At 46.4% G+C, this 139,963-nt stretch overlaps 5 protein-coding genes across 22 annotated transcripts; 3 read left to right on the forward strand and 2 right to left on the reverse strand.

Annotated features, from left to right (window-relative positions):
* Positions 1-26,683: 26,683 nt before the first annotated feature.
* KAT7 (lysine acetyltransferase 7) lies at positions 26,684-40,039 on the reverse strand. Of its 3 annotated transcripts, none has more exons than XM_054801143.1 (15): positions 39,749-40,039; positions 38,088-38,235; positions 36,528-36,704; positions 36,098-36,337; positions 35,446-35,528; positions 35,108-35,197; positions 34,434-34,532; positions 34,154-34,264; positions 33,105-33,296; positions 32,817-32,906; positions 31,764-31,904; positions 30,477-30,570; positions 30,148-30,294; positions 29,168-29,274; positions 26,684-28,505 (listed from the first exon to the last, which is right to left on the reverse strand). In XM_054801143.1, exons 1-15 carry the CDS (start codon positions 39,806-39,808, stop codon positions 28,404-28,406), a joined length of 1,881 nt encoding a protein of 626 aa, XP_054657118.1. In that variant the 5' UTR covers positions 39,809-40,039; the 3' UTR covers positions 26,684-28,403. The 3 variants fall into 3 exon arrangements, with proteins under 3 accessions (XP_054657118.1, XP_054657120.1, XP_054657119.1); XM_054801145.1 differs by having other exon boundaries at positions 39,794-40,038; XM_054801144.1 differs by lacking the exon at positions 39,749-40,039 and having other exon boundaries at positions 38,088-38,259.
* A 99-nt stretch (positions 40,040-40,138) lies between these two features.
* FAM117A (family with sequence similarity 117 member A) lies at positions 40,139-72,103 on the forward strand. Of its 8 annotated transcripts, none has more exons than XM_054801152.1 (11): positions 40,139-40,341; positions 40,994-41,098; positions 42,022-42,192; positions 43,659-43,798; positions 64,226-64,392; positions 67,793-67,909; positions 68,429-68,542; positions 68,869-69,003; positions 69,449-69,671; positions 70,006-70,126; positions 70,622-72,103. In XM_054801152.1, exons 5-11 carry the CDS (start codon positions 64,372-64,374, stop codon positions 70,959-70,961), a joined length of 1,071 nt encoding a protein of 356 aa, XP_054657127.1. In that variant the 5' UTR covers positions 40,139-40,341; positions 40,994-41,098; positions 42,022-42,192; positions 43,659-43,798; positions 64,226-64,371; the 3' UTR covers positions 70,962-72,103. The 8 variants fall into 8 exon arrangements, with proteins under 8 accessions (XP_054657127.1, XP_054657125.1, XP_054657128.1 ...); XM_054801150.1 differs by having other exon boundaries at positions 42,045-42,192; XM_054801153.1 differs by having other exon boundaries at positions 42,048-42,192.
* A 532-nt stretch (positions 72,104-72,635) lies between these two features.
* On the forward strand, positions 72,636-76,933 carry SLC35B1 (solute carrier family 35 member B1). Its single transcript, XM_054801496.1, has 9 exons — positions 72,636-73,023; positions 73,204-73,307; positions 73,554-73,684; positions 74,193-74,223; positions 74,430-74,587; positions 74,945-75,071; positions 75,539-75,645; positions 75,925-76,078; positions 76,407-76,933. Exons 1-9 carry the CDS (start codon positions 72,821-72,823, stop codon positions 76,457-76,459), a joined length of 1,068 nt encoding a protein of 355 aa, XP_054657471.1. The 5' UTR covers positions 72,636-72,820; the 3' UTR covers positions 76,460-76,933.
* Positions 76,934-88,493: 11,560 nt separating this feature from the next.
* On the forward strand, positions 88,494-117,384 carry SPOP (speckle type BTB/POZ protein). Of its 9 annotated transcripts, none has more exons than XM_054801486.1 (12): positions 88,521-88,593; positions 92,002-92,073; positions 94,182-94,281; positions 104,163-104,305; positions 104,655-104,776; positions 106,411-106,562; positions 106,668-106,795; positions 110,413-110,590; positions 111,167-111,222; positions 111,672-111,794; positions 115,409-115,551; positions 116,303-117,384. In XM_054801486.1, the coding sequence occupies exons 4-12, from the start codon at positions 104,228-104,230 to the stop codon at positions 116,445-116,447; spliced, it is 1,125 nt and encodes a 374-aa protein (XP_054657461.1). In that variant the 5' UTR covers positions 88,521-88,593; positions 92,002-92,073; positions 94,182-94,281; positions 104,163-104,227; the 3' UTR covers positions 116,448-117,384. The 9 variants fall into 9 exon arrangements, with proteins under 9 accessions (XP_054657469.1, XP_054657462.1, XP_054657461.1 ...); XM_054801491.1 differs by lacking the exon at positions 88,521-88,593 and adding an exon at positions 89,156-89,303; XM_054801489.1 differs by lacking the exon at positions 88,521-88,593 and adding an exon at positions 89,182-89,476.
* Positions 117,385-133,643: 16,259 nt separating this feature from the next.
* On the reverse strand, positions 133,644-135,663 carry NXPH3 (neurexophilin 3). Its single transcript, XM_054801718.1, has 2 exons — positions 135,554-135,663; positions 133,644-134,375 (listed from the first exon to the last, which is right to left on the reverse strand). The coding sequence occupies exons 1-2, from the start codon at positions 135,608-135,610 to the stop codon at positions 133,644-133,646; spliced, it is 789 nt and encodes a 262-aa protein (XP_054657693.1). The 5' UTR covers positions 135,611-135,663.
* Between the last annotated feature and the right edge of the window lie 4,300 nt (positions 135,664-139,963).

Consider the following 139,963-nt stretch of genomic DNA (forward strand, 5'->3'; position numbering starts at 1 on the left):
CTCTCTTGCTCTTTCTCACACACACACACAAGTACACACACACACACGGAAAGCCGGAGCCCGTGCGGCACCGGCTGGGCCCAAGGAGGAGACGGGAACAGGGCGAGGCCCATCTCGCAGCAGATTCTCCTGCAGACCTGCAGGCACCTTTCGAAAACCACAAAACGGTAACCAAATAAACAAGCGGGGCGTCTCCAGCTCACCACACCCCCACGTACCCCTGCGGGCACTCAGCATCCCGCCGCTGCCAAGTCGCTGACGGAGTTGGTAAATCAGCGAGGAGCCGCGGAGTGCCAGCGCTGGGAGGGGTGGTGGGTAAGATGCTTTTCAGAGTCAGAGGTAGGAGGGTGGGCTGGGAGGAGAAGACAGCAGGCTGTTTGGTACGGCTCCCTGCTGTCCTCGCAGGAGCTGAGCCATCTGTCCTCAGGCGTGTGCATCAAAGGCTGACACATCAGACAGGAGAGCGCTCCGGCTCCCTGCTTGCACAGTCTCCCACACGCCGCCTCCGCTGTTCCCCCAAAATGTCCCAGCCCTCTCGGGAGCTGCCACGGCCCCAGTGGCAGGGCAGGAGGAGATGCTGGTGGAAAAGCGGGCTCAAGAGGATGTGTCAGTCCCCAGTAAATCTGAGAGTTGCACTTCATGTGCCTGCTAGAGAAAACAGCTCTTCTCACCACAAAGAAACTTGTAAGGACTAATGGTCCGGTGTGACTGCGCTATAGACAGGCACTGGTTTGACGTAAGGGGGTAATCCCTAGATGTCACGCTTGCTGTTTCACTCTGAGCACACGTCCTCAGCGCTTCCTACTCCTTACCAGGTTTCCACGCTCCTTCTACATCCAGTTTGGCTTCTTTTCTTTTAAGCCACCAAGAGCAACTGTAGAGCAGGTTGTCTGTGTAGGAACATCAGCCTGGAGTTTCATTCATTAGTTCAGCCTCTCTTTGTCTCGTGACCCTCCTGGAGGCCTCCTAACTTGTTAACGTTTTGCATTTTCCTAATTAGGGCTTTACATTTTCCTAATTATTTGTAAAGGTTTATCTTTGCCCTTTATCAGCATACAAAAGCATGCAAACAAGGGAAGCTAACCCGAGGCCCAGGTTAAAACGAAAGATGGAAGTTTCCCTGTTGATTTCAGGGAGTTTGGGATCAGGGATTAGTTCAGGCAGGGGAAACAGCACATCCGCCTTTGCACAGAGATACTGTGAAAAAAGAAAAAGAACAGAAGAGAATAATTCTGCTGCAATTACGATCATTTGAGGGCTGTTTGTCAAGATGTCAAACAACAGACAACTTTCTCCAGGGATGGATCATGATGCACCTTTTACCTGCTGCATCTGGCTTGCCTGACACCATTGCGGCTTTCTCTGCAACCAGCAGACTCCTAAAAACTCAGAGGTGCAAACTGCAGAAAACAACACTGAAGTCGTTCTGCTGCCTAAGCTAGTCTCCACCCTCCAGGCTCTGATCACCTCCACCCCTCTGATGTCCCTGCCCTTGTTTTGTCTCACAACCCTTCTTGCAATCTCCTCTGCGCCCTGCCTTCTCTCCTCCCTTAATGTTGCTGACTAGACGTTACGGTACCTCGGATGCCTGGAACCAAGAACGTGTTTCCATAGCTGTGGAAATGCCCCTTGTTTTCCAGTGTGTCCCAACTATTGAATACTCAAAGCCACGGTTCTGGCTTTAGTACTACCTATTAGAACTAACGGCATGTCGCAAGATGCCTAGGAGACCCAAACACAGATTGTTGCTGCCTATAAGCGAAGCAGAAAGGCAGTCCTCGAGAGCTTACGACCTCAGATGACATGCTTATCAATGTCACGCACCGATGTCATCCTGGGAGCAGAAACGGGAGCAGGAATCTCACTCAGACTGAGCTTGGGAGAGGCTGCTGAGCCTTCTCGACAGCTCAGGAGCTTTCCTACGGATAGCAAGGAGGCAAAAAGGGACTTTCTCAGTGGTCATAAATTACAGTGAGCAATGTTATTCTTAAAACTGCCCTGCGCTGTCTCTCTGGCCTTTGTAAAATCTTTCCCAGCCCAACTCCTGCCTGTTTTCTTGCTATAGATTAAGACAAAAATAACAAAAACCTCCATGCCAAAAAGAGAGCTATTGATGAGGGCTGCGCAGCAACCTGGCTCCAGGGGCAAGAGACGCTCAGCAACGCGAGCTGTTGGTATCAGCCTGGACCGAGGGCTGCCAGGGTGCTGGTTACACTCGGTGTCAGGGATCAGCACTTGATGCGAGGAGGGGAGGAACACGCCTGTGCGGAGCAGCCCTTCCCCTGGTACGCCCTCTCAGCTTCTTCTACTTTATTTTTGTTGTTTTAAATATGATAATTGCATCAGGTACCCAACATTTCTTGTGTTTTTGAGACAAATGTGATTTGTAGACCTTTATTATACTCTTTCAAATCCCTTCTCCAAGCAGGAGACTCTTACTCTGTCTTTTCCCATGTGGAAGCCACTTCCCAGCTCCAGTCATACCGGTTGCCTTTTAGTCACAGCAACAGCCATTACCCAACGTGTGCCTGTCAGGACAGCGTGCACATGCTGTTTGTACCCTCGGACTGTTAAGGAGCAAATACGCTACCAGGAATTTAAAAAGCAGCTGCATTTCATAGCTGCAGCAGCTCTTTTAAGGAAGCAAGCTCATTGCACAAGCAAATATTATACAGCATGAGATGGCCCCAAGCTGTACAATCCAGATCAGGATATGTCCATGTTCAAGAGAATGAGGACTTTGGCTTGAGCCTATCTTTAACGGTAAATATATCAGGATTGAATGAGTAAGCGAATATTGAAGTGTCTTTGGTGGTCTCATGGACAGTGCAGATCAGGCTCATAGGAAGACATTAGTTAATCAATACGTCGATGTTTGGTTTTGCAAAATTAAATTCAAATCAGTTTCAGGCTCATCCAGACCTTCAAAATTCAAATGAGCACAGAGGTTCATCAGCCTTGCCTTGACATTGGTGGAACAATCTCCAAAATACTGCTGTCCTTGATGGGAGAGGCAGGAAGTTTTGCTTTGGGTAGGTCCTGTCTTTTGCATGGCTGCATTCAGTCTTCCAAATGGAGGTCTACAACGGCCCTTCGCAAGGAAGCCATGGGGCACTGGCAGATGACAATGAGCTTTCACGCCCAGTTTCAGGAAAATTGGAATATGATGACCTTCCATACCCAAACTATCATTACTTGCCCCAGCAGTCCCAGGTTAATGGGAAAAGCTGGGATAAACCTAAATTATTGGAATGCCAGCTGTTAACGAAGATCATTTCTGCATTATGCAGCGGTACTTGTGGTGTTGCTGGAGATGAAAAGCCAGAAGGCTGCAGTTCACACACATATGTCTTTGCTCCCTCCAGCTACCCCTCACCAGCCCTCAAAACAGCAGTGTGTCTGCCAGACAATTGCATGTTTGAGCATTGCTGATGGTAGACTTGGTGATTAAGGTGGTGGTGAGGGGGGCGGAGGGATGTGCAGTTGTCTAGGACTGTGTGGCTCCAGGAGGGTTTGCCAGGGCACAATCAAATTACTTCCAAGCCGAAAGAAATTGGTCTCTGTCTGTAATCAGGGAGACACTCAGCTGCAGCCAAAGGAGAGGATAAACATCCAGGTTTGTGATCTCCACCAAACAAGGCAAGAGAGGGAGGGAGTGGCCCTTGCAATCCTTGTTTGCCATCCTGAGCTCCTGGTCAGGTAGAACATGGACATTTCCAAGCCTCAACAAGAGCCCATTTCGCTCAGACTCCTGTCTCCAAGAGCAGCTGGTGCCAGGTGCTTCAGAGCAGCTCCTGCAAATCTTTTCAGATCCGTGGATTACTGTCAGTGTTCAACATCTCTCATAGATGAACAAGTGCTACTGGTACTCAACCATCAGCATGTCCAAAGGTGCTCACATTGAGCCAAGAGCAGGCTTGGGGCATCCTGGTCTCAGTTTCCTTTGCTCTTTGTATTCACGCTGGAGCCTACAGCTTGGCCTACAAAGAGGAGAGTGTAGTCCAGCACTTCTGCATTAATCTCCGGTTTGGATGGCCCCACTCCATACCCTGCTGTGCTACAGTCATCTGTACCACTTTGTGCGAGTAGATCTTACAATGGAAACGAGAGCCCAGAGTGAGCTCAGAGGGGCGGGCTGAGGACAACAACATAACCTGACCTCAGAGCCTGTGGTCACAAGGGACATATGAAGATGTAAGGTAGATAAATGAGCCTATACAAGTGGCTGTACAAGTGGAAGTAGGAGTATAGCACGCTAACAAGAAGATGTCATGAGCAGGATCTCTTTCAAAGCACTGCGACCAGTGAAGTCATCTTGCCTGTACCCCGAATAGTTTCAGGGAGCAATAGGAGCACTCAGCTTGCAGAGAGATGAGAGGGAATGTGGCCACCCTAGGGTGGCAAGTGGTGCTGGAGGATGGAGCTGGTCAGGGCCAGCCAGCATTAGGGAGAGATCCCCGATTCCTTCCAATTGATGAGGAACCTCTTGTTGACACAGTCTGGTTTTGCTCAGCAGCGGAAACAGCTGGTTGCACCTGCACAGGCCCCACCGGGGACATGCTTGGGCACTTGAAGGGTTAATAAAATATTTGGTAGATGGTTTATGGGTTTTCTTGGGTTTTTTTAAAGCCTTCATTCATCTCGTTTCCTTGTTCCCTGTCCACTCCCACCTTCCCATAGGGCCCCTAGGGCAGAGCTGCTAGGGAGGCTGAACTCCATGGTATGTGTGTGTGCTGTGGCTCCTGGCGACGAGGCTGGGTGGTAAAATCACTTCAAAGGGGCTGCAGTACCAGTGAGCTGCAAAAGGGTGTAATTACCGCCCCGGCTGAACCACCCTCCCAGGCTGTTTGAAGTAGCTCAGAGCAGAGCAGCATCAAAGGGGAGCGCCTTGCAGGAGCTGGAGAAGGAGGGTAGGAGCCACTGCAGGCACATCCCATAGTGTCAAGAACAAACCTACAGGCATTTTACACCTGTCACCTCAAGAGCTCACTAAAGATCAGGACCTCTTGCCTCTGATCCTGGGAACAGCTTCCAGGCAACTCTGCCAGCACAGGAGAAGTGGGGCAGATATCTTCACCACGCAGAGGGTAAGATTAAAAATTTAGGATTAAGGCACTGGGAAGGAGTGTCCTGAAATGAAGATCCCACTGCAGCTAAGAAATGCAAATAGAACTTGCATTTGGTGAAGAAGAGCAAATTTCCATTGCATGGGAAATGATGTCAAACCATTCATCTCCAAACTACATCCCAAATCAAAGAAAAATATGTTCTTGATCTTCGAAAAAATACACGTTTTTGGATATCAAAATTACTCTCCTTGGAAGTTCCTCATGTCAGAACATCAGAATGCAATATGAAATGAGGCATTATGCAATATATACAAATATAAAACATTGCAATGAATAAAAAATATTATTAAAATGGTATTTTTTATAAAAATCAAATTAAAATGAGGTTAGATACAATAAAATCAAGATGAAGCTTCTTGCAGTAAAAATATAGTTGAAATCAGGGAAATGTTTCAGTACTGATGAAAATGCCCATCTTATAAGCCCTTTAGGTGGATGCAACTGAATTCCAGCTGGTTAAGTTGCTTAAAAAATATAAATCATATGTGATCCTAGGCCTCCCATCCACACTTAATCAGATGTCATCAGTCTAGCCAGGCAAAATGGCAAAGCAATCCCGAGTGTTTCTGTAAAATTAATAACTAATAGACTCCTTTTTTCCTCCTCTTCAACTTACAGAATGCACATGAGATGCTGGTTTTGAGATTTTTTTCTGCTTTATGATAGCTAAAAACTTGTTTGCTTGATGTTGCTTTACAGAAGCTTCAGATTCGATAGGCTGATTTCCAAAAACAAAGAGTTGCAGGGCAAATACTAAAACCTGCAAGACTCTGCTAACACTGCCAGAGCTGCTGGAAGTCACCCCCCAAAATTCCCCAGTCCGGGTTCAAGGGATCTGGCTGAAACCCAAAGCATGATGTGAAACCTGAAACCAGGAAAGTTCAGCCCAGTTTCATGTTTTGTAACTGATGTTGCACAGCTCTGGCTAATGCTCAGCCACATGGGTTCCGTGCTTGATGCCTCCTTCTCTCCCCTGCCCCAGAGCTGCAGCTTAGGCTCCCTCTGGGCTTTCTCAAAGGCATCATGGGCAATGGCACATGGCAAACCTAATTCTTCAGCCTGTGATGTAAGCGAAGAAGTACAGGAAGTCTTTGACCCTAAGAAACTGAGCATTAAATGGCAGTATCACTTCATCTCTTCACTGTCATCATCCTATGGGTGAGTCATGCCAGTTGCTAAATAAAACGTGAATTGGCAAACTGAAATGGGAACTTGAATGTGGCTGGTAGTGATGACTCAGTGAAACTCAGCCCGGCAGTCACCAAGGCACTGGTGGGCTAGTCTCCGTGTAGGAAGCACGCTTGAGGGTAACCCTAGGGGGATGTTAAGGGAGAAAAACCTCCTCGCTGTTGCTGCTTGACTGTGTAAATTTATGGCACAGTAAGTGGATTTTATGAATAAATAACTACTGCAAATTGTTAACAAAGAAGGTAATTAAGGTAGTACATGTTACCGAAGCATGTGGCAAATTGGCCATCTCTTGGAGTCTTCTTTATGGCTGGAGTCAGCAGACGGCGCTGTTCCGTGTTGCCTTGCAGGTTTGTTTCCATCAGCCTTACTCAGGCGTGTAAACACTGCTCAGGCTTGGCAAAATGCTTGGCTGTTGTTTTGCGATGCTAATTCTTTCCAGGAGCTGTTGTGAATAGTAAAAGCTCTTGCTCTCTCAGTTAATCTTTCCATCTAGAGTCAGTCTGGGGAGGAGAACTGCCCCCTGAGAAGTGAAGGTGTAGAGGCTTTCTCTTGGCGCTCTTTCTGCACAGCTCCATCCCAGGATTGCAGGGTCCAAGGACAAGGCAAGGCCAAGAGAACGCCCTTCCCAAATGTCATCCTGTGGACATTCCTCCCAACTGAAGCCACCTGCAAACATCTCCTGCCACTCAGCAGAGGGAAGTGAGCGTAAATCAGGATGAGACTGCCCCATGTAAAACCTACAGTCTGGTTGATAACTTCACAGTTTTAGAGGCTTATCTCTTCAGTTCAAGCCATAACACCCCACTGACAGCCCATTAACTCTGTCAAGAGGAAGATGAAGGTCTCATTTCTTGTTCTTTAGTAGATGTTTACCCCATTCTTTACGCAGGCAGTCATGCCCACAATTGGCAATCAATAAACCACAATTGGCGGTCTTGAAGTTAATTCAATTTTCAAGCCGGTGCAGCCCTGCTGGTGTGAAACCAAAAAGGTCTTTGCAGGCATTCAGTGTCAGCTTCTCTCTGCTGCCACCGAAGGAGAGGGTACTGGAAAACCTCCCACTAACTTCGGGGAGAATTAAATTAGGGTCCTGCTGAGCATTACCAAAACCACTATCTTTTAGTGATTTTGCTTGTCTACAAGATGATTTTACAATAGCACTGGACTTGGAGAATGGATATGGCTTAGGACAACCTCTGTATTCAGGTCAAATCCCTGCATTAAACGATACCTTATTCACTTGACAATTTAAAACTAACTCAGACAGTTTGAGAATGCCAAAATATCAAGGATATTTTCCTATCTGGGAGAGAGCATTTTAATCTAAAGGATTTAATGCAAGTGAACTCTGTGTGTGTGTGTCACAACCTTGTATTTTTTACACACAGGGAACTTCCTCAAGAGTGCATGGGCAAACCGTTCACAGGGTATTGAAAAAGAGATAAGGCAGATGGATCGACTGACCAGCTGAGAGGAATCTGGTACGCAGTGAGAATTTTGTCCTAATGTAACCTGTAAAGCCTGGTCTTTCAGGCAGTCTGGAAATCCTCTGAATGCCAGGAGAGAAGCAATTTGAGGCCAGAGTCCATACCTGCGCCACACTACCGGACTTGCCCATGTGAAGGTGTGCGCACAAACACATGCGTACACACAGACACATGCATCTCCTCCTGCCTGGCAGCAACACGCTGTCTGGCACTCAGCCCAGCTCGTAAATCAGGGGCTGCAATAAAAGCAGAAGAACAGCATTTCTGACAAGCAGGGCAGTATTTATGAGCATCTGCAGCCCTCCTTCACCTCCTAATTTGGACATTGCCCTTATTAAACATTCCTCCCTCCCCCCAGCTTCCAAGTGAAGGGGGCAGCTCCCAGGGGACCTGGGCTGAACTCCAGTGAAGAGCAGCACTGGCTATAACCAGAGCTCAGAGGAAAGAGTCGGCAAAGCATCTGAGCTTGCTTGATGTGGAGCCTGACTCCAGAAGAACCCATCACCACAGAGCACAGCCAGCCAGGCCTCCAGTCCGTTTCAAAGCTGCTGATTCAGATGCTGATACGCCATCAAAAGCTCCTCTGCTCGCACCAGCCTTTCTCCCCTGTGCCACCTCATCCAAGCTCTTTACTGTTTCAGCATCGCCTTTTCCAGCTTGTGGCCTTGCCACCCACCTTTCTCTCACTAGTTCTTGAGTTTTCTCACCAGCCCTCTGGGCTTGGCCGCTAGACTGAGGTTCTGTACACAGCTAACTGCCCTGGGACACAGGTCTGGTGCTGGTTTGCCCATGCACACTATGCTACTGCCACTTACAGCCTATCCTGAGGCTTTATGCACTTCAACATCTTTCATATGGAGCTGAATTTAATTTTCATTGCCAGAGCTGGAGACCAGCATTTACCAATTGATCTGTGTCTATCTGTGTTATTATTTACTGGGGTTACGGTTCTGCCCATAGCTGCTCACCGAGGGGAAGAGGCCATCGCACAAGACACAGAGCGGGGAGAGGCCCCATCCAAAGAACTTGGGTCCAGCCTCTGGGAAGCCACATTTTGACTTCATGGGGCAATGGAAGTTGGAGCCTGAGCATGCCTGAAGATCTGGGCCTTAGAAAGGACCATGAAAAAGCTGAATAACTACCCCGTTTCACAGGTAGGAACTGGGCATGGGGATGACCTAGAGAGTCCACAGCAAAGCTGGACTTTGGGTCCAGATCTCCTGAATTCAGCACAATACCTTAACTACAGGAGACTTTCATGCTGCCCATCTGCACAGGATGAGCTAATGCCCAGATTCTGCAGCTACCCAGGGCTGCAGCTTGCTGGGAGAAGCAAGAAAACACTCACTGCCCTCCCCAGCACATTGATCCGCTCTGCTCTGGGGGGACCAGGAGGGAACAAGCCCCCTGAGCATCTGCTTGGATATTTCCTGACATGAGGGTTTTTTTCCTGCATCGTGCCTGCTACGTTTCAAACTGTCTCCTCTTCCGCTGCGGAGGTGTCACAACACGCCTGTGTCTGAGCCCTTGGAGAGAGGGGTGGAAGAAGGGGAGACTGTGGTAAGCTAGTGCTTACAGCCGTCTCGCTGGCTCCAGCACTCACACATCAGTGCAGCCCTTTCCTGGAGGTGGTTAATCCACACACACACAGAGGAGACCACATTAGCCTTGCTGAGAGCTTTGTCCAACAACAGAGATAACGGGTTCAAGGAGAGGAGGGGTGCACAGGGGCCGGTTGGTGGTAGGGGGATTGTTTCGTGCTCGCTCTCTCATCCATTTCCCTGCTCGTCTCTAAAGGGCAGGCAGGAGCCTGTAATTTGTGGGGATGAAGAGGCTGGTTCCTTGGGCGGTTAGAGCCTCGGAGACTGGAAGTTCCTCCCCAGCAGCGTCTGCCACCACAGCTCTGGGCTTGGGTTACTTACTGGGAGGTCTTCAAAGCAGGAGAGCGGAGATGGGGAGCAAAACAGAATTGTCAGCCCCTTCCTCTACTGCACCGGCTGTCGCAGCAAGCTGAGCCTAGAGAGAAGGGAGCATGGCCCCCCCCGGAAAGCACGCACCACAGCCCTGTGTGGTCCCCGAGAGCTGGACCCGCTCACAGGCTGGGCCACTCTCACCTGGTCTTGGGCAAAACCCTAGCATAATATTGGAATATTGAGTAACACCACTGTTCTTTGCATTGCAGAGGTAGTAACAGGCCCTCAGCTAAGAGACTGCCCCTACCTCAAAGGCAAGACGTGAAATGGGAAACCTGGAAAGAAAACATCCAAGCAGAGCGCAGAGAGAACGATGCGCTGTATCTCCGGAGTCCTAGCCATTACCTTCCCCAGTAAGCTGCACCATCTCCATCCCAGGAAGGCAGAGAACTTTATTATAGGACACACAGCTGCAGAACCTTCATTTTTCTCCCCTGGAAGGAACTGGAGGCCAAACTAGATGAGCCACCCCCAAGGTTGACCAGGAGGCATCATGGTGAGACCATTCCTGAGCCAATGACGCCTCCTCTGCAGCAGCCACTTGGCTTGGCACCGTGTCCTGCCTGGACACTGGAACCGAAACACTGCTTGATCCAGTGAGAGTTAAACCAACATATTCCTTCCTGTGCATCTCCCTGTTTCCTCCAGTGGGAAAGTCATCCCTTTTCTTTTCCCCAAAGCACAGAGGCTTTGCAATCTGAAGGGCTCTAAGCGTGCGGAGCTGTCATGAATGAATACACTCTCTAGTCACAAGTGCAGATTTTCTGGCATGTTCACAACCTTGCCCTTCAGCCTTTTTCACCAGATGGTGGGCTGTGTGGCCAGGCTACGCGTTTCCTATCTGTATTTGCTCCTCACAAAGCAAGGATGATAGTAGTTCTAGTCCAACCCTTGCACCTCTTCCCAGAAAAGAAGAAACTTTCTCACTGGGAAGAAAAATAAATGTTTCATTTTCTGTGTTTTTCTGGGAAAACATCCAGACACAAGGAAGGAGGAAAAAAAAAAACAACAAGTCCCAATATTCCCTGTTTCAGATCAACTGGAAAAATAAAGTTCATTCTTGGAAAGAGAGCAAAGGAAATGGTTTAATCTCAGACTGGTTCCAGTTCCAAACTGGTTTTGCTTGTGCACACACAGAGCCCCTCCCAAGTGCCCTGGTAGTTTCCCAGGGGAGGGAACCTCTTTAGAATCAGCAGTATAATTCAAGATTGGTCCTGCTGCCCCAGAGCTGTAATTTACCCTATGTACTTCAGACATCAACATCCTTAGAGCTTAAAAAAATCACCCTTTGGTAGTGCTGGGGTACAGCACCGTGCTGCTGGTGGTGGGAAGTGCAGTCACTAGAATGAACCAGGACAATCTGGGGTTCCAAATCCATCTGCAGCAATTAAAACAACATCGGTGATACGCAGTCCTCGAAAAAGCCAAGGGAATTGTAATGAACAAATGCACTCATGCTCTCACAAGGGCTGTGAAACACAGAAACACGGTCCAACTCCCCTCTCATCAATGCCAATATAAACCTGAAGTAAATCCACTAAAATTTATACTGGCGTGAGTAAAAGGAGCTTCCAGCCAAGTAACTTTTCCTGTCCTTGACAGCAGGTTTCTCCTTCACTGAATTTTTCTCAGTCATAACTAAAGCATTAGCACCGTGAACTTCTTGCAGCAGTGCCCCAGCAATGTGAGGAGGACCCTGGCAGAGGAAGCCTTCCCCAGAGGAATGCCATGGCGTGCATTTGGAGATCCACACGGCAATGATGCAGCCATGCTATCTGAAGACCCAGAAATGCAACAAAGCTGTCAAAGGGCTGTGTTCAGAGGTGAACGCCTAGTGACAAACACGCAGCTAGGACTCCAGGAGCCTCTGCAGCAGAGCTACGTCGCGTTGCATTATAACGCTTTCCTTACCATCAGCACCTTCCCTTTAGCTGCCACCTACGTTTTGATGTCGGTGAAGCTATGGCCGGTAAGATGGCATAAGCCTGAGAAAGAACAAAACTGCCATCAGCTGCAGTGGACATCTCGGAGGACTCCATCACACTGCTGCAACTGCTTGTCCCTCCAGCAGACCAGTAGATTTACACCCCAGTAGCTACTAGATTCCTGACTAGATCGGCTCCAAATGTTATTTGTTGGTTAAAACCAGATGAAAATTTCCAACTGCATAATTTCCATTCCAGGCAGTAGAAGCAAGAACTGTAGGATCAGGGCTATGCGACAGCTTAAATGCCACGATGCCAAGACAGTACCCGAGTTGGTTATGTCCCTGCCTCTGCTTTGTATTCCTGCCAGCTCCCGTGACCAGCCTGCTCTAACGCTGGCGACCAGAGGCCTAGCCACAGTAAGCGGCTGTCTCTGGAGGGCCCTCCCAGGAGGAAATGTGGTTTCACAGTGGCTGCTTGTCCGTGGGATCTATTTGGAGACACGACCCCGCCCTCCCAAGGGCTTGATGGATGACCAGCCAGGAGGATAAAAGGCTTTCCTCTTAAAGAAGCCCAGCTAAATATAAACCTTTGCTGGCTTTAATGTGTCTTGAGCACTAACTAAAACCATCTGCAATGGTAAATCTCCTGTCCCGGGCCCAACCATTGTCTCACATGCAGCTCTGGACCCCGGAAGCTCCAGAAGCCAGGCTGACAAAAGATGGGAGCAGGATGGAGATGCAGCCCAGGTCGTGATGCGGTAGAGACTCTGGGCTGCTCCAGGCTCAGCGGTGTCCCGTGGGAGCCAGCTACAACACGGGGCACTCCCAAGGCTGTTTAAATTCATGCTGAGAGTAAGGGGCTGGTTTAGCCTGAACGTTGCTTGGGGGAATGCAAAAGCAGCTCAACACCTCCCTTTTTCTCCCCTTGTCTTCGCAGAGGCTGTTCCCTCGGGAAGCAGGGTAGAGTCTACCCTGGGACGGCCAGAGTTGAAGTCTCTTGGCCAAACAAAGTGGAGGGACTCCAGCATTGACACCCCCCCCCAGCTCAGCTCAGCACTTAGGGGTTTGCTAGAAGTCAGGGCTGACGTAGTGAGTCTGTTAGAGGAAATCTGTAGAGCACTCTGGGGCTAATAAGCATTTATTAGCCCTGAGGTGCAGTGCAATGAGAAGTTTGGTTTAGCCAAAAGCAGCTAGGAGAAACCTGGCTCATTGTACCAACAGCTTGTGGTGATACTGTTGTGGGATGAGTATCCTTACTCCAGGAACATGGGAAAGACCTGAGGACAGACAGTTAGGTAAGAGCCCTCCCACGGCTTGGATGTTCCAGGTCTGCAGTGGAAGAAAACTCTCATGACCTCTTGCCACTGTTCGGAAAATATTCTGTCACTATCATGGTGTTATTCAACCCACGAAGTGCTACGCAAGCCCAATAGCAGGTCATATAAATGCAAACAGAAAATGAAGAGACTTGAAAGTTGCTTTAAAGAAAGAGAAGCTCCATTTGCAGTGCAGCTCTGTGGAAGTAGGACAGCCACCAGCTTCACTGGTCCTCCAAAGATGGAACTGGGCCCACCGTTAAAGCCACGAGTCTCTGCACATTTAGGCATCAAACTCGGTTCTTTGGTGCAAACCACCTGAGGATTAGACCCAGCTGGGAGAGTAAGAGGTCCACAGTGCACACATCCACCTGCTCCTCAAAAAGACCAGACAGCACCATTCTTCCATGCCAGCCACAGTCCAGTCCACCCGCTCCCCCTGCATCCCTCGTCCCGCTCTCCCCACCCTCAACCGCCGAAGTGACTGGCTCTCTCGCAGTCTCATGCAGGGAGAGCTGCGGTCTGCGCTGTGCCAGGGCTCCCTGCCAGCCTTCGCCAATGGCTCCTACGCCTCTGAGCCCAGTTTAGAAGCCTCGTTTTACTGCTTCCCAAACACAGCGGGTTCGGCTCAGTGCACCTTCTCCGGTTTACTCTGCGGAGGATGCAGGCTTGAAATAGAAAAAGGAAGGGACACCTAAAAATAAAACGTAATTACAGAGGGAAAGGGTGTTTGGAGTTCAGAGCTCTTGGCCCTGCTGGTAAGCAGTAACTGAGGCTCCAGGCTCGCTGTTCTTCTATAGATGGGCAGATTTTAACCTCTCAGGTAAGACCCTAGATTCCAGTAGCTGCCTTGAGCCCCAAAAGCCCAAACGTGCCTGTGGGGAAGCCCTGTGGCAGCCAGAGCAACCCCTGCTAGAGCTCTGTGAGGTGTCTGTACCAGCCAAACATGCACTGTCCTGCCCTGAGTCAGCAGAGAGCTCACTTCATCCCTTTGGGACACCTACAAGTGGTGCAGTGGGCTGCTCTGGGAGCACCCCACGGTCTCACCCCAGAGCTGAGGTAGGGTGAAAGGATGGGCAGCAGCCTTAGCGAGGTTTCTCAGTGCTGCCCTCGTTCCCTCGCTTGACAGTACATGGGGCAGGAAGAGTTTCTACCATTGTCTGGGGAACACGAGAACAAGCCACGGGCTGAATCTGTGGCAGCAGGAGTCCTCTGCTCAGTGCCTGTCCTTACCCAAGCCTGACAGAGAACCAAAGGTGACGAAAGACATTTCTCTACTCCTGTGTGACCACAGCTGGTGAAGGAAAAGCTGCTCCATGCAGGGAAGGGGTTTGCTGAGCCCCCGACCCCTCCAATAACCTGCAGGATCAAAGGCAGAGGGCTAGAGCAAGGACAGAAGCAGCAGCCTGTGCCTGCCACCAAAACAACACACAAAAGGGATTTCCCAGTGGAGACCCAGATCCAGCCCTGCTGGTGTAACCAAATGTGATTCCACTGAGCTGAAGAGGAATTGGGAATTTGCTGTCATCTGTGAATGTTGCCTATAGAGCTAACATACAGTTGCACCAGGACCAGGTTTGGCCCCGAAACCTTAGATACAAAGATGGAAAGGCAGCACAGAGGCTCCTGCTTCTAAGGATCACAGGCAGGTGCAGGGCAGCAAGAAATGTTCAGCATTTAAGTCCTGTTTGCTACTACTCTGTTAAAATTTAGATATTCTCCTGCTACCTAGTTGTCCCTCTGAGGTGGTCCAACCACCGAAACTTAATGAATGGCTTTCTCAGCATCTAGCTCCGTCTCCTTTTTACAGGTGCTAAACTGCAGGGAGGAAACAAGTGTCTTTCAGTGGATGGGCAAGAAAAAGTAGTCCTGAGGCCTTTGTCTGCACTGACTGCGAATTCACATTCCTTCCTTCTCCCACCAAAACGAATCCACCTTTGGGATGGAGCACAGGAGCCACGCAGCAATTCCTCTTATCAGTTTCGTATAAGTAGTATCCTAAGCTATCACAGCGCAATTAATGACCTAAGCCATCAGGTTTGGATCTGGTCTGGCTGAGAGCATCTCCAGTAGCATCATCTCCCCCCTCCTAGCCCGCCTGGGAGTGACTCAGAGGGAACAGCATCACCTGCTGAATCATCAGGAAAACTTCCTGCACAAGCCGGCTCCATGGGGAGAACTCCCATGCAGAAATCAACTGACCAAGCCAAACACAGCTTTGCTTGTGGGAGCTGCAGGGCTGCTGGCCAAGAAATGATGGGGCCTGCCCTGGGTGTCTCTGCTCACTAACACTCCTGATGGCGGGATTTCTCGTTCATCTGGGTTTCCCGACTTTAATATGGGCCCAACTGTGATAAGCAAGCATGTAAAGACCCCAGGGTATTCAGGGAATTAGGTTTGTGCTAGCTGCTGTACAAATCTGTCGCAGAGACAGCACCTTCCCAAAAGACGGAGGGGAACTGAACACAGGCAGAAGTGACTTGCCTGAGGTCGCACAGCCAGCTGCAGGCACCCACCTCCCCACCTCGCCCGTCTCCAGGCCTGCGTTCAATCCCACAGACATGACAGCCCCCAGCTGAATTCTGCCACGTTGGGCATTCAAGGTGCACTGCTGCTCCCACTGCAACCCATCGGTGGTTTCACAGCAGGAACAAGATAGGACAGGCAGTGCTTCCCCCATGCCACATCCTTTCCCTTTGCCTGAGGAGGCTTGGTTATCTCGTCTCCTCAGCCTGATAGTCTCCGTCTGTCCGTCTGGGCAGGACAGAAGCTCTGCCTGTTGACTGCACGTTGTCTGCGTCTGTCTGGCAGCCTTGGCTCTCCCTTGTTCCATTGACTGCTCCCAGCACTGTCTCTGTCTGCCTGTCTCCCCGCTCAGGAGAGCAAGCCTGGCTCCCCGCTGCCGTGCCTCTGGCGTTCTGGCAGCATCTCTCCGTGTGTAGGAGGAGGTGGTGGAATAAGGGAAGAGCTCAGAGTTTGACACGACACAAACCGGATGCTGCAGCACCCTTACCCAGCCCTGGGAGGTGCAGAACCTGCCTGGCCCAGAAGCAGGGGCAGGCACAACCCCTGGCTGGAGACCTGGGCACTCCTGCAGCTGTGATCACATCACGCGACATGAATGAAGATTTGCAAAACCAGGCAGGGATAATATCTGCAGTGCCACCCTCTCTCTCCCTCAGACTGAGGTAAATCTGCACATGTCAGAAGTGGGGCCAGTCAAAACCAACAGCAATATGGATTGTGAGCCTGGATCTAATGGTGCAAAGTGGGTGAAAGCTTGTAACATCTGGCAAACTTCTTTAGCAGTGACGATATGGCTTTACTAGATGCAGGTAGCACTAAAGAGTCAGTAAGAAAGGTATATGCCCCCAATGATGACTTTCAGAATAAGATCCCCCTCTTTTTTATTCAGCCCTTTTCTCCAATGAATGCTTTAGGGCAGGCATTTTCCACCAGGCTTTCCAACGTTGGGTTCCTGCTGGGAGCTGAGGTGGGATCATGGCAGGAAGTCATTCCCAGGACAGGAAAGGTGGAAAAATTAAAAACATTGCACTAGAAAAAGGTCTGATTTGATGGTTACCAGTGGAGGAGATCTCACACAGTCCTCACTACCATACAGAGCACTCCATAACTTTTGTGTGAGACCACGTACTATGCAGGGAAATTGAAACAGAGAGAATGACAGGGCCAAGGTGGGGCACAGGTAATCTGTGGAGGGAGAAATGCAAGTCAATGATATCTCAGCTGATGATCCAGCTGGTGACCTGTCCTCTTTTGGAGCTGGCCGTGTTATGTCTCACCTCATCAAGGCTCACCTTGCACCTTTCTCATTAATGTGTAAATGAAAACTTGTGGACTGAAAATACTGGGCTCAATTCTGATCTGCTGACCACTGGTGAGGAGTTATTGCTCTCAGGCTACAATGGCTGCAGCCTGTCTGCCTCAGCCCCAGGGGTCTCAGGCAGAGCCCACTCACTCCAGCAGGTTGTGGTTGATGCAGGTGATGGGACCAAACCCTGCCTTCATGTAGTTCCTACTCTCACCAGCACAGCTTCAACACTTGTTTTTCAAAAGCAGCAGGTTAGCATTGTTACTTTAAAGCAGACCCCTCTCTGTCTCCCAGATGACAGAAATAATCACAAGAAAGCAGTGAAAGAGAAGACTCTTGGAGTCCTGTCCAGCTCATCTCTCTAGGGTCAACAGAAGATGGTCTCCTCAGGTCTCTTCCTAGTGACCCTGGTGATGAGATTTCTCCCAGGGCTACAGGAACATACCAAAGGCTCAGAGGGCTCATGGGTTTTGTGACAGTCATCCTATATTCCCCCTCTCTTTCATCCCTTTAGTTCCAGTTATTTACCTCTTTACATCCCCTAAAAAAAATCTTTCTCCCTCCTTGGGCATCTTCCAAGAATGCGTATCAGCCTCTCCCCCCCATCTGATTCAGTCTTTTGTCACAAACCAGTCCCTCAAGCTCCGGACCAGTTTACTACTGTCCTCTGAACTCTGTCAGTGGTCATCTTCCGGCCGGAAGGCTAAAATTTTCCACAGGGTTTACTGCCCACAGTCAGAACCAGATTTTCAACAACATGCAGCACATCAGCTTGAAGCTGGTCACAACAAAAAAGCCATCTCTTCCTTCAGAGAACACATCAAGTCTCTCCCACCTCCCAACACCAATGCACAGACACCTTCCCATCCCACGGCATGTTTCACTGCTCGTTCATATAGTGGTACAATGAAGTCTGTATCTTAATTAGGGCACTGAGGTGCTAACAAGATGGAAAGAAAAAAAGAAAACCATGACTTGTTGAGCTGTAACAGATCCTACATTCAGACTGAGAGTCCTTCTCCAAAAGGGGAAAATCCGGAGCATTGTTTTTATACGCTTGCAGAGCTCTGGGGCAGCTCTGGTCAATTTTAGTTAAAACTGCAAACCAGAGGAGCTTGACTTGAACTGATCAACCTCAGAGTCCCTTTCGGTGTAGGAGGCAGAGAGCCTCCTGTTGCTGGTTGCATATATTGCAGGCAGCAGATTATTAAAGCGCTCCCTCATTAAAAGCACAACACAATATTAAAATAAATAAATAAACAAACATTTTCAGCCTACCAGTGACATCTTTAGCCACCCACTTCCACTGCCAAACGGTGACACAAGAGCTGCGGGGCCGTAGGTGTTGCTGGCACTCCGAGGGTTAAGCTGGGTTAGTCATGTCCGGGCAGGGCCAGGGGCAGATGCACAGTCCCGGGACACTGACGGTGGAAGGCCAGTGCCATCTATGGGCCACATCCTGCCTTGGCTGCTCTCCGTGCTGGTCTAGGACAGGGGACAGGAATGGGGACAGGTCTGGCTCAAGGGACTGCTGCTCTGAGCTGTCAGCAGTCTGCTAAGGGGAGGGAAACTGTTGCATGCAAAGAGAGAGTCCCCAGGCAGATGGGTTCAGTCCGTGCTAGCGGAGAAGCTGTCGCTTGTGGTGATGGGAAAAGAGATGGGTCACGTCTTCTTGCAGCAGAGACACCACCTGGATTCCCATCTGGCAGATTGGTTTCCAGTTGAAGTGTCTAGGACGATATGGAAACCTCCTCGATGGGAGAAAAATAGATGTCCTGTCCCTGTGAGTGACGGAGGCAGCAGGTACCCCCAAACTCCTAGCAGAAGATGAGGAGAGCAGTATCTGTCGTGAAAACAGAGCAGCTAAGGCCTGCAGTGGTGAAGGCATCTGTCACATTCAGCCACCTGCCTGTGCCAAACCTGGGAAGAAAACCCCAGGTTTTCTCCCAAGCACCAGTCAATGCTCTAAGAGTAAGTCTGCACCTTTCCTAAAGCACGGTCCTAAAGCTGGCTGTAGATAAAAACATGCACTGGACACTGCAGAAGTGGGTACTCTCACCATGCTCTTCCTACACACCAAATACCCCTGAACGTGAACGGTTATTTTTTTTGCCCAGAAAATATAGATAGATGGATAGATAAAAGTTAAACTGAGCTCCCAGGAGAAGTGTAGATGGGCTTCCTTGCCGGTTTGGCAGTGCCTTTGCACAGTGACCTTCCCTGCCCTGGGAAGGCAGCACCCTCTGCTGCCCTCTCAGAGCAAACCAGACCTTGCTATGAAACCTCCTGGACTTCGCTGACATTTTGCTGGGGATTTCCGGGGAGTTTTGCGGTTGCTTGGATTCAGTCATCATGTCTGCAATGCCTCTTCTACTAGCTAAGCATGATGAATTATCAAATTTAACTGAGAAAAAACATCCAGGAACTTTTAAAAGCCTTTTAATCAACTGCTTGTGATTCTAGAAAACAAGGCAGTGTGTGATCAGAGTAGAAGTCCTGGACTGGCAATGTAATTAATAAATACATCCCACATCTGGTGGGTGGGAAACAGATTTTAGGATTCTTAAATGTGATCTGAATCAAATGCATGTGGGAAATGGATTTCTCACAGCCCTGTCAAGCAAGTGTCTGTTTTTTAATGGAAAACTTGAGAAAAATTAATTGTCATGGTGAGCTTAAACAGGTGATCTTAAATTGCAAAATTTTCACAAAACAGCAAAACCTTTCTGCTTCCAACTCTACCGACTTTCTTGGTATGTGGTTGAATTAGCCAAATTAACAAAATACAAAACATGAAGAAAAGAAGTATTTAGGACCTGTGTATAACATCTTCTTAATGTTAGACAACAGCACTATCTGATTGAAGAAGAGCTTGCTGAAGGTTAACACACACAAAGTAAACCGAGCTTCACCCACATCTTTCTAACAGACATACCTGTTCTGATTTCCAGTGATTTTAACACATGGTGTCTTTACGCCACAGGGCAGTGTGACTACCACGCTCCTCCTTAATGAGCAGGTACCTCTAAATGACCAGATGTGGTCCAGGACAATGTTGGAAGTGTCCTTGTGTGTCTAAGGTTTCTCCTGGGAAAGTGAACACAGGATCAGATAAGACAACCCCAGTTTGGCCCTTCTCCTACTCTAGAAAAGACACAAATACCTGTCTGCAAAAGGACCACTGAAAACCTAACTACGAGAAAGTAGTAAGCTAGACACAAATTTATTGCCTACTGGCTACAAGCCATATCTCTGCGTGTTTCTGGAAGCAAAGTATAGTGAAATACAGCAAAGCCATTTTCTAAACCAGCAGCTCCCAAGATGTTAAAATCAGTCAGAAGAGGACTAGTCTTGGCCAATATTAAACTTAGTCATTGAATTTTGTTGTTGTTCCCCATCTGATTTCTGCGTTTCTCATACAAGGACTAGTCTGTCAAAGAAAGATTGCTTATAGACTTCTGATTGCTGGTTTCCAATGCCAGCATTAAGTAATAAACAGAATGGCTCAAGCAGCAAGTGATTTATCTCACTGGAAGAAGAGTAATTGGTCTGCATGGAAAACTCCCTAGTGGGAAGGAAAGCAAACAAGTCTCTTGATCCAGTGCATTGGCTCATCAGGAGCACACCGAAGGTGCCAACAAACACGATTTACTGACATCCTGTTTCTGTCTGGCTGCTCCAAGGGGTCAATCTGTATCTCCAGAGGTGGGAAAAACACGACTGAAGGTTCCTGCTTCCACTTCTCTGCCCAAGAAACTGTCCTCAGCTCAGAGTGGCGAAAGGAAGCACAGCCAGGTGAAGATGTCCCAGGTGTGCATTAACCAGGGGAGCCCTGGGAAGAGCAGATGGTACCTCTACATCATCTTCAGGCCTGGCTACTGTGACACGTGCTATGCTGCACTACGTACTGCAGTTGCATGGCTATGCAGTTGATCCCTGGTCAAACCAAGGCTGTGATTGCCTCCGTTTATATCTCAAACACCTCTGCTGAGATACACCCCTCTACGGACGAGTCCATACTACATTGATTCCTCTGCAGAAGACTCGGCAGTCACCAGAGCATCAATCAATGGCTGAGCTAGAGGAAGAACCCAGGAGTTCTGGAGTGAAATGGAAGTGGGTTTGACTTTTTCATTTTCCAGTGGAAAGTAGCTGGTGCCCCACTCTAGAAACTGCACTATGGGGAGGTGGGATTTGTAATTGCTAACCGTGAGCTTCCAGCAAGGGTGCTACATCACACTGAGATGTGTGAGGCACCCCAAGTGTCTCACATCAGAGGGCATCGTTTCTCCATTTTAACTCAAGATCTGGGGGGAGGTTCCCTTTCTATGAGTCATCACAAGACCAAGTGACTAGCAATTAGTTTCTAAATGTTCACCCGACACAGCCCACTACACCGGGTAGCAACGACTTCCCAGTGCAGCATTAGTCTCTAACCTGGCATTCAGAGGACAGGAGGGACGTGCAGCTGAAGTTAATTCACTGAGAAGGGATCAAGGACTGGAGAGCTCTGTAAACAAAATCAACACCAGTGCTATCGATACAAAGAAGGAATCAGAGCGTTCTTTACTGCAGAGGAGAGATGAGAAGCCACAGGAGGGAGGATTGTACCAGTGATTTGCGCAGTAGCCTGCAGAAAACTATATTAAGTTAGAACCGTTTTACCCATCTTATACAAAAACGGGATCTAAAAGTGGCTTTGCCACTTGTTTTTCCCTGAGCTGCAGTTCTGGTAATGTTTGTCTCAGGAGCAGCAGTGAGGAGCTCCTTAGAGGGTTTTCTTCACATGAATAGAAATGGTCTCATAATCTCTTAACAGAACTTGCAGCGGTGAGTTTCTGTTACTTCAGTTAAATAACGCCCAGCAGACCTGAAACCCAGTGATCTCCTTTTTGTGCTAGATGTGAAAACCAAGAGCTGCTGTACAGGTAACATCCTTTCACACAACGCCCGGGCTGCAATGTAAAAACCACAGAACTTTCCCGTTCAGACCAACTGATGGGTAAGAGTGAGTGATAGCGGCTGACAAGCGTACAGATCCCCTGACCTCCCACACAATCTCTTCCCACACTTGTTACCATCCATTTTTATGTTAAAGATTGATCTCAGTTATAAGCCCTTACTCAGACTCTTCATTAATCTCCACCTAAAACCACTAGCTATGGAAGAACCTGATGTACAATCACCTACCCAAGCGCCAGGGGAATTAAATATGAAGAAAATGAAAGTCATCGTCATTTTCCTCTGTTCAGACAGCTCCCTTTCAACCACCCCCACTGAACTGAGTACTGCAAAGCGAATTTGCTTCTGAAGATTGTCGGTTGTCTAGTGCCTTATATAGCTCAGCGTGTTCATTCTTTTACTGATTAATTTCTACAAGTAACGGAATATGTAATCTAGCTCCAGAAGCCTATTTTTTTTTTTACTTCCTACTACTAATATATGTTGTAGGATTATTGTAATTTCTAGATCTGTGTACAAAGTAGGCACAAATTTAGAAGTATTCCACCACTGTTCAGCACGAGTTAATTGTGATGCTGGAGAAGGGCGTCAAGTCCAGTTTAACAGCTCTCTCTGAATTTGAAATCTTTTACAGTAGAAAACTCGCAAGAGCCTTTGAGATCCATTCACTTCCGGGGGATGTTTTCTTTTCCTTTTGTTTTCTCCCTTTTTGCTACATCTCTGCTGTTATCCCAGACTTGGGTTTGGGTGTTTTCTTGTGGTGTGTGGGCAGGAGCCCAGGGGAGAGGGGGGAAAAAGCAGACCTAATTACAGGGGATGCTCTCAAAAATAGCGTTACTTTTCCCCTTGCCTGTGAGCTGGTGCAGAGGTAGGTGTTCTAGTTCTTTCCATAGTTTTGGAACAACAGGAAGGCGGAGTTACTGGCAGATGGACTGTCTTACATGTGTTTAAACTAAGCTCAGAGTTACACAGCCATCACAATAGAAACAACTGAAGTAATTTTACATATTTAGCTTCCTTTCCTTCCTGCTTCCCTGCTGTCTCTTTTCCTCCAGTGTTCTTTATAGGAATATCAACCACCTATTCCTTCCCTGCAGATCCTCAGTGTGGCCACAACATGACCACATCCTGCCCCAAACAATTACATCAAAAAGGAAAAGCCAGCAGAACCGCCAGTGCTCAGCTGGCGAAAAGGAACAACAGCGACGGACCAATTCCTGGAGATGCACGCAGATCTTCTCAGTGAAGAAAAAGAAGCACCAGTTTGCCTCATTGCAGTGAAAAGGCTCATTGTACTAATATTGCAGAAGTCTGTGGAGAAAAAAAACTGTGAGAAGAAGGGGCCTTGTGATCTGCCAAATGAAATGGTCCAGGGACAGAATGAGGGAAAGATGGAGAGGTTTGGATCATGTTGGAGATCCCCAAACACCGTGCTGGTACGACAGGGCAGCACAATGAAGACCAGGAGTAAGACTAAGCAGCTGGTGGTGAGAGAAGAGTGGCGGTGGGATCCCTATGCCTGTTGCCTTCGTCTCAGTAAAAGTTCAAGCAACAGCAGGCCCCGAAGGACTCCGAGAGGCTCGCCTGCTCAGTAACAAACACTGGATCTCCAAAGCACAGAGAGTGTGATGAGTAAATGAGACCGTTCCCTATATAAGGCAGTAGTAGTTCACAGTCTGTTGTCATACCCATTCTAAATTCACATAAATTCTCATTTTGAGAGGTTTTAACTGTAAAAACTTGCCTTGTCCTGGGCATAAGTTCAACTTGGAAAGCTTCCAGCATGGAAGCTTCTTTTGAAGAAATTCAGAGGAAAAAATAATTTAGCTATGTCCAAGGTCAAAAGAGCATTTTCCAGTGGTGGATTCTGAGAAAGTCCTGGCCTCAGGGCTTGTTCTTTGTTAGGGTCACCACATCTGAGGTCTTCACATCCATCGTGCTTCCAGAGTCTGGATTAAAGGACGAGGTTGGGGAGAGGCTGCAGTATCGTGTGTTTTAACTATTCTCTGCTTCCCAAGGCTGATGGAAGTTTTGGGATGGCATACTATTTACACAGCCCTGAGGCTGCTCTGATATACACAGGGATGAGCAGAGGATAAAGCAGGGCCCTGGGTGGCTTTAGAATGCATTGGTAAACCATAATTGAACACTCAAGGAGAACACATAATTTATAGATATATTTCTTTAAAGAGGTATGTAGACATCATAATTAATGATGACATACATTGCTGATGCAGTCATTAACCTTGAACACTAAGCTCTGACTCCTGTCAGACACAGGATTGGGTTCAACTGATCTTAGATCTGATCCAGACAAGCAGTTCTTACACTAGCTGGCACAAGAGCTAAGAATCCCTCTTGCTACGAAATCTTAAACTACATGGAGAAACTTGGAGTTGGTTTGGGGGGATTCTTAAATATTCAAGTTGTGCATTAACTAGATCAATTAACTTCTCTTCAGCTCAGCTTCCTAAAGCTGAAACAATTGTGAGTCCATCTGAAGAGCCAAGGCTATGTCCGTGCTGTTTGTGTACATCCAGCCTGAAACAGAGTAACTGCGTGTAGTGAAGCTTTAACCTGGGAATAGCAGTGCAAGATCCAAAGCAGAGAAGTGTGGGTGAAATCCTCTGGAAAGCACAGAGGATTTCAAAGCCCGTGTGATACCTGCCCAGTTTGTGCTATCACACCTGTACTTTAATACGGAGACTAAAATAGAAAGTGAAGTTGTTTTAACTACGACATCTGGATTGCTGGAAACAGCAAAATAAACAGGGAAAAAGTTACAGCCTAGAGGACCGTCAGTAAAGTGGCTACAGGGTAGCTGGAGTTTAAGCAAAGGGACAGAAGTCACGGAAAGTTCTCTGGGAAACAAACTCAACAGGAAACAATACTGTTACAGAAGTACATACACTGGCAACTACCACACCCATAAAGCTTTCAAAGGGCTATTCCTCATTTACTGACAGCAGAGAGACATAAAGGTTTTTTAACTTTGGCTCTGCCGAATTGCCATCTTTTGGAAAAATACATGAGAAGTGCATTAGATGCCATCCAAACCAAACAAACTTCATTGCTGGCCCATGGAAAAAAGGATGAGTTTGATGCTAAAGCATCGGGACTGAGCATTGGAAGATCTGGCTTTGCCTCGTTCTTTGGGCACATAACCTGGGGCTTTCAAAAAGAGCCAATCCCTTACGAGGTTGTTTGCCTTTACTGGCATTCAAAATCCTATTTGGTTTCTACAACTTTCAGTTCCACAGTCAGTTCTTGTTTCTGGGATGTACGGGTGAGGCGGTCCGGCGCTCAACTTCTCATTCAGTCTTGCACTGAATTTGTGCTCGTTTCTTTGGGTCTATCACAGCAAATAACTGTAGGGTACCAGTGTGCTTAAAATTACATACATTATCTATTCCTGTGTTAGGTCAAGGCTAAATGCAAGTGCTTTTTTTTTTTATAAATGAGAAAAGGGGACAAGAAGGCATCAATCTAGGAAAATTTACTGAAAGCACCGGCTGCTTTTTGGTAGCATCATAATTTTTGTGGGCTTCAAACTGCCCATACAGAATATAACATCTGCAAGTTTGCAGTTGCTATGAATAAACGGTGGGTGAAACCGTGAGCATGTCTCATCCCTTGGTTACCCAGAGATGTTTACAGCTATCTGTATGACTCACTACTTCATCAGGGTTTGTACTACCAAAGCACCCAGAGGTCTCTGTCAAGCGTGGGACCCCATCGTGTTAAGAACTGTACATACACAGAGACAGTCACTGCCTTGGAGAAGTCACAACATAAACAGAGTTGACAGAATAAGGACTGGAGGGAAACAAAAGCTTAGAGAGGGGGTGGCTGTCACACAGAGCAGCGTGGGGAATAAAACCCTTAAACCTCTTGTCTCTGTCCAGTTATCTACAAAGTAAATCACACTGCAGCTCTCTATACTTGCGAGAAAAACAAACAAAGAAAAAGTAAACAAACAAAAAAAAGAAGGCAAAAAAGGCAACTGGTATTGTATAAAACTGTGCTCCAGTAAGTAAAAGCAAAGCTCCCAAATCAAAACAAGACAGAATTACGAAGAGCCTTGATGTGCCTTGAGTAAACAAACATCATCATTCAGGGAAGTGTCCTTGATTTTGATCTGGATCAAAACAAGACCACCAAGGTATTCCATCTCAGTTAGTTTGCTCTCTTTCTTCGCAAGCTGAGTACCTCGAGTCCCATGCCACGATCCCCGACATGTCAGCCTTACTCTGAACATCACCCTGGCCTCTCTGCAGCTTAGAGCTGAGAGTCCAAAAACATTCCCTACTCTTTTTTAACTCCTTTGAGTTATGTAGAAAAGCAGAATCTCTGTAGGGAGCTAGAACAGGTATGTGTAATTAACCATCTTATATCAGAGATTATATGAAAGTCTCAAAATGTTTGAGAGAGGTGCTGAACTTCAAACACTCTTTTTTTCAAGACCAGAGACTTCACTGCCCCAATTCCTCCCACAGTACAAGAAGCAAGAAGGTTATGGAAATACAGAAGAGGCTAAAAGTCTAACTTTTAGGATAACTCCTTCCTTCTTCAGGTTGAACAGTTGCTACCCCAGTTTTGCATGACATAGTTAAGTTGCTGGTATCTGGCAACATCCGTACATTCCTCATGGCAGCCTTCCGTGCACAGTGAGCTCTAGAGTGAATACACAACACAGGCTGCTTCCACCAGGTTCGACCTAAGGCCGCTCTAGTCACAATCCTTAACGCACCGGCACAAAGACGGGTTCAGAATTAGTCCCCTGCAACATAAAGCAGCAGCTTCACTTCACTGGAGATGCAAAATAGCATCTGACTGGAAAAAAAAAATATATAAAAAGGCATAAACTTGAGCAGAGAACATGCTTTATTGAGAAGTAGATACAAGAATAGCACATTCTACCACATCATGGGAACAGGGTTTAGCTTCTGCACAAGAATGGCCTTCTTCCCTACTCCACAAGATCTACTTTGTTGGATAGTTTCATGAGTATCTGTAGTTAGTTACAATACAGGAGTAAAGGGCATGAGACAGCAAAATTCAGTAATGCCCACAAGGTACACGCCATGTACTGATGATCTTTTTTCTTTTTTTAAGGAGGCAGAGAAAGGCAGACAACCATCAGAAAAGCAATAGAGAACTTTTCCACAGTAGGATGGGTCAGTGGTTAACAGGAAACAGCTCCTACCTACTGGTACATTGCAAGTGCTTCATTTCAGACACCATTCCATGAGGAAGCACTGGAAGGTTTAAATGAAATCGGCACTATATGATGCTGTCATTGTCTACCCCAAGATTGTTCCCCCCTTTTAATCACACTGGAGCCATATAGGAAACTTGTGGCACAAGGACAGTGGTTATACCTGAAAGCCATTGTACGATAGTTTCTTCTGGTGGTGCTGATGAGACAGAGGAAGTAAAAAGCTTTTCTGTTTTACAAAGACAAACAAGAATGCACTGTCAGAGAAGCAAACCATCCACACAGCTAACTGGAGCTGCCACTGATGCACAGAACGTACACTGTAGGCAATCCAACAACTGATGATATTGGCATTGTAGAGTTTCTGTGGCTGTTTGGACAAGGCTAGCAAAAATCCATCTGAAGTTTTTTTTATTTCTTCAGTCTAGAGGAAAAAAATCCTCTCCAACACAGAGACACCTACAATTCAAGGAAGACTGCTCTGCGAAAAATATCTCCAGTGAAATACACTGAACAGGCTGATTTCTGTGTAAAGGAAATCACCAACTCCAAGAGATAAACCAAGAAAAACCAGTAACTTACAATCAAAGAAGTCTCTCCAACAGATGTGGTACTGTAGTAGCTCCAGGAGCGTATGCCAGGAGCAACTCTATGAAACGTCTCAGACCATGATGTCCTCACACACTTGGCCTTGACTCCTCCACGGTAACACTAACAATCATACCACTTGGTTACAGGAAATGCAAGCTTCTGACTGTACACTATTAACTATGTGAAGACCTGCTGTATTATATGGAAAACACTGCTGAAAGAGGCGGCGTGTTATCTTACTAAAACTAATTGATACGTGGAATGGAACCATCCATCAGACAGGAGTAGTTAAAAATGCTGAAGTCAGTGTAACTGCAGCTTGTTGGAAAACCAGACTTTCCCCAAACAAGCATTCTTAGACCTTGTTCAAAAGCCACAGAAGTTATCTCCATTACTTAGAACGCAAGGAACCTGAAGGAAGAACCAACCAGATTATAGGACACAACACAACCTCATCAGAATAAGAACATGAGGGTAAGACCAGTGACTGGACAGGTACAGTACCAGATATCAGAACTCCTTGGGCCAGCGCTGCTAGGAGCTTTATTTGGGTCCTATACAGATCCAATCCTTGCAACCTCATTGAGGCCGAAACATAAAGTTCCTCAGAACTAGCGTCTGTGGTGTGCACAAAAGATCTGGGCCAGAACAGTACCAAGGGGAACTGATCTTTCGGGAGGGTACTGTACCAGCCAATCACAACAGCAACAGATACAACAGAGATCCCTAGGGTACTTCCTACTGTTGGGGTTCACCGGCTTCAGGAGCGATAGACAGTTAAGTTCCCTTAGGAGGGGTCCATTTCAAACAGCTGGGATCCATTATCTTATTGCTGTTGGATCTTTTGGCCTCTTTGGCTATCCATTCATCAATCAGATCCTAAGGAAGAGAGCATGAAAGGGCAGGTTAAAACAAACGGTCCACAATGGACAACTCTCCATGGTACAACACCACACATCGTAAGACTACTAGCCTACTAACTGCTTAGCGTGACAAAAATAACATTTTGTCCACAGTGCTTTCTAGAAGCCCTTCCAAACAAACTGATAAGGCTACTTTTAGCTACAAAGCGAAGTGTCAGGGAGAGGAAAACACAAGAGAGACGCTGTCACATTTGGGGATTTATAAACCACTTGTCTCGTATCTCATGAGGGTACAAACAGGACTTATTCAGGATTCCATTCATTCAGGTCACTTCTATGTCATCCATTTGCTCAATAAAGGCAACGAGGAGGAGCATGATGGGAATGTTGATCCATTGCTCCCCTGAAAATCCACTTACAATAAGCAACATTACTCAATGCATCAGAAAAGAAAGGTCAATACAGTGTATTTCTACACTACTGAAGAATCGGGTTGCATGCCCATGTGGTGTTTTATCAGTTACTCCATTTGAAAGTCACGGTACTCCCCGCACTAGAATGAAAAGGCCGGAAAACCCAGCACAATGCAAAGGAAATACTGATTTCAGCAAGTTCACATGAATCTAACAGCTAAACTTACGGAAACAAAAATGCAGAAATAGCCATCACAAATCCTACCTGTCTTTTTAGGACCAGGTGTTTTCCCTTCCAGTACTTGAGCATCTGAAGTGCCTGCAACGTGCTAACGATGTCGACAGGGTTTACCGCAGTCTCCTGGCTGATTTCTGCAAACCAGTATCAGTTTTTGTTAGTACAGCAACAAATTCCTCTGCAATAGCCTACAATTGCTCGTTTTCAACTACTTTTATGCGGTTCCTTTTGAAGCGATATACACAAAATGCCTTGCAGATACGAAGGAGTTACATGCAGTGTTACTGTCACTGCCGGACTCATACCCTTTCAGCACCCTGGTTATCTGCTACTCAGCTTGCCTTTGCTTATGTCACTCCTGAGGACTGACTGGTTGCCTGAAGAACCACAGGCTATGGATGCCAACCATGCAGAGCTGTACAGAAACAGCCCAGCTCACCCAAAACCTGAAAGCCAGCCTAGATATCACAATGATTTAGTGATACTAATTTTAGGATCCAAGGTGTAATCCTCTGAAAGAAGACATAGCCGCTTCTTCAGAACCACTGTGATATCTCCAGGAAATGCCACATACTCCTAGGTGCCATAAACATAACAATGCTATTAAAAGTCCAAATAGTTTTAGTATTTTTCCAAAGTATTTGAAAGCCTCTCAGTGGAGCCATTTTTCTTTTTAAAATTAACATTCTCATCTACAGACGGATAAAGTTCTTTGCTGAATCTTTTTAAAAATGCTGGGGCTTTTTGGGTTGGGTTTGGTTTTTTTTTTGGTAAAAAAAGAAGCCAGTACCTACTTTCAAAACTCTGCAAGCAGGCTTATCTTTAGTGGTGGCAGGACTGGAAAGGAGCCATACCCAACTACAGGAATATTCCACTAACTGCTGCTACACAAACACCGATACGAATGAGTCAAGCATGACCTGCCTCATATTTGAGGAAAATGAGTGAGATGCATAGGTATGTTCCTGAACCAACTCACTACAAGTTTATTTAGCTTGAAAACATACCTTTTATAGAGATCTCTTTTCCTTGGAAATTATGCAGGTAACGAAGTAGAACTTCCTTCCAGTAACTACGGTAGCTGATGAGACCTAAGTCAGAGAGAGGGCGTTCCGGAGAGCCAACTTTTTCTTCTACTTTAGAAAGCAAATAGCCTGTAAAGGAAAGAAAACCTATTTATCCTTAAACTACTCTCTCCTGACTGTTAACCTCTTTAGTACATGCAGAAATCAGCTATAATGAAAACTGCTCAACCACCACCATAGACATGTTGTATTTCTTGGTGAAACTGTCATGTTGGACAGAACGTTTCCAGAATTTCTCTCTCCATACTTACTGAAATCAATGAGCATTTTGCCGTAACCTTGCCTCATATATTGAGGCATTGTCAGGATACAAGAAACATTGTAGTTGAGAAAAGAATTCTTCTCCTAAAAACAAGAACACAGAGAAGAGAGATAAACAGGTCTAGATCTGTACAAACAAAGGGTATATCATAATCCCAACAGACTGAACAAGCCTGTGCAACTGATACAATACAAGGTGAAAGGAGCAACAGTAGAAAAACCTGCCTAACAACAAGTAACACGATCGTCCTTCAGCTACCAACCTGGCTTAGTGTCTTACTTTATTAGCCATTAAATTGGGTGTTTGGTGCACAATTTTAAGCCTAGGATGGCTGGCCATGGAGTTGTACCTGAGAAGGAGCCAGTAACACTCTCACTACCACCTCTGTCATTTACTAGGTTTACATGCAACGAGAAAGTGACTTAGAGCAGCATTATAAGCACATATCAAAATGTTCAGACAAAGAAGAGACTCAAACACACTTATCCTCAGATCAATGCAGATTTTTCTTTAAAGCATTTTTTTAAAGATATTTATTCAATTCTGACTCAGGTGATTGAAGGAATATAGTTTCCTGCACTTTATTTGGGAGAGTATTCTTCCTACCTATAGAGTTTCACCAACTGAAATATCTAAACTGATGACTGCATTGCATCATATCACCATGTCTGGAAGGGTCATCGCTTTTTCTGTAGTGAAGTAAGAACAACCGGGAAGTGTATTTCACTAACGTGCAGCAGAGATTAAGCAGATTGGCTATTTTTTAGGAAGGCAACATGTCTGAGCAAACAGTTGAGAAAACTCGCTCCTACTCTAAGCCTGGCCAGTGATTTACTTGTGGGATCTGTTTAAGTTACTAGAGTTATGTCTCAGCTTCTCCACCTAAGAATTTTTATTCCTTCAAGTATTACAAAAAAAAATAAATCATGGTGACTAATACTTATTTTAATGTATTCTTCCCTACATTTCTTTACATTTTCTTTATCCTTATTTTGCCTACATTTAAGACACCATTATGCTTCCTAGCAAGAATAGTTCATTGGAGCTGATTTTGTTTTTCCTAGTAGCGAGGGAAGATGCTACAGCAAAGCACCTGCAATCCCTGCAGCAAAGAGTAAGAACAATTCATGCAGATCAGGTTTGAAACTTATCTACTCCTAAAAGCAACAAATCCTGAGACTGCAAGAACTCAGAGGGGAGACCCAGTACTGATAATTAGTGTCCTACGCCTCATTCTACCGAGGTAGTAACGCATATGTGTGTATTTTCAACTAACCTTGGAGAAATATCCTATCAGGTGACAGCCAGTGTTGTCAGCTTCTGTCATGACATAGAAGAGGAAGGGTTCAACATCGTAATACAGTGTTTTATGGTCCAAGAAAAGTTTTGCCAGCAGACACAGGTTTTGACAGTAGATCTAGAAGCAAAAGGAGAGTAGGATACAGCTGTTTATTACAGCAGAACATCCCAAGAGTGGACAAAAACAGGCATACATGGGAAATGACAAGAAAATTCTGAATCATCTGAGAAATGGCACACAGTCTTTCAAACAGAGCAGCTGGGCCAGGAAACAATTTGATTTGTGATGAAACTTGATAAGCCTAAGGATGGGAATTGATGTTTGCGATATCAGTCTCTGAATGCCAAAAACATAACATCCTCAGTGAAGGGGAGCAGAAGGTTGGATCTCTGCCTGCATGCACTGTATTGTATTAATCTCATGCTTCAAGGTTACCTCTGATAACTAGAAAAGACTCCTCCCAACTTCCGACAGTGCACAATTTAGCTTTTGAAATTGTTTCTTTGTTCTCTTCTCTGAAGCCTTCAAGACTGGACACAATTAGAGACAGGGCATAAGCACGATGCTATGACCCAGCACTGAATCTGCAGTTGCAGATTCACGTTCCACTCTTCAATTCAAAAATTCAGGAGATCACCCTCACTAACATCAGGCTGCTCCCCAGTCTAACCCAAATTTGACTGAGTATTCCCAGCAACTGAAAGATGGGCAGCAGGGAGAGAGATGGGCCAAGCACAGAATCTCCCCACTACCTTTCAGAAAGGAACCTTGACACACATCTCCAAACACAGTGTGAGACAACAGATGGAACTGCTGGAGCACAACAGGGCTGAGGAATAGCGACAAAGAAAACGCAGACAAAACTACTGCCAGAATCGCAAGAATGGACAGATCAGACTCTAGCAGCCTTTCTGCAATTAGAGGCAGAAATGGCCACTTGCATCCTGTTTCTCTACAGGAAAAGCAGTGCTCAGCACATTGGAAAGAGACTCCACACTCAAGACTGGCCTAACAATCGCAGTTAGTTACCTTGTTCTTTTTCCCATCCACTTCAAACACGGAGATGGAGCCTTTGCGGTAGATTTCATCACCTGGTGGATGTTTCCAAACACATTTTGCCTATGACGGGAAAACAAAGTTAGGGAGACACTACTGTTTTAAGGGCAGAAAAGGTTACAACAGCAACTGGATATACCAGGAAACATGCTGTCTTCTCACCTCCTAAAGTGAGCAACTGAGCTAACAGTAATGTTTTAAAACTTTTACACGCTGACATCAGATTTAAAACTCAGGAATCAGCTCTGCCCTAGCCCTTACCATGTGTCTGCGCAGTATTGTCTGGCTCTTCATGTATTTGAGACAGAACTCGCACATGTAGAGACGTCCCAGACGAGCATACTCCTCTGGGTAGGGAGAATGATACCAGGTATCCAGCTCATAACGGCCAAAAGCGATTGTTTTAATCATGTTGCTGCCTTCTGTGATCTGGCCCTGGAGCCGCAACTTTTCCTATGAATTAAAAAGATGGATGATTATTTTTTAAAAAATTAAAAAGTAGGTAGGGCCCTATTTATTTCCCTCAAGGAAATAATTTACTTCAAGGCTTCTAAATCTTTCAATGTGACCACATCTAATGACCCTTCCCACAGACCTCTCCTCAATCAAACTCCATCTGAGCACTGTCCACAAGCAGGACAGTTCCTGACCGCTCCCTTCATCAGGAAATGGCTTGTGAATCAGCACTTAGCAGCATGCTAACACTAGTATCACACTCTCTCTGTCATGAAAGCAATATAAGCTCCTTCCCACTTCATGCTTCTTTCCTAATCTGTAGGGAGACGGTAGGGCCTAATTTCTGCCTTAGATATCCCAGACGCAGTTGTCGCTGGTAAGCAGCAAAGTATCTTTTGGTTCATCTCTGGAGATAGATGGTAGCTTTGGAAAGCACCTACAGAAGCCTCAGCAACACAAGTTTTTGAGCTCCATTCCACAGTCACCAGCTACAAAAGGTGCCTTTTGTCTTTTGTTATCATCACTCCTTAGCCATTCTTCCAGCAGGTGAAGCTGTCCGTTCTTTCACCAAAAATGAACACCTATTAAATAGGACTCTTACCAATTATTCCTATTGCAAGCACTGCAGCATTCATGACTGCAAATGCTTCGCTCCAGCTATACTTTCAACAAACCCTCCGAAGGACTCACACTTAAACATTATCCCTAGTGTAACGTTGCTGACTTGGCTGGGCTGTAGCTGCTCTTCTTACCAACTCTGAATCTACCTGCCCAAGTACAACAAAACCCACAAAGCATTTGCATTTCTAACAAAGACATTTGCTGTGAGATATATTATGAGTTAGAAGGCTCACCAGGTCCTCAGATGCCCGTGCTTGTGCTCTTCGGAAAAGCTCGAGGTCATACTCGCTCGTCAGGTTTTCAAGTAGAGGTTCCCTAGTATTGCCATAGGTTTGTCTGTGCTCCTAGAACAGTAAAATAATAGGAGGTTTTGCTGTCTTGTTGCTATGAAGCTGTTGGATCTTGCAGCTTTTTTAGCTAAGAATGTTGCAGGATGACTGGGAAAGCCGAACTCCTGCTTAGTGGTCTCATTCCAGACAGGAGGGAATGAAAGAAAAAAATTACTGCTTTTACCATGTATTTTTCTTTCTGCTCCTTGCTTAGCCCTGAGTTCCTCTTCTTCCTGAGCTCAGCTACTTTCTCTTTGTATCGCAGCTGTCTCTCTGTTGGTGCCTGAAAGAAACCAGAGGTGGAAACCTTCACTAGGCTTCATCCACTTCAAATGTTTTTGATAAGCCTAAGGGTGGGAATTGACCTCAGTCCCACAGGACAGGGTGCACTCTTTATGCACTGCTTAATTATGTGGACAAACTCAGAGCTGACTCATTAAGTCATCTTGACTCAAGTCCAAGACTCATGAACTGAAAAATGTAATTCCCCTGGTTTTATTCTTTTCTGTTTAGTCAGAGTAAAATTGTAGTTTACAGTTCTGCAGTAATTCTCTTGTCATCAAAGCACACAGAAAAGATCATCCTGAGAACAGGTCCAGCCTCCTTTGTACTATTACTGACCAATGCCACCTCTCTGCTCTCACTAGCTGCTCCCGTTTCTCATTTAAGGGACACAAGGAATCGCCCTTGCTGAAACAAATTGGAGGGGACAAATGGGGAGCGCCAGGACTCAGCAGAATAGCTTATGCGAGAAGTGAAGAAGGGAGATCAAGTTAAAATCATTGTCGCTGAAAACCACAAGCTGAGGTTTTTCCACTTTTAACCGAGCAGCCACTCCACTAGGTGCAGATTGCCTACCTGGTGTCTGGTGGCGTGCCTGTTGTTGTCATCCTGCCGATGGGCCAGCATTCTCTCCTCAATCTGCTTATCCCGGCTCTGTGCTCGCACCTGGAAGTCAAAACTCATCTGTCAATGCTACAGCAAACTACTATCAAAGCCTTAATCTTTTCCATTTCTCATTTAGGTGAATTTTCTGAACGGTAATTCACAGATGATTTCACACACAAATGCTGCTGCCTTACAGCTAAAGACATCAGCTGAAACACGTTAACTCTATTTTCTGTTCACAAATGACAGGTCTTGGCATTTTGTTCCAAAAAAAACCATAAAGAAGATATAACAGAAGACTCATTTACCTTGCACTCATCTGCTGAGAGATTATGATATAGTGGGCATCCCGAGATGGAGAAGTGTCGCTCATGTTTTCCAGTTAGGTGTCCTGCAAAGGATCAGAAAAAAACCCCAACTTTTAACATATGATCATAAAGAGGTTTAAAAAGTATCCCAGATGGGCAGATAGCTCACATGAGGTTCTCAGGGAGCATGCTCAGTTTATTACCAGTGTAATAGGAGGAGCACGCTCCATGGTTCATGGCACAAGCTTTAAGAACAAAGAAGGAAAATCTTTTTCATGCTAACTCAAAAGCTGCACTCCATGCAAGCAGCCAGGTATAAGAGAGGTCTGCAATAATTTGTTTCTGAAAACCTGCGTCTGGCAGAGACCAGTGTCCTACCTGCAAGACTCTGCATTTTCCTCCCACACCTGTGCTCATCCTCCTGACTTGTTCTTTACTCTATCATCCCCCAAACACTCCTAGCCAGAAAACATCTCCAGGAAGAATACACTTGCAGATACACTTCATATCCCTTCTCTATACCCACTTCTCAGTAATACTTCTGATCCTAATTAAGTGCATATTATTAGGATAAATAACTCAACTGAGTGGGACTTTGAATATCACAGCAGGGAGGCAAAAACCAACAGATTAATCCTGGAGCTGAAATTACCTAAAGAGTTACAACCAGGAGTGGGACATTTCATGTTGAAATTGTAGCTTTCATGGAAGCGGCGACGCTTAGGGCGGTGAGACAGGTCACTTCCAGAATCCTTCATGGACATGTCCTTGGCAATGCTCTCATCATGGGATACATTTGGACTGGAGATATCAATATCAGACTCTGAGGAAGGGGCATTCCCGGTGGGGGTACGAGGTGGAGACTCATCGTGATCCGCTGCATTTTTTGTGTCTGAATAAGGATCAAGATATTACAAATTTGCCTGAAAGAAAGCTTTCAAAAAAATATGTAAAGCAACTCCGGACAGTTGTCTCAAACCCTCTATCCTCAGCATATTATATGGTGCCCTCAGAGAATGAAGTCACATCATCTTTCCAACGGCATTTTGCAAACTTTCACGACCTCACTGCACCTCACATACCTCTATCAGAAAAGTCAACCACTTGCTCAGTCTCTGAACCAGATGAGCGAGTCTGCCGGAGCGGGTATTTCTTTGGAGTCACAGGAGCAGGCTGCTGTTGGCTGCGGGTTACCCTCCTTGTAGAATAGACGGGCTCTTCTGCTCCAAACGATGGCGGATTACGAACTGGGCTGGAATCTAATTCCACAGAAACACCATAATTACACCCACAGTAACCACTGTAAGTCAGAGACTTGCCTCACACGTGCTCTGAGGTCTGTAATACTAACATCTGAGAAAAAGGTTGGACCAGATGGTCCTTGAGGTCCTTCCAACCTGGTATTCTATGATTACGATTGATAGCTGGCTATCAACACAGAGTTCTGTCCTACCGCTCCCCGCTGCATGTCATCACAAAGATATGCTCTGTTCTTCTAAGCTTAAATCTTTTGACACTTTTACCAGCACTGAGGAATCTGTAATTAGATCGGCTTTCTCTTAACTTAATTACTTAATTAACTAGTAATTACAAACCAGCTCCCATTTGGAAAGCTAAAGAACCGTTAGTTTAGATAAGAACTATCAGTGTTTAGATAAGAGCTATCAGTGTTTAGACAACCCTTGGGAATAGCAAGACTGCTTCTGGTGTGGAGCTGTATTTGAGACCCCGTGTGTGGTTTTGCGATCCTATACTGCTCATAAGGCTATAAAACAATTATTTTGCATGAAAATGCTTTCATAACCTAGGAATATCACAGGCATCCCATACACATCCAAACTACCTTTCCTCTTGGTTTTAAGACCTAGTTACCAGATGATCACACATGTATGTTTTGTACCTGCAATAAAATTTGTCGCAAAACGGATTTTTTATCAAAGTGTATATGAAGCAATGGAAATAAGTTATTATCTACTGTCATTTCCTCCCCTTAATGCCAAATGGCAGCTTATTAACTAACAGCCAAGAAATGACTCCACTAACACAAAAAATGAGGAGGTGGACACATTCCATGTTTCCTCTTACAATCTGGATGCCAAAGTAGAAGCATACAAAATAACTAGCAATATGTTGATTACATCTATTGCAGAGTAGGGTCAGCGTCAGCAAGTCATGAAAATACATCTTCCTGTGCAGTACTGAAAATCCCAAACAAAGAAAACAAAAACAACTTTCACCCCTAAACATACTCTCTCTAGCTTGGCTCTGGTACCAATGTATCAGTCTAGATGGAAAGCAAATTTTTAGAGTTCTCAGAAAATTTAGGCAAAGCTGGCAACAGAATCATGCGGTTTGATTCCCACTTCCGTTAACAAGTATAGAGATTTACTTTTTGAGCAGAGGACACTCAAGTTTTGACTTCCACTACCAGTGTAATCTTTAGATTATATTACCTCATTTGTGCAATATGCTTTTTGCTGTGGTACATTAATAGCCAATGGAAAAAAAAAGTTAAATATTTTTATTTAGGTATAAACTCCACACATCTAAGTTCTACAGGTCAGGAATATGGAGCTCACTGAGCCCCTTGTTGCTTAAGAGGCTGCTTTTCTTTTCCTTGTTTAAGAAAATAAAGCATTTACCTTGAGAGCTTTGACTGAGTCTGGCTGAGGAACGTGTCACACGGGCGGATCGTCGTGACGTGCCATCGCTTTCAGAGCTGTCTGTATGCTCAGGATCAGTAGAGAAATCAGAGTCTTCTGTTCCATCCGAGCTACTGCCCGCATTCCTCTGTAACACCACAGACCCAGACATTAGCACAGGAGCACTTAAACTTGTGTACTGTATTTATACTATTAAAAAAAAAGAGAAAGTACTTGATGCTAGATAGATAAATTCAAGCTGACACATTGACATATGTAAACTAATAAATATTTGCTCTGGAGCAAATATCTTGGTTTAATAAAGATGCAGTGTCAGACAGTGCCTTCAATATTTAAAAGTTTCTGCAAGATCCTCTAAGAAAGATCACAGCAGCACCTGATTTTATTTAAAGCAAAAGGTAAAGGAAGTTTCAAGGCCGGACAGGACATGCTCGGTGTTCTCGGTTCACCCTGCCAAGCCTACTGCCCTCCCGCACCATCTGCCTCTTCACACCAGCAGAGACAGCCCAGCAGAGCACCAGGCACCGCGGGAGCAGGTGGTGGAGGAAACAGATGGGCTCCAGCAACGGCCAAACTGACTCTTCACCACTCAGCAATTCAGGGCAGCGTCAGGGCTCCCCGGTGGAAGCCAGGCAGGGAAAAGGAAGGCAGTATTCACCTCGTCTTGGACCACCTGCGCAGCCCTCTCCACCAGGCAGGTGTCTGAGGGAAGCAGGCCTCAGGAGCTGACTCTCTGAGGGAAGCAGGCCTCAGGAGCTGGCGGGCAGCCACCAGGCCTCCGAAGATCCCTCCCTGCCCGGCAACCCTGACCGGACAACCAGGGTGTGGGGACATCGACAGGTCTTGGCCAGGACGGTCGGACCCGCGGCGGGGACACCCCGAGCGACCGCCGGCCCTGAGGGGATGGGGACGGGGCCGGGGCCGAGGCCGAAGCCGAGGCAGGTGCCGGCGCCCGCCTGAGGAGCGGGGCAAGGCGGGGAAGGGCGGGGCCGGCTACCGAGGCCCCGCCCGCACAGTGGCGCGAGCGCGGTCCCCGCGCCTATTTTTTTTTTTTTTTTTTTTTGCGCCCACCGGAGACTCGCTGGTCGCAGCCAATCGAAACGCGCGTGGGAGTGGCCGAAAGGGAGAAACCGCCAATGTCAGCTTGGAGAGCAAAAAAGGCGTGGCCGCCGGGCGTGACTGACGGCAGGCCGCAGCCTATCAGGACAAGCCTCGCTCCCACAGAAACATCAACACGGGGGGGCGGAGTGAGGTGGGGGAAGGGAGACAGGGAGAAACAAGGCACGCGCAGGGAGGTGACCGTTGGGGGCGTAGATAGGCAGCCGCGGAAGCCAATCAGCGGCCAGCCCGGCAAAGCAGTCCGGCCAATACGCGAGCAGCTCTCCAACCGCCTGTCCAATCGGAAAAGCCAAGAGGCGGAAAGCGCTGCAGGCGCGGGGGAGGGGAAACGGTAACCGTTGGGGGCGATGAGTGACGAGCAAGACGGCCAATCAGCGCCCAGCGGGCCCGTCCGGGAGCCACTCAGGGAGCGAGCGGGGCGGGCGCTGGGGGCTGAAGGCCGCTATTTTCCCCCCGGTTTTGTGCCCGTGAGATGTAACGGAGGGGGTGGGGAAGGGGAGAAAGCTGCGGCCTGAGCTCACCGGTTCCCCCGCCGGGCGCCTCCCCAGTTTCCCGGCCGCGCTCACCTTCCTGCGCGGCATCCTCGGCGGGGGCGGGGGCAGCGAGGTTGGCTGGTCCCCGGCGCCCCCGGCCCGCGAAGCGGCGGTCGCCGCCGTGTTAGCGTTGGCGGGCTCCGTGGTGACAGCCGTGTCTCCCGTCCTGCGGCACGTCTGCTCCGGCGGCGCCAGCCCGCTCCCGCCGCCGCCAGTCCCTGTTCCCTGCTCGGTCCCTCACGCTTCCGCCGGGACACGGTCCACACCCCCCCGTCACGTGACCCCGAGCCAGCCTCACGCCAGCGGGGGCTGCCATCTTGGATTCGGACAGGTATCCTGGTGGCGCCGCTGAAGCCGCCGGCGGCCATCTTGGGTTCGGGCTACAGGCTCTTGACGGAGGCTGGGGTGGTGGCCATCTTGGGTCCGGGTATGAAGTCAGCGGGTTCCCGGGGATCGGAGCGGGTGTTTTCCCTTCGGAGCCATGTTGAGTTCGGGCAGCCCGAGCCCTCCCGCTGGAGCCATCTTGGGGCCGGGCAGAGGCGCGCCGCCGGGTCCATGGAGTGATTGGGCGGAGGAAGGCGGTGAGTCCCCGTTGCTCTTGAGGCGGAGGCGGGGAGCGCCGCGCCTCCGGCTCCCGGCCCCCCTCCCGCTGAGGGGGTTGCTGCCGCCTGCCCTGCCTGCGGCCTGCTGGAGGGAGAGGCCTTTCCCGCGCCCTGGCTCCGCGCTGGGCCGGCCCGGGGCGGGCCGTCAGCAGGGGCCTAGCGGGCCTGGGCGGGCCTCGGAGGACTGCTGCTCCGGGCTCTCGTTCTGGCGTTAATTAATTTTTCCGCTCTCAAAATATCGTTTGGGGGGAATTTTTTTTTTTTTTTTTTGGTGAAAGTTTGCCGGTGTGGATCTCTGACGGGCCGTGCCCGCCCTGGAGGCGGCTCCTGCCAGCTCGGGCCTCTGGCGAGTCCATCCCTGTGTGGCAGAGCCGGGATTAAGCTGATAGCTGCTTAGATGTAATATATCACCAGCCTTAACGTGATAACACTGTCCGTGAGCAACAGTATATTGCTTTATGTAAAGACCTGGGGAAAAATAAGGGTATTTAGTCAAACACATGGTTTCTTTCCAACTATGGTTATCTTTAGGCCCTGAGAATTTTATAATCCCTAATCCTTGTGAGTGCATGTCATCTGTAGTCATGCAAGTAATACCATTTGTCTCACTCCAAATTGTTATTGCTCCTAGGTGTACCCAATCTCCTGGGAAATGTTGAAGGGCAAACCTGAAGAAGTCGAGATGAAATACCTCTGCTTTTGCCCAGGCAGAGGGGAATGGGAAGCAGTATGTGTGGTATGTGAAGTGGGAGTGTGTGTATTGGTTGCAAATAAGCATATGTTTGAGCTAAAAATTGTACACGTTAACCCCAGGAAAACTATGGGTGGGTGAGCAACTCCTTAGTAAGTCTGGTTATTTTAGTGAACCAATTTACAAGCCTACTGAAAGCTGGCTGCAGGAGAAAACACTGCTGCACAAATGCATGAATTCTTCCTGCTTACAAGAAAAAGAAAAGACCACCTGGAATTTAACAGAATTTCAAATTGCAGTTGAGCCAAGATGTAGTGCTAAGCTAACGAGCATTATGCTCTCACATTATTAGACTGACTTGAAATGTTTAATGTAAGGTAAATTTGGGATGAACTAAAGCATTGCCTCAAAGGGCAGGAGGAATGGGAACTGAGAGAAGTAGTGCCCTGTTCCTTAAGCGGGGGAAAAAAAGGAGGAGTTAGCCTGGGCACTTCGTAGTTGCTTGTCTCCTGTGTATTTTGTAGGAGGCAAAGCTCGGGCCTCACAAGAGTGAATGTGTCTGATGTAAACTGAGAAAAGGATCTAATGGAAATGTGGGGCAGTCAGGAGCAATGAAAAGGATTTCAAAGAGCTTATAGATTGCAACTTTGTTTTTTATCTCTTCTTGCATTAAATAGAATGTCTGTGATAGAAAAATGATAATTAGCTTAAAGACTGGTTCTAACAGAACATATTTGGACCTTGCAAATATCCAAAATCTAACTGAATAAAAAAGATTAGAATGCGATGACCATGTGAAAAGTTGCACGTTACCGCATCCCACTGAAATAGTTGCCTGTTGATAGCTACAGGGTTCCTCTTTCAAAATCTCTATTATACGAGAGCTATAGTGCTTAATTGTATCAGATAAGCAAGTAAAATGTTAATTAGAGCTTCTAGGTGTTACTGAAGCTTACATCTGAAATAAGTTGTTTATGTTAGTGCATATTAGCAGGACTTACCACCACTAGGATGTTATTGGAAAAACAGAGCAAACAGAAGCGGGTGGTGTTTAATAACTTTCCTAGAGGTGGCAGTGCGTGAATAGAAGCCAGGACTCCAGTTCCCCATGCGTCTTAATGTCTCCCGATAATTAAAAGGTAATGCAAACCGTAAGTCCTCTGTGCAGTTTGAACACTGAACTGATGTAACTCTAGAGTATCTGCTGTGCGTGGAGGAAGGGGGCAATGAGAAGGGAAGACGACCGTAAGGTTGCTAAGCTGCCTCATGCCCTCAGAAGAGGAACGATCAGATAGCGTTACAACCACAGCAGAGCTTGCAAGAACTCTTCTGTGCATGTGTATCTACCAGTAGAACAGACTGCAAGGATTTAACTTACTGCTACTCCAGTTCAAAATCCAGCCCAAACTTTGGAGGCTTATGGCAGAAATAAATTTAAAAATCTGTTTTTTTCCATGAATCTGTATATGAGGGATGTGCACAGCCCTTGGCCATGTGCCAGCAGTCGGTACTGAAGAAACTCCAGCCCTGGCATTTGTTGGAGCTGAAACTGCAGGTGTTCTCTAGGAGAAAAAGACAAACGGATGTGAAACTTGGGGGACTGCGTGTGCTGGCAGGTGCCTTCCCTGTTGGCATCGCCACTAGATGTCAGTGCGTGAAACCGCTTCTTCACCCGGAAAGAGCCACCGAAATGGGGAATCGGCTTGGGAAGATAGGGAGTGATTTCTTTAGGGTGCAGAACTGGTGTAGCTGCTGCTTGCAGGGCACTCTGCTGGGGTCAAGCTCCCTTTAGTAGGGTTCTTAAGACAGGCTTGCAGTCTCTTAACTCTGTCAGAATTTTCCAGGTAGTAAATAGGGAATTTCCTGATGCTATACCAGAAGAAAGTTTAGCAAGTGCTTGATGACTTGGAATTTCATGTTAAATCACACAAGTGATTTTTGGTTTTTAAATCTTTGGTTATTGAATATATGTAGGTGCCACATTGCCACTGGTGTCCACGGAGTTAGCTACCTGAAATCTCTTGGCCCTGAAGAGCTTGCTGAATCTGTTGAAATCTGTCTAGGCCTTTAGCCTCACTAAAACTCTTTGGAACTTAGGCTTAGGTACATTTACTGTCATATTTGGGGGAGGTGGGGTGGAAATCTCTTGCTGAATCTTAGAAAATGTAGGCAGTGAAAAGGGAATTTTCACCAAAACCAATCTCCATAAACAGGTATGGGCATCAATAGGTTGAAATTAGGTTTAAAACTCTAATCTCCTGCCTTGGTTCCCACTTGCTCTGGAGACGTGGCATTGAGTGAGCTGCCTGCGGGATCTTAATATAGCCATCACTTATATTAGTGCTAATATAAAGTCAGCTTGCTTATGTAGGAATTGTTATGAAGCAGAAGAAATACTTGTAAAGTACTTCAGGTTTTTCAGTTGCTAAGTGCTTTATAAATGTTAAAGCATTTATTGTGTGCTATTTGCTTTGATGCACTCCTGCAGGGCTACTTTACCTACTTAAGCATGTTTTTAAGGCAAGTGAGAGAAACTCTATATAATGAAAATACACTCTAAAAATATCTGAAGTGCTATACTTGAATAAACCTTACTTGCTTTTAGGTGTCATCTCAGTCCAGCTCTGGGGGCTAGAGTTACAGAAAGACCAGGATAATGATGAAGTGTTGCAAAAATCCAGAGCACTGTTATACAGATATGAAGATCCAGGACAGCTGCTTCTTTTACTTCTGTGTCTTCAGCAGGTGAGTAGAGAAGGTTTCACCCTGATTTGGGTTCCAGCTTAATGTTTTTAAATGTTTGGTTTTTAGGTGTGGTAGGTCTGGGCAATAAGAGCAGCATCAGATAACATCTTGACCCAAACATGTAAAGCTTGAACCATTCCTGATCCAATTTGATGTGTCTTAAAGACCCATATGGGAGTGGATCTCTGTCTCTAAGGGACTTGTACCATAGAACAACTGCAGGCTAGCTGCTATTTGCTGGCTGTATTTTTGGATGGGGCCTGAGCAACCTGATCTATGTTGGCCTGGCTCTGAGCGGGGGTTGGAGCCTAAATTATTCTGACTGGTGCTAGCTGAAAAGTTTGAAGTTGGTTCTTGACAAAGTGTAGTCGGTGATGTGCAAGCAGGTTAAATGCAGATGTGTGTATACAAATGGCAGAAGGTGCGAGGTACAGAATTTAATGTGGTAGAAAATCTGCTGTGTGGCCTGGGCTAGCAATGAGCTTGGCCCTCTGTATTTTTGAGTCTTGACTTCTGTTTACAGCTGAAGAGGGCCTTGGTATGTTTCAGAAGCAAACTCAACAGCAATGACTGTATTTAATTCAGACAATTGTAGTGCTAGTCTAGCCTGTGGGATTTCTTTGCTGATTGGCATAGTATTTTTTTACTTTCACATTAAAAAAAATACTTCATCGGCTGTTGTACATCAGGAGAACTCCAGTTTTGAGAGGATGTGTCTGCAGACAGTTCAGCAAACAGCTGGGTGGTGTGTTTATTTTTTTTAAAGCTTGAAGCTGGTTTAGATTTGAATGGATACTGACTTGTAGTATAAATAGTCACAGAACCCCCTGTATGGAGAGTTGTGGTCATGTACCATGCGTTGAGCTGAAGGTCTTGCAGAACACAACTAGCTGTAGGTGGACGGGGGTGTTTCAGTAAACTTGAACAGAATCCATGCACACACTCTTTCTCCAGGGCTCTGGCATGCAGACATCTGAGTGGGGCCTGTGTTTTCTGGCATCAGGAGCAAAGTCAGTTCAGTTTGACCTACATCTTTTTTTTTTTTTAATTGTAATGGCAGGGGAAAAAGATCCAGTCTGAGTTTTGCTGAAAGCAGAAGTTTTTCACTTAGTTACAGCTGAATATAGCCATGCTTCCTGGTTCCCTCCCTCCCCCGGGCCTCATAGTATAATCTAATTATTAAATAGTTGCAATAGAAGTACATTTTGCCCTGGCAGGACTGAAGCCTATTGAAAGGCCAGATATTTTTATGCCATCCTCATCCTGTTCCTGCCAAAATGGGTTATTTTTTTTGATTCTCTTGTCTGCTTTTTGGATTTGTGATCTGTTCCTTTAATACATTCCTTCCAGTCTAGGCAGTGCTCTCCAACTGCCTGGCACTGATGTTAATGCCTTGCTTCCTAATCAATCAAGTCCACTGCATGCTTCCTTAAAGGAAAACTCTGCTCATGTTGTTCAGCCCAATGACATAAACTTTCACAGGTGTAAGAAACATTTGTCACCAAAAATGACGCTGATGTGGGAAGTAAAGGTGAAACTTTATCCTGTTTGGCATTTCTGAGCCTATCCCGTGGGCAATTCTTGTTCATAAAACTGACTGTGGTAGTGTGGGCAACTAGCCACAGACTTTGTAGCTCAGTTTCTAGCTGACATGAATATTTTGATTGTAGTAAGAACTTTGGCGATATTAAGAACAGGTTATATGTGAGTATTGTAGGGTCAGAATTTGTCTTTGCTTGCTGCACTAATTAGAGTGGTCCCTAATTACTGTATGCCGTGTCTCAGGTAGTTGCCTGCTGTAGTGGAGGTAGAGGGACAATTTAGGATGTGCCTGTTTAGATCGAGAGTGAAAATAGGAGGCAAGTAACAGAAACCAAATGTCACCCCAAACTAAGGGTGGCGTATACTTGGAGGCTCAGCCAAAGGTTAAGAAAATAAGCATCCCTAAGACAAAGAGTGAGAGAGAATTGTAGTAAGACAAGGTGCAAGTAAGAACCAGAGCTAGGCAAAATGATTTTGAGAACAACAAATTACTATCAGTTTGGTACATTGAGCAGCACCATTCCTAGGATGGTCTGATTTACTCCAATATCAAATATGCATCAATTTGGCTTTTCCCCTGTTCAGGCAGGTTTATCTTTCCCTTAGTTTCCTAGGAGACTGATTAGCTCTGTGCCTTAATGCTGAAGGAGCCAAACAAACACCAAATTGAATGCAAATTGCTAACAGAATGGATGGAGAATGGGAGGATATATCTGGAGGAAGCGCATTGCAAGATGGGAGCATAGCTTTTACACCAGTTTGTTATGCAATATGATCGCTGTCCTTTATACTTCTAATAGAAAAAAAACATGTCTTATTAGAGAAATCTGTCAGATAAATAATGATTGGGGTGAGCAATGTTACTGCTTTCTGGGGGCTTGTGTCCTGTTAGATGTGTGCTGCTGCAAAATGGCTGTTCCTAGGATAAGGTTTGTGTGCCAGCTGGAACTGCTGATTTCCTTTGAAACTCCTGTTTTTGTAATTATTCATGGCAAAAACAAAAAAAAGTTTCTTCCCATATGAACTTCTGGCTTGCTGAGCTCTGAGGTGAGCCAAGTAGGTTATTTTCATCAGTATCTGCATTTTTTCCTAATTACATTGTGCCAGTTGTTACCACACACTTTTATTTACCTTTATTGCTTCCAAATTCGTAAGTTCCATGTTCTGGAAAAGATCAGCAGCATTTCTTGGGGAGCTTGTCTTGGGACTGCCTTGTATCTTTGAGGGAATGATGTTCTTGTGCCAAACATGACCCTTTATGTAAGCTTTTTTCTAGATCACATTTCTAATGCTTTCTAATCTAGTTCAGTTTCAGGAAATAGAAAGGTAGTGCTGTGTGACTGAGCAGCTGTGCTTTGCCAGACAGTGGCTGATGGGTGAACTAGAGCTGTAATTGCTGACGCTCTTCTGTGTGAGCTGAGAAACCATGGGTTTGCCTAAAAACATAAAGCTTCCTTTAACACGTTCCCCTAAGCAAGCTGTTATTCTGTAACGGTGACCGCTTTACATCTAATGCAGCCTGTATTATTCTGGTAAGTCTTACTAAGTCTCTGATGTTGGCTAACTCTTGAATCCATGTGGTTGGGCATGGGAGGAGAAACAAGATCGTCTCTTAGCATGAGATAAGTGGGATCTACCAGCATAGATCAAGATCACAAGTCCTGGTGTCCCCTGGATGTGCTGTGTCCTGCTGCAGGCAGCCTTTGTCTATCACTTCACACTGTCAAATGCCAGCTCCTGCGCAGATGCATGGCCTGGCACAAAGCAGGGGATTGCTCTGAATGCCACCACCGCTAATGGTGACATCAAAGAAAATTGGAAGTCATGTACCCAAAATTCTGTGAGTGTATGATGAAAGGATCCCAAAGAATATAATAAACTTCACCCCCGCTGTCTCTGTTTTCCAGCAGGAGAAGCTGCAGGGTCACAGCAGTGGGATGATCAGATGGCTCTTGTAGTGGGTAGAAGGAACCCAGGCAGCAGTGGAGGATGTTGCAGCAGCAGGCTGCTGAGACACGCTTTATCGTAGCCGTAGTTTTGAGTCCCTTGCCTGCTTTGAATTGCTTTGTCAGTACGTGACTGACTTGCTCCCCTTGGTCTCCTTGTGTTCATTTACATGCTCTATTACGGTGTTGGCAGTGCTGGACATCAGTGATTACTTTTAAGTGCACTCTTTCTTTCTGGGATATTGGTGATTCATACTATTAGGAGAGGCTTCCTGCCTTTCCATGACTTAGTGAAATGATCTATTTCATAATGCCTCCTTACTCTTAGCAGGGCTTGTGCTCTGTTCCCAAAACTCCCACTGTTTTCACTGCAGGCATGACCAGACTGTGAAATAGCTTGGCTGGTCTGGTGAATAATCTGTTAGTCTCTTTTAATAAACTGCAGTTTTATTTATCTTGCTGCTCTTTAGAGCTTTTCATCTCAAAACATTTGAGTGCAGAAACTGTCCAGTAGTGAAAAGCAGCCATCTCTCTTGGGGATAGAGTGGGAGGCAGACAGGCAGGCATTTTACTCCACTGTTTAGAGCGAGAGGAATTTTGTTCAAGGACAATGAGGGAAAGCTTAGCTTGTATGCTGAATGACCCTTTGATCTTCCACGTTCATGCTCAGCTGATCAGGACTTTAAATCTAAGCTCTGTCTCCCTCCTACCCATAGCAAACAGCCAGAAATACAACCTCATTTAAGACTTGAGCGCTGGACCAGAATGACAGGACTGCAGTGGCAGCTGTTGAGCCTTACACATTTCCTATTTGCCTGTCATTTCTCGAGTGATGCTGACATAAAGAACAGTGGGTAGCAGGTCTGGGATGTGTAGTAGAATGTACTCAGAGGGGCCTGTGGGGAAGGGAAGGCCAGGCCTGTCACACAGAAATATTCTCCTGCATGCCTGTAAATGCTGAGGAACCGGACAGTGCTGTAGTGTTAAAAGGTGCCTTTCTGGAACGTGCTGAATAGGTTGGTCCACAGACTTGAGATGCATTTGATAATTCTGAAGCTTTGTGGTGTTTGCTAATGAAATGACTGGCTTTCTGAGGCCCTGCGAGCTGAAAACAGTTAACTGGTGGTGTGGTAGGTCAGCTCTCCTTCTGTGTGAGAAGGCTACGGAAACTCTGGTGGCAGAAGCAGTGGAAACAAGCAGGCAGAGCATGCTGAGAAGTTGGATCCTTGACCTGCAGCCCTTGAGCAGTTGTAACAGATTGTGTTACTTCTGCCACTATGCAGCACATCATTAGGAACCTTAATTATGGGGAGATGACTGCATTGCGTAGGCTAGAGCGTAGCCTGCAGGAATGTAGGAACTTTAATTTTATAACACTTGCTCTGTGGTGTGTGTGTTGGGAAGGATACAGAAAGGCCTGTTCCTGTTGGAAATAAACGTGGCTGGCTGATAATGTGCAACTCAGCTGAGCTAGAGTGGCTGCAAGCCCATTTGATAGGTAACAGCTGGTGCTTTCTTGCCTCTTCCTACTTATTAAAGCAAAATGTGGGGTTTTAAACCTTGAGGGAAGCATTTGCTGAAAGCAAAACTTGGACTTGAGGTGGAGTAGTGCTTAGCTTAGTTGTGCCGAACCACTTCATTTTTATTTTTTTCAGTATTCCTTGCTGTATTTATAGCATGAGATATGGTGAGAACAATCAGAGGCCCAGCTGTGTGACCTCCTTTATGCTAAAACAAAACAGCCCAGAGGAGTGAGTATTTTTAGTTTGTTCCAGCTGTGGGTATTGGGTTCAGATTGCAGTGCCTTAAAAAGACAGTGTGGCAGAGAAACTGAGAGCTGAATTTGAATTTCTATGTTGGAAGGACTGACTGAAGGGTTCCTAGAGAAGTTGAGCTACTGGTCTGTCAGTGAAAAAAGAATATGGTCAAAACTCCTCTACTTGGCATTTATTTTTTGTTGCAGTTTTATGTTCTTTTGAACACCTGTACTTTGGTAGTTCCCTCTGTATTTCTTTTTCTCACATTTAATTTCCTGTTTCTCTGCTAATAGCTACTGTGGACCTTGGGAAGGAAATATTTTCAGGAAGAGTGTCTTTGACTTGATGAAATATCTGTATACAGAGTAGTGGCAAGGTTTCAAAGATCAGTTGGGTATGGCTTTACCTCGTGTCTGCAGTGGGAGCTGGGACAGGAAGAGCTGTTAGACACTTGAAGACCCTTGTTTCATTTAAAAAAATTTAGGTTGAAAGATTAAGTGAACAGAGAAACACTCAGACTGTCTTCTGGTGAGTGCTGTTCTCCCAGAAGTGCCCCTAACACTAGTGCTGTTCTGGAATGTTCCCCTACCCTTGAGCAGAGATGGCTGTGCCTCCTCGTGTGACTGGAGTTTCCACCTTATCGAAGATCTCGCAGCACTCCTTGCTAGAAGAGATAGGGATGATTAGTTTCATGGGCGGCATTTTGTTTGTTTACTGATATTTAATAACCAAAGCTGTGGTTTGTCTCATCTTTGCCTCCATCAGGAGGCACGTTCTGTCTTCCCTCGGTAAATGCGCTATTGCAATACACGCTGCCGCTCCCCCCCCGCCTGGGGGTTTTCTAGAAGCACGAAGATGAGACAGTCGCGTTTCCCATCTGCTGCCTGATTACATGCAAATAGAAACAGCCGGCCTTGTGAGCAGGGCGATACAGGAAGAAGATGGGGAGTGCTGCTCTGCCGCGATAGCCACTGGGGGAGGCCAACAGTCCGCTGCCGTCCAACTTCTCCTCTCCGGAGAGGCTGGCGCAAAGCCCGGGCTGCTTTGCCACCTCATGCCTTTCCCCCTCTCCTTATCTAGCCATGCCACAGCTTCCCAGGCTCCTGGGTTGGTTAGATCAGCCTCACCCTTCTCACTCAGATGCTTCCCTTCCTCTGAACCCATGTAACTGTGTCTGTCCGGAGGCACAATGTGGACCCGGAGCAGGTGGAGTCTGTTTGTGGGTTTAGTATGGGTATGGCAAGTGGAAGGTGTGAAATGGGACGACCTTTATTTGAGGGCTAGTTAGGCTAAAAATATGTTTTAGGGGACTAAAACAAGGAGGGGAAAAAAAAAAAACCCTGCATGTTGTGATGTCTTTCCAGGAAATCAAATTAGATGGTGTAATTCTAAGGTTTAATGGAAGATGTGACCAGAAATGGTGTTTGAGGACCAGAAAGGCAGAGGATGGTGGGTGACCGGCTGCCGAGAGCCGGGGCGGGTGAAGGGGTAGGAGGCACCTTGGAGGAACCGCATGCTGGGAGGGGCTGCGGGGCTGTTCCCAGGCCCTTAGTGCTGGGGAAACGGGAGCTTCGCTGGGACGGGGGTGGGGGGAAGGGGAGGAGTCCTCATCCCGCTCCCCTGGGAGCCGGTGCTGATGGGTCGGATCTGCCAGCGGGCTGGGTACCCAGTGCGGAACAGGAGCAGCGGGGCCTGATCCTGCCCGGCCTCGGGCTCTGTGTCCGACGGCCCTCCTCACCCGCCTGCTCCCCTCTTTCCGGCTGGGGATCGCTTTGGGTTTCAGCTCCGGGTTGCAGTGAGATGACTTGAACTTCGGCCGTCTGAGGGACTGGGCCTTGTGCTTCCCGCTGCCGCCGTGCCCCGGGGAAGGGGGGGGGTGGTGGTGGCCGCACCGGGAACGGTCCGTGTGTCCCGTCCCCGCCGCCTCCCTCCCAAGGTGAAAGAGAAACTGCCCGCCCACGTGACTCGCCGCCGTCACTGCCGGACGCAGAACACAAACACTGCCGGGCGTTTCTGATTAGTCTTTGCGGGGAAGGGGCGGGGCGCTAAGGGAGCTTTGCGATTGGTTTACCGCAGTAGGGTGGGCTTTGCGAGGCCGTTTCGTGTGGCGATTGGTTCTGCCAGCGCTGCGGGGAGGGAGAGAGGGCACGGCTTGAGTGTTGTCTTCCCTCTTTGATTGGTCTGGCGCGGGGGGATAACGCCTGTTAAAGCGTGGCCACGTTTCTGATTGGCTACTGTTACAGCGCGTGCGGGGGAGGAGCTCGCAGTCTGCTCTCATTAGCTTCGGTTGAGGAGGGCGGATCGCTTGGCCGCAGACGCCCAATGATCGCCGGGCTCCGCCCGCCGGCACCGCCCCCGGAGCGCTGATAAGCGGCGTTGGCGGCGCTGGGGGGTCAGTGCGGCGGGGCATGGCGGGGGCGGGCGGCGCCTCCTGCTGCCGCGGCGGGACGGGGGGGCTCCAGCCGCTCCGCGCCACCGTCCCCTTCCAGCTCCAGCAGCGCCGTGGAGACGGGGGCCGGGCAGGTAACGGTGGGAGGAAGCGGATGGGCACCGCCGGTGTGGAGCCGGGTCCACGGGCAGCCTCGGGGCTGCGGCGGGGCACCCCGCGTGTCCCCTGCACCCGGCGGGGCACCGGGGGCGGCCGGGCCCGGGGTGGAGTTCCGAACCGGCACCTCGAGCCGCTCCGCAGGTTCCCAGCGGGACCTCCCGGGGGCGAACTGCTCCGCAGCGTGCCCCCGGGGGGGAGCGCCTCTTCGCCCCGGGCCCCGGCAGCCGAGATGGGTCCGAGGCGGAGCCGGGCTCGGCCCCTGCAGCGGCGGGTCCCGGTGCTGTGCGCGCCCACACCTCCCGTCCGGGGCAGTACCGGGGTTAGCGAAAACTACCGTGCGCTCGGGAGGCTTCTCCTGATCGGTGCTGCGTGGGTGGAAGCGAAGGAGAAACGAGAGAACCGAGGGCAGAGGAGCGGGGAAAACAAACCCGGGAGGGCACGACGAGCGAAGGAAAACGACCCGCGGGACGCGGCCCCGAAGCAGCCGGAGCCCTTTAAAACGCTGCCGTGGGCTGCGATGGCACACGCGAGGCGTGAGCTTTGATCTCCGGCCCCGTGGGGTCAGCAGATCTCCCTTCTGTGCTGGGCTCCGTGCAGGCAGGACAGTGCCACTGCTTGCGGTCTCCTCTTGGGCAGTGGTTTCACAAAAAACCCCCGAGCCCCGTGTTTTATGCAGCTGATCTGGCTTGATAAAGAAGCAATAATTTGATTTGCACTAATGGCAATTGTCCCTAATTGCATTGCTGGGATTTTCTGGCCGCTTCGGGAATGCTTATTTAAATAGAAGGTTTTGGTGACCTAATAACAGTCTTTAGCTTGATGGACGTATTACTTTTGGCTGTTCATGGCACTGCTGCTGGATGTTGGGTTCTTGCTTGGCTTGTTCGTTATCTCAAGAAGCATTGAAATAGCAATTAAATGCTTTTTGAGTTAAATGTAAGATGAAAGCGACTTTTGGAACAGAGAGAAATATTTGTCAAGCTTTGGGCCAGCTGATCTCGGTGGCATCTGCTCAGAGCGCTGGTCTCTTGTTTAAATTCGCCTTGCAGAGGAGCGGGCTGCAGCCCATCCTACAATGAGAATTAAGTGTTGCTACTTGAGACTTTCAGCCATTCCTGCCGCTGGCAGGGTTGGTATTGATCAGAGAAGCTATTAAAAAGATTTTTGCTCAATTTACACTTGAAACAAGTTAATGAAATAAAATTCTTTTGAGTGTTAGTGTCTCCTTCCCTCTCAGCAATATGCTGAAATGGAGGTGAGGTTGCTCTTAATGGGGCAATTACTCAGTAGCTTCAGATGTTACAAAGAAAATAAATCTCAAAGGAGAGCCAGGCTGCCTGTGATCTCTCGGTTGGGTTAGAGTGCTGTACTCTACCTGCTCCAAAGCCTGGGGAACACCGTGCAGCTTTCCGAGGGCAAAACAGCTGGAGCTCTGCTGACATGAACCAGAATTGCTGGTCCTCATTTCTTCCTGGCTCTGTGCCTCACTGTTCGGGCTCTAGGAGCTTGAATTTTTCCTCTTGATCATAGTCATTTCATCTACAGTTTTGGAAGTGTTTAAATTTCCATTGCTCTCTGCTTTATTGCTCTTTGTAAGCCTCAATTTGCTCCCTGCGTGTGTGGGAGCTGTAGCAGTAAACTGGCAGGATTTAACCGAAAACTGGTATCCTGGTGATTTTGTAAGCTAACACTTTTGCTCCTACCTTTTGGGAGCTCTGCATGGAAATCTGTTGCTTTATCATGTCTTTCCGCATTTGATTCTGCTGACTTTCTGAATTGCTCCCGAGCTGTGTGGCGGCTGGGGATCTCTGTGGTTCTGGCTTGGGGTTTTAGAAGAGGTGCAGGGTGATCCGAGGTCTGATCCTGCAGCTGCTCTGATAATAGAGGATCCCATTGAGATGAGGAGCAGCTGCTGAGTTCTCAAAGAGCTTCTGTTAAAGGAAGAGCTAGAGCGGGGGGACGCCAGGAAGGAGGTCTAAGAATATTTTAAAAGGAGATGACTCTAGAAATCCAAGATGTTGGAACTTCTAGTGATGAATCTGATGTGTGTCATTGGGGTCAATGTTGCTGGCTTTTTTTAAAATTCCTTATCTTTTCAGTGATGTGGCTGTTGGTGAAGTAGGTAATGAGTTCGTGTTTGATCCTCTTCAGGTGCAGGCCAGACCTCTCCCTGTTGCATCGGTTATGCCAGGTTAGGTGGCTCGGAGGCGGTTGCTGGGGTAGTCAGAGCTCTGCAGGTGCCGTAACACTGGCATGGTTATGTGTTCTCTGGGGTGGGATGAGCTTTGTGGAGACTTTGAAGTTTAAATCAGTTAACGGCAATGCTCGTGCTGTTTGTGGCCTCAGTTGTTTCCTCTAAAGCCCACACGGAAGCGTGCGCTGGCCGGAGAGTTTCCACGCTTGCACCAGACTTCAGCCTCCCTGAGAGACCTACCTGTGCTTTTGCACTCCTGAACCCGCTGACTGTCCTCAGTCCTCATCGAGCATCGCAGGTCTGAAACCTGGTTTTCTAAAGCATGACACCAAAAAGGTTTTATGCCTCTTTTTTTTAGTATAACACTATAAAAAAACCCAGGATTATTTAAATCACAGCTCAAATTTTAATTTGCAGACCCACTGGTGAACATAGCATTTTGTGAACATGAGTGGGTAAGTAGTCTTGGCCATCTGAATTGGTTCATGCACAGAGAGGGAGAAGATGGAATGTGGTGGGAAAGCAAAGTTATTTCGTATGCTACTCCTTCAGTGCACTCTTTATTAAAAGTGCAAGGAGTAAGCTGGGATGAACACTGGGAGCTACCTACCAGCTGTCCTTCTGAACAGTGTTGGGGTAGATTTCCTGGACAGGGTAACTGCCTCCCTGCCTCCCAAACACTACTGTGGCTATCGGTGACAGTGTGACATAGGAGAGGAGCAACAGCGAGGTGCGGAGACGCGAGGCTTCACCTGTAAATCCGTATGGTTGTTTTGGGGGTTTCATGAATGGCTTCCGCAAGAGCTATGTCTTGTGTTTCACATTAACCCTCTGTGAAACCAAAGCTTTACTGATAGTCTCTCTTTGCCAGAATTCAGAGAGATTCCCCATGTTTCCCACTCCCCCCCTGCAACCCCAGAATTATGTGATGCCTTTTAGTTTTTCAGGAAGTTACTGCTGGCTGAGCCGATTCATCTGGATGGGATTTTGTTGCTTGCCTGGTTTTGAGATGTCCAGTTGGTTTTGCTGTGTGGATCCTGCTAGAGAGACTAAGTGAGCAGACTGCCAAATATCTTTATTTGGTATCTGAATTAAATCCGTGCCTGGTGTATATTATAGTGGCAGACAAGTGGGACACTATTCATAGGCTGTCTGAGTGTATGTTTAGCAAAATGAAAATGTTTCTTTAGAAATAAAAATGTCTGTTTACCACTCGAAAGTGCTGTGGGATTGCTGCCTACGTGGTGGTGATACAGCAGAGCTGTTAGTACCTTTCTCTGCTGCTTCCCCTTGCTGCAGGCATCGCATGATGAGTGGGGGGGTCTCCTCCCCCTGAAGTGCTTCAGGCCTTACTGCGTTTGCTTTAGCAGTTGGTATCTGATGGGGTTTTGTGACCGAAGGGATGGGTATAAAGGCTTTCGTTACTGAAATAGTGGTCCAGATGTTTGCGGTGTCTGCTCTTGAGTTTTCTTTTATGCTGTTTAACACCTGTAGTTTTTCAGGGGGCGCTTAAGCAAATCAACGAGGGGTACACAGGTTCGTAACGTTTATATCCTGTACCCAACTTGAAAGTGAAAAAGCCCATCCTGCAGAAGGTGTCTCAGTAGTAGCAGCAGCTTGGTTGGTATTAACTCTCCAAAAGAGAAACAAAAACCCTCAAGCAGGGGTGCAGAGTACTGACATGGGAAAACTGTGCTGCCGCACTGTGCGAATTGCTGCTTCGACAAACTTTGCATTTCCCAATTTTGGGATTCATTGCTATTAAGTAATTCTGCCTTTGCCTTTAGGGTTTTGCTGTGGGTAAGCAGGCTGATAGAGTTAAAGAGTTAAGCACAGGTAGGGAGCTGTAATGGGGAAAAATGGTCTTGGAGGGACTGGTTGAGGGATGTGAAAATCTTGAAGATGTCCTGCTGTTGCACTGGCCTGGAAGAATCCTGCCTCTGTCCTATGGAATCAAGTCAGTCTTTGTGTAAAACACAGATGAATAGAATATGTGGCTCAGGTTTGGAGGCAAAGCATTGCAGGTGGCTTTGTTTAATGTAGAACGAGTTTCTCGCACAGTAATTGGAGCCCATTCATGGCATTGCAGTCCTCTGCTGATACAAATCATACCTTCGATCTAAACTTGCTGCTCCCAGTTTGTTAGCCTCTGGATACGGGTGTGGGAAAGGGGAAACAAAGGACACATCTATAACTAATCTTGACTTGTGTTGACATTCTGTGGGTGAAACAAGTTTTTCCCTGCTTTAAAATGCTGGAGATGACATTTAAAAACAAATTTGCAGGGGGAAGGGATGGGACTGTGCAGTCAGTTTGATCTGTCCCTTCTATAGCAGAATGCTCCAGAGGAACTAGGAAGCTCTCGGGTCATTTACCCTTGGTGGATTTTTATTTGTGAAGCTTTCTTTCAGCTGAGGCTTATCTAACACAGTTGCATGGACCATAGCAAAGTTTTCAACGTTTGTTGGGTGAGTGGAGAACTGAAGGAACCCAGGCACCTATTTGTTTAGAGAAGCAGTAGCTCCGTTCCAGGTGTGGTAGAGGTTTTACTGTCTGACTGCATGGTGGAAAGGAAGAAAAAAACCAAACAAGTAATTGGCCTAGCCCTGTGAGAGAAATAATGTCAAACACCAAAGTGCAATGAGTTCTCTTTATGCAAAGCTTGGATGTTGAAATACTGTGGAAGTGGCAGAATGGCAGCGTTGGCTACACCGAGCTGATCTTGGTGCTTCCCTCATGGTCCCCACAGTTTAAGATGACAATACTGATTTAGTGGGATTCACAGTTGTACAAGAAAGATCTCCAAGAAAGACCAATAGTGTTGAGCCTGTAAAAATATTTCCTCTTGGTATTAAACAGACCTTTTTTTGTATTAAAAATTAGGCTTGTGGTGCTGCCATTCAAACCACCTGCTAATGCAGGGTCGACTGTACAGGAAATGAGGGAAATATCAAAGACGGTTGTGTGGTTAGCCCATTCTTTGAAAATAATGGGAGGTAATTGTTTCCATGCTTGCCTGGAACCAGCTGCATGACTCTGGGCAAGCTGCTTCTCCTCCCCATGCCTCAGTTTCTCATCGTTTCTGTGCCATCCTCTCAGACTGGAAGCGTTCAGGAACAGGAATTAGGGAGTTTGTAGGGTTCCTGGCATGCTTGAGCCTGAGGCTGCTGTCAGCAAGTGTTGTATGCACAATGCCACTGTGCGTACCCTGTTTAGGCTAGGTGTAACACTGAGCTAGTACTAGCTTTGATATCCTGCTTCCCAGTTAGAAAAGGCACTAGAGAGGTGATAAGAGGTTGTGATTTATTTTAATTTTTTTTTCCTTGCTGAAAAGTTGTTTCAGTAGCTTCATGTTGAACCCCCCAGGCAGATGGCTTAACTGCAACTAGCCATAAAGATGGGTGTGGGAGGAGGGCTTGTCTTAGTGTGGATGTGATTTATGTTGTTATATGTATATAAAGGACAGAAAACATTCTTTTTCCTTGCTTTTGACCTTGTCTGTAACTAGAAATATCAAGGATGTCTTACTCTGTTTTCATTTTATTTTGTTTTATCTGTACGGGAAGATTTCCAAGGGCTTGAGAATCAGAGGTTTCTCATCTTGAGAGTGAGAGCCCTGCCTTTTGCAGTGATCTTGGTTCCTAGATGCTTATCAGGAATTCATTTCAGTAGGGTTAACAAAAGGGAAAAACTGAAACCCACAGCTCTATCTTCATTGCTTGGGTTTCACTCTTCCGATACAGGTGACATGGATGATCCTTGTAGCTCCTTAGTCATCTGTATCCTCCAGGATCAGCGTGAACAAGTCCTAAAGATCGAATGTTTGAACAAGTTTTTGCTTGTTTCTAAACCACTCTTACTGTTCAGGAGAGGCTGCCTGCCCATCTGGTTTTTTCCTACTTCTTACTTAAATTTCAGAGCATAAAGCCAGCCCAGAAGCACTCCCAGCCTGTATCAGGGGGCAAGAGATGGGCTTGCTTGAAGATCCCACCAAAGTGGTGCCTCGCATCAGGCTAGATTTAGGGAATGTGCACTTCAAGCAAAGACTTTGAGGATGTTGAAATTCTTCAATTTGTTTTATCATCTGAAAAACAAACTTTGAAAGAATTAAGTTAAAGGTGAAGAGTTCAGCTCTTTTCCTCCATCAGCTGGGTGTTCAGCTTCAGTTTCAGGCCTTGAGTCCTGTTGGAGAGAGTTAGTTTAACAATGTCTGTGTCCAAAAAAAAAAAAAAAAAGACAGCTTGAACTACTAGTGTCCCCTATTAATTTCCTTCAATCATATCTGCAGATGCTGTGTCCTTTGGGTAGCTCTCTCCAGCTGTACTCTCGTGCAGCTTGTAACCAGGGGAGTGATTACAAAGCCTGGAATTTCTTCCCTTGTGCTCCCTGGGCCAGTTGTGAAGCTCTCGGGGCTGGTTCAGCAAAGCCTGTGGGGCAAGTCGCTGCTGGGTTGTATCAGATGGGAATCCAGCTCCCCAGCCCCGGGTAGGGTCCTCTTTGCCCTTGGGTTTTCTGCTTTCCTGATGCCCCCCCCCCCCCCCCTTGGTGGGTTGCTCCTTTCTGTGTCGGTCAAGCGCTGAAGCAGAGAAAGGTTTTGTGGGGTTTGTTAGAGGGCTGTGCTTTGGGAACAGCAGGTACTTTTTTGGGTGTCTTGGGCTGTGTGCGTACAGTTTGAGCAAGAGTCATGAGGGGCAAGTGTGGTTTAACCACAGCTTCTGCCGCCTCACCGGAAGGTGCAATGGATTTCAGTGCTCTGAGAGTTTTGCATTTTTGTATTAATGTTTACTGAGATGAGCAAAGAGCTATGAAATCCCATCCTGGCATGGGTGTGAATTTCCCTTCAGTTGTAAACTGTCTTTAAAGGAAAAGGGATTATAATTTTAAAATACTGAGAGAGATGTAGAATACTTCCTTTGCAGAGACTTGAGGGGAAAAGACTTGGTGCCTGAAGTTACTGCTGTGGACATGTTAACTCCTTGCAGGAGCAGCTGAGGGTTGTGTGTATCATTACCTTTTAATCTGCCTATAAATTCCAGGGTCATTCACCTCTTTGAAGCCCCTTAACATCTAAATTGTTCTTTTGCTCTACCCATACATATCAATTACAAGTGGCTGTCTTACTGCCGCCTTCTTGCATTACTACTGAACGTAACTGTCCTTTCTCGCTATTGGGCTAAAGCAAGATTATTCTTTTCCTAGAAAATGCAGACGATGTGTCCAGCCTTCAAAGGTTGCTGGTAGTCAGCCTGCTGCCTGTCTGGTACTGGAGATCATCTCTGCATCCCTGCTTGGCTTTGTTTTCTGATGGGGGTTTTGTGGAGACCCCTCAGATGTGGATTTAAAACCTCTCTCGTCTTTTGGTACCTTGAGGAAGCATGTTCTGGCAGACTTCTGTGGATCTCCTCTTCCATTTCTGGTTAAAGCTTGAGATCTTTCCCTTATCTGCTCCACTTAAGGCCTGTCTGTAGCTCTCTGTGGACAGGGTAATCTTTTTCTCTCCAGCTGCTCTGAACTTTCATCCCAGGACCTCTCCAGCTCTTGATCCTGCCTTCATCCCTGTCTCGGTGGCTAGCTCTGACCATGCCGTGAATTCCTGTGAAACCCTTCTATTTTCAAGCACGTTTTCAGATTTCTGTAGTATACGAAGCACGAGATCTTAAATTTCATTAAGAACAAGTAAAACTGCCTGTTCACCTCCTCTTAGGCTTTCTGGGATTCCCAAGGCAAAAGCATTTATTTCTTGCAGAATCCTGTGTTGCTTTCAGATTGTGAAACTAAGATTAAGGTCCTGTCCGGGAGTGCTCTTGCAGAAGCAGGATGCGATGGCTTTGGTGTGCCACGAGGAAGTGCCTGGGCCGACTGCAATGGTGGCAAGCGTGGTTTCTGAAATCTTCTCATCTTCTGAACGTGGAGAGAGTGCTGTAAAGACATAATGCTGGGAAAAGGCAGATCTTGCCCTGTAAAGATTTTTAGTCATTGCTATGTTAAAGATTGAGACTGATTCTGTTGCATTTCCTCAGTGCAGCAGTCAGGACACACAATTTCCTTTACCTGCTCCATCTGGAAGAAAAGAATTAAATAAAAACTGAGGATCTATTTCTGAAGCTTGCTTGCTGCTGAGAACTTCTTGTCCTATTTGGCAACAACCTGTCAAGTAACTTGATTCACCATGATGAAACTGCAGAGAAATCAAAATGAGATTTAAAGAGGTTGCAGTGTTGAAGCTTCAGTTTTGATCTTTCTCTCACTAACTCTTCCGCTGGTTGTCACTGCACTGGAAATGCCCAGTAAAAGTGGTTTTGCTCCTCAGAGAAGACATGTTTTCTGATCAAGTACCATCTTGCAGAGTGAGGTTAGATGAAGTGCGATTCCCTGACACGGTTTGTGGATCGCTGTTCTTCGCATCATCTGGAAGTCCTGCACATGTCTCTTGTCCGGTTATGTTTTAAAACAAGAAGAGGAGAAGGGAAGACTCTGGATTTGTTGCAGTGTACCAGCCTCATCTCTTGCTCTGTTAGATCGGAGCTAGCGAGCTTGGGGTGATGCTACGGCCAAGACCTGCTCCACACCAAAGCTTTTGGTTGGAGTTGTAGCTTATTAAGCAGCACAGTCCTTCAGATGAACGTACGGTGCTCTGGCCTGGCAGGATGGCCGATTTCCTTTCTGCTGTGGGAGCTCCTGCCCTGGTAACCACCACAGCAATGCCAGTGTTGTGCCACCTGAGCTGTATGCAAGTAGCTGTTGTGCAAAAAAAAAAAAAAAAAAAAAAAAAAGTTCTGTATAGAGATCTCCCAGTGAGATTGCCTAGGAAGATGTTAAAGATCAAGGAAGTGGTGCTGGGGTGCAGTAGGGGACTCTGATACACAAAATATTCACACCAAACCAGGCTGCTGGGTGTGTAAAAGAGGTGCTTCTGTGTCACAGGGTCCTGCAGTGGTTTGACAGGCCCATGAGAAACTCAACTTAGGCATTCATGTTATCTGACTGCGTCCGTCCCCCACATCAGGAGCATTACCTGAATAAGATGTTTGTCGCAAAGAGCGTTGAAAGGTGTAGATGGGAGAAGCTGATACAGAAGTTAAATAATTAGCAGTAATTTCTGTTACACTGGGGTGGAAGATATTTGCATAAGTTAATTATTGACGGAGTTGCTTAGGTTCCATCTGAGCTAAACTCTGCCTGACAAATTCTCTCTTGAAAGCTTACAGCTCTTGCTTGAGCTAATAAACTGAAAACTGCATCCAAAACCATTATGTGCACCTCGATATTACAGGGAAAGCTTCCTTGTGAGGCAAAGCCTCAAACAGCCTGTTCTTCCATGGTTAACTTGAAAGCTGATTCTATTTAAACAGGAACTGTTATTTTATGCTTCATCGCTTTGAGATAGACCTTTGCAGGGCCATATTCCAAAACTGTCAGGGTCTGAACAGCAGGTCCCTACATTTCTAAACATTCTTCTGCTATTAAAGGGTCGGTTTCCCCAGGGTGAAATCTAGAGAGGGAAGGAAGGAAATTTTACAACTCTAAAGAAAGTAATAATGGGAACTTTATTTTTGCTTGCCATCATTTTTGGATTCAGCTGTAAGTATTCTTTGTTGAAAAGTGACCCCGGAGATTTTTAAAAGTTTACTTGAAGACTTTTATTTTCTTTTTAGATGCAGAGATTGGCTGGGCTAGAGAGCATTTAGGAAGCTCTGAGCTCCCCGATGTTGATGTGGTTGGGAAAGACTAGGGACACTGCAAATCTACAACTCCAGTACTGAAAACTTTCTACTTCTAAACGCACGCATTGCACCACTCTCTAACTTGCAGCTGCACGAAAGCTCCGTGCAGCAATTAGAGGCAGCCAAATGGCTCCTGGAGATACGGCGACGGTTCTGTTATCAGCGGCAGCTTTACTGTCACATGAAAAGTAAAAGCACCACAACCTGATGCTTCTCAGCTGTGGAGCTGGCTTGGACCAGCTCCAGAGCTGGTGGCCAGGTGGCAGCTGTGCAGCTCGGTGCGGAGGGATGATAATAGCACGGAGCTGTAAACAGGACGCTCCACCCTACCTCGGCGCCTCTCGCACCCTCCTCCTCATGCCCAAAACGCCGTGCTGTGCACGCAGCCTTTGCACCGTAAGGAGGGGCAGCCCGCTCCCAGCTACCCCCTGGGCTTCTCCATGCCACTTAAAACCAAACTGAATTGTTGGGTAGCAGAGTTGCGATTCGGGAAAAGGAATAACAGTTCTTGCTGTTCGTACGTGAATAGCTTTAGATATTTGTCGGCCATTGGACGTGATTGATGTGGTTGTCACCATGCAAAGCCATGGCTCCTCTGCTCCTGGCTGCCCTCGAGGTCCCTCCAGGCTGGTTTTGTCTGTGTTGCCCTGTGGAAGGTCTGGAGCGTGAAGGTGACCCCGGTCACTCTGGATGTGCTGGCTGTGTTGGGGATCTCTTGGGGAGCTCTGGGAGGGGTGTGGGGGAGAGGGGCTGCCCTCTTGCAGTAGCGTTCAGTTCTTCTGCCACAGCCTGGCTGGGGAGAGCAGCAGGAGAGGAAGAGACAGCTGAAGTCATACGTAATGGAGATGCTGCCTGTGGGGGCAACGAGGCACTGAAGAGGAAGCTGCAAATACTAAAATTGCTAAATTAGTTTCTAAATTAGAGTTAGTGGTAGATGTCTTCAACTGTTAAGTGTTGGGAGCAGGGAGGGTGCCTTGAAATGCCAGCTGGACCCGACACAATGAGCCTTTAATCCAGTGTGGACCTTACGAGGTGTGGCTGTCATGCAAGGACTAATGCTTCTCTCGCCCTCCCACATGGCTTTTTGTTCCTACCCTTTTCTCACCTAGAATTCAAATTCCACTGCTCAAATGGTATTTTAGCTGATAAAAAGATGTATTTAACAGGCCATTTCCCTGGAACTGAGACTGTGAGCTGCAGCACCTTTGTATACAGAGGTATTTGGCAAACACAACATCGTGCTTAACAGTTTTAGCACTGGTTTTAGCATGGTTAACTCGCTGCCTGCCTGCCATGCCCCTGTTTTGGGGGGGAAGGAGAGAATGTCTGTACGCAAAGCACCTGGAGCAGAGCGCTGTGCGTGGCCTTAATATCTTGCCAGGAGGCCATAGGGCTGGTTCTAATGTGCGTGGTAATTTGCATGTCTAATCAAAATGAAATGCAAACAAACTTTCCTGCTGGCTTGAACTTGCCTCTTTCTTGCTACCTTTTTGGTTTTGGCGATAACAGCTTTTTTCAGCTGCAGGGGTGACAACGGGGGTGCAGAACAGGACAGCGGTGCTGTCTGTCTGCGGCTCCGTGTCGATTGCATCCAGTTTGGAGCCGGCCGGGATGTGATGGAGGAACCGGGGAACGTGAGTGAAGCGTGTGTGCTCTGTCTCCCCTCGCTTTAGCCTGTTAAGAGAGACCCTTGGCTCTGTGTCCTCGTGATGGGATTGCGCTGGTGTGTGTCGTTGCTGACACACAAACTTAAACCAGTCTTATTTACAAAGGTTTTCTGTTAATCGTGTTTCTAGCTACGGTTATGAAAGTAATGTCTGAACAGGCAGTGCGGCCATGCTGTGGAAGCTGGGCAGATCCAGAGCTCCTGGATTTGAGCTCAGGTCCTGCCAGCGATGGGTTATGACAGCGAACAGGTTGTGCATCTCCCTTTCTGGTCTCTGCTGAGTGAATTCTTGCACCTACTAATGACACCAGGCACTCGTGTAGTCCCACTGGAGGGTCTAAAACTTTGCAGACTTTCTTTTAGCCTCCTTGAAACTGGAAGCGAGCAATAGCGTGCTTCCTTGGGGGAAACTGAGGCATGCAGGCTCCCTTCACTGCTGGGTCTTAGCCTGCATTCTCTGACTAAGCATTGTGCTCCAATTAGTAAGAAAGTAAGTGGGGGTTTTTCTACAGTGCTCATGCCAAAGCAATGTGGGCATGCCGAGTATTTCACTCGGTTGTGTAGCAGCTCCCTTGACGTCGACTGGAGTGTCTAATCAATGGCTTCAAGCACCACTTAAGGACTGCAGTAAAATCTCTGCTGCTAGAGAAGCAATCTCTTGGTGATAGCGTGAATACGGCTCTCCACAGCGGAGTGAGTAGGAGGGCAGACCGAGCAGTCGATCCAGCAGCCTTTGCTGGCCCACTCCACTGAAGTGGTGTTTCTGTCACTGCTTGTTTTCGATAGCTGACTCGGAGCAGGAAAGCTGCCCGCGCTGAGGCTGAGCCACGGTGTGGCCTTGGCAGGGAAGAGCTGCTGCTGTGAGAGTGGGAACTCACTGGGCACGTTAGAAGCAATAGGTTTCCAAAAAGTAAATGGACTTCTCCAGGCTGTATGTGCTAGTTCCCTTCTTGTGACCTTTGCAATGGTCATGGGCTCGTTAATTGTGATAGCTGTTGCCAAATCTTGGCCTTGGAAGTCTAATTTTCTTCTCTTTTCCCCCCTGTCTAGCCAGCGTTCCCTGCGCTGCCGCCGTTGAGAAGCCTGGCCGTCCCCGGCAGCCCCATGTGCGGCGCACCTCTTCGCTAGATACCATCGTGGGCTCCTACCTGTTGGGACAGTGGCCACGGGACACTGAAGGAGCTCCTGCTTCGTGCATGAATGACAAAGCTACCCAGGTATAAACGCCTGAAGTCTCTGGGCAGGACAGGGCTGTGTAAACTGGGGGTGAATAGGGAAGGCATTAAGTTCCCATCCGTCCAGCTGCAACTTTCTAGGAAGGGTTTTTTTTCCCCTTTTGCTTCTCAGCTTCAATTGATTCCACTTTGGTGCAGAGTTAGAATTTCCTTGGCCTTGTTTGGAGGCAGATGGCCTCTGGCTTTCTGCTCCAGTACTGGCTCAGTGCTATTTATTTTTTTTCTGGCTTGCATTTCTGGGCCAAGTCCTTACATAACGCTCGCGGGCTGTGTGCCACACGCTGCGAGAAGTCGAGGGTGCTCCGGCAGAAGGGCTCACCAGCACGAACGGCGCAGCTCTCTGCTGTAGAATGGAAAAGCTCCAGACCTCGAGGAACTCTTAGCAACCTGTAAATATTACTGTATGGCAGCAAATAGCACTTGCCTATCTGCAGAGGTGAACGATTTTGGAAGGATAAGAGCATCCGTTTGCTTAATGAGTTGTTTATTTAGCACATTCAATCTCTGTTAACTTGCTGTTTGATCTTTGCTATTCAACAATTTATTACTGGGCTGTTTGCAGGAAATTCTCAATTGGATTCCAACTTCCATTGTCCTTTTCCAAAGTATTCTTGCCTGCTTTTGTTTCAGTTCTAGTGCCCAAGAGCGCTGCTGAGGGCAAGAGGGCGTGCTGGAAAGGAAGGGAAAGAATTCGTCTAACTTTATTTCCGAGTCAGGGAAGCACACTCTTCCTTTCTCTCTTCACCAGCAGTGGGAACACTTAACCCTGGTGTTTTGGGGCTAATTAGTTTTTCTTGCATGTGGCCCTTTTGGGGAAAGGGTTGGAGAAGAGGGACACCTCCTTCTTCCCGGAATGGAAGATACCGGGATGGTAATTCCCATTCTGCTGAGCGCGGAGCTGATGGCTCCTCTGCAGTGAACAGGCCAGGTGTGCCCCAGCCTTTCATCGGTTATCTGTAAGTGTCTTGCAAATGCTAATTTTCACCTTGCAACACGCCTGTGCAACGAGCATGCTCTGCGTGGCAAATGACTTGTCTGTTGAAAGCTGGGAATAAAGTCCTTGGGTCTAGACTGCTTTGTGCAGTAACGAAATGTTCCTCGTGTAACCTCCGGGACTTTGCCACTCCTTCCATGTTTTCAGGCTTAATAGTTATCAAACTTGGAACTTTCTCTGCTAGCCAGCACATGTTTACTTCCCTCCTTATTCAGCTGCTGATCAGCTGTTTTGCAGAGCTCTGTAGATTTGCTGTCGTAAGGTGGTTAAGTGAGAGATACAACTGCAGGTGCTCGGTGCGGGGGTGAGGATGGCAGCACTATACACGATTGGAGCTTGTGGCTTTATCTTGCTGCGCAAAGCATATTTTTTTTCTCTCCTTTTTCTGAGGAAGCGGTTTTGCCACAGTTAGTACAAAAGGTTCCGTAATTTCCTTCTGCCTTGATAGTCTGCCCACGAGAGGTGGGACGCATACGTGCTCTTCATTTTCAGGCCTTCCTATTGCAAACAGCATTTTTTTTTTTTTTCCTTTTTAGGCCCTATTTTTTTGGTGAGCAGTGGTGCAGTGCTCGGCGCTCTGGGTATCACGGCAATAGGCTGCAATAAGTGACTTCTCAAACAGGGCTCAGAGGCTTCCAGCGCCTGGGGGGGAGTTTCTGTCGCATTCTGCCAAGCAGGACTGTTCTTAGCAGCCGGAGTTCAGCTTCCCACAGGCTGGCTTCTCGCAGTAACGCGGGACAGGGCTGCAGATTTGTCTTTTAGACCTTTGCCTCTTCTCCTTAGCTTTCTTCTGTGTGTGATCTACTGGGATATAAAATGACACAATGTTTTGGGATAACAGCCAAATAACGATGTCGGAGTTGTTTAGGAGAGACTCTTTGAGGTAGGAAATGAGCTCAGATGTGCCATGTGCAGAAGTGGCGAGGTTGGTCTTTGCCATAGGATTTCCTATCACGTTGGTCGGCCTGGCACGGGTCAGGGGGAGCACGGGGGTGGCTGTGACCGACTGCTCTGAGCTTAGCAGGGCCAGGCTGAACGGATTTCTTCTCTCAAACCGAACCCTGTAAATTGACTAGAACAACTCCTGTGCCACCATGTCTGCTGCTTACAGGCATTGCAAAATGGAGACCTGGACAACACAGTTCTAGCTGTAGGAATGTTGTGTGTTCCGCTTACAGCGGTGTGTGTAAGGAGGGGCTTCATTCAGAGCCTGTTAAGTCAGGAGAGGGTTGGATTTCCACCTAGAAATCACCTGTATCCCTTTACAGAAGGGAAGTCTGGTAACTCTCTTGCCTCGTTCCTTTGGTTTGAATAGATTTTAAACCCTATTTTGAGAGAAGAGGCTTCTGTCATCCCCGTGACTCAACAGGGTTGTTTAAAACAGCTGCTGTTCTTGCAGCAGCCTCTGGGGAGATCAGTTAAGCTGCTTGGAGGGGAACTGTTCTCAGGCCCTTGCACCTTCTGGCAGCCTGTCACTGAGGATGGAGGAGGGAAGGATTGTCCAAAGCCTCCCACAGAAATGGCAGGCAGCAGCGAGCGTTTTGAGAGGCACTCAAATGTGATGTTGGGGAAAAAATGATGGCTGGTCTTGAAAATGATGTGCCTTGGGACTGTTCCGATTCTGGAGTCTCTGCTGAGAGGGCTGAGTTCAGTGGAAGGAAGTTCACACCCTTTGCTGATCAGATTAACTGCCCTTTCTGATTTCCATTGATATTCAGAGTGTGGCTGTTGCTTGGAAAACAGCTGTGTAATGTGGTGCCGAGGCTGTTGTTCTGCATGAAGAGAGTCAGCTGAGAACTGCCAGCCCTGCAAATGGAGGGACGTGAGCTGGAGAGGCAGCTGGGTTCTTCCCGTGCTGCTGCAGCAGCAGCCGTCAGTCTGCAGGCCAAACTCGGGTTTTGGTTACGCCTTTGAACTCCGATACGGGAGCTCGAGGTCTCAGAAGCAAGTTGTGTGTTCTCACAGTTGGGTGAGGCTTTTCCTCTCGGTAACGCTTCTTCGTACAGTGAGTGCCTGCAGCCCTACGTCACCGTTTGTCAGACGGGAGCCTGTGCAAGCGGTGCAGGGGGCGGTTGCGGTTGTTCCTCCGCAGTAGTGGCTCAGAGTGCTTTATCACACCAGGTTCTTGTGGTGAATTAAGGCACTGACTTCTGGGCAGGTCTCTCGCTATGTAGGTCTGTGAGGTCCAGTTTCCTGATAGGCGCAAATCTGGCCAAAATGACTTTGTTTTGGCAAATATAAATAGATGGTTACCTCTTAACGCATGTTAGCGAGTAGCATGTTAATGGGGGGATGCAGGACTAGGACTGTGAACGGGCAGAAGTTGATCGCTTACTCTTAGGGCTCTACCACCAGTCTCCAACCAGTAAATGTTGTGATTATTCTCAGCCGTGTTTCTCATCACTTCAGACTCCAGTGTCCTGGCATGACGCAGAAGTGGGGAAAGCCAGCTCCAGTGTTCACAAGCGTTCTGCTTCTTGGGGTAGCACAGATCACCGCAGAGAGGTAAACCAGACCACCCCCAACGCTTGAGCGAGATCTGTGTTAGTTGCTAACGTATAGGAGGCTCCTGCCTGCGTGGGAGGGCAGTGGGAGGACAGGATACTATTGAAGATGAGACCGTGGCCCTTGTGCTCATCCCTAACGCTCCGCGATTCAACTGCAGACTGATCTCTTTGGCTTCCTCTAGCAGGCAGCTATTGTAAAGTAGCTCTGCTGAAACTCGGTGCGTTGCTTGGCGGTGTTGTGGCATAGGTGGGCTCCAGTGGGGCCTGGTTCCTGTCGCTCTGTAGGTGGAAGATAACCCAGACCCACTCGAGGGAAGTTTGTGCTGAGGCCTTGCGAATACTTCTGGCTCATCCTTTGAGAGGTGGCCGGAGCCGCTGTTTGTGCGATTGAAACAGTCTCTATTTTGGCACTTCCACGTGGGTTGGAAGAGAGGGGGAGGAGAGACACAAGGCACGATCCTTTCTGGTGGAGGTGTGTTGGCTTCTCTGGTTCTGTACCTGAAACTCTGTTTGCTAGATTGCCAAACTGAAGCAACAGCTCCAGCGAACAAAGCTAAATGGCAGAAGTGGCAAAGAAAAGGAGAAGAGCTCCCCGCTCCAGGGGGACCACGCTGTCCTTGGATCGCTCAGGGTACGTTCACGTCTCCCCCTGCTCTGCTGTCACTGTACATCCTAGTGAGGGGGAGAGCAAACTCCTTTGGGCAGGTGTCCAAGGTGTTCCCAGGCTGCTGCTCTCACACCTGAGAAGGGAGAATTTCTTCTGTCTTCTCCCACCTCTTCCGTGTGTCCCTGCGCTTTGACCCGCAGTTAGTGCGTTTATATGGCGCTGCTGTCCGTCTCCTCCCGGCAGCCTCCTGGGAGGCTTTGGCTGAGCCCCGGGGAGCTGTGGGAACAGGGTGTAACTGCTGAGTTTGTGCAGACAGAACTCGTAACTGCTTTGATTCTGGATCATTACAGGACTCTCCCTCAGGCTTCCTTTCTCCATGTCCCATTTTGAGGCTCAGCCCCTGCTTGCACAGGAGCCTGGAAGGGCTGAACCAGGAACTGGAGGAGGTGTTTGTGAAGGGGCAGGGAGATGAAGAGCTTTTGCGGGTAAGTGAAGGTCAAAGATTGCCCCAAATCTTCTTGGGTGGTCTTGGAAATCCTTTCCTCTAAAGACACCGCCCATAGCTGTTTCTTGGTCTCTGTGTTTAGTTTTAGTTTGTTCTAGGCATGTAACTGTCTAAAGTGGGTCCAGTGGCTGCTGGCTTCCCTCCTTAAAACTTGCCGGTGCCAAGAGATGAGCCAGTAGTGATCTGGGGGGTAGCGGACACCTCACAGACAGCTTTAAGACGTTGTCTTAGACTGGGATCTAAAAACCACTTCGTACGGTGCAGGAGTGGGAGAGGTGATCCCAGACAGGTCGCGAACCGCAGTGTGTTACAGATGGAGATCCCTGAAGTGTATCCAGCACCCCGAGTAGCTGCTGTCTGTAGGTGCAACTGCTGTTCAACCTTTTTGCTGGTGACCCAGGTTTCTTGCTTCGCTTCCTCCCTAGATTTTGGATGTCCCAGATGGCCACAGAGCACCAGCACCTGCCCAGAGAGGCTCCGGAGATGCGTCCCTGACTCTGGAGCCCAGCAGCAGCAGCTGTAGCAGCCTCTCTCTTTCTCCTTCCCCTTCCATGCCTCTCCGCCTTTCTCCGCACACCCCGGTGAGACTGGCAGCGGAAGAGCCGTCCTCTGTGGCGGACGAGGTGCAGCCGGATCCAAAGGAGAAAGGTAAACCAGAGAGAGCAGAGGGGCTGGGAGGTCAGGGAGATGAAGGGGGTCAGTGCTACGAAAACCATGGGGTGGTGGCTCCTCCTTGTCTGCAGCTGAGATGGGAGAGGGTGTCTTGGTGCATAAACTGCTGCAGACTTTTAAAGCTCCAGTAATTCCCCTCCGGGTGGGTGGTTTCCAGTACTAGAGGGAGGATGTGAGCTGGGAACTAAGCAGATAAAATGCTGCAGCTTTGGAGTATTGTAGCCTGCAGCCCCAGGGTCTAGAAGAGCATGTCTGGTGTTAGTGTTGGATTCTTTTCAAAATTTCTCAAAAAGTATCTTTTCCCTGCTAGAAGAGGGCAGCCCTTCACCCGTCCTGGCCTTCGCTTCTTCTCCTCGACCCAACCACAGTTACATGTTTAAACGGGAACCTCCTGAGGGATGCGAGAAGGTCCGGGCCTTTGAAGAAGCTTCGTAAGTATGAGGAGCTGTTGGCAGCAGAGAACTCGCGTGCGGTTGGTGCTACGGGAGGGTGCTGGGGTGGGGGCAGCTGAGGCTTCTGTGGCTGCGGTTGCCACCCCACCCTTCTGTAAAAGTAGGGAGCAGCCTCAGGAAAAAGTCCCAGCACAAACGTGGCTGCTCAGGCTCTGGTGAGAAGAGCTGAAAGCTGAACTGCCGACCCTCCGACACGCGTGGGGGGGGGTCTGGGGGTTCCTTGCCTGTCCCAGGCAGTGGGCTTTTCCCGGCCAGCAGAGCCCCTTGAGGAGAAGAGGTGGTTCTCCTGTAAACAAGCATTCTCCCAAAATGGCTCTTCATGCCATGCTGTGTCTGAAGAGCAGCCCAGCTCACAGAGGCAGTTCAGCTTTTAGTCCGGCCTCAAAAGGTGCCCACGCCTGGGTGTTTTCCCTGGGGCTGCTCGGTGCCCTTGGGAGTGTCTGTCCCTGATTGCATCTGCTCTGTCTCCTTCAGCTCCCCCGGCCCCGATCAGACTTTTCAGCCTTCCTGCCCGGATAAGAACAAAGTGCACTTCAACCCCACCGGTTCTGCCTTCTGCCCCGTCAGCCTGGTGAAGCCTCTTTTCCCAAACGTGGGTTTCCTCTTCAGGGGCTTTCCAGCTTCTCCCAGCCCTGGCACGGGCACGTTTATATCCTGCCAGCCCCTGGCACCCACCCCGTTCCTTGGGGTGCGGAAGGACGCTGCCGTAGACGGCTTTGGCGAGGTGTCCAAGTCTCCTTCACTGAATTATGAACACTGGAAGCATGGCCAGCCAGAGGAGAGCGTCGTCTTCCACAGCTCCCTCATGGTGTGAAGCCTTTGGGAAAGCTAGCCAGCAACAGCAGCGCTGGCTCCTCGGTGTGTCTCCGCTAGCCTGTGGAGAGTCGTGCCTTGAAGGTGGGATGTGACAGCCAAGAGGCAGCCCTGGGAGCGAGAACCGCAGCAGGCTTCCTCCGAGGACGATAGAAACCGTGCAGTGCAGTGTGCCACGGGACTTCTTGCCGCCGGAGAGGCTCGTTTCGCTGGGCCTCCCCTGTTGAAAGCACTTTCCTGTGTTGAATCGTCTTTGTTTCCTGTGTGATTGTTTTGCTGGTGAAGAGCAGCCGGGCACCGCTGCGGGAAGCAGAGGGAACCTTGTGCTCCGTGGCTCCATGAACGAGGTTGAGCGGGGAGCGTTCAGGTGGGGTTTCGTAGCACCCCTCACCCCTGCAGCTGTCTGGGACTGCTGAACCCTGGGGAGGGGGGAGGAGGGGCCTGTAGGACGCTGCCCTTGGCTGTATCGGTGCAGAAGACATCGTGGATCTGCACAGCTAGCACAGAGGGGGCTGGAGAGCGGTGGATCCCTGCCCATGCCTCCCCTGGACGCCTTTACCCCTGGAAACAAGCCTGGAGCTTTAAGAAGGCCGTGCTAAACGGTGACTGATAAATGCAGGCTTCCGCAGCCCTGCGCCCTGGGAATCTGCGTGAGCAAGGGCGAAGGACCTGAGCTGCTGCCTGGTTTCCCTGCCTGTGAGCAAATCTCTTCCCCGGTGCCCCGGCCGTGCTGCGGGAAGAGGGGATGGGGTGAGAACTGGCCGGGTGCAGGTTCCCTGCTCCGGGGGGTCGTTGCTGCTGCTGCGGAAAAACTTTGTGCTGCTTCCCAGCCCTGAGCCTGGGGAGGGATAACACGGGAAGGTTGATTGTAAAGCCTCTTGACAACAAAAGTATTTGATTTTGGGTTGTGTTGCAAAGGCTGAGGGTTGTATTGAAGAAGCCTATTTTCTTGTATCTGATGTAGAAACTAGTTTCTTCCAAAGACACTATTTTTGCAGCTGTTTGAAGTTTGTATTTTATGTATGTATTGCAAAGCTTAAAGGAGGAACGTTAGCTTTGGAGTTCGTGTCTTGTGTTTAGAGGGGGTTTTGCAGATACGTTGCCAGTGAAAAGGAAACAAAATAAATATTTCAGGCATCCAAAGTGCTGCTTTGGGATTTAATGTGGTGGAGCCTTTGCGGAGCGAGCAGCCAGAGGGTGAAGCCGTGAGCAGGCTGACGGCCCTGTCCCCAGCTGGAGCCCAGCCTTGTGCCGTGCTCTCAGGCGTACAGGGAAACGCCTGCCTACGCAAACGGCCGGGGCGCAGGACGCTGGTGTGCGGCTCCGGGCAGCCGCGGGGTGGTGCCGGGGCAGAGCTCCCGGTGGCGGGAGCAGCTCCCGGGGCAGCGGACGGGGACGGGGGAGGGGCGGGCGGGCGGCGGGACCTGCGCGGCGCTGCCGGAGGACGGGGCAGCCCCGCCCGTTGCGCATGCGTACACCCTGCCCGAGTCGCTCAGGCGACGGCGGCAACGCCAACCAGGTACCGCGTTAGCTCCGCCCCCGGTCGTGCAGCCAATCCCCGCGATCCACATCGGTTTGCGTCACCGCAAGGGCCGCGCTCAGCGAAGGCCCCCGGCCCGGGGCTGCCCCGGGCGCCGCCCGCCCCGAGGGGCGCCCCCCGCCCGTGAGCGCCGCCGAGCCGCGGCGGGGGCGGCCCCGGAGAGGCGCCGGAGGGGTCTCGGCGCGTCCCTCCCGCCCGGCCGCGTCCGTTTCTCCCACGCCACCCGCCCGCCTCCGCCCCGCGGCAGTTCGGGCAGCGCGGAGGGCGGACGGCGCCGGGCCGGGCGGGCCCTGACCCGCGGGCGGGCGCAGGTCGGGCGTATGAGGCAGCCCGCTCCGCCGCCGCCGCCGCCGGCCGCGCTGCGGGATGTGGTGCTGGACGTGGCCCCGGCGCTGAGCGGCCGTGCCGCCGCCATGGGAACGAGCGCGAACGGCGCCGCGCTGCCCGAGCGCCTCCGCCTGCCCGTCTGCTTCCTGGGCGTCTTCGCCTGCTACTTCTACTACGGCATCCTGCAGGAGAGCATGTGAGCGCCGCCCGGGGGCACCGGGGAGGGGGGAGCCCCGGCGGCCGCCGCCACCCGCGCTGCAGGCCACGGCCCGGGGCAGCCTTCCTGAGGCCGGTTCCCGCCGCTGTCTCACCGTGTCCCGGGGAGGCTGCTCCGGGCCGGGCCCCGCCGCTGTCTCACCGTGTCCCGCTCTTGCAGCACGCGGGGACGGTACGGGGAAGGCGCGAAGCAGGAGAAGTTCAAGTACGCCCTGACCCTGGTGTTCATCCAGTGCGTGATCAACGCCGCCTTCGCCAAGCTCCGTAAGTCCGTCGGGTCGCGGCAGCCGCCGGCTGGGTCTGGGCGCCGGGGGCTCCAGCGCTCGGGAAACCGCTGGGAGTCGGTACTCGGGGTTTTTACCCGCCGGAGGGGTCGGGTCCTGCCGCTCTTACAGCACGGCATCGGCGCGGATCGTCCCTCGCGTCTCTGGTGACGTTCTTAAGGTGCTTCGTGATGGCGGTGGCCGTCTGCAGCTCTGCTGACCTTCTTCTTCTTTATCTTCCTCCCAGTGATCCAGTTTTTTGATGCCGTCAAAGCGGATCGCACTCGGAGCTGGCTGTACGCCGCTTGCTCCCTCTCCTATCTGGGCGCCATGGTTTCCAGCAACTCGGCTCTGCAGTTCGTCAGCTACCCGACTCAGGTGGAGCGGGGAGGGCTCTGGGGGGGGAACGGTTACCCCCCCGCGCTTGGGGTACCCCAAAAACGGGCACTGCGCAGGGGAAGCGAAGGCTGTGGAAGGACCCACTGGTGAAATGACGTGGAGGGAAACTGATTTTGAGATTTATTGTCCTGTAACTGCGTTGGTGGGGCTGTATCGTTATGTTTCAGTCAGCACCGGGTGTGCAGAGAGGGGTTAAAAGAGCTCAAGCCTGTTCCGGAAAGAGAAGAACAGTCCCTAAAAATTCTGGGAATTTGCTAACTGGGAGTTGGTGCTGGTGTTGAGATGGTTTCTGAAACCTTTGCTGTTAATTAGGAGTTGCCCTGTGACAGGGTTTTTGTCTTTATTCTTTGTAGCAGCTGGCATGATTTATTGGAGGGGGTGTGAGGGTGGTCTGGTCCCCGGTGCTCGCCATTGCGTTGCCGTGTTCCCTCTCCTTGCGGGCGAGTGACGGGATGCGGATAGTTAATGCCGCCTCTTTCTTTTATAGGTCCTAGGCAAATCCTGTAAGCCCATTCCAGGTACGCAAAAGTCATGTTTCTTGTATGTCTGTGTGGATTTCTGTGCCCTCAAGGAGGACCTCAGCTGTCAGAACAACGCCTCTCCCCTTCCGTCCGCTCTGCCACGGAAGCACAAGCTGTGTTTTATCTGTGTGTTGTTCTGTTGGGCCAAGTTAAAATCCCCTGAGGCGGGTTTGGGAGCGGTTTGTGATGTTGCTTCTTTACAGTCATGCTTTTAGGAGTGACTTTGCTGCGGAAGAAGTATCCCCCGGCCAAGTATCTCTGCGTCCTCTTGATAGTGGCAGGCGTGGCTCTGTTTCTGTACAAACCCAAAAAGGGGGCTGGGAGCGATGACCACGTCTTTGGCTATGGAGAACTCCTCCTGGTGAGTACTGCCGAGGCACAAATAACCTGGCAGGGGTGAGGAGGAACAAGCAGTTACAACACAGATAAGGCCGTGTCCTTTGTACCTCAGGCGTACCCTAAAGCTGGTGCGGAAACACTTCCGCAGGAGGGCGCGGGGGTTTGAGGGGTGCACTCTTAATCCGTGGTGTGAGATCAGGGCGTGAGTACAGGCGTGTTGCTCTCAGCGTATGTTTTGAGGCCACGTAACTGCTATCGAATAGGCGATTGATCAGGATGTAAAAAAAGGGGGCAAAGCCTCCAGATTTTCCCTGTAGAGAAGAAATAACGAAGGAAGGTTTCCCTTGCTTTCTCTTATCTCTGTCTCTCCTTTTCTTAGCTGCTGTCGCTGACCTTGGATGGGCTGACCGGTGTGTCTCAGGACCACATGAGAGCTCACTACCAAACGGGCTCCAATCACATGATGCTGAACGTTAATCTGTGGTCCACCCTGTTCCTGGGGGCTGGTAAGGAGCACCCTGCAAAACCCACAGCCACCGTGCCCGGAGACTGCCCTGTGGGACGAGCCGTTGTGTCACGCTCCAAAAATGGGCCTAGAGCACTTTTTGCAAATAATTTGCTGTTTTGTTTGGGTTGGGGTTTTTGTTGCCGGGGTTCGGTGTAGCTCTTCTCGGGCCCACTAGAGGACAGCGCTTCCCGCAGAGCGTGGCTGCCCAAGGCTTGTTCGCTTCTGAGCAGTCCCCTTGCAGGCTGGCGCCCTGCAGTCAATCATTGCTTCTTTCATTAATTAACTAGGAAGGTGATCGCTTTTTCTCCTGTTCTCTTTCTTTTCCACTGTGTGGAATTTAGTCTTTGCTGTTAGTAGCTCCTGTTGGGTTATCAGCGTAAACCAAAATTCCACTATGCTGGCAGTGGCTGCTCGAGCTGCTTCTGGGCTCGTAACTCATGCTTTTCATCTCGATCGTTCTTCCAGGGATACTGTTCACCGGAGAGCTCTGGGAGTTCTTGAGTTTTACGGAACGCTACCCCAGCATCATTTACAATATCCTCCTGTTTGGCCTGACAAGCGCGCTGGGTCAGGTAAATACACTTCCCTTGTTCTGCAGTCTTCTCTGGGATGTTTGCCCAGTGGGGAGACGGCAAAGTAAGGCTGCCTCGCTCCCCGTTGCTTTGGCTGTTGCTTGTTCTGTACAGGCTACCTTCAGAATAAAACTGGTTTAAGTTTGTATGCAAATAGTCAGGATTTGAAATAAGATTCTTCCAGCTCTATCTTGATGGCTTTTCATCTGAAAATATGATCTGTGTTGTACTTTTTCCCGTCAGAGTGACAAAAGGCATCTATTTTTATTTTTTTTCCAGAGTTTTATTTTCATGACGGTGGTATACTTCGGACCTCTGACTTGTTCCATCATCACCACAACGCGCAAATTCTTCACTATTTTAGCGTCCGTCATCCTATTTGCCAATCCCATCAGTACGATGCAGTGGGTGGGGACAGTCCTGGTGTTCCTGGGTAAGTCTGGGGAGCAAACGCCTGAGGTCTCCCCCTGGTAACTTCAGTAGAGATGATGTGCAGCGAGGGCAGAGCTGGTCAAAAAAACCCGTAACTGTATTAGAATGCTCTCAAGGGAGGAGTGTGTTAGTAGCCCCACAGTGCAGGAAAAGAGGAGTGGGACTTCTAGCAGATCCGTTAGGTCTTCCCCCCCCCCCCGGGAAGTCGCCACCTCTGAGTGATCATGAGTAAATCGGTGCTGTTAAGCTGGCTTTTCACAAAGTTCCTTGTGTTGTTGAAGAATGTGAAGCAATTTTCTATGCACACGGATTATTTTATCTCTTTGCAGGCCTTGGACTCGATGCCAAATTTGGGAAGGGAGTAAAGAAGACATCACATTGAGGAAATGGTTGATCTCTGCAGTTGGAATGAACTTTTAATTTATTGTCTTGTACCTCAAAATCTGTTATGAAACTGGACTCAGGATAGGTAATCAGAAGGGGAGTGTTTGGATTTTTTTTGTTTGGTTTAGTTTTTTAATTCTAAATTGTCTTAAAAGTGTAATACTTTAGTTTTAACTGTAATTAAGCTTTTTTTTTTTTTTGTCTGTAATCAAAGCTGCATTACTAGATCCTAGCAGCAGGATGAAGTTCTTGCCTTAACAGGAAAAAAAAAAAAAAAAAAACCTCCATATCTTTATTAAAGAAAAAGTGACAGTGGCCACTTTTCCAGAACTTTAATTTCAGTATCGTTGGCTGATCTTGGGGAGAAACAGCACAGCTCTCTCCAAGGAGAGGGCTAGACTTAGAATTACATTAGTTCTTTGATGTGGCCTGGAAAGATCCTGGATTAAAGGCCTGTGCTGAAGACAACCCCCTCTTCTGATTGATTGTGACTTCCATAACTGGGTTGGTGGAGCAGCCAGTTGGACGTTCTTCTATTAAGGTAATATGTGCAAACACTGAGATGCACATTATATCCTTCATCTGAGCCCTTCTAAACCAGAAGCAACTCTTGGCATATGTAAAAGTTTACAGGAAACCTGCTTAACCAGTGGGGCCCAAATTAATTCTTTTCATCCCCCCTGCTGATGAAGGAACAGGACCCTCTGCTGCTAAAACCATGCCAAGGTTGTGTGACAACAGCTTCTAAATGTTGAAAGGGCCTCTGTTAATTAACCACCATCACGGTGAGCTTTCGCACGCCCGCTCCTGAGCACAGGCTAGCTCCCCAGTGTTGTACGGGGAGGAGTTATTATCATAATGATGCCTTCAGAGTTGGAGAGCAAAATTCTCCAAAGAGCAAACTTTACACATGAAAGCATGTTTCTACCAGCTGTCGCTTGGTCTCCATCTGTTCCGTGGCTTTGGCCTTTTGCCCCTCCAGATGGGATCTTGATCTCTTTCCTGAGCTGCTGTTGTAAGTCTCCCTTTCTATCCTCTGCCTCCCCCCCACCTCCAGTGTTTCTTACAACTTTTTTGGCCTCAAATTTGGTTTTCATTTAATCTGCCTTACTATCCTGTAGCTCTACTCAAACAACACGTTTTTGCAAAATTAAACCCGAGGCTATTAAAGGGTTTTCTCTGTCACCTTCACCTCTTTGCTAACTTACATTGTCTTAAAGGTCAAGTGATAAGTAGCAAGCAAACATGTTCTCAGTAGTAGAGAATCCTGAAGTAAAAGCTTCTGTGACTTAACTCCATGGATACTGCCTGGTGAACACCATGTGCTGGCATCTGCTACTGTACGGAGATTCTGGCTGCCCTGAAGACAGTTATACTTCCCAGTATCTCTAAGGTAATGAATACTATTTCTGTTTTACAAAAGGGAGCAGAAAAATTGCATGACTTGTTCATGAACACTGTGGCAGAGATAAGAATTAGTTACCTTTCGTGTGTCTTAATCATAAAACTATTTTTTCTCTGTGTTTATAGGACTTACGCTCCTCTGTCTCTTAGCACTATCTTAAATGTAACCAATTCTCAAACTCAGCAGCCAAAACCAGCAGAAAGATTCTAGGCGAGCTCTCAATTCTTTTAGTTTTGCAGGCTTGTTTTCCCTTCTACTAAATTAGTAATCTAATGTAAGGATAGACCCAGCTCCCATCACTGTGCAAATACAAAGACCTGATAAATGCATTATAAATCACTTCCTCAACCATCCACTTCCTCGTGATAATCTTGGAATTTCTGTTCAAACATGTCACCTGCTAAGAATATTTGAGTCATTGCTGTTACAAACCATTACTCTATTCTAGAACGTGTGCTACAAATCAAAGGGAGATCACTCTTACTTTGATTCCACGGAAGCAGAATTGCTTATTAGCGATAATTCTATACTGACTAAAGCTCTTGAGAAAGTACATGGTCAGAAATTGAGGGACTGAGACAGCAGCAGCCTTTCTCCACTGTGCTGTCAGTCTGTTATCGGTGATCTTTTTATTTACAGCATCTCGAGTGAAATTGCCTCTTCTGTGTGCACGCTAGGAAGACTGTCCTTCCTGAACTCTTCCCCCCTTTTGCCTCAAGTCTGGGTGTAGCTCTAGGAGAGACAGTGTCTTAAAAAAAAAAAAAACCCAAAACACCAAAACCCAGAGATTTTTTAATTTTTTCCTTAACCATTGAAAAGAAGCCAACATAATTTCAAGGGAACTCTTGCTCAAAGCCACAGGCCTGTCCCCTTCCCCGCACTGCAGCAGCCTAGACAACCATCAGAAAGAATGAAGCTGGGAGCTTCCCGGCATCTATTTTCTAAGCCAAGAGCTGTCTTTAGCAATATCTTCAACTTGTCTGTATTCGGAGCACAGATTTAAAGATCAGTCTGCCAAGAAGAAAGAAAATAAAGGAGATTTTCTCTCTCCTGTTTGCTGCAGGCTCCCTTGACCCACTTTAGCTCTAAAGCCTACTCTTGGTATTGCTCCAGCTTGGTTCTTGCTGCACCTCCAACTCTTAGTCAATAAGAATTTCTTAAAACAAAGGCAGCTCTTGTACCTACCTTGAGTCTGAATCCTTTGGATTTCCTTGGACAGCTTGCTGTCTTCTCTCCAGACCTCACGTACTGTGAGATCCCAGAGGAGGCTGCAGAAGCAATTCAAGAAGCTATTTTCAAATCAGCACTGGCTTTTCTTCTTGGACGGTTTTAACAACGCTGCCACAGAACAGGTCCCCAGCCCGGAGCTGCCAGGAGGATTGCTGTAATGCCTCTCCCTGGTGACAGACCGCTTACCACATTTTGAGAAGCCTGCCCAGTGGCTTTTGGTGTATGTTCCTGCTTGAGTTGAGCTGTCTCTACATAGAGACAGGTAAACTCCAAAGGAAATGGGTCAGGATCCAATAGTTTTCATCCTCTGTGTTACTTTTTCCTATTAGAATTGGTAGCTCCTCTTGGCGGCACCTTTTGCAGAGGGATAATTATGTTTAATAGCTTTTTGGGTTTTTTCTTTCTTTTTATAAACAGTGCAAGTGTTTTCAGAGACAACGCTTGAATTTCTGGTGAAGCGTCAGGAAAGGCTTTCTGTCTTCAAGAGATTAGTAACGTACAAAGCGTTGACAGAACTTACTCTAGTTTACCTAGATACTGCACAACATCTAGGGTATGGCTGCGCAGAGGAATCTTTAACTACTGCTGGCAAGTTATGGTTTGCTTATTCAGAGAAGGAAGTGTTCTGTGGTAGCACGTGCATCTGTAAGCAGCATAGAGGTTTCAAGGAATTAAAGCACAGCGCCCAGGTTCTCTACCAGCAGCCTGGGCTTTGCCGGTTCTGCTGTGACTCACTTTGTCTCTCTGCTTTTCTTAGACATTCCCCAGTTTATTAGAAGGGTGCAAACCTAGTTAAATAAAGACAACTACCTTCTTCTTTTTAGTCCTGTGTGCTTGATCTGTCTTTATTTCCCTGGCTGTAAGCAAGCAGTAGTGTTGTGATAATGACATCTTTTCCAAAATGAAAATTTTGGAAATCAGTTGAGTAGGAGCTTTAATTTATTAAGTGCCTTAGACAAAGCACTGCAAGTGCAAAACATGAAGGTCGGACTGAGAAGATATGAAGAGATTCTGTCTTCCTCTCTTCTACCTTCTCTTGGCTCCAGAGGCCCAACCCTGAGTCCATTTATGACTCAGCCAGTTACCAGCAGGGGGAACTCTTATTTCAGTCATTTTCAAGAGATGCAAGGAGAAAAACAACGAAAAAACAGTTCCTCTTTAATTAGCGATACAACTGTACCTCTAGAGTCTTTGTGCTTACAGTAAAAACATAATGTGGAAATCAAGGTCTTCCTTCATTTTTATTCTGATTAATTCTTTTTGACCACCAGTAGAGACCACATTGAAGCTAAGGCATTAGAAGCTTTAAGACAATCACCACCTCTTCTGCAGAACGGCCTTCATTACAAATAGCACAAGTATAAATAAGTCTGTGCACACCTGCATGTCCCCTCGTCCTCATGTAATGCCAACAGCTGGCTTCCTGCGCAGCAGCCACCACTGGCATCACGGTCAATGTTTTTTGAAAACATTTCTGCCAGAATTCTCCTAGGAACCTTGTCAGTTCTTGGTGGTTCCAGGCAGATGAGAAGAGTCACGCACGTACTGAGAAAAAACAGATTACATTGCTGCAGTGTTTGTGTCTGTTGGCCCTCCAGGAGGAACTTGTTGATGTATCAGCTAAGAAAGGTGAAGTTTTATTTCATAGCTGAGACATGGCATCCGCAGGGGGGAAAACTTGGCAGCTGCTTTCTTTTTCCTTTCATGTTCCTTGTTTTTACAAGCTCCTTCTGCAACTCCATCACAGATGTTTAAAATACCCAAATGTTTAGAGACCACATAGAATAAAGTAGATGATATTGTATGCGCGTGTGTTTTCTAGAGGTAGATATAATTGTGTAACACTGATAATTTTCTGGTCACAGAACAGTAAAGACTCGTGCTCACATGACAACAGTTTAAGGGATAAGGAAGTTATCGTTACTGCTTTGAAATCAATGAATTACCAATCCTGAAGATACCACTTAAAAAAAAAAAAAAAAAAAAAACAACAACCCCAACCCTAATGGTCATTCTTCAAGAACAACTAGGATTGGTGCTGTGCCACTCAGTTGAGTCAGTGAAAACGTGTGCAGGATTCCACACACTCTTGCATAGAAAATGGGAATTCCTGTCAGGTTTCACAGACTGAAAAGCACGTGAGAATCAAAATAGCACCCATCAGGGAAAATACATGCTAGCTTTAGAGTCCCACTTTAGCATGTACTAAGTTTATGCTGACTAGTAGTAGGAAGAAGTATGTAAGCCCAGTAGGGATGTGATAGGAGTTTGAAATATATACTCTTATAATAAACAGTTTCATACTTAAATTTACAGTTCATAACTAATAGAATTTCAGCAACAGTGAGCCAGGGATGCATCTAAAGAACAGGGAAGACAGTAATTGCCTCAGACTGAAACTGAGACAGCTGGATGTCACACTGGAATGAGGTATTTAAGGTTTTAAATATCTTAAGGAAAAAAATTAAGATGAAAAGGGCATTTAAGGCTTCAGAATTAAATTAGCAAAAATATGGCTTTTTTTTTTCTTTGCTATGCTTTTCTGCAGTGCTTGCAATGTCATTTTCATTCTTTTTGTATGTTTATGCACATACAGGATCCTGAACACTTTTAATATCTTCTTCAGCAGCACAGTTCAGTTACTTTGGTAAGCTCAAAACTTATTTCCAAAGTTTTTATGAGCAATTAAAGGGGGGGTGGGGGGAAGGCATTCAGAAGACAGCATGGTTTTCATACACAGTACTTTTTGAAATACTGACTCACTCAGTAGAGGTGTTTTGCTGGAATGCAAAAAAAGACTGCCAGAGTTGGGGATGGTGGTGTGTTTTTTCCTGGAAGCAGGTTCAGGTCCTTGAGCAGCACAAAACTGCAGCATTAGGCATTCCCAAGAGCAGTACTATTAGCACAGACCAGATGCTGAAGAATCCATAAAAGTTAAAATGCAGCCAGGTCAGTCATGGGAACCTTCCATCACTTGGAATGAGGACTAAGTCTTTTGGTTGACTGAAACTTTAAAATGGGAATGAAGTGAACTATTTTAATAGGCATAATTTTGGGACAGCAAGGAAAGATTTCCCTAATGGTCCTTGTACATAGTGATTTGCTTTTCTGCAGGTGGGACTAGCACCCCACACTTTTCAATTAGATGTTGTTGTAATTTTGCCTTAATAATAGCGACTGTTTAAAGATAACACTAAGGAATCTTGCAGTGGCCCTGGACCATGAACAGAGGGCACATCAGGCCCATCTGTAATGGCCTCTTACCACTAACAGCAGCAAACTGTCCTCCAAAGGACTATTTCCCACCTAAAATCTCAACCTGCTTAAGTACACTCCAACAGTAGGGATCACTGTCTCCACTTTCTGTGGTAGTGGAAAAAGTAGACAGTTGAGTTTGTGTCCTGGCAGCATGACTGCCTGACATTCATTAGCTAAACTTCTAAAAATCACTTCTCAGAACAATGCAAACTGTTTTCCAGGCAAGGGCTGCCTCTCTTATTCCTTATGAGCTTTGAGGAGCGGAGTCTGCTTTCCAGACAAATTTGCAGCCTGCTCTGATTTAGTTTATTCTCAGAATTGTAGTGTCACTTTCTCCCAAGGTCTTGGTTATCATTTGTTAATTAGTTTTACAGTGAATACGGCAAGAAAAACAAAATCCTGGTCTCAGGATTAAGAAACACCACCAATTTGGATTAGCAGATTCTGCCCCTGCCTTAGGACCTGTGTGACAATCCCCTCACGTGAAGTGTTTAACTGATTATGAAGTCTGTTATTTCTGTGTGAACAGCTGGGCTGGCTCTGCAAAAAGGGAGTGTTCACAGCCACACACCTGGAGAGATGTAAAACTCTGATCTGAACACAGAAAGTACAACTGAATAATACCAACTTCTCTGAATAGTAAGGCCTGAGGTGTATGAAGTTGGGCGCTTAGATTAGTGCATAGTTCTGACTTAGGCTTTACTTTCTCTGGTTGGATAAATTCTAAGATTTTCTTCTCTTCTCTGCCTACATTGCACGAAGCATATTATCACTTAAAATCACAGGGGTACAGGTTAGGATAGCTTCATTAATATTTCTAAGCAGCAAGACACCATTATCTGATAATTGAGGAAATGCCCAGAAATAAATTAATTATTTTTGCAGTCAGTAAATATTTTAGGAAGTGTGAGTTATGTAAGGCTTGGGAACCCATACAGGAGGCAACATTTCAATTAATCATTTGTAAGCTTACCCAGTCACAGAAAGGGATAGCATAGTCCAGTGAAAAAAAAGTTCTGTAAATGCTGGAATTAGCAATCCCTGCTTTGATGGAATGTGGTAGAATGCAATGATCTTTGAGGCCCCTACTTCTTTTTCTTGGAAAACACTGCTGAATTAGAAGCTATTGAGGGGTCAGAAGATGGGAACATCAAACAACATAAGCTTTGTCTCCTTAGGAAATCAGGTTAAAGATAACGTGATCATACAATTAAAGACTACAGCATGCAGATTTCTGCAATAGGACCAAAATATTGCATGGACAACCTTACTTTTGGTTGGTCTTCGTGGCTTCTGGACGCCTGGTTTTGAAATCACTGTTCTAGAAAACAATTTTCTGTGCAATAACTGAGTGCATCTTCAAATGAAATTAAACATCAGAATACTCATTACTGCCATTTTCGTTGCAGTAACTTAATGCCATAATAGTCATTGCAGGACATTGCTAATGAGAAGGCAAAATCAACTGATTGGCTCCTCATTAAGCTGTTCAGTTCTGTAAGAATGCTCTAGAGTAGCAATATTTAAGTCACAATACTTGCTAGAATTTGTGCAATAAAGTACATATTGACAGCTAATATTAATCTTTATCATTGTGTCAAAATTAGAGAGCTCTCCTCTCTTCCACCAGCATTAAAAACCAGAACAAGACTAAATGTCATCTAGTTATGAATCCTGATGCTATGTAATTGAAAAATTCTTTGTGGATACCTTAAAAACCCTGATTTTCCTCTAACTGCTGTTATTCCCTGCAAGGTCCAGACTGCAAATGCAGTTTTATGTTTTTTCTTTACTACATCACTTGGCTTCATTGTTCCCTACTTTTTTCTTACTGGATTTACTTCCTCTTTTTTTCGTTCCTTCCAGCTGTTTAAGCCCTTTATGCTCATTCATACTTTCATGCTGTAATACAGAGTGAATCTTATCCTCGATTTTCAAGTCTTTTGTCCAATTATCTCTCTGTACCTGTAGAAGGGGAAAACAGCAGTGATAAAAACCTTCAGACTCTGTTGCAGTCCGTTCCCGCTTCTCCACTAAGGAAGATTGCTGGATAACATTGAAGATTAATTCTTGTTTGTGGAGAAAAGCTGGTTTGAATAAATCGGAAGACTTTTGACAATGTTCTGAGCTCCTCTACTCTGCAGGTGCTAGCAGAGTTAACAGCGTCTTGGAGAAAGGAAAATAATTTCACAGACCATTAGGGCTGGTGGGAAGCAGCAGGATCAGGTTTTAATGAACACAGGATCAAAAGCATCTTAAAGCAAACCAGCACTGAAAACCAGAGCAGGCTCATCAGGGAAGACAGGAGATGCTTCTAACGAGAAACAAAGCACCAACTCAAAGACATTAGGGAGTCACTTTCTCACAATAGTGCATTTTAAAGTATAATTTCCTCTTCTAAAAAATTAGCTTTGATACTTTTCCAATACATGTAAAAATAGCACTATGAACAGATTCCCTGCAATTAAAATTTCCAAGTCAGAGTTTTTCCAAAGGAGGTCAAAATTTTTTAAACAATGTTTGTTTTCTCATGCAAAAAAGTAGGTTTTAATCACAGCAACAATGACTAAGTTAAGTTATCTCACAGTATTTTGAAGTCAGGAAAGCAAATTCTGACAACAAATATGCAGAGCAGTAAACTCAGACCTGAGAATGGTTTTTATGTGAAAAAGGAGACTATCCCACCACTACCAGCAGGCACTTTCTCATAGAAGTACTGATGGTTATTGTGTTTTGTAATTAATTTAATGCTGGTTTTATGTGGTAGCTGTCCTAGAGCAAATTTATCCTTTCATGCTCAAAGGACGTAGGTGCTACTGGATTCAAATGTAATGAAAGTAGGAGCTAATTGCTTAAGTGCTCAGGCAATGATGGTTTTGAGCACATTCATAACCAGAAACTGGCAACACTTAGGTGAACTTTCAAGTCAGAAAGGGTGGTACCTGAAAAATTTAGGTACCTGTAATTTTACACATCTGAGGAGAAAGAATTTGTTTTGGTCATAGTTTTAAATCTGGATGGCTAAAACCCACCTAATTCCTGTACTCTTCTGGATATCTGCTTTGAAACTGGAAGCAACCAGTTTCCCAATTTTGTCTTTTTTTTTTTTTTAATATATGTATAAGCTACTTTTCTACACTTTTAAGAGTTTTAAAAATGGGTAATATTCAACTTACCCTCCTACTCCATCCAACACTATTACTTAATTTATAATGAAGGAAAAGTGAGTGGGGAGACTGGACTCAGTATCTAGCTCAGTACTTGCTATTCTGTTGCAAATTAAATTTTGAGGAAAAGAGATGCAAAAGAAAAAGCTCACCAGTTTCCTTTCCCTGGAGGATCCTCAGACTTAACATGGTTCAAAGAAGCCAGTAACTCGGAAGCTTTTCCTTTCATCACAAACCATATCGGCACTTACTGTCCTCTAGTGTGTTCTGCTAGTGCCAAACCTTAGACTCCTTTGACAAGATAAATAATAATGTTGGCTTTGTACTGGGCTAGGTGAGAGCATGACATTTCCAAGAAGATGGAGATACCCTAGCAGAAGTGAGATTGGAAGGATAACCTATTAGATACTAGATTTTTAATTGGCTGCAACACAAATATTACTATTTCACAACCATAAAAGCCTATGAAAAAAAGATGATTTTTATGTCTTAAATTTAAAACAAAGAAACAGTAACCATATCCTCAGACCAAACAACAATTCCATTACTGTTTGTGAATATACCACAGCATTCCTCTTGCGTTACATATGGAAAATGAGTTATATAGATGTCTCATTGGTATAAGGAGAGGTGAATCAAGCAGCTTGAAATGTTTGTGTGACTGTTGCATACATAAAAGCCTCATTAAGTCTCCCCAGTGACTGGAGATGGGTTTTGTTTAGAATGGTTTTGTTTTTGTAACAAAGATAGCAAATACAGGAAATAATTAAATAACAGTGTTTTCATACTCTCCTGATCATCAGGAGCCTATATGAGATTTTAATTAGTGCTGCATTTTCAATAACTCTGTATCTGTACGTGTTGCAGATTTTTTCCTGGATAACAGGGAGATAATTATGAGAATCCTGTTTTTCAGTCTCTCACTAAAGGGATGGCTGATATATTTAATCATGATGTAGAAATGCTGGCAGCTTTCTCTGAGTTCAGCCTCTCTCTAATTACATTTCTAGATTTTTAGTAAATTGAAAGGGAAAACGTAGGAACAAAATAATTAAAACCAAAGAGGAAGTGAATATTAAAAAGCAGGAGCTACTTAAAATTCTTGCACACAACTCTTTCATGGACATCAGTTTAATCAGCTTCACATAAAAATCAAACTTACAGATACACAGAAATAACACCTCCAAACCTATATGTACATTAGCATTTACTGGTTCTTCTCATGCAGAGTAAACAACCTGTCTTGTATCGTTCAGATGATACCGAGAATTATACCCAAAGTGAATGCACTTGAGAATCTGGTACCCTTACATGCACAGTAGTGTCAAACCACACATACATCAGCATATCCCCATGCAAGTTTTCAAGGTTCAAGCAGTACCTGCACCTAGGAATTGTCCAGTAATTTTAGTACAGAAGTGTATTAAAGACAGAAGGTGGTAGGGTTTGTGAAGAGTGAGTGACAGTATTTCGCTTCTATCTCCAACTGAGGAGGGCAGAATTGACCCTAAATAACTTTTTCATATGGAGGGGAGGTGAAATTCAATCTTCATTTTCACAGATACCCAATTTAATTTCCCACTTCCTGGGAACAAGAAAATTTTGATCAGGAGAACGTCATAAACTGCAAAAGAGGTTGACCTCCCTACTGCTAAGTGACACATGGCCGGTGTTGAATTAAAGGAGATATTTCTGCTTGTTCTATCTAGAAAACCCTTGTATCAAGACTCCGCAGCCTAAGAGCTCTAAGGGAGAGGAGGAGAGGGGAGAATCAATTTGTTTCCTCTAAAACTGGTGCTGTAATTTCTTTTTGTACTTCAACTATAAGAGAATAAATACATCAGTAAAAATCCACAGTTTAAATTGGGAATATAAAATCCAGGATAATGGATAGGGTATGTAAATAAGTTTCTAGGAGAAATTTGTAGCCAGAATAGGAATGCTAATACCAATTCTGTACTTCCCAAGAGGCAGTTTTATGGCATTTCTTCATTACAATGCAGCATTACCTGCTGTTTTGTCACCATGGGCAGCAGTTTGTGAAATGAAGGAACGAAGCAGGGTCCAAGAATTGGTCATGACTTGGATGAGATACTTGCCAAGAAAACCCAGGACACTGCAGAAAACGTTAGCAATAAAACAGGCAATATTCTCTGAGTCAGTAGTGGACAAATGTGGCAGCCTGGCACACAGGACCAATTCTGGGCAACCTGTCCAAATGCTCATCCATGGTCATGATGAAAACCTTCTTATATCCAGTCTAAATCTCCCGATTTTACTTTTGTTTCTCATCCTCCTGTCACATACTACTATGAAGTGCCTGGCTCCATTTGCTTGCTAACCCCCTTGTAGGTACTGGAAGGTCTAGAAGGTCTCCCTTAAGCTCTTGATCTGGACCCCTGAATAACAGACATAAAACACATTTGCTTTATAATCCTTTTTCTCAAAGGGTTAAAATAAATACTGTGCCTTGGAAAAAAATCTCACCAGTCATTCTCAAACTTGGCAAGACATTCTCAGTGTGCACAGTACAGTGAGCCAATCTTCACAAGCACTGGTGACCCACGCACTGAAGTGGCCCACAACCCAGCCTGAAATGAAAGAAGGGAGAAAGAACTGTTTCTGTTTTCACTACACAACAGTAAACCCAACCCTCAAAGGAAAGGGGAGGAAAGGTGAAACCAGGCCACACCACAACAGTGAGAGAAACATACACCCTAACACTTCATCCTTGGGTGAAGAGACTTAAAACAAACCTGCTCTAAGCAGAGCCCTCAACCCTCATACCAGCCCAGAAGAGGTCTCCAAGGCAGGACAGGGAAGAGCGGCGCAGCCGCTACCTCAGACAGCCAGTTCTTCACAGAGCTGTGAGGAAAGAAACGACAGCGCGCGCCGCCTCGCTCGACGCCTTTCCCGCCTCTTGCCCTGCCTCCCTTTTGCCCCGCCCCTCCCCGCGCACGCGCGCTGCGCCTCCCCGGCCCCCGCCCCGGTGCTGTGGGGAGCCCGGATGTGTCAGTGTAGGGCGGTATGAGGCGACCGCAAGGGGACAGCAGGCAGCGGTGTCCTTCTCAGGTGAGGTGGGAGGGGCCGTGCGGGGGAAAGAAGCAAAAGGAATCGGGCGAGGACCGGAAACTTCCGCAGGGACGGGGGGAAGGTAGTGTCGTCGTCCCGTCCCCACCGCTTGCCTTTGCGAGGTGTATGTGGGGCAGCTCTCCTCTGTTCCTGCGGCGGCCCTGCCGCACGACTGGGAAGTGAGAGACCCGCAGGGCTTGCCCCGCTCCTCCGCCGGCTGTTTACATTTAAACACTGCGACAGGAGTAGCTCTTTGCCAAATAGTGAGCTATCACACTTGAGGGGACCCCAAGGCACACGGCGCATGCTCCACCGCACTGCCAGAAAGTGAGCCACCTGTAGGAGAAGCAGGAGAGCGGGGCCGAACGCGCATGCGCAGGGGAGGGGCGAGGGCGTGTTCGAAATGGCTGGCGCATGGGCGGAAGCCTGGCTAACGGCAGAGCGCATGCGCAGGAAGAAGCCGGAGGCGGGCGGCTGGGTCTTGTGCGAGGGATTGTGCGCATGCGCAGTGGTCTCGAGCGAGGGGCTGCGGAGGGGGCGTCGCTCGGGGATTGCGCCTGCGCGGCCGGGAGGGGAGCGCTGGGAACAGCCATATCCTGCTTGTTCGTCAAGTCGGCGCCTGCGCAGAAGGCTGCTGCGGGGACTTGCGGAATAATGAGCCTCTGCGTCCGCTTGGGGGGGATCGGAGGAGGAAGACATGCTGCCAAATAGTGAGCTCCAGCTGCTGGTGTTCTCCTAGGGGGGCTGGCTGCGGAGTGGGGGGCAGAGCCGGGGGCGCGATCCCCACCTACCGCACCTGCTTGGGACAGGGCTTCTCGGGCTCCCCAGCCTGCCTCGGGACGGGGCTTCCTCCGGCGGTAGGAGTCACTCGTAGGGCCAGGAGGTAAGAGCTGTGGGGAAGGGGGCAGGAGTTGAGAGGAGAGAGGGATCGGTAGCTCGGCTGGGGAGAAGGGGGTGAGCGAGGGAGCAGGGCCTGAGGAGGGGAGAGGGCCTGGGAAAAGTTGGGGGGAGGCCTGGTTAAGGGATTCCTGGAGATCCCCAGGCAAGGGATCAGGTTCAGTGGGGTGCCAGGACGTGAGGAAGGAAACACGAGTGGGAGAAAGGAAATAAGGGCTGGAGTGGAAAAACTGGGATGACTAACAGCGTAACCAAGTAAGGGATGACAGGTCTTGGCTTCACCACTGAGGACTGTGAGGCACATTTCTAAACCGGGAGGGAACTTGGTCTTCCTATGAATTAGACCCCAGGGTGTCTGGGATCAGTACTGGTATTTCTTAGCAGTGTCTTAGGCCTGTGGTGGTGTTTAAAGGAAATGGTGCATCATCATGCAGTATGGAAAGGCAAAGGAATTCCCTTCCACGGTTAAATGTGTCACTAACACAATTTGATAGCAGAGTGCCAATGCTTGTAGCAAGCACTATCTTGATTAGCAATAGACGGTATTAGAAAAGTAGAATATTACTCTTGTAGTATTTGCAAAGCTGCCTGTGAAATGGAATTGTCTTTTTCTGACAGGAGTTTCTGGGGGGGTGAAAAATATGGAATGTAATGTTATTTGCTGTCATTTTTGCTGTAACTCAGCATTATTAGATGTGTTTACATTTGTGATTGTAGAGCATCATCGTGACATAATGAAAAGGAATCCTTTTTTGTGATTTCCTTTTTTTTTTTCTTCTTTGCCTTTACAGTTCTAAATGGTTATGTCTGGGGTGGCTAGATGTGATGCCCTATCAGAGTCTGCAGAATTTCATTATTATTTATGCTTTATAAAATAGAACTCAGTGGTTAGAAAAAAAACCCCTAAATTAGTGAATTAAAACATATAACTGGCTTACTTCTTTTTCAGTGACATTTTCTAACCAGATGCCCAGAATGATTTGGTTTTACTATGTCACTTGTTTCATTTCAACCTGAAGAAAAAACAGATTTTTTTTCTTAATGATACTTTGTCATGGATGTGTATCAAGATCAAGACAACGTGACAGCATAAGTACATCGCAAGCTGTCATCCTGTCACTGTATCAGTAGAGGACAGTAATATAAAACTGTACCTATCATAAGATCGTAGAAACTACTATCAAATCTGATATCCTGATCTACTCGAGTATAGTTGCCACTATTATAAAACTAATTGTGTTTCCTCCTCCAAGCCTCCAGGATTTGCACATAGATACAGATCAGGGAGAGAATTAAAATGGAAAGGGGTTTGCTTTGACACATGCTCTCAGTGAGCATCATTGATTGCACAGGTCACAGTGGAGTGCGTAAAAACCCTATTTCTTGTGTTAATTGATCTTACAATTTGCTGATGTTTTAACATGGAGAAGGTACCAGAACTGGGACTAGTATTAAGTTGATTAGGCCTGATAAATGTTAAAAACAATTCTATTCACCAGAACCTTCTCTAAATTAGTTTCCACTGAGACAACTTGACCAGTGTGGGGGGAGGTTTAGGGTTAATCTCTGAACTGCAGCTTAGCCTCCAGACCGACCTGGTGTTAGGTATGTACTGTGAACTGAGTTTGTTGCCCTGTGTAATTTTTCTAGATACCAATCCAGTTTACAATAAGAGGGACTTAGCAGCTTTATTCTTGGCACACCCTTCTGATCAGCATTTTACTTGTGGGGCTTGCCATTCCACTGCCTAGCACACTGTGGACCTGTAAACTTGAAATCATCTGCTTCATTTCTTCCTGGATGTTATTTCTGCAAAGTTGGGCATAAAGCTGGCAAAGATACCTATTTCTTGTACAATCGGAAGTTATTGCTGTGTTACCGATTGCATTCATAGTTCCATGTTTGGAAATATCCACTGTAATTTTGTAAAATTCCTTCTCCTCTCCCAGCTTTGGCTCGATTTTCTGCACGATTGGAGTATTATATAAGATCTTGCTGTATTCTTCCAGCCTCTGACTGCTGGTATTTCCAACTCAGCACAGAGAGGAAATACAACAAAAATGTGGGGTTTTTTTTAAAAAAAACGAAACACACACCTTTATTGAGAGTGTTACTTCTTGATTCTCAGATGATAAGCTGCTACTGCATTCTCTCTTGTACTTTGTACTTGAGAGACCTCTTAAATAAAGCATGTGTCCCAAGTTCTAGAAACACATGACGGTACAGGAAACTAGCATGAGATTAAAGTATTCATACCCTTGAGAAGGCAAAGAAGCTGTTGTTTTTCGGAAGCTATATCTGTAAATATACTAGAACTTCTTTTCTTGGCTTCACGTTGTTAAGTGTCCCTTTACTGAACTCCTTAGCAGTGTTTTGGAAGGAAGGAGTTGAGTGATTCTGGAAGCCTCTTCCTTTTTGCTGATGTGCATAGCTGGGAATTCAAGAAAATACGTAGCACACATGAAATGTAATTTGTGGTTTGGTTGTGTGTTTTTTTCTCCACATTTTTAGGACAGAAAAGATGCAGAACCACTGACTGTGTAGCAAATGCCCGGAAAAGACTTGGGAGTTCATTTTTATACTGTGAGTAAATTCTTTGGCTACAGGCAAGAGTTTCACCATTGCATTCTGTGAGGTGTAGCTGGTCTTAGAACCCCGTGGATTTTTAGACATCTGTAGAGCTTATAAAGTCAGGACCATGGGAGGGATTAAACACTTCAATGCTAAATTCATAACTGGAAGATGTTGTTTTGGCCATTGATACAGTAGAAGCCAGTAGGATCCTGCTGACTACAGAAAATAGTATTCAAAAAATTTCATCTTGAGATCTCAGTTCAGCTTTTCTTAGCCTGTGTTATAGGTCTTATTCCATAGGTTATATTGTATGACTGTGGACTTTAAAGACAGCTTTTGTTGGAAATCTAGTGTGTATTTTAATGTATTGTGCATTTTAAATTGGGTCTGATGTAATGCTTGGACTGTGAATCATATACAGTAACATTAATGCTTTTAAAAAAGTGATCCAACTTCTGATAACAGAAATGATTTTCCAGAAAAAAAGGGTGCCCTTGTGCGTACCTTTAAGAGACTCGCATACAGAACAAGTCAGAATATTAATTTGAAAATATGCTAATTTAAAATATTTAGGAATCTTGGAAGTTCAGTAATAATAAAATATACTGGAAGGTTTAGAACTCTAAACACTTAAATTTATCATATAGAAACATTTCATGTCACACGATATGTAAACATAGGTAGGGTATAGTTGGGCACTGGGATACTTAAATTGCTGATTGATAGTTTAAGTTACTCTGAATCACTACTTTTTCTTTAGAGTTAATGTGCCGTCCTTTGAGTTAATAGAGATAAACTTGGAACGCTTTCATATGTGTGACATCAGGCATACTAGTGACATCTATACAGCATCAATCTGAGAAGACTGATGTGATGTTCTAAAAATGGAAACTGTATCTTCTGATGTCAAACTGAACTTGAAGAATCACACTTTTTTAACTGTGAATGTGCAGGAATGGTACTTGTAGAGGTTCACAAAATTATTTGTGGGGCTTAAACAGTGTTGTTCAGGTTTTTTTCCTCCTTTGCATGAAGGCTAGGTCCTCATATTTACCAATAAACAGCTATCTCCAGAATGAATATAACATGTGAATATCTCTGTCAGGGCTGTGACAAGAACCGATAGTTAGGCAAAATTGCACAGGCAGAAAAGATGATCTAGAAAAACTAACCGATCTTAGAGCCAAACAAGAAGTAGAAGTTTGCTTATGGGACTTAATCAGATGAAGAAGTAATTTAATTTAAGAATATGTGGTTTGGTTTTTTTAAGTGTGGCTTTAGTTACTGTGCTGCCCACATGCTTTGCTCATCACTGCAGAAATTTGTTCAACAAATTATAAATCGGATCAGAATTGTATGCTAGTGGGAGACTTCCCAAAATTATTTGTATTTCTTCAGCTTAGATTTTAAAGCTAGTGAGACCTCACTTATCTTCTCTTAAAAAGAAATCCTTTTTAATTTTTATTTTTATTTAAAATACTGGATTTGCCTTTGTGTCTGAAAGAAAAGCTCAGATGAGAGCCCTGATTTTAGAGACATGCTTATAGCAGTGAGACTGGCGAGCAGGTGGAGACCAACACACTAAGTCGTCTGGAGCTGCTGTATAGCAATGCAGAGAAGCTGCCTGGCTGCCTCCCAACTCTTGCTGCATAAAGAGGCTAGGACAGACGCTGACTGCATTGATGGAAAAGTTTTCAGTTAACATGGCCAGAATCATGCCTACAGATTAACTAGGTTGACTGTTAGAGAATGTTGTCGTATTCCCCTGCCCAAGAATCTGTTGTCTTACGGAGAAGACGTCCTACAATACCTTCCTCGGATGCACAGAAGGCAGGCTGTTGTAGGCTGTGTATCCTGACCTTACAGATCTGCCTTTGTAATTTCAAAATCATTTTAAATGACGCCACTATATTGGTGCCTTCATTTCCTCAGCCGCTTTTTTGTAGAAGTGTGCAACCTCAACAAGTTGTGCTTAAAAACCACATGTATCAGTTTGATTAATTTCTTATAGCACTTGTGGGCAGTAAATGAAATTCAAAGAACAGTATTTCACTGCTGCTTTTGAGAGACAGACGATTTTCCTGTTAGCTTGTGATTTTCTTCATACTTGTTCCCAGAGAGAAGAACAGTGTGTTGGTGTAGGTGTTTGAGCCCAGAAGTTTTGAAAATTGCCGTCACGTGTCGTGTTCTGCCTTACAGACCTCTGCTTTCTAGCAAGTAAGATTGCAGTGAAATGACTGTCGTTTATATTTTATGTAATATAATTTTAATCAGGGAGCACAAGCACAAGCATTACAATAGATTATATTCAGCTGTATCCTGGAAACGTTCTGCAACATCTTTGCTTTAGGTTGGTGCCAACCTTACCAAACCTGCAAGTGTGATAAAAGTCCGAGTCTTACTCAGTAGTAAAGATTTAGAACTTCTGTGATTTAGAGTTGGTTCTTGGCTAGCAGAGAAGTGATACTTCTCTTTAGATAATATTGCCCAGTAGCTTGTTGAGTTGTACTATCGATGGGGAAAAGGAAGACTTTTTAAAGTGTTTTTGTAAGAACAGAAGGGATAACAGGAAGAAAACAAAAGCAACAAGAACTGGTTTCTTCTTTGAGGCTGGGCACAGTTTTTGGAGATGGCATGTTGGTGTAAAAAGGGAAATAAATGTAGGTATCATCTGGGAATTTATTTTCATGTACTTTTATGTTTCCCTCTGGTTTTTAGAGATTCAATAAATGGCTTATGCCAACAACAGCTTAGAATGTATAATTAAAATTAAAAGTCCCTTTGTCCAAGATAATTCCTTTGAGATTTTTTTTCACTTATAACACAAGTTACAACAGTAATACCAAAAGCAGTGAAAGGAATGCACCTTACTGCCCTGCTTCCAAAATGTCGCTAATATAAACAGACGTATAATAATGCCTCTGGCCCAGTCTTTTTTTCCTATTGACTAAAACCATATTAAATATAGAATAGCTAAGCTACCAAAATTTTTCTTTGCTCTTTGTCTTATTAATTCGATAATCTTGGTCTTGAATGGTTAGGATATTCAAATATGGGTGTAGGCGAATGCCATAATTGTGTTATTTTAGAGTGTGATTTATGGTAATATGTGATTTTATGTTAATGTGAGTAAGATTATTAAAATTATGCTAGCGAAAGCATCATGCCTTATTGAAGTTGGTGTGATGTGTTTTATAGAGAAAACACGGCTGCTGATTTTTCAGGAAAATATACATGGTTTAGAAGTGGAAGCTGTTTGGAATTTGGTTCCCATCTCCTTTCTCTCCTTATTCCTTATTCTCATGTTGATGACTGATGAGATCTGAGAAAAGACTAAACGAAGTAACTGAAAATTAAGGACTCTTCCTGCCCATAAAACCAGAAGTGTTGGAGAACCATTACGTGGTAGGACAGGCTGCAAACAGGACTCTCTTCGGGTGCTTGTAATTCTTGTTTATTATCTGTTAGAAATAAGTCCTGGAGTGAGGTTTCTGTTGGAATGAAGCAAGCAATTGATTTCTTTTCAGGCTTTTCCAAAAACTCGGGTTTACATGCTGATTCTGAGAGTGCTTTTATTTGGCAATCATATGATCTTTACATTTAGCAGGTTAAAATATTTCTGATAGCCATCATGCTGCAATTGCAGGTAGGTGAAAGAATCCAGTAGTTTGATGTCTAGTTTTGGCCATGCATTGTAATCTCTAAATTGATTATTTGAAAGCTTAATTTCCAGAATAATAACGGCGGGAACTTATTTCAGCTCAAGTTGGTTTTGATAAGCTCTTAGAAATATTAATGCAAGATGGCAACTGGAAAATGTTATGTGAGGACTACCAGATGTTTGTATTACTGGAAAGTTGATATAAATAAAAGGCTCCAGAGGGGATTATAGTCTTGGTGGTTTGCTAGAGGTCAGATCCGCAATCCCATTTGAGTGCTTTAGCGGTGTTTGGTACCAAGTCGCAGCACAGTGGATTGAAAAATTCAGTCCTGTTTAATTTTCAGTTTTGGCTTGTTCTCTGATTAGACATCATACCACTTAGGCAGGCATTTTCTTCCAGTTATTTTCAACTCCCCAGGAATCTGTTGGGAATTTAGAGGTGTGAGGTATTTCTAGCAGTGTGTCGCTCTTACAAGAGAAGAACAATCTACAGAGGGGAGAAAAACCCTGCTGCTGCCAGCCTGCTCTTAGAGCAAGAGGCTTCCCTGGCACGTCAGGAAGGTTTCTGGGAAAGAGTAGTTTTCATGGCTTTATCTTTTAATTTGGAATATGATTTTATGATTTATGTGCTACAAAAGTGCAAATGTTTTACTTAAAAAAAAAAAAAAATTGCTAAAATGGCAACTGAGTTACTCGATAAGTGACAGGTAACAATTTACCCTACAAGTAGAAACTGAAGCTGTGAAATACTTTTTACAATTTGCCTGTGACGGAGAATCTAAAATAAAAGAGTTCACGGGCAAGATCAAAACGCTTCTTTTCAAAAAATAAGATCAGGTTTCTTATTGAAGACAGAAATCTGCTCAGGCTGATTGTTTCTGTAAGACCTAAGCTGGTATGTTCGAAACACATTTTTTCTTGTGAGAGGAGAGAAATGAGCACTAATGGATTGGCAAGAGGGAGGAGAAAAGAGGTGAAAAGGAGAATTTGGAGAAAAAGAAGTAAGAGATTTATTTCTTTTTAACATGCTTATGATCTGAATTTAAAAATTATGAGGAAGATTAACTTCTGAGGAAAAGAGTTTTGAAGATTTAAGCTTTAAGCATCTCAGGATGTACATCGAGAGGATTAAAGATGGAAGTGGAAAGAGTTAAAGAGGCAAACATCTGGTGAAGATAGGAGTGGTGACTTAAAATGCAACAGTAACTCTAAAATAAAAAATGAAAAAGTTTTGTTTGCTTTTAAGAACTTGATTACTTTTTATATTTACTGGTGTGGATGTAATTCTAATATACTTTGGGTAATTTATAGTTAGGGTTGGATGTGATTAAAGGGGATACAATTTTCTGCATCTGTTCAAACACCGGCATGAAGCAGTCTTAGAAAAATGTCAAAAATATGACTTGACTTAATGACTGAAGAGCAGAAATTTTCAGTGGAGGATTTGTTTATAAAAGCAGAAGGTTATTTAGAGAACTCTCGGCTGCTTCTTACCACCAACTTCCTCTCTCTTTCCTTGGTTTAGTTTTAGCTGTTTGCTCTTTTATCTGGTGATATTTGGGGAGGAGGGGGAAGGGATAGTAGATGGTCTACAGCTAAAGAATGATGGAGTTTCTTTTCTTACGAAATATATGTAAAACTTGTAATTCTCCTTACAGTGCTGATGTTTCACTGACAATTGTCCCACCCTTTCATGGTTTCATACACATTATGATTCTTGTAGGTGATCAAGTGGTTTTGGTTTGGGTTTTTTTTCCTCCCTGTCTTATAACTGGAGAGTTGGTTTAAGGGAAAAAAAAAATGAAAAACATTCCAAGAATGGAAAAGAAACCTTTAGTTTTGGAATATTTCTCGAAGTGGAATTTTACTTACTGAGTTCTAGTGGGCTGCCAATATTCAGTACATTTTGAGATAACTCTATCTCTCTTATTAACTGTATTGAAAATGATTTTTCTAGGTAACTCCTCTTTACTTTTCTGTGATCTCTCATCTCAAAAAAAAAAAAAATTAATTTTGGGTTTTCCGACTTGATGATGAATTTTCTGAAATAAACTGAATTAAGGCGTGCCTGCCTTAATTAAAATCTTCCTTTTATGCAGTGTCCAGAGGGCCCTGTTGTGACCTCAGGAATTTGGCCTTCTCTAATGTACTTGGCAACTTTGGGGTATAATAAGGAGACGATACCCATCCAAGTTCCTGAATGCTACTGATGGTGTAATGGGGACAACTTACAAACTGGATTAGGACTGATACATAGTGCCTTGGAATCAAGAGAAAAGCACTCCGAACTGTTGAGAGAGATCATTTGCACTGTATTTTAAGGAAACCAGGTTACTTCTATTATTTCTGTCCCCCAAATGAGAAGTTGTAGGTCCTTTAGCCTGGTGCGCATCTGCCACTGGATGCCAGTTCATTCCTTTTATCTGTCTGCTGTGATTGTGTTGATTTTCCAGTCTGTTCTGTTATGACTGAAGATTGTAAATGAAACTCCATGTGTCATTTTGAGCTCAGCAGTTTTTGTGGCACTCAACAGGATACAGGTTAAGTAAGATCTGGTTTTGGATTTAAGAGCACAGAAGGTAGAGGAAGGTGTAATGCACACGCACCTGGTTTTTTAGAAAGTGTTCAAGCTTAACACCAACCACTTTTTTGGGCATAGATTATTCTTCCCTCTAATTCAGGTGCAGTTAAGTCTGTATATATCCCATTCATGTTACTCCCTTATAGTTTGTTTTTTTCCAGGCACTGACTGGCTCCTTGTAGAACTGTTCACATTTCTTTGTTCCAGAAAGATAAGCCTCTCCCTTGTGTAAACCAGGTTTCCTTTCAAGACGTAGCTTTTTCGTATGGGTCACTTTAATCTTTCATAAGTGTTGATTTCTAATCTCAGTCTATTTTTATTGGTACAGGTTGTTTGCTACCTTGGTGCAGTCTCTTCTACACCACCATGTTAATAATTAGGCAACTTTGTGTAACCTCTGGAATTCACTACTCCTGACTTTAACCTGCATTTGTTGCTAGACAAGATTTCCTGCCACACAGGAGAGGTTGCAATCAGTATCCTTGGCAGTGTTAGCATGGGCTACGTGGATACTTTGCCCATCATTGCTTTCTTCTGTGGTATGCCAAGTAGGAATAGTGGTATGATGCCTTGTTTCATGTGTACGTTAAAATCTGAAAATTTACTGATTTTATTCATCCCCTAATCAGCTAGCATTGCATCCCACTTTGCTCTTTCAGTTAACTTGCCCTTTTTTTTCCCTTCCTTTTCTTCTTTTTCTTTCTTTATGGCAGCGAATTCAGACCTTCCATTGTCCTTTCCAAGGCTTTGAAGAATGCAGGGAGATAATGGTCTTTTCCTGTGCTTCCCTATCTTAGCCCCTTGTTTTATTGCTCCAATTATCTTTGTCCTGCTCCTTTTCTCTGCACTTTGTGCTGTTCTTGGATAGTCTTTGATATGTTGCTGTTCCAAGAAGCAACCACCTTGGTTTTTGAAACAATTAAAAATATACTTCTTTTACAGACTTCTGTACATTCTCTTTTGGTGAAAAAAACTTACTGAAAATGAATATACGTGGAAATTTCTGGTGTAAACTACTGATTTCTTAAAAGGTAGTTGTTTTATCTTGAGAAGAAGTAGAAATTAACAGGCTCTTTAGCAAAAGTCTAGTAATTTTGAGACCTCCTCTTGAAATATTTATTGAGTTGATATTCCCCACTTCTCTCAGGTCAAGTCTCTGCCACTGACAGAATAGTTTTGACTGTTGGTTCCTACAGTAGATGAAGTTTTGAGCTGAGATGTCCCAATACAGCTGCTAAGCCAGGAGGTAGTTATGAGGACAGGGTGGCAGGGGGACATTTCCTGCACTTCAAAAAGGTCTGGTCTGGCTCTGGTTCTTAGATAAAATGTCTTCATCTGGAAGTGGTTGTGAATGAGGTGAGAATTATTCTTTCTCTTAACTGTAATCTTAACTAAGTCCAGAGACAAGTGCTGTTTGTTATTTATATCCAAGGAAGTAAGAGGCTCACAGGGGTCCATAAGATAATATTTTGTATTTTGTTTCCTGTGACTTGGTATTTACGTCTGTACCTTCAAGTTTGTCCCTGCCTCTCCTGGCCAGAAAGAACTTTGATATCCAAACTATTTACAAAATGGTTTCCTAAAACCTTTGCCTGCAGCACTTAAAAAATCCACTCCTAGTTGAGAGGTGCCAGCCCCTTTAGTGAAGAAGTGTGAACTGGTGAAGTATTAAGTGTTCATGAGCAAATAAACACCAGGGATGCCCTGCTGATTTCAGAAACTTAACTTTACCTTAAGTCAGCTGTGGTTCCTTTTAAACTGCATTTAATATTGGTCCATGCCAGAAGAGCGATTCAGCATTTGAAGGTGGAAGAACACATGGCGATTTCTACGGCACGCTTCAAAGATGTATTTCAGTGACCTTTTATGTGCTTCTCCTGTTCGCGTGCTTGTTAAGCAAGGCAAGCGGCAAGTTTTTTCCTACTGGTAATTTCTGCAAAAGACAGTGATGGATATTACCTGTTTATTCCCATTATGAGTCGCTACAGCAGTAAAAGTACCAGTGATGTCATTTGATGACAAGTATTTGATGGTTGGTTGCTGTATTGAGCTAGAGGTATGTTGGAGTTTAACTTTTTTCTTTTAACTGTATTTAACTGCCTCACAAAGCATCTGCAGAAAGCTTTGACATACCAGACTGAAAGTATTTTCCAAATAATAGAAAATCTTTAAAATCTAGAACCTTTGTCCCCTTTGGGCCATTTTAAAAGCATAATGAATGACGCGCTGCCATGCAGCCGTTCTATTAGCATGTTGTCATAACTTTTATTACCACCTGCCTATCCAAGCCATCTGGGAGGAAAGGATATAAGATATAAAAGTGACAGTTACTCAGAGGATATTAAATAGTCCTGTGTCTCTCGAGCTCATACGTTAGTCTTGCCTTTAGACCACAGAAGCTTTCTAAAACACCTTTGCATACATAAGATGGAGGTAATATTTAGGTACATCTTAAAATCCTGTTGAAATACAAAAAGTAGCTGTTAAAGTTTCAATTTTTGCATCACATGATTATCTGTTTCCTTCCCCAATTGTATAATTGATGGCTGCAGTCTTCTGGAGTTTGCTCCTTGGAGACCAGTGAAAGGTACAGGAATTTAGGATTAACTTCTGCCTCTGCATCCAGGAAACCCTTGTGCCATTGTAACATTAAAAAGTTGTTGTTTTCTCCTCTTTCCCTCTTCATTAATCCCTCATTTTCATGCCATAAAGGGAGATGCTCTCACTAAATTTACCAGTTTGTCTTCAAGAAGGACCCACTGGAGTCTTTCAACTGCGTAATTACTGTTAGTGTTAAACCACTTCTCTAATGTGCGTGTAGAGATAATTAATTGCTTCAGTTTACCTGGAAGTAGAAGTCTTCTTATAGAAAACTGCTTATTGTTGATAAATACCTTATGTGGGAATTGGCTCCTTATCCAAACTGTTTTGGATCTGCTCCTTGTCATTATTCTGAAGCCAGGCAAGGAGAACAGCAGTCAGAGAAGATGAAGATGTGGATGGACACTGCTGCTGGCTCTTCAGCCATTCCTCACATGGAGCTTTAGGGTGTCTCACAGTGACAGGCTGTGCCCAAAATCCCGATTAGGAGGAAGATAAAGTAGGTTGTTGTGGCTCGAGGTTTAATTCACACATCCATTTTGGTCATTATGGAGGGATGTATGGGGGCCATAGTGTCGTTGTTTCAGAGAATTGAAAAGGTATTTTAAGCTAAGTTTTTTATGTCTTTTCTTCATCCCTCTAATGGTTCTTAAATAAAAGTTGCATTATTTCTCACTCTGCATAAGGAAGTATTTTAAAAGAGAACGGAATACTGTCATGTTGCAAGTAGTTTGAGTAAAAAGATGTTAGTTAAGAACTAAAATCGCTGAAACTAACTATGATTTTAACAACAACCACCAAAAAAAAAATCTAATTTCACATTCCACTCTTGTGTTTTATTTATTCGTTGTCCTTTCTTCTGGTCAAACCTTTTAATTAGGCTTAGCATCTTGTTGCTCAGTGTGCCGTCAGCAAGGAGGTGAGCGTAAGAAACTTCATCCTTTTCCCTGGCTGCTGCTTCTCCCACGAGTTTGTGTCCCTGTCATTTGTGCCTGTGCTATAAAACAGATCACTAGAATAATGCAGATTAAAAATAGCTGTGAACAGAACAATGGAAGAGCCTGGGTGGAGTTGAGCAGTGCTTCTGTGAACGCTGAGGGGAAGGAAAAAGCTTGGGTCTCTCCTGCCCATAGACTAAAACCAGCAAAAAGGCATCATTCCCCCAGCCGTGGTGAGAAGGTGTTTCTTGCTGCTTGTGCTGGAATTTCATGTTTTATCTGTCCCCCAAAGGCCTACGACTGGAGGCAGCCAAGTGACGATGTCCTCGGAGGCAAGACTGAATGTTGCCCATGGAAGGGCAGCGAGCTAAGTGTTCAAAAGTGGTGTCTGCTAATTTTGGCTTAATTTGAATGACACAGAGCGGTTTAATTGAATTTCTTTGGAGGAATTGTGGTAATTTTAAGTTTAATATAATAAAACCTGCAGCAAGTACCTTTCTTTTTAAAAGGATGATTTTAAAGTCACCATTTAAAAAACTTTTTTTTCCCCTCATTCCGCATACACAGCACAAACTGCAAATGCAAGAAGTTTGTAAAGCAGTTTGATCGGAGAGCACTCGGCGTTAAATTAGCGCTGGTTGTCTACAGTTCACATCTTACAGAGTCAGTCATTAGCCCCTGAGCTTTGCTCTGGGAAATAAATTTCCATCGTTAAGTGTGCATCTCTGCAGGGTTAAATACTTATTTCTTAACTCCTGATAGCTAGTGTCTCTCTTTCAGTGTTTACATGGGCTCACCTGTGCATTTTTAAAGGAAATTAAACCTGAAAAACCCCGACTTTTGTTTTACAGTTAAATAATGCCCAGGTACCGGTATTTCCAGGTACTTTCTGAAGGTGCATAGAACTCAAAACCCATAAAGCAAAGTGGAGGCTGATGTGACCCTTGCTTGGGAGAAGTCTGGTCTGCAGCTGGAGCCTGTGCTCAAATCCAGACCTGCCCTGCTACTGCGCTTAAAGACTCCAAATTATGTTGATAGCAGTTTGGGGGGGAGGGGTATATGCATATATGTTGATATGCTTATTGTGAACATCCTCCTGTTGTTCTGAGGCGTGGGATGTTTAAGTATATATTCTCTATGCTTTCCACCGTTTCCTTTCAACAACTAATGCCTCAGCCTGCCTTAAGAGCGTGAGCCTGTGCTTTACCTTTCTCCCCCAGCAAACCTCAATATCAGCCTTTGTATTTAAAGCAATTCGTACTGCAAAATAACAATTTTATGTCTTTTACTTACCTTTTTTTATCCTTTTAAGTTCAAAACTAATGGCAAAGGAATTCTCGTGGTTCACTGGCTATCCTGTGCAGTAAGAGGAAGGCAGATAAATACCACCTGTGAAACAGAAAGTGTGTAGCAGAAGGCTAAACTTAAACTGTAAGGCATGTGATGCTTTTATACCTGCCAAAGTTATGAATCCTAGTTTCCGAGCTCATCTTTGAAAACATTTTGTGTATCTGCCTTAGAGATCTGGACTCAGAAGTCAGAGATTGGTTGATTATTCTATTTTGTTTTAAAATCACCCTTCTGGTAACTAGGTGCCTGTTTTATCAGTTGTGCCTGTGTATTCATTCAGGTGTGTTGCAGTGGTTTTAACCCCATATGTTCTGTACAGATGGCAATTTGACTTGGCACTTAGAAGTTGGGAATTTCACTAGCATATAAAAGAAATGAGAATTTCCCTCTGGCCAAAGGGATTCGGTTTGAAGTAGAGAAATCATTACCAACACCTCCCCTAATAGTAAGGCTTCAGGAGAAGGTTTAAGCTATAGAAATTATTCTGCTGATGTTGCTGGAGTCACTCTGAACCTGGGGTTTTGTTTTCGTGTTGAGTTTGGGTTGCATGTTGCTACCTGTAGCTTTTTCACATTAAGAACTTCATTTATCAAATCTGATCTCTGATAGTCTGAGACTCTCAGAGTGAAAATAGGGAGTAAGTAGTGAGTTCAAACAGTGGCTTCAGGCTAAAGCAGTAAATCCCAAGTCAAGTGGGGAGTCTCCTGTTTGAGTCTTAGACTCCTTAAAGGAAATTATATGCTAGGCTTATTCCTATAAAGAGCTGCATATTGAAAGAATGAGTGGAGGTGGTATATCCCGTCTTCAGAAAACATATCGTAACACTTAAAAATGTTTAAATGTAACATCATATTTTGAAGGTGCTGGGGGGCGGGGAGAAAGCATGATGGCTTTAACTTCTATCCCATGAGATGTAACAGCAGTCCTGAAGTTTTGGGGGTTTTTTTCTCTTTTTGGGGACTGACAGGGTGAAGATCAATTATAAATTTCTTCTGCTGAGTTGTGAAATTCTGTTCAGTCTTCAAACTGGCGATGTCAAGGGTGCCGAGTCCTCCTCCTCCGGCAGAAATGTCGAGTGGACCTGTAGCAGAGAGCTGGTGCTACACTCAGGTAACTCCACACTGCTGAGATACTCTTGACGTAACGCAATTAGAACCTGTGGTAAGAAATTTATTCCAAACAAGTTTAGAGCCTGGATTTTCAGATGATGTCACGCTTGCTGGCAATGAGCATTCACCAAGGCAACAGCAGAATGTTGCCTTCTGCCCTTGGCAAAAATTTGGAGGAGGCAGTTGGAGAAGTTGGAGTGGTCCAGCTGCCACTGCCAGCTGTTTCCAGACTCTGCTGTCTTGTGCCATGCAAGTGACTCAGTAAAACGTGCAGGTTTTCAGTTTTTGCCTTTAGGATGGCCGTGGTGAATGGGCATGACCCTAAACCACATGTTATTCTCTGTTTTAAGATCAAGGTGGTGAAGTTTTCCTACATGTGGACCATAAACAACTTTAGCTTCTGCCGAGAAGAAATGGGTGAGGTCATCAAAAGCTCAACCTTTTCATCTGGAGCCAATGATAAACTCAAATGGTAAGAAATAGAGCAGAGAGGTTCACCCTGTTTGTATGACTGTGAGAAAGAATTTGGAGTTCTATAACGGGAAATATATAAAAAATTACTTGTACTGCACATGGCTTCTTGCTTCCTTGAATGTACAACATACACACAGGGAGAAAGTACTGTTGCTTCACCGTAGTGTTTGGCCCCACAAAACAAATGTGAGGATCCAGCTGTTTGCAGTATTTCTCTGATAGTGGAAAACATCAGAAGTAATAGAAGCCATAGCTGGAAGGGAGACTACATCCTGCCTTGAAGCAGAGATGTGCCATGGAGGATTATTAATGTCTTAAGTTGGGGATTTTTTTGACTGATGTTTATCTTAACAAGTTCTTATAAGCCAATGAGAGTCCACAGTCAGTGTATTCAAGCTCTATTTCAGCCTCCCAGATTCAGTCTCTAATACTCCATGTTGTTAAAAAAATAATTTTTGCCTGCACTCTAAATCCTGCAATTTAAGACTGTTGCTACTGGATTACCTTTCTCTTCACAGCAGCTTTTTGTGAATTCTGAGACTTAACAGAGAGATGATCGAAGCAACAATGTTCTATAACTCCTTCTGCCCAGGAGTTTCTGCTTCTTAAAGATGACATTATTTTTGCTCTTTTCCTTTCCTTTAAAACTGTTCTTGTCTTCCCCGAGTTCTCATGTAATTTCCAGTAACTCAGAGTGAACTTTGCTCGGAATGTGCAGCTGCTGTGAGTTATGTCTGGCCTAGTAGATCCATGGACACCTGGTTCCTTATTTTATCCCTTGTTGCTGATGTGAAGTGTTTAAGTATTTTTCTTTACACCTTCTTAGCATGGATTGCAGCAAATCAGCCACTAAATAATTCAGTGTGTGTGTGATACAATTTGTGTTCCCTTCCTTTGGGTGGCAGACCTGTGCTTTCCTTGGACTTTTTGTTATTAAATTACTTACCTTTATAACCTTTGCTATTCAGATCTCATTCTAATGTCTAGATCTTTCTGATTTTTTTTGTCCATGTGTGTTTGAGCTGTTAGTCATTTGGCCTAGTTTTTGCTTCTTGTTAAATTCTGTGTCAAGTTTCAGGTCATGGAAGTGCTTCTGAGTTAGCTTCTCCCTGTACTTACTACCTTTTCCCACACAGGAGTATTCTTCTCTTTTTGCCCTAGTATTATCTTTTTGAGAAACTACCAGCCTTCCAGAAATCCATTTCCTTTCAGTTGCTTCCTGTGGAATTTTACCTATCATTTCTCTGGATTTGTTGTATTTCCTTGAGTCGATTGCCTCCGTTCTGCTATTTTTTTCACTTAGCTTTTGTGAAAGTTGACATCCAGGGTGCTTTTCAGTAATTTAAGCCATACCCCCCTCCTCTTTTCCCCCATGTGTTTTTGAATTGGTTTGCCCATGGTTACTGCCTGTATATTATTATCTGTCTTGGAGATGTGGCAGGAGGCAGACTGCAACATGCAGTTCCACTCTATTTACCTATCTATTATTTCCTTATGGTTCAGTGGCTGTTCAACAGAACTTGTTTGCTGTGCATTTTATTGTGAAAATTCTACAGTGCCCTTTCTTTGAAAGCTATGAATGACCTGCCAAAAACTGTTCCTGACGTCTCATTCAGATGCCTGCTTCTACAGGTGTTTACGTGTGAACCCTAAAGGCTTGGATGAAGAAAGTAAAGATTATCTATCCCTCTATCTGTTGCTGGTGAGCTGTCCAAAAAGTGAAGTTCGAGCAAAGTTCAAATTCTCCATCCTGAATGCGAAAGGAGAAGAAACAAAAGCAATGGGTGTGTAAAAACTCTTTCTGTCTGATGGGGTCAGTTGTTTGTCTTTTGCTGTTTGATCAAGCGAGTCACTCAGCTGGTGTTTGAAGCGCCATATCTTTCTTTCAGAGAGCCAGCGAGCATATCGATTTGTACAAGGCAAGGACTGGGGATTCAAAAAATTTATTAGAAGAGACTTTCTCTTGGATGAGGCCAATGGACTTCTTCCAGATGACAAACTCACTCTCTTCTGTGAGGTAAGTCTTCCTGTGCAGCTGAAAGAATAGCAGTTCCATTAGCTTAAGGTAGATGTGACCTTATTTTTCATCATTGCTTTTAAGGAGTCAGAGGTATCAGGAGAAATACTGGATGTTTATACGGCACTTAGTTTTTATTTGTGTGTGCATGCGCCTGTATGGCTGGTGACTTTTTCTCTGTGTGATTCATCGCATTTCACTTGCATTTATTTTTTGTTACTTTGTCTTTTACCTGTGATGATGGTAGGAATTAAGCATGTTTGACTATCATTTCACTTCTGGTTTAGTATTAACATCCATCTGTTTGTACTCCTTAATTTGAAACTCACTTGGGATAATAACCAACACTAGCTTTGTAGTGGAAACTGGCCCGCCTATTACTTGCCTCCTGAATAAAGAAGAGTTTTCTTTATTTTCCTAAGTGTGTCTATACAGCCAACAAAAAGAAAAATTTAAGATAAAGGAATTTTGTAGTAACCACAATTTTCTGTTCATTGTGTTTGTATTTTTCTACAACTGCTTACAAAATTATTATTTCACTAATACTAATTTCAGACAAAGATGTGGACCGTTATTTCTAAAACTAGATATTTAAGTTTATAAACCTTAATAAGCAAATTTAAACTGTCTAGTTTAAATTCAGAGCTTCTGCTGTCTTATTTCCATTGTCATTTTAACTGCAAAATACCTCCTGTAGCTGTGATTTTTGCCAGAAGACAGGTAGAACAAGTTGTTCTCTCTTTGGATCTCCTGCAGTGTTTTTATGGGAGTCTTTTCTTTTGCCATGTTTTCTTTCAGGAGTGAAAGAAATGCTTCATGTAAAGGTGTTCGACAGCTGCATTTTATTTTCTTTCTAGTTTTGTGTGGCCATCATAAATGTGCACATATTTAAATTAACAAACATCTCCTAAAGGATATGTATTCAATCAGTAGCATAAATTATTACTGTCATGGAGGAAACCCTTCCTTTAACACTTGTAGCAATATGGGGGAGAAGAGGTCAGTGTCTTGGATACACCTCTGTAGATCTGGCAGTTACTCTTTCCTTCATGATAAAAGAAAACTTAAAATTGTGGAGTGAAACTCAAAAATTAATGTCTGAGAAGGTAATTTGCGAGGTGCAATGTAGATAAACCTGAGATCCACCAGTAGTCTTGGCAACCAGTACTAATTCAAGTCAGTCCACTCTTTACTGAATTACTGCCTTCAAAAGCTTCAGCTCAGTGTTTTGTTTGTTCTGGATGAAGAGAGAACTTGCTGCTGGCTTCACCTGGCCTTGATATCTTCTGTTCTCTCTTTCGGTTTGTTCTGCAGTCTAGCATGTAAGAAATCTTAAGTTTGGTGATATCAGAGGGGAAGGTTTTGCTGTCTGGAAACAGTTTGGCGAGAACTTTCAACAGCTTGGTTCTGGGGTTTTTTTCCCCCCACTCTTTTTTTTTTTCTGTTCTTTTTTCTTCCCTGAGCTTATAAGTCTCTTAGCACGTAAACCAGTTTGCCATATGCGTTCCTAATGCTTCCCTGCTGGCCACAGGTGCCAAGTGATGCTGCTCACATCTGTACCTTCAGCAAGCATGTTTTGTGTGTAGAAACTCTCGAAGGAGCTAGCAATACTGGATGTTGAGAAGCTTGTTATGTGGGGATATGTTAGAGTTTTCTGTAGATCAGGAGGTTGCTGAGTGTCTCTGCTGCACCTTCTCCTTGCTTTATTAAAGTTAAAAGGAAAAAGCCTTTTGCTCTCTACTCATGTCCGGTGCTGAACACAGATAATGTCTTGCTGAAAATGCTGTTAAGGCAGAGAATGATGTTTCTTGTCAAGCATTTCAAATCTGACCTCATTTAGTTGTCTGCTTAGGGATTTTTCGACCTCTGTTTTGCAGGTGGGGTTGACTGTTCATATCCCAACTGCATTACTTTTTACTGTTTAAATTATATTCCAACATCATAGGTAAATATCATTCTGGTAAATCTCCAAAAAGAATGGTTTTCCCAAAGTTATGATAATAGCTCTCTTCTGTGCTAGGTAGCATTGATTCCTCTGCTAAGATGTTGAAAATAGCTTTAAGCAAAACCTGCTCTATTTTGACCTCTAAGGTTAGTCACCACTTGGAATCTAAACTCCTTACGTAAAAAGCCATGTAATAGATTTTAATGCCAGTAACAGTCTTCATATATGAAGAGGATATATTTGTTGATTTGAGACAGAGTTCACAATTCTTTTTTGGCTTTTCAGTGTTGGACTCCATCAAGGGATATATGTCTTGGAATTACTTTTTAATGAATCTGATGAGTTTTCATCTGTCCTTGAGGCCATGTTGCTAGTCTAGATGGCACAGGGCAAAAAGAGGTTGTAGCTGTCAAATTAATGACGAAGAATACTAGCTTCCTCACATTTGCTCTGGCTAATCATTAGTGTCCTTTGGCAAGCAGCATCTGGTATTTGTTTGGTTTTGAGTGTTGTATAGTTTATACAAGATGTGGCTGCCATCAGAAACCCACTGGAGGTTTCTCGAGAGTTGGGGTATGTGCTGTCAACAGTATTTTTCCTTAGATGATGCTTCTGTCATCTCACTTCATAATTTACTTCTCCTTTTACATAACTGTGAAGCTTCCTTTGCTGTCCGTTGTTCTTCTTTGGCCATTGGTTATTAATAGAACTGAAATTTAACTTGGACTTGACAGCAAATGCAGGAAATAGTCTCACGTACGCTTCCCTGTCAGTCAGCCTCTTCCTTTATTCTTTGTTATAGCAGGGTAGTATTAGTCACTCTGATCTTTTCTAATTGGAGTCTGCTGTAGAAGGTGTATGATTTACTGCGTGTTTAACAATAAAGGTTTGGTTCTGAATAGGCTCTTACTGGTTCCCTTTGTGTAGGTTATTCATCAGCCAGTATGGCCACGTATGGTCCCTGTGTAACTGTGTGTGCTTTAGAGCAGGTGATAAAGAATCTATCTGCCTTCCCCAAATCTTCCTAATTACTTGACATAAAGCTGCTTTCTTAAACTTACTGTGTACAGGGGTTTTTTTAATTTTATTTTATAATGTGATGGAAGCATTGAACTCTCTAAGAAATTTAGAACCAGAAGCAGCAAGACATCTGGAGGGGTCAGACACTGCCCTTGCGTACACATGTGGACGCAGTGCTCATTTATAGAAGCTCTCTGTATACTTCATTTTCATTTGTACTGCTGTCTGTATCGCATTATTGATTGTGGAGGGTTTCAGAGTGTTGATAGAAGGAAAAAAAAACTAGGTCAGGTATGGTGTCTGTAAAAGCAGAAACATAAGGTTCCATTTCCTTAGGAAACCATCTACTAAAGTTATGATTACATTGCGTAGAAGTGTTGTTAATTTGGGGTTGAGAAGAAAACCTACTGCTGTGATTTAGGGCTTGGGATGGACACTCTGGAGGAGCAGAGAACCAGGGTTAAGGCAGGGTAGAAACGATGCCTTAAAAATGCCTAATTTTTAATCATACACTGATTCTGCTTGAGAGGTGTGGGTTTCACTTTGCATTTCCCTTCAGCTGCCCTGGAAGTAAAAACTTCTTGTAGGGAGATTATTTTTTCCAGTGTGTGTTTTTGAGTTTTTGGGTTGTTTGCTTTCCTTTCCCCTCCAGGTGAGTGTGGTACAGGACTCCGTCAATATCTCTGGCCAGAACACTATGAACATGGTGAAGGTACCAGAGTGCCGCTTGGCAGATGAGTTGGGAGGACTCTGGGAGAATTCGCGCTTCACAGACTGCTGTCTCTGTGTCGCAGGCCAGGAGTTCCAGGCTCACAAAGCCATACTAGCAGGTTGGTATTGAGTTGCATGGGCCTTAGCAGGATAGGAGACAACATGATGGGAAGTGGGGTTTTTTGAGTTACTTCATCTTTAAAGGAGACTTCTGCAGCTTTTTTAACTGCAGAGCTGTAGTAAAAGACCATTTTGTGAACTGTTATGGGGAGAGGAAATATCTACTCCATTTTTAACTGCCTACCTGCTGCCATGGCAAGAATGGTAGGAGGACTCTTTTGTGGCTGTAGTGTACTATAACATATTCGTAGGGCATTTGTAAGGAGAACTTACCACATTTCCAGAGGAATACTTCCTTGTAAAGTCAAGAAACATACCTTACCACCCATGTACTCTTCCACCTTGTTTTGAAAGGACATTAGAAGTTCTCCCGTACCCAGTTTGAAGCTACATCAGCCACATTACGTTATGGCACAACCTATACTACTTTAGCAGTCGTACTGACTTTGTCCTACCTACTGTAGAGAATTTTTCCTGCATTAAGTAGCAGGACAGTTGTTGGAAGGCTACGCTTAGCATCTCCCGAAGTGTAAAAGAGTGTCTCTAACTATGTTTTGTTTTCCCCACTGCCATAGCGCGTTCCCCAGTTTTCAGCGCCATGTTTGAGCATGAGATGGAAGAGAGTAAAAAGGTAAGTTCCTGAAGGAAGAACAACTTCTCCAGCTAGGCAAATAGCTCTCTAGTCAACTCTTAGCATCACTGGTCCAGTAACTTTCTTAGGTAGTGTTTGTGACTATTGTCACCTTTTAACTGTTTTTCTCACATTAGATGCAGGTCTCTGCTTCAGCTGTCCTGAAGGGAGGAAGAAAGGGATCAAGGAGGCAAATGTTACCTTTGTTACTCTTGGGGAAAGAGTCTGGGGTGGGATAGGGAGAAGTAGAGAATGTGAAATACAACTTAGAATTTTTCTTATTCCATCCACATATTTTTCTTTTTCTTTTTTTTTTCTTTTTTCTTTTTTGCGAGTAGTACACGTTCTAAATAGTTTGTAGCAAATTTCTGAATACTAAAAGAGCTTGGGTAGAAGGAAGCCTTTAGCGTCTTGTCAGGATCTTAATAAGCTTCATTTTTCCGATACAGAATCGGGTTGAAATCAATGATGTGGAGCCTGAAGTTTTTAAGGAAATGATGTGCTTTATTTACACGGGGAAGGCACCAAATCTTGACAAAATGGCTGATGACTTGCTGGCAGCTGCTGACAAGGTACAGTTGGGATTTATGGGTGTTCAGAGAACCAGGAATGACATGTGCCTCGCTTTATGCAATGCTCCTTGGAGATTGCTGCAGTTAGCTTTTCATGTCATCATTGTGGTTGGGCAGTTTCTTTGAATTGGTTGTGGCTTATAGGTAAACCTGGATGTAGTATAGCTACATATAAGATACCTATAGCTGTATAGATACATATCTGAACGTATAACAGTCAGGAATTTCTGTCTCTATTGCTCATTTTTAAGCATTTTCTTAAAATTTCAGAGGACATCTCTATTCAGCATGATCTAGCATAAGAGCTGGGGGGTGAGAAGAAAATTTCAAGGTGGACCTCGCGATTTTTTTTTTTAGTGTGATTATTACCAAATCTCAAAAATAGTGTTCTGTCTTGGCAAACAGGACCTGCTTCTCCTTCTGATCTGGCTGGTATCAGCAGCTTCAAGAGACGCTCTAAAGCGATGGCTAGCCATAAGTGGAAAGGTCCTGTTGTTTATTTTCTTTTTGCAGTGGCAGTCCCTGCTGTTTATGGAGAGGAGGGGTGCACTGGAGGAAGCCCTGTTGCCTAACCCGTCTGTGGTTTTGCAGGGTCCTTGCCAGGGAGGTGTCGGGGATGGTCTGACTGGAAGGCTGCTGGTAGTCCCCGTGTAGCAGGCGCAGCGCTGTGGCCTTGCCAGCCAGCCAGCCACTGCCTCCTTCCCTTTGCAGCACCAAGGACAGAAGAGAGTGCTCTGCTGGCCAGTGAGCCGTATTAACCAGTGAAAATTCGTTATATATAACCAAAATTTTATTTCCTTTTTCTTTTTTTTCTCTTAAAAGTGAACTTAGTGCTGGTGAAAGATGCCAGTTTGACAGCACTGGAGACTAAAGTCCTGAATTTATCCATCGAACAGGTTCAGCACGGGTAGCAGCAGTGCAAGATTCTCCACACTGCCCTGCCAATGTGCCTCAACTCTGACCTGGAGGGACCACCTCTAGGGGTGAGAGCGTAGTTCAGTCTCCATGCTTCTTCAGTCCTTGGATTCTCTTGTGGGTGCCAGTTAGGGTGGTGGATTTTAACATGTGGATGCATGTAACCTTGTTCCACGCAACCACCACACGGCCATCAAATTCCCTGTCACTGCAGACCTGGGCTTCATCAAAAACACTGATTTTAGAGGTGAAATGCTCCATATGCCATTATTAGGCCACTGCAACTAGAATTAAAATGGGAAATAATGCAAGGAGATTCTTGGCCTGATTGCCACATATTTTATGATTCATTGCCACATATTTTATTCAATATTTAAAGAGTATTGACTGAGAGCTCACATACCATCTTTAACTGAGACAACTGTAAGTAAGAAGCAGTACATTAAGGACAGAATAGGCTTTAACTTTGAGTTTCCTGGCTTTTAATGTAGGTTTTTTCCTTTTAAACTCATTGTGTGTCTTTTAAAAGCAGAAATAAAAAATCTTTCATGAAAGCACATAAAACATCTAATATTTACTCAAGAGACTGAAACAGCTTCTTCTGAGTTCCTCCTGTCTCTTGGGGAAAATACGTAATTAGACCAAAAACCAAAACAAAGCACGTCTTCTCAACCCAGGAGATACTATTTCAGCCTCTTGGGTAAGTATGCTATTAGGTAGGGTGGTTTTTTTAAAGTGTAATTAAGAAAGGGGGGGAAGGGGAAATCTTGGTACCTGAGAGACCAGAATGGCTACTTTTGCACAACTATGTAATTAGAAGCTGAGCTATTTGTAGTGAAAATCAAAATAAAAATTGTACTTGCATGGAGGAGAATATTCAGTTTACAAAAAGGCACAATTTTAAGCTTTGTTTGCTGCATTTTAAGCTATTGACAGACAATAATATAAACTAATGGCTTGCCCCTCATTTGAAACTGTTTTAGTTATTGTTACGGATTAAGCAAGTAAATTCGATTTGCATTCTCAGATCTTCTGGTGGGATAAACTGTCCTGGTTATGAATGCCACGCCTCGATTGCAGTAGTTATTATTGCCAAGTCTTAAGTGAAAAAAATGTTTCTATAATCTAAAATTATTCATTTAAATTTAATCATAATGGGATGAAAATCTCAGAATATAAAGTCAATTTATAGTAATAATGCTTATCATATGGCAAGCGCTCCCGTCGTCATGCAGGTGAGCTTGTTACCAGCTCTCTGTTCGGGATGACAGAGCAGTCCTTACAAGTCTGGTATCTTCTCCAAATGCAGCCTCACATACTCAAGAACTTGTATACCACCTCATCTCTGAGTTGTCCAAAAAAGCCTTATAAACAATATGAAGGATACTCTCAAATGCAGTTATCTGTCAGATAAAAAAAACCCCCACCCAACAACCCAATCTTAAAGATTTATTATTTTTTTTTAAGAAATGTCCCTCAATTTGAAGTCATAACATGGAGACTTAACTGTGTTTAATCTTTACAACAATTTATGTAGTGCTGATGTTATTACTCATATAAGAACTGCACTAGAATTGACTGCTTTCCTAATCGCTGTGAAATATAATCATGGGATCTAGCATATTCAGAAATACTCAGTTTGTTTCATCCAAAGAGCCACAAACCCCATAATCAGATCACACATACCAAGATTTTCAGAAGTATCTCAGTCTCACAGTTCCCAACTATGATATTATAAAAGACTGAGGTTTGGGGTTTGGGTTCCATTTCTTGATAATGAGTGGCGTAATGTTTTCTGAGTATTGACCTTTCTGAAGTCTCCCCGAGACCACTGTGTTGCTTTTGAAAATCTTGGCTGTGTCTGCATGTTTCAGTACTGACTGAAGTTCTGCAGAAAAGTCGAGTGTGAAATGTATTAGACAGCACTCTTCTTCTAAGCATATCCTTTGAATTTCTCAAACCATTGACGCAGCCCAACCCTGTAGATGTAAAAAATGTTGAGGCAAATGCACAGTTGAACGTTAGAAACTCTTCGATTGAGAATGTGAAGTTAGGCTAGAGCTTTTGCCAGGGCATTACAGACATGCTGTGATGTTTAGTTTCCAGCTGGATAGCCACAAGAAATCAGGGGCATCTGTTTAACAGTTTAGTATTAAACTAGTAGCATGTACTTGAGCAAGGCTGATCCTAATGTGCAGGTCATTAATGGCAAAAAAGTGAGTGAAAACAGCCTAAACAGCACTGGAACACCTATGGAGCATTCACTGTTAGATAGGTCTTCCCACTGAACCCAGGTAATACTGTCATGCGGTAATAGAGTGAGAATAAAGATTTGGCTTTAGCATTCTGTGCCTTGAAGTAGCTGAGGTAGTAGGTATTACAGGTGACCTGAAATTCTCATTTCAAAGCATGAACACAGCACCAGTAAGCCTGTAACACAAGAAGGCCGGGATGAGAGTTATGGTGGGTATGTTTCCTCTCCATTGCTTTCCTCAGGGTGGGCGCATCATGACTCTCCTTTTTTCGCTGGCCACTACTACTTTGAGTCCAGTTCAGATGCATATAGCAAAGCAAAGAGGTCTGTTCAGCATAGTAGAGTAGTGTGTTACTGGAGAGTGAAGGAGCACAAGTAAAGCTTCACGTCAGGCCTGGTTAGGTGTTTCCCTCTTTGTAACTGTACTTTGCCTTGTATTTTGCAGTATGCTCTAGAACGTCTGAAGGTGATGTGTGAGGATGCACTGTGCAGTAACCTCTCTGTGGAAAATGCAGCTGAGATCCTCATTCTGGCTGACCTACATAGTGCTGATCAGCTGAAAACTCAAGCAGTGGACTTCATTAACTAGTGAGTTTACTTTTGTTCCAGGATGCAACAAATGTAGAGAGAAGTGGTGTTTATTGGCAATAGGTTTCACAACTTGTGAACTGTCGTGTGCAGGGGAGATTCTCCTCTATTATTTTTTTATTATTATTTAGTTCTCCCATTGTTATCCTCCATTTATCTGGTATCCCAGAAGCGGCATTGCCCTAAGGGCAGATCAGTCTTGTCCTGCTGGGACTGTTCAGAGTTTAGGGCAGGACTGTCTCTGTGAGCTGTTCTGGATTTCTTTCTAAGATCACCAGAACTTTAGGTAGTAGAATATCAGGTGGTACCTGATATTGAGGCACCATTTGCAACTCATAATATAACAGACTTTTCAGTACATGTAAAATGACTACCAACTGCTTTGACGGAAACATTTTTAGTCCTATTTGTCAGTTAATACAATTTTTCTTAGTACTTCTTCCTATATCAATTCAAAATACTTCAGTGCTGAGTAGTCAGGGTAGATAAGCACTGTGTTGCTGCTGTCCTTCACTTGGGATGACATGTGTTTAAGCTTTTCATCCTTAAGTTGAAGAACTGTCCAGCATACCATCGTGCCAGCAGAGCCAAAGCTTGCGATCTTCGCAGAAGATACCTAACATGCATCCAGAGTGATCCTAAAACAGTACACTAAAAATGTCAGCTTTCTCGGACATGTGGAAAGAATCTATTTAGTTAATCCTTTTTATCCCCAGTTGATAACTTCAGATTTATTCTCTCTTCTTTCTAGTCACGCTTCTGACGTCATGGAGACATCAGGCTGGAAGTCTATGGTAGTATCGCATCCCCATTTGGTGGCCGAGGCATATCGCTCTTTGGCCTCTGCACAGTGTCCCTTTCTGGGACCCCCACGTAAGCGACTGAAGCAATCCTAAAGTCCTGTCTGTCACACCGCCCCATGTTTTTCTGGAAGCAGCATCATCTGTTGCTGCTTTAACCTTGACCACCAGGTAGACAGCGAAATCTGTGGAGCTTTTACTCTGTTGTTGGGGGGAAGAGACTGCTTCGTGACACCCAGACTTTTCAAAACAGCACCAAGTAACTTGGGGAGAGGGGGGAGGGTGGGCCTGGGGCTCTGGGGCTGTTCAACCTAACGAATCCCTGTCGCTGCATCGTCTGTGTGTTCCCTTCGACTTGGCTGAGTCAATTAAGTACAGGGTTCGGTTTAGGCACCGACCCAAGTCGGAATAACCCAGCAGTGGTACTGGGGAAAACAACGTCTCTGCGTCTGGCAGCACAGAACAAATCGTCAGATGCCTGGAGCAAGAGGACATTTTAGCTTTGGAGAGCGTTGGAGGGTTAGAAAGAATTTCCAGCGAGGTTCTGGAAAGGAAGTACCTGATGGGAGCTCCAGTAGTATTTATATCAAAAAAGAGAATTTAAGTCCTTCCAACTGAGCTAAAAACTGGACGTTTGTGTAACTCCTTATTGCCATCCAGCAACAAGAAGATCAGTTTCTCTGTTAGTAGCACTTGTATGTTAATTGCAAAAAAAAAAAAAAAAAAAAGAAAAAGAAAAAAAAAAGAAGAAAAAACCCCACCTTTTATAAAATGACAGGTTGAAGTGAAAGGGGACAGTGAAAGGCTGTGTGTTCTGGAGGGTGTGAATAGACTGAAGGCAGCCTTTGGCAAGTCTGTATTGGTTCTGAGAGGACTAGAAAATCCTTGATCTGGAGCGTGCTGTCTGACAAGAACAATGATTACTGTTTTTAGATATTGTGGGAAGTGTTTTTGGCATTTTTCCCTGCTTTATTTCCCTCCTCCCCCTTTTTAAAAAAAAAAAAAAAAGAAATTTTATTGTTCATGAACGCTGCGTCAAAAGTTCCTGTCCTGAGTTGCTAAATGATTCTTAACAACTGTTTGTACCTGACTTGCTGACTGTATAGGAGCCAGTCCTGTTCCTTTCTATTAGTCACTCTTCTTACAGGGAAGAAGTTTCAAAATAGCTGGTAACTTTTTTTTTTCTTTTTGAAAATATAAATAATTACTATTTTGTACTGTGTGGTATCTGTTGTCTTTTATTTTTTTTATTTCATTTTTAAGACTTCCCAGTTTAAAACTGGCTCCCAAAAGGTTCCGTTTCAGTCCGCTGCCATGTACCGATAGTGACTTGCTGTTCCTGGAACTCAGGTGGGATTTATTAAGGAATGTTGCACACAAAATTGCAAAATTTCTCAGAGCAGGTATTACCAAAATACTAGAGAGCGTTGGTTTTAATAATAGCTGCGTGAAGCTGACCTGTACCTGTACCTGTTTAGATGTGGGAAGGGAGAGCAGTATAATAAGCCATCTGGTTTATAACGTTAAGGTGCAGCGCAGGATGTCTGGGTAGGATAGACGCCATCCATTTATGTCATCCTTAGCCCCCAAATCTCCGGGGAGGTTAGATTGAAATACGCAGTGTCAGGGCAGTGGCAAATTGATCTGACCTTAAGATGGTCAGGTAGGGCACGTAATGGATTACAGAGAATAACTCTGTTTTGTCTAGAAAATAGATTAGGTATCTGTTGTCTCTGATTTTTTCATTCTGTTATCATACTTTCTCTCACAGCCTCTTGTCCCTTGTGTGAAGGAGAACTCTGTTCGTACGCTCGTGTGTCTAATCTAGCTGCCGTCTATTTTTATCAAATGGTGACTCATGAGAGGGTCCCTGCCCCTTTTTGTGTTCCCCCACCGAGACTCTCATCATAAACACACAACCGCCTGTATAGTAAAGCCTTCCTTTTACGTGGTTCACAAATTCCCATATTACATCTATTGCTCGAGTGCCGCTAATTCCTTTTATATTGGATTTAGCGTGAGTTTCCTTTTAGGTAAGCAAAGCATTTAGTCGTAACGAAATTCTCCCCGCTACCCTGTCAAGAACTCAAACCCAGCATTTCTAGCTTACAATTGCATACAGAGATGAAAAGTTCATTGCCAGGTAATTGCAGAAGTTGTCTGTGTGGCACAGAGATGTCTAATTATGCTGCAGTAACCGCATTGTTTACTGAAATATTCAAACCTGAACAAGACCTTTTATCCTTGTCACGTTGGAGTGACCAACTGTTCGAGCAGCGTCCCTGGCTCAGCCTTGCAGCAGAAGCAAGGGAGGCAGACATGCCTAGAAGAAAGTAAATGGCATTTCATGTCACCTGTCCTTGGCCTTTTTTGGGGAGGTATTTACAGGAAAGCGATACAGATCTGGCAGGCTCCTTCCCCAGGGGATGGGGAGATACCTGCAGGAAAATAATCTGTTCTGGGCTTTGTCTGTCCCAGCCCTTCGAGCGGAGCCAGGTGCAGTTGCAGAATAGACTGTGGTGGAAGGTCTGAAATGAGATCCGTGAAGGAGGCGACTTGTTCAGATTCTTCCAGTTGCAGGTGAATTAATGATTTATTTGTCAACTTCACTTTTTTTTGTTGTTTGTTTTTCATTGTAAATGATACAGCTGAAGCCATCTGGTTATAACAACATCAGAGCTAGAGCATACTGTTCATAAACCTCCCACTGACATCCTCCCCTCCCCAGATCTGAAATGTAATTCAAGTTAACTCACAATCTGTGGCATGTGTTGTTACTGCAGAGATGGCCATGCCAGTTGAACAGTTGGAGATTTGAATTCCACAAGGAGATGGCATATTTATCAAAACAGTATTTCAGAGAGACATTTTTACGGGGTCTTCTGAACCATGGTGTAGCTACCACAGGTTCGGATTCAAAATTGAGGTTGGACCCTGTGGTCGTGCTTTTAATTCTTTCTCTTCCCCCTCCTCAAGGGTGTTACAGAGACATTTCATCCCTGTGTGCAGTCTTTCATGTGCTTCCTTCTCCCTATTATCTCCTTGCTCCTGCTTCCTCCGCTCGCTTTTGTGCTGACCTACGAGTGTTGCAGCCTTCATCTGGGTGCGGGGAGGAGAGACGGGAACGAGAAGCACCTCGATGAATCCCCTGACCTCCTCCGGCAGCGGTAGGATGTACGTACGCCCTGCACCCAGAAGCACTCGGCTCGCTCTGAGGATCCGAACACCAAATGTTTTTTACTGGCCAGAAGATTTCTTTCTGGCTGCGCCTTGGGCTTTGTTATTACAGACTCCGATTCTATTGAGGTATTTTTCTTATTGTGTGAGTTTTTTTCCAGATGAAAGGAAACAGCTTGTCTGCTTATGAGCAGAACAAACAGCAGAGTAGGGAGAGCTGCTGTGCTTTGAAACTCTCTCTGGCTTTGTTCTGGTTCTCAAACTGCTGTTAAGGACACAATACCGGCTCTCCCTTTACCCCCCCTCCCGCCCCCCCCAACTCCCTTCCTTGAAGGAGCCAAAGATTTTTATTTAAAAAAACCCCAAACTTCATTTCAGAAGGTTTCTCAACTTCCGTGCAATTTATTTTGCAAAAGGCTTTGCTGAAATAATTATCTTGTTCAGCCAGCTTAGGCCACGCAGTTTTTCTTTTTCTCATGACTGCCATTTAACTTGTGTTGCAGAATTACTTAACTCATTTATTTCTAATGACTTTTTTTGGTTAATCTAATATGAAGACATTTAATTATAGAGGATGTATTTTTTTTTTTCTGACCTGCTGCCCACTTGGATCTTTGGCTGCAATTCCAGACACATGCCGCAGCAAATTTTGCCTTGGCAATTCCATTTTTTTGTGTGTGTTTGTTACATTTAAAGTTAACTTTAAAACTGCTGGTGATGGTTCTGATGGGTCCACAGCGAGAGGGGGTACAGCGGGCGAGTGCAGCTTGAACTGCCCAGGAAGACAATGGGCAAAAGAAACTGGGAGACAGCAGGGGGAAAAAAAAAAATGACAGCCCATGAACTAGTTGAGGGAAATAGTGACCTGGAAGGCTTTTGGAAAATATATATGATAAATAAGGCAGGAGCGGTTCAGCCTTTTAACCTGGTTGAAGTTTGCAGGCAAGGAAAATCAGCTGAGTTTTGGGTTAAGTTTGGGGTTGGATTTTGCATCTTGCTCCTACTTGATGCATTAGACTTTGTCTCTAAGACTGAATTTTAAAATCACTTGAGGAAATGTGTTAATTGATGGGGTAAATTAGGAAGGGATGGAGAGAGGATTGCAATTATTCCATCAAATTATGAAAAATTGCAGGCAGGAGAGGTATAAAATGTAGGGCTTCTCTTTGAATAATTGAAAAGCATCAATGGCCAAAAAAAAAAAAAAAGTAGTAGTTAATCGAGATGGTGGATGATAAACTGGATGGGAACTGGAACACTTCCCCGAGCCCTCCAGAAGAGAAACGATGTCCTGTGTTACGCTGGAGTATTTTTCTCTAATCTGAATGCAGGAACGTTCCTTTGAGCTCTGCCATCGGGAAACCGAGCAGGGATTGAAGAGAAAATCGTTGACTCTTGCCACTGGGGAGCAGTGTTGAGGACGAGAACTCTTCAGATGTTTGTACCGAGCTGCTAATGAAGCTTTCTGAGCCTTGAAATAGCCAGAGGTTGCACGTCTAGGAGCAATGGGATGAAAACGAACAAATGAAAACCATTTTCGAACTGTCGTTCTGCTGCTTCTGGAAGGCTCCTGCCAGACACGGAGGTTATCCCTGAGCGTTCCGAGTCATTGAAAACCTTCTAGAGAAAGCACTTCGCCAAGCAGGGATCTGGTTCCAGCGCGGGGAGGTGGGTGTGCTGGTCCTCCATATTTAACAGCGTGACGTCCTCACGTGGACGTCTGCAAACCTGCTCCCCGCTGCCGCATCTCACGCTATAGCTGGAGTGCTTTCTGTCCGCTTCTTTTACATCTTGGCGTGGTAAGATGAAGCAGTATAAGTGTTAACTCTTATTGCATCTCATAGCTGGGGTGGGTCCTTTTATCCTGTTCACACCTACTTATTTCACCCTTACCGTAGGACTACAAGGTTTTGGTTGCTTTTTTATTTTGCGGTAGGAGGAGAGTTTCCCACTGTCGATTCTGGTAGTTGCTGCATTGCAGTTTATCCGCTCTTCCTTTCTTTCCCACTAACTTTTTTCACTCCTCTAGGCAGGTGGCGTTGGCAAAATTACTGCTTATTATTGAATTTTTGCCAAACAGCAAAACACTCGACAAAAATAGCTAAACAGGATGTTGAGTTTTTAGACTGTGGCCAGGTTACAGCTCGCAGCCAGCTCCAGCGGTTGTTGGAGGCTCGTCAGGGGTTTCACCCCTCTTGCAAGGACAACTGGCTGGTGCTTTTTGCGGCCAGTGACGAGAGGGCTGGCACGCTGGCATTTTTCTCTTTCTGTAGCCTGTATTTGCGGATTTGGGGAGACTGGCTTCTCTGCTGTGTGCTGTACAGCGGGAAGACAGCAAACTCAGGCGAGAGAATTACCGTGCCTCGCTGTCCCGATGTGCTTAATCGAAATAACGGGGTTCACCCAACAGCAGGCTCAAAGTTTGTCTTAGGATAGGATAGAGTATCTTTTCAGTTGGAAGGGACCTACAACGATCATCTGGTCCAACTGCCTGTATCTCTGTGCAGCTGCGATAGGAGTATTTCGCTGCGTGCTTGCTTCTACCTATGTGGGCTGCCGGGGAATGGGTTCACGTGCTGTACGTGCCCTTTGCGACGTCTCTGCTGAGGGGCAGGCTGTAACTCCATCGTTTGCAGTCCCTGCTTGCGACTGTAAAACATTTAGACCTAAATGAGCAGGAGATGCTCTGATGGGTTGTAATAATGTCTCTCTCTAGAGGATGTGAAATTAAAATGTCTTTTCTTTATTCTCCTCTGCCCAGTGTGATGTCACTGCCTAACTCAGATTCTCCTGAATTAAAAAAAAAAATAAAAATAAAAAAAAGAAATAGTCAAAAATAAACCACCTTGCAGATTTGATTTCTAATGTGATGTGCCAGATGGTAAAACCTGAATTAGGTAGCAGGTATTACTTAGCTGGGGCCTGTAAACAAAACTGAACTACGGAATATTCTTTAATGAGCTAGATTTATTTCTAGGTGCTGAAGCCTCAAAAGGCAAGGGAAAAAGAGAGGCATTTCACATACGGTAAATGTTTAAATAAGCCTTTTCCTTCCTTTCAGCACCACAGCAATAACTCCATCCCATTCCAGGGCTGCTGGGACTTCTAAAACGCATAATTCTGTGAGGTTATAATTATTGTGGGTGCTTTAGCGTGGCGTGGAGCTGGGATGTAGGACGTAAGTGGTGTTTTTGTTATATTGATGAGTGGTTTGCTTTTTAAATCTTGTCTATATATTCTTTGTCGGCGTGGTTCTCCAAAATTAAGTCTAACAAATGCCTTTTACCTAACACCCATGAACCAGTGCCGCTCTTCTTCAGCGTGTCTCTGCTGGCTGTGATGATGCAGAGTGTTTGATAGGTACGGGCAGATATTTGCAGCGTCGATTCAGCAGCAGCAGCATCGTGGAGATGAAACGCTGTGGATTTAAGAGCCGCAGCTGTTTTGACTGGTGGCTCCGTTTCTGTTTCCCCTCCTGCCCCCAGCACCGGCACCGCGTGCCGCTCGGCACCGTGCTCTTTGCCTGCAGCACGTGGAGAGGAACTTCTCCAGGTTTTGATGTAAGCAGGCTTTCCCTGTTGGTGAACAGCCATTAGATATTTAAAATATGTGTTATTACTTCCCCCTAATATTTTAGACCTCCGGTTATGGATTGGTACTCTACAGAAAGCGCGTAGGTGTATGCTTCTGTGAAATGGCAATGTAAGGAGGAGAGAATAGGCTCTAGAAACGGTGGGAGGAGAGCTTGATGCATCGGAAAATAGGTAGGCTGTGTTTAAGTATAGATAATGCATAGAATAATACTTTATTTTTCAGAGCTTGTAGTTGTTTTTAAAAAATAACAACAAACCAGCCCAAAATTTCAAACCTTTTCTGTCGTCTGACTCTCAGTATCTTACCAGAAGTGTTGTTCTTTAATAGACAAGAGCTCTATTAAAGACAAGGGTCTCAAAACAGAACCGGTTTTGACGCTCACAGGTCCCACCATCGGCAGTCTCAGCAGAAAGCCGTGCCGAGACTGGGTCTTCGTTGTTATTCCTCATTTGTTAGCATGGGGACGCTTGCATTGCCACTCCCTCTGCTCATGCTGTTCTTGGCAATGGATGCATGGCTAGAGAGCTGCCAAGAAAAAAATTGGGCCAGTACCTTGTTTTCAAAGGTTTATTGGATGTTGCAAGCATGCTGTAATGTCACATCTTGTGGTCAAAGAGTTTGAAGCAATTTTAAGCTCAGCTCCCACCTGTTTTCCAAGCTTCATTCCCAAAATAGAAATAAAAAAATCACGAGAATGCCAAGCCCACCCTTTTGCTCATAAAAATGTAAATGGGAAGTTGTGTCTTCTGAGACCTGCTTATGCTCTTCTGGTGCTTTGGGGATGAAATAGTCCTCTTCCAAGCAGATGAAGAGAGATGTTTTTCCGAAATTCAGTTCCATCCCCAGACACAAACAACCCTGTGTAATAGAAACAGACCTCAAAACGAGGAGTTTTCACAAAATAGGAGCTGTGGGGAGATTTCTCCCATCAGCAGCTGTTAACCACCAGTTTGTCCTTGTTGTCTCCGATCAGCCGTAGGGACTCCGTATGACGGACCCCAACTATGATTTATTTATGTAGGGCTTTTCTTAGAGAATAATTTTAAAAGAGACCAGAAGAAATAATCTGGCACATCCTTGTGTCCCAAGACAAGTTTATTTTTACATTGGGTTCAGACCTCTTTACTGGCATTAACTGGCAGGTTATGATCTGTAAAGCAAAAATATGTGGATCTTCTTCAGGTTACTTGCTGTAGCTTGAGATGGTGGGTTAACGTACAGGCGTCCTGTTTTCCAACTCATTTACTTATGTGTGTTGCCACTTCAGGCAAAATTTCCAAAACTGCAGATAAAATTCAGCCGGTTTTAGGGGTGAGGAAGAGGAGCGATAGAAAGAAACCACTGAACGGCATTTACTGCTTATCATTGATAAGTATATGATACGATTGATAGCTGCCCAGAAACCCTTTCACTTGTGTCCATTTTTTTTAAAGTCCTACTATAATAGGTAATTAAAGTATACTAATTGAATTAAGATCCCATCTGTCTGAGTTCAGCAAGCCAACAAGTCCCTTAATTAAGATATCATGTTTGCTATAACAGAGGCTGCAAACACAGAGCTGGCCACCGATGGTATAAGCAAATATCTGTCTTCCCGTGACAAAGTGCCAGAGCATCCAGTGGGCTGAGGAGATCAAAATAAAATCTGCAAGGTAAGTGGCACTTGCTCATGGGATAACAATAAACGCAAGAATAGTTACGCTTCCTCTGATAGCTGAGAAAAGTGCTAATTTGGGCTGGGTGCAAACGTTTTTTAGCACTCGGAGGTGGACGGCGGCAATAGTAGCTACAAGACTCTGTATTGGGTATCTCGGCATCTGATCACCGTCTCCGTGGGGCGATGTCTGATATTGGAGACAAGAAGAGAGAACATAGTAGGGAAAATCAGTGTCTTCAGGCTGCGATTTCAAAAGGTTTATAAAGCACCAGCGTATCCTCAAACTGATTTGCAGACACAGTAGGCTCCTGGGCTGCTCCACCGTGGGCTGTATTCGCTTCTTTATTTAACCATCAGTCCCACATGCACACATAGAGTCTGTTGAGGAATCTCCTTCCAGATGCCATATCTTCACTGGTTTTGTTGTTGGCATTGTAGTTGTCTGAACAAGACATAAAATTTAAGAGCCCCTGTGCCTGTAACTAAGGATCTCCCTCTAGCTGGGGCTGCTGTGCCCATAGCACCGGTCTCTGAACAGAACCCTTCCCAGGAGATGGTTTCAGCCAAGGAACCTGCTGAAATTCTCATTTAGTTTATAATTGTCTTTCTACATTTCTTCCAGTAGCTTCAGTCTCATGAAACTGTGCTAGGATGCTTTAAAATTCCGGAGGAAAAATGTGCACGTGAACATTGGTGCCTCTTTGCAGTCGGGGGGCGAGCCCGTGTCAGCAGTGCATGAAAGCAGGTACCCAGCGCCTGTAGTTCGGATTGAGCCGTGGCACGGAGGCAGGGACAGGAGGTAGGTGACTGTGGAGGGTGATGGAGCCAGCTGCATCCCACCCGTGGCGACTTGCTCCTGGGCGTTTGTCCTTTTCCCCCAGTTTTGGAGCAAGAAAATGGTATTTTTGGCTGCTCGTAAAGGAATTTTCCTTGATGGAGGGATTGGGAGGTAGCGTAGGAGGTAGTACGTGTCCCTGTTGAGTGTGTGAGGAGCTTGCAGGAGAAGTATACGCTGTTGGGGATGACCCCACGGTCTTCCCAGTGCGCCCTGGGGGGTACAAGGGCAGGCGTGAGGCCGTCGGTCTTCCAGAAGGATTAGCAGAAGCGTGGGGAGCAGGAGAGCCGCCAGTCCAGGATGAAGTCCTACAGACGTGTGCCCAAGATGCAGGCGTGCGCCCTTGACGGCGTGATGCTTTGAGTAGACGGCAGAAGATAATTTTTTCCCCCTTATGGGAAAATTTCCCAATGAGGAGGCTAGATGAAAGCGGGCGCTTCTTGATTCAGTTTGAAAGCGGAGAGACATCTGCCACAGATCAGAAAAGCCTGGCAGGTGGAAAACACACCAGCCCTCCCTTCTCCCTGCCTTTATCCTGTACGTGGCACATCTCTATTCCCCGTGTGTCGCAGCCACCGTGCTGACACGGGCTCTGCACCGCTCGGCGAAGAGCAGCAGCACCAGAAACCGGAGCTCTGCTGTCCCCGAGCGCGGTGGTGGTGAGGCACGCGACCTCCCCTCGCTCAGCCCCAGCCGGTTTGTACCTTCCCCCAAAAATACAGCACAAAGCTACAGGAGCCGGGAGGATTCTGCAGCTCGAGAGCACACGAGTGAAAACTGAATTATTTAGCATATTTTTTAGTGCAAGCAGGTGTGGGGTTTGAAGCGGTTTGAGTTGGGAATTCTCTGCAGAGGAGTTAGGGTCTGGTGGGATTTGAAAGAGCTGGACAAGATTTCCATTCCTGTCCTCCTCTTGCTGCCTCTTGACAGCATTTCCTTTTTTTTTTTTTTTTTTTCAGGTCTGAATTCTCGTTCTCTTTCTTGTGTTTTTCATCCCCCTTAACTTCCCCCCTCCCTTCATTTCGCCGCTTCACCTGCTGAAGCGCCTGCGGATGCTGCTCTAACAATCTATTGAGCGCTGACAGCGTGCTTGACGCCGCGTACCAGCGTACGAGGCGATGTGGCCCCTCGTCCCGGGGGACTTGGCAATCTCCTGCAGACACTGACAGCGCAGTTCAGACCGTCGCGAGCAACCAGATGCTAGTTCAGCTGGAAACGGAGCCGCCGAGGCTCGCCGAAAGGCTTGGCAGGAGGCGAGGGCTGGCGTTGGAGGTGGTTTTGTTAGGGGCTGCGGGGCTTTGCTTTGTGCCTGTGTGGGTTTTGGTGCGTTTACTCAGGTTTTTTCAGGTTTTTTTGGGTTTTTTTTTTTTTTTTTTAGAGAGAGCAAGGGGTGGTTTGCAAAGCTGTGCGAGCACTGAAGCAACGTTCCCTTTGTCCTGAAGGGAGAGGACAGGGACGGACACACAGAGGTGGCTCGGGCAGCTCCACCGCAAACCACGTCCGAGTGGATTCGGAGCAACGTTCCCCTAAAATCTCCTCCTCCCCCCATGCATTTTGTTGAGGCATTTGGGACCGCCTGTGTGTGTGTGTGTGAGCATCAGACACTGTTCTCCTCTGCAATCTGCTCAGCTCCATCTCACCCAGATTTTTTCCTCCAGCCTTTGGTGCTGGTCAATCCCCGACTCCCCTCGCAGGGAGGGCTCCTGCGTGCACAAGCTCAGGGCTGTGGCACCAACCGGCCCAGCTCTGCCTGTCCCCAGGGCACAGGGAAGGGCTCCTTGGGCAACAAAACCCTGATTCAATGCTGCTCCTGTGCACGCACGGAGCCGAGAGCTGTGACTGCAGCCACCCTCGCACCCCGACGCTCTTGGATAATTTTATGCAACCCAAGTAAGTCTGAATTGTCCTTATGGTACTTAAACGGGTATATTTCTATTTTTAAAAAAATCACTATTCTTGTACTCGGCTCTTCTCACCTCTTTGTTTGCAATCTAACAAGACACGAGAGGAAACCCTCACCGCGATCCGGATGGTAACAGATACGCTCCAGCACGGCAAACAGCAAACCACGCCGTGAGCGGTGACCTTAGGGGACTGGAGGAGAAGGGGTTACTGCATCACATCTCCCTCCTAGTCTTTGGGCACAAGCCTTTAGGAAACGAGACATTTGGGTAGCAGATGGGTGCTCTGGTAGGTCTGGAAACCTCTCAGGCAAAAGTAAATCCTTCCTTCCCACCAGGAGGTTCAGGCCTTATTCTGCAGAACAGCGTGTACGAGCTGAGCTCCCCTAAGGGAGCAGATTGCCCTATTCCTCCGGCGCTTGGCTGCGTGCCGTCCTGCCACCGGTGCACTCAACAGCAAAGCAGCCCGGTTGCTTAACCCTCGCGCCCCGTCCCTCCAGCCGAAGCGGTGTTTGATGCTCTCAGGTAGGTGAGGGTTTGAGGGGGGATGCCAAGGGGTGCTGTTCTCACCCCCCCGCCCCAGCTCGGCAGCTCCTTCTCGGGCAGGAAAAAGCCGCCGATGGGGCGAGCAGTTATTGTCGTGATGTGACATTGCACGTTGCAGCTCGTTTCTGGGAGAGCAGTGCACTCTGCCATTAATTGGAGGGAAAACAATCAGAGACCTGCTGCTTTTGGAGTTTGTTGAAAGCACGGGAAGATGGGGAAATGTTGGTGTTTATGAAACGGCAGCTGGTGCTAAGCTCTGGCAGGGGAGCGGAAGGAGGAGGAGGGAAGCGGTTGTATTTGGGTTCTGGGTCTAATTGGCAAAACTGTAATAATTCTTAGATCAAATACATGATGCATTCAGCCCACTTGCATTTTTAGTCTACTGCGTGTAATAACAAGTCATAACACTGGGGATTTCATGAATAATCATTTCTGCTTGCCTCCCCTTTCAGTGGAGGATTTCCAGAGTGCTTCATGATCGTGCAGTCTCACTCCATCCCCAGAAGGCAAATGAATATTATCTTTATAAAGAGAGATAAGGCAGACTAGACAAAGGCCTGGAATAACTTGGTTAAGTTTATCAGAAAAAGCCAATAGCACAATCAGGATTTATGCCCAGGAATTAAGATTCTCAAACCGCTTGGAGAACGAGATGTCTGTCCTTAGCACAGCTTGCGCTGGCACTGCGAAACGCGCTCTGCGAAGAGGAGAAACGCTTCCCTTCGCAAAGGGAAGACGACACGGAGCGGCAGTGAAGAGACTTCAAGAGGATTTGAGAGGCGCATCGGCTCCCCGGGGGCCATGGGCTGGAGCGGGACCCCGGACACCCCCGCTGCCCCGGCTCTGCCGCTGGACCCGTCCTGAGATCTCGGGCAAGCGCCGTTGCTCTGCATTCAGCGTGACGCTGGCCTGGCACCAGCCATAACAACAAAATTGGATCCAAAGTTGCTTTTACGCACCCAGAAGAGCAGGAGGGCCAGCAGCGTTAATGCACCCAGGAGCTACCTGTGGCCATGGACATGGGGGGTTACGAGCAGAAAGGCTTGGCTGACTCATCAAACCTCGTTAAACTCTGATAATCTCTAATAAGATGCGCCGTTGCACATACGCGGCCCTAGCCCGTCTGAGCTAAAGCTCAGCGAAGGCTCTATTAGCCATTTGATGGTTTGGGCGTGAAACCGTCCAACGCGTGTGTTTGTGTTGTGAAAGCACTTAGGTCGGCGTTCCCTCCGCGAGGCTCAGCCTCGGCGGTTTGCTTTAGGAACAAAAGGGCCGGGCTTGTCCCGACGAGGGACCTGACGGGAGCTGCGACGTCGCTGGCGACCCGGGGAGCTGTGCTGGAGACTTTGGGCGGGGGGGACGCAAAACCCAGGAGCAACAGAAATGTCAATGCTCTGAGCTTCCAATGCCCTCCAAGCAACGCGTCATATGCTCGCCCAGCTGCAGCAGCTTCCGTACCGCCAGCCTAAAACCTTGATAAGAGCTGAGACAGACCGTAAAGCGAGCTTGATGCAAAAATGGTGAAATCTAACACAAACTGAGGTTTATATTAGTGTTGTGACATCTAAACCTCTAGAAATCCCCCCCCTCCCATTTTTTTTGAGGTTTTTTGTGATTAAGCCCATTGTTTGTTTTTCTGGAAGCTGAAGTTCTTGTGTAACCAAGTGACTCTGATAGCCACCGCTCTGGGAACTCCTCCAATTATTGCCAAATTCTGGTGAAAACCTCAAAGCTTGGCAACCCTGCGATGTTCATGCCTTTAAAGAGATTCTCATGTCAAGTAGAACTCTGGTGACAATAACCTTTTGTTGCTCATTAGTTTGTCCAGAGGCTTTTTGTGAACAAACTTCCTCCTTTTTTGAGATCTTGACGTCTGGCTGGAACCTGCTAAAAATGTTTAGGTTTGGAAAAAACCTGCCTGACCCCGAGTTGAGGAAAATTGATGCCTTGAAGCTGTCGTGGCGGTGAGAAGGATCCGGTTGTGCTATCCTTGCATGAAATTGTTCCTTGCTGTGAGATTTGTCCTTTCTGAAATCCTGGAGTAGTGCATTAGCACATTTTGGAGGTGATAGCTGGCCACGAGAATCTCATTTGAATCGGAGGCCACTGCTGGGGGGTTTTTTGGGTAAGGTAAATAGGAAGCGGTAGAATGACAAAGGCTGGTTGACTGGAAGATTACAAAGGGAGAAAAGGTCCCAGTAACCTACAGAGAGATGGATTTAGGTTGATTAGTCCTAATTATTTTTTATGATATAGGGCAAAATTAGTAAAGAAGCACTTGGACTGTGCAGAGTTGAGAAAATGATCTTAATGGGAGAATTAGTCAAACTTTAAACAGCATTTTAAGGAGTCGTAGAATCATTTGGGTTGGAAAAGACCTTTAAGATCGAGTCCAACCGTAAACCTAACACTGCCAAGTCCACCGCTAAACCAGATGTCTCATCACTTTGGTCCCTAAAACCGGAGGAGGCAGAAGCGATGGGAGCCACCGCCCTGGGATGGAGAGCGGTGTCGGGACCGGGGAGATGTTGGGGTGGTTGTATTCCTCCATCAGCTCCTGACTTTTTTCTGACTCATCTAATCCCAGTGCTGGGGAGCCCGGATCTGGTCCCCACCAGTTCTAATGAGTGCAATTAACGGCCGGGGGCTGCTGATTGTCTTTGGTGGGAGGGTGGAGCAGGCTGTTCTGGGAAGCCAGTTTCTAAATGTGCAGAAGTACAGGTTAGCTCGGCTGGGAGACTCATGAAATTTAAATTAGGAGGATTTTGTGGGGAAGAGGAAAAAGTATTAACAAACTAAAGAGAGCTAATTACTGGAGATGGAGAACATTCGCTGTGTAGTTGTAGATGACAGCGGTAAGTAGTTCCCATCAGGGCTTTTCCTGCTTTGGAGACAGAGATTGGCCGTCCGCTGGGTTATCGAAGATGATAAGGGGCTGCATTTTAGAAATGGAGATAGGCTCTAATTGCAAAAATGCCTGCGAATACTTCTGTGGCACTTCACCGAACCCTGGTGTCACGGAGGATTTTTGAAGTCTGCTTTCCGCAGTCATTACACGCTGCTTCATTTGTAATGAAGTTTGTAACTTATGGAACTTCATTTGGATAAATTTGAGTTCCTCCCACCCCCAAATCTATTCTATGTCCATTTACTAATGGGGAAGGAAATTAAACCCTGGTTCCTTGTGGGATATTGCAGCAGAGGCAGGGGCAGGGATTTAACTCCTCCGCTCGAGAAGCAGAAACAACTCCGCGGCCAACCTCTGCTGTGCAACGCAGCTTGAGCAACACCCCGCAAAGCAAATAATCATACGCTATAAGCGAATGCATCCAAGTACACCTTGACTTAGTCTCTAATGAGGGAAATTTTACGCCGCGAGTTGGTGCAAAGGCTCTCCCTGGCATCTCATTGTAGCAGGGGGGGAGCGGGGGGTTAAGAGCAGGCGGATTTGGGGGGGGGATTTTTGTTTTTTTTTTCCTCTTGTATTGTTTGCCCTCCAGCTCAGCGAAATCCTTCTTTTCTGAGCGCGGGGTGTGACTCGCTAGCAGGAATCCTCTTCTCCCAAGCCCGAATAATGGCCCGTCCTGGTCTCCTAGTAACTGCGGCTGCCACATCACTTTGACAGTGGTGCATCCTTTGTAGCCTGGTTCCCTGCTCCCGCTGTCTGCTCTGTTTCTTCAAATGGCAATTGTCTGAAATTTCTCCAAATGAGCAACTTTTGTGTGTGGTGGTTTTGTTTGGTTTGTCTGTGCTGGCAGAAAGGGGTTTAACGTGTCTTTTTGTGTTCCTTCCTTAAAGCAAGCGTGAACCCTTGGGGAACACACTTTTGTGAGATAGCTCCTGGTAGGGTGTCCGGTCCACCCCCCCAGTGCCAAATATTGCTCCTGTTATTTTCTGAAACCGTGCTCTCAAAGCATTTTAAACTTTCTGTTCTCGGAGTAAAAGTCTTCTCATCGATTATTGCACTAAAAGGCTTTCTTTGCTCGGTGTGTTTTGGAGCTGGCCTCTGTCTCGATGTGAAAGTGCACATAATGAAACTTCGCCTGCAGCCAGCAAACCTCTCTCCAAGCTGCAGAGAAGGAATTTGACTTGTGAAGGCTGAAGCATAAAACCTGCCCTGGTGGCAATACCTGCCTGGTGATTTTGTTGGCGTAAGGGGATTTTTTGGAGCTGCTTTGGTGCTCTGGATAGGGGGAGTTTTGGGGCAAAACGAAGGGCTAGGTGGGGGGCTTTTTGGTCTCCTCTGTAGGAGGGAATGTGTCCGCATAAATGGGAGCCTGAAGTGTGGATGTACGGGGAAGGGGAGGAGGTTGGGAATCCCCATCAGCGGTGCAGAGCGAGCCCGCGCACGAGCAATAGCAACCAAGCGTCCGGGTGAACATCCGAGTCCCAGCAGACCCAAAGCTGGACCCGACGCCCGGTTACTAGACGGGGCGAGTTCAGATGCGTCCGAACGGAGCCGAATTTGGGCACAGGGCGAGGCGATGCCCTGTGCCTCGCTCACAACCCCACCGGTTTATTTTCCTCCTCCCCCGAGGAGGCTGAGATTGCTCTCAGGAAAAACACTTGACCTGCCTCGGTGCCACCGTGAAAACTTTATTCTCTCTCTCAAGCACAGCATTGTTGGTTTGTTGGTGGGGTTTTTTTTCCTTCAAAGTAAATTAAATGCTTCGGTCAGAGCTCCACTTCACACACACGTACGCATGCGGGCGCGCACCTTTGCACCGAGGAACGGCAGCGCTTGGAGCTGAATGTGGCTGGGCGAGGGTGGGAGCGGGCGCTGGGGAGCCGGCGGTGGTACGACGCACGGATGAGATGAAGGGGAAACGTGTGAATCACAGCGCGTCAGGGGAAACACATGAATCATACATTGTGTCAGCAGATTTGACAGATTCCACCAGGATTTCTCTATCTGTGGATCCACTGTTTTGAGTCCCTGGAACCCCCCGTGCCGTGGTGGCACCCCAGGAAGGTCCCTCCCTGCCCTCCCACCCATCCCGGCTCCCCCTTTCCATCCCGGCAGCCCTTTGCATCCCGACAGGGGAAAACCCGGCTCCAGCTCGCGCCGCTGCAGAACTCGGATGTGGGGGAGATGCTGTGGCTGCCCGTGGACGTCTCACAGCCATGGAGGGCGTCAGGTGCCTTTCTCCCCCCTGAGGTCTTCCCCTGGCTCCAGGTTGTGTAAGCCTGCTTCTGGAGCCCTCTTTGCCTGGTCACCAACCTTTTCGGACCACAGAGCCTAGATCCAGGCAAATCCATTATTGCACTGAGAAGCACAAGTCCTGATTGTGGCTTTACGTCCTATTTTCCTTATCCTAGATTCAGACCCTGCCTTCACGTCCCAGTCTCTAAAGACCACGGATCCAGGCCAGGTTTAGCGATGCCGGTACCCCATAGCCTAAAATTCCTCCTCTTGACATTGGAGCTTTTGGGGAAAATGGAAAATCCTCCTCTTTCTTCCTTGCTTCTCGTTTCTAGGGACCGCTGCACTCCCACCCCCGCTTACAAAACCGTCCCCATCCCTCCCCCCACCCCCCCAGCACCCGCTCGTCACCGGGGCATCCTGAGATGGGCAGAGCGCGTCATCCCGAGGGGTAGTAGGGTACGTCGCTGTGATAGTTGTAGTCGGGACACACTTTCTGCACCAGCCTGTAGTCTATGCTGTAGAAGGTGATGTAGATGCAGATGACTTTGAAGGGCTTCGAGCAGACCCAGGAGACGTGACTTTGGGTGTGCTCGTGGTAGCAGGTCTTAGATGGGTCGTAAGTGCAGAGCGTGGTCTTCTTGGCACGATCCACTTTCTCGTATTCCACGCGGCAGTTGAAGATTTTGGATTCTTTGGCCTCGATGAAGATCTGTTGCTCCAGGTCAAACTCCACTGCCTTGGTGGGGGGCACGAGGCTGACGGAGATGTTTCCTTGCCCGGTAGAGTTGTGTCGGAAGAAGACGTTGACTGTGCCGTTGCCGTGATCAACCACTTTTCCGGTGATCAAGAGGTTCAACTTCACTGTCTTGATATTGGAATAGAAATCTCCCCAGCCAAATATTTTTTTAAGCTTGCCTGATGCTGGCCCCAAGTCCCTCTGTCCTCGGGGGTGTGGAGCATGGTCCCGCTCAGACAGGTTATCCAGGATATCCCATAACTCCCATGAGCTGCTCACCAGCTCCAGGAGGGTCATGTTCTGCAGTAAGGTTGGAGTTAACAGGGACTTTGGAGAGAGCAGCCCTCTCCTCTTCTGCACTTGAGCTCTCTCCTGGGTCTCAGGTTGACGTTGCTCTGCACCTTTCCCTGGTTCTTCTTGGCCACAGATCACCTGAACATAGCGAGGGTGGAGAGTGAGAGATGGGTGATGGGTGCCTGCCCCCCTTGCCCAGCCTTGCTCTCCAGAGTCACCCCCCTTCCCCAGACATGACCACTTTCCCATCCTTACTTTCCTTATTTGCCCTTTCTTTTGCCTTTCCTCTCTGCTTCTCTCTGTAGTCCGTATTTCCCTTCTGGTAGCGATTTTCCCCTGCTCCCACCCTCCTCTCATGGTTGCTCGGGGAGCGGGTGAAAGGAGCCAGGATGGGTGCATTTTGCTCGTTGATGGTGCAGCCCGGCAGCGGCACCTTTCTCAGGGCAGAGCACTCGCACCCGGGGGATCTCTGCAGATGCCGGGGAGAGGGTGTTACGGGGCAGGATGCACACCTGCGATGAGGGTGCCCACCTTGTGGCCTTCGCACCGCTCTCGCTGCTGACAGCACGTCCCATGGGACCCCTCTTCTGACCTCCAGGCTGTGCCCTGGTCTGGTGGAGAGACGGAGCTGGGAGCAGCGGGGCAGCGCGAGGGACAGCAAAGTGCAGAGGTGAGTTCTCGCCCCGGGGAGATGCCCGTCACCTCTACCAGCCACGCACGGGCTCCTCCGCAAACTCTCCTCCTGCCGGCACGGGGGCTCTGCCTGCCACCAGCTGAGAACCCCAAAATAAGCCCAGATGGGGCTGAGGAGCTGCCAGGGTGGGGGCTGCCTTGCCAGCGGGTACCCAGCGGGCTGGGAGGGTGCCCGGGCGGGAGGCGGATGCTGCGGCCCCATCGCCCTCGGTGCTGGGCTGCTGAGCGAGCGCCCGCCGTGATCCCTGGGGTGCGAAGGTCTCACCTGGCCGAGAAGGCAGCGGGGAAGCCGAGGTGGAGGTGGGCCTGCGGCGCTGTGCCAGAGCTCTGCCCGGGGCCGGGGGGGCAGGGGGGCTGCCCCCCAGCAGCTCCACCAGGACTGCTCTGCCGGGGGGGCTGCAGATTTTTAGGGTGATCGGGAGGTCCCTTTATCGCCAGCCCTGCCTGCTGCCCACCCGCTACCTGCTGCAAAATAACAGAAGTTTTGGGACGCTTGTTTTTTTTGGGGGGGGGGGGGGGGTGGTGACCAAATTGATTTGGGAAATGTTCCTGGCTGTCACCCCCCCCGTCCCTTTGGCAGCCCGACCCCCCGTCCCCTGCAGCCCCCCTTCCCCGGCACTCACCAGCAGAGAGATGCTCCCCTGGATGAGGAGGACGATGCAGCTCCGAGGGAGACGCATTTTCCAGCCGCTGCCGCCCGTCTTCGCCGTATCTCAAATTTAGAGAGGGTTTGGGGGGGGTGGTGGTGGTATTTTTTTTTCTTTCCCTCTCTTCTTTTTAAGCGAGGGATGCCAGCGAGGGGAAGGGGGTGTCCCCCTTTATAAGCCGGTTCCTAGGGGCCCCCCCGGCCCATGGTGGCTCCGGCAGCTCCCACCCCGCTGTGCCGGACCGGGAGGCGGCTTCACCTGCTGCCGCCGCCGCTCCTGCTCCTCTGCCCGCTCCTCTGCCCGCTCCTCTGCCCGCTCCTCTGCCTGCTCCTCTGCCCGCTCCTCTGCCCGCTCCTCTGCCCGCTCCTCTGCCTGCTCCTCGTTGCCTTCTTGGAGACTCAATGAAACTCCGCTCCATCCCCTCCTCGCTCCCTCCCCTGCCAGGTGCTGGGAGCAGAGCGGCACCTCCGAGCGTAACCCTTTGCTGCCTGCAGCCTCGGCAAGGCAGCCCGGGGGGGGCAGGGGGTCCCCAGGGGCTGATGGGGGGCTCTGGCAGGGTGTGCGGGTGCACTGAAGGAGAGGGCTGGGGAGCCGTCGTGCAAAGGAGTCCCCATCGGTCCCCAAAAAGGAGCATCCCAGGCTGGGTGGGGGGAGAACTGGCACGAAGGGAGCAAAGCGGGGTGGGGGGACAGCTGGGGGGACCCACCGGGGTCCTGATAAACTGCTTTATCTCGTGCCAGGGGAACAGGCAGGATTGGGGATTGCCCTCTGCTCGGGGCTCAGCTCTTCCCCATCCTCTTCCCTCCAGTCTGGCCGTGGGGAAAAGGCAAAGGGCTCCTTCTCCCGCCAGTCCCCCCGGGGGGCTGCAGGACCTGGCTGTGGGTACGGGGCAGAGCGGCTGTGTCCTTTGGGAGGTGATGGACGAGGCGAGGGGAGGCTGGCTGGGCCTGGATTTATTGGGGAGGTTTAATTTTTGTTCCTCTAATACTGGCCGCTGCGGCGATGCTTCCTCCCCCATCGCGTGGCCGTGTGGCTGTGCAGTCTTCTTTCCCTCCCCACCCTTAAAATCATTAAAACCAGAGAGAATTGCAATATCTCCAGGGTCCTTTGATTTTGGGGTCTGCGTGTGGCCCCTTCCACCTGCTCAAAATGTACGCGGAGCATTTTCCTCCTCCCTGGAGGATCCGGCATCTCCTTTGCAAGAGGCACAGGCAGGGTAGGAAGTTTATTTTGAATTTATTTGTGATTTTGTTTCTATGGACATGCGTGCGTAAGTCTGGGCAACAACGTTCTCCCCTTCCCTCTGCACGGCAAGAGCGGGAGGTGGGGAATCGTAGCCATGCCAGGGCACTGCTCCTCTTCGACTTGGGAAATCGTAAAAGGAACAAGGAAATGCAGATCCCGTTCCCCTAAGCCAGGCGGTTTGATTTCTATTTCATCCCAGAAGTGAAGGCATGGCAGGCTGCATTGCACTTAGAAAGGAAACAGAAGCCACTGGTTTGCTGTTACAGATTTTTCTCGTGGTGGGTTTTGTCCCACTGAAGGCAGCAATTGTCCTTTTCCTGCCTTTCAGCAGGAGAAGTTGCAGTACCGAGAAGTAACTTGCTAGGGACAGGACTAGAATTAAACCCGGTATTTTCTCAACCCCTAGGCAACGATTCCTCCTTTTTTACATCACTTTACCTTCCTGTCTGTATCCTTTTTGTATTCCCCGTATTCCTGAGCTGCTTTGGAAAGCCAGATCTTGCAGCGATGCTAAAGATGAACAAACTACGGGGGAAAGAGCACGTTGTGAGATGCAAGATGCTCTCGCCGAATGCCCTGCTAGCTCTCCCATCTGCACAGCAAACTGGTCCAGCTTTTGGCTGCGATTGCGGTGCTGGGGTCTGGACAGGGAGGATTCTCTTGCGGTTTTGGGGAGGGGAGGAAGGTGGGTGACAAATCTGTGCGGTGGCTGCTGCCCGCTGCCTGGTGCCTCCTGGGTTTGTTGGAGATCTAAATCAGGTTGGAAATACCATCTCGGACAGACGCCACGGGAATTACTTTTTGGTTGCTATTGGATGACCTGCTCGGTGTTGGTGACACTTGCTCCCATGGAGCGGTGGCATTTTGGGGCAGAGGAAGACAAGACACCTCCTTAATGCCAACGGAGGGCAAGGAGCCCGGCGAGCCCGGTTCCCCCAGCTGACCTGCGCTGAAGGGTGCGAAAGAGGGAAGAATCCCTCAAAAAAAGCTTCCTGGTAGCCAAGGCTATTAAGCTCCAGAATATTCATCCAAGAGTGGTGCTGGAAGGACCCTGGGGCCTCCTAAAACCAGAAGGAACACAGTGGTGGAGGATATATGGTGGTACTAATGCTGTCCTGGCCCCAGTGGCATGCTGGATACCTTTAATAGGCTGCACGTCTCTAACTACTGTGATTTCGATAAAAGATCTTCATAAAACTTCCAAATGCCTGTGCCATCACCTGCTTTTCAATCACTCCGAGCACCGCATCTCCTGCACAGCCTTCCTGGAGCTGTCTGTGCCGTGTGGGCTCGGGATCACGCCATCCCCCCGTGCCGCGCTGGATGCATCCCACCTATTCCCATGCTGGTTCTGGGTGGTGAGATGCTTTTGGGGAGCAGCTCTGTGGTTCCAATTTGGCTCCTCGCGACTCAGCGAGGCTGAGCTGAGGTCAGTGCAGCTCAGGACGAGGAGGAAGAACAAGGGATAAAAATGATTTAATGTGACTTTCTGGGTTTCCTGGTGTTTGGAGGGAGCTGGGGACTGGAGTGGCATAAAGAAGGACTGATTTAGGAGCTGCTCTAGCTTGTCTTGTGCTGCAATGGCTCCCTCCGGAGCTACTTAAATAGCCCGTGCGTGGTGAGGATGGGGCTGGCGCTTCCACCTTCCCGGGGCGGTGGTGGGGATGTCTCCCCCAGACCAGCCCAAGGACGTGTCCTGGCCCATGTGGCCCAGCTGAGGGGCCCATTCAATAAAAGTGGACTCTGTACCTCCTGTGCAGAAATGGGGCCTCGACGGTAGAAATAAAACCATCCAGGCAAGTCCTGGGCCAGCATTTAGGGACAGGGTTTCCTTTTAAACACTGGCAAATAGGTTCCCAGTGCTGTAAAACTGGGTGGGATTGGGGTGGGAGGAGGTAAAGGAAAGGCTGGGTGATGCTTTCAGTGCAGGTAAAGAAAACTCCTGTCCCTGCTGCTCTTTCCCCAGGAGGGTCCCAGGCCGGGCTGGTGGGGGGGTTGGACGGGGCGTCCCGGCCTCTCGCTGGGTGGCTGGTGAGGATGGGGTGAGTCGGTGCCGAGGTTTTGGCTCTGGCTTCGCTTGGCTTGGCTGCTCCGAAGCCGCAGCTCCGGCTGGCGGGTGCCAAAGTGGGCTTTGCAAGTTTATTCTGCTGGGGTTTGCCAATAATGGAAGATCTGGTGACCGAAATTGTTCCTTCTTCATTGTCCCGCGTGAGCTGCTCCCAGTGGGCAAGATGCTCCCCTGGGGTGCGATTACGGGGGGAGGGACAGGGCTCTTCCAGCCGCGTTTCTCCAGGCAGCACCTAGCACGAAGGTCCGGCCACCCCAGCCCGGGCTCCAGGGGCTGCTGCAGAAATACACTCTGTGCGTATTCCGGATTCAACCATTACCTATGTGTTTCTGGTGCTTTGGGAAACCTCTTTTTTTCCCAGGTCCAGGGGACCCGGCTCTCCAGGAGGGATGTTCTTGCCACCGTAGCGAGCAGGGGCTGGTTTTGGGGAGGGGGACGCAGCCCCTCGCCCGATGCTGATGCACATCCCGCCTGGGGGACCCAGCCCGGGCTATAGGGGAGCAGCTGAGATTTATTTTGTTCGGGGTGATTTGTCTGAAAGCTGCATTGAAGGAAGCCTTGGCGGTGCTGCCAGGCCCTTTCTCCCCCCCGCGCTGCTCAGCCCAGCTCCGCGGTTCCTTTCCTGGGGTTCTGTTGCCCTCTAGTGGGACCCTGGGCTGGGGAGAGGGGCTGGGGGGGTCGGCTCTGCCCAGAAATCGCTGGATGCGGAGCACCCGGAGGGAGCGAGACGGGCAGGGGGGGAGGCTCTGGCAAGCACCTCCCATTTACCAAAGCAGCTTTTTATTAAGGGATCTTATTTTTGGAGGCTTTTTTTTTTTTTTTATTACAAGTGTTATCGACCTCAGCAGAATTAAGACAAGAAGGAGATTAGAAAGTCCAAAAAAAGCTGGGAAGGGGGAATATATTTGAAGCAGGAGGGTTGCAGTGACCCGAGGTGTGTGATGGTGGGGGACAAGCTGGCCGTGGGCAGCATCACCAGCAGCAGTAGCGAGGAAAAGGGTTTTGCAGTTATCTGTGGCACGGTGCTGCTGGGCGTCTGCCTCAAACATCCACGTACGCAGAGACAGCTTAGC

This window comes from Grus americana, chromosome 22 (genome assembly GCF_028858705.1).
Source record: "Grus americana isolate bGruAme1 chromosome 22, bGruAme1.mat, whole genome shotgun sequence".
Lineage (NCBI taxonomy): Eukaryota > Metazoa > Chordata > Aves > Gruiformes > Gruidae > Grus > Grus americana.

Bases quoted from the DNA above. Each gene is read 5' to 3' on its own strand.
- KAT7 (XM_054801143.1), bottom strand. From the start codon at position 39,808: ATGCCGCGCAGGAAGGTGAGCGCGGCCGGGAAACTGGGGAGGCGCCCG. The intron at 38,236-39,748 runs GTGAGCTCAGGC...GTGGTGTTACAG, and splicing joins GGCGCCCGGCGGGGGAACCG to AGGAATGCGGGCAGTAGCTC. The intron at 36,338-36,527 runs GTATGTGAGGTG...ATCCTTATTCAG, and splicing joins GGTTGACTTTTCTGATAGAG to ACACAAAAAATGCAGCGGAT.
- FAM117A (XM_054801146.1), top strand. From the start codon at position 51,452: ATGGCGGGGGCGGGCGGCGCCTCCTGCTGCCGCGGCGGGACGGGGGGG. The intron at 68,543-68,868 runs GTACGTTCACGT...GGATCATTACAG, and splicing joins CTGTCCTTGGATCGCTCAGG to GACTCTCCCTCAGGCTTCCT. The intron at 69,004-69,448 runs GTAAGTGAAGGT...CTTCCTCCCTAG, and splicing joins GAGATGAAGAGCTTTTGCGG to ATTTTGGATGTCCCAGATGG.
- SLC35B1 (XM_054801496.1), top strand. From the start codon at position 72,821: ATGAGGCAGCCCGCTCCGCCGCCGCCGCCGCCGGCCGCGCTGCGGGAT. The intron at 75,072-75,538 runs GTAAGGAGCACC...TCGTTCTTCCAG, and splicing joins CACCCTGTTCCTGGGGGCTG to GGATACTGTTCACCGGAGAG. The intron at 75,646-75,924 runs GTAAATACACTT...TTTTTTTTCCAG, and splicing joins TGACAAGCGCGCTGGGTCAG to AGTTTTATTTTCATGACGGT.
- SPOP (XM_054801494.1), top strand. From the start codon at position 104,228: ATGTCAAGGGTGCCGAGTCCTCCTCCTCCGGCAGAAATGTCGAGTGGA. The intron at 104,777-106,410 runs GTAAGAAATAGA...CTGCTTCTACAG, and splicing joins GCCAATGATAAACTCAAATG to GTGTTTACGTGTGAACCCTA. The intron at 111,795-115,408 runs GTACAGTTGGGA...TGTATTTTGCAG, and splicing joins TGCTGGCAGCTGCTGACAAG to TATGCTCTAGAACGTCTGAA.
- NXPH3 (XM_054801718.1), bottom strand. From the start codon at position 135,610: ATGCGTCTCCCTCGGAGCTGCATCGTCCTCCTCATCCAGGGGAGCATC. The intron at 134,376-135,553 runs GTGAGTGCCGGG...CGCTATGTTCAG, and splicing joins AGGGGAGCATCTCTCTGCTG to GTGATCTGTGGCCAAGAAGA.